Source organism: Patagioenas fasciata, chromosome 2 (assembly GCF_037038585.1).
Source record: "Patagioenas fasciata isolate bPatFas1 chromosome 2, bPatFas1.hap1, whole genome shotgun sequence".
In the NCBI taxonomy this organism is placed as follows: domain Eukaryota; kingdom Metazoa; phylum Chordata; class Aves; order Columbiformes; family Columbidae; genus Patagioenas; species Patagioenas fasciata.
The window spans coordinates 134,980,000-135,101,895 of record NC_092521.1 but is presented as its reverse complement, the minus strand read 5'-3'; the positions used below and the strand labels follow the sequence as shown (position 1 = coordinate 135,101,895).

Sequence of the window (121,896 nt, the reverse complement as noted above, 5' to 3'; positions counted from 1 at the left end):
ACACAAAGAATTACTTTTGATTTCCTACTCTCAATACCTTCTCACTGACATTTCACAGGTAATCAGATACTATATGCACAATATAGACTAACAGGTGTAGCCCTCACCCAAAGCTGCCCAGTACAGAAATATGTCTCTGCTCTCTGAACCTGAACTGTATTGCAGAGCAATGTTTTTAGCAAAGATCTTGCACAGATGAGGGACATCAGCCCATGCCATGGGAGCTCTGCCCATCCCGTGTGAGCCGTGCTTGCCAGAGCTCTCCCCCCACTTCATGGGCAGAGCTGGGATCTCTGGCACCTGCGACAGGAGGGGGCTGAAAGGGAGCGGAGTGGCCCATGTTGGAGTCTGGTTTTCATCTTTTCAACCAAGGTTACGAAGAACGAACTCCTTCAGTGGCTCCTGGAGAAACTTGGGCTGCCCCCGGTGACCCCTCCCCCTGTCCCATGGCCCTGCCCTGTGATGCATAGCCACGCCCCTGGCATGTGGTCCCGCCCTCACCATGCCACTGCCCCATCGCCCCGCCACATAGCCCCAACCCTGTTTCCTGGCTCCGCCCTGTGGACCCGCCCAGTGCTCGTCGCTATCGCTCAGTGGCCACGCCCCTGACACGCCCCTCACCCCGTGGTCACGCCCCCCACTCCGTAGCTCCGCCCCCGGGATCATTTGCTCCCTGTATTCGGTCCTTGTGGTGTTCCGGGTCTCCGACCGTGGTATTGCATTGGCCATCACATCATCGAATCACAGAATTATTTTGGTTGGAAGAGACCCTGATGGTCATTGAGTCCAACCATAACCTAACTCTGGCACTAAACCATGTCCCTAAGGGCCTCATCTATTTGCCTTTTAAACACCTCTACCACGTCCCTGGGCAGCCTGAGAGCTTTACAACCATTTCCATAAATAAATGTTTCCTAATATCCAACCTGAACATTCCCTGGCAAAATGTGAGGCCATTTCCTCTCATCCTATCGTTTGCTACTTGGGAGGAGAGACCAACACCCTCCATGCTACAACCTCCTTTCAGGTAGTTGTAGACAGTGATAAGGTCTCCCCTCAGCCTCCTTTTCTCTGGGCTGAACAGCTGCTCCTCAGCTGTTCCCTCAGCTGCTCCTCATCAGACTTGTGCTCCAGGCCCCTCACAAGCTTCATCACCCTCCTCTGAACTCTCTCCAGCATTTCAGTGTCGTTCTTGTAGTGAGGGGCCCAAAACTGAACACAGGATACGAGTGCTGAGTACAGTGGCACAATCACTTGTCTAGTCCTGCTGGCCACACTGTTTCTGATACAAGCCAGGATGCTGTTGGCCTTTTTGGCCGCCTGGTCACACTGCTGGCTCCTGTTCAACCGGCTGTTGACCAATACCCTCAGAACCCTCTCTGCCAGACAGCTTTCCAGACACTCTTCCCTGAGCCTGCAGCGCTGCCTGGGCTTGTGGTGACCCAAGTGCAGGACCTAGCACTTCTTGGCCTTGTTGAAACCTCATACAATTGGCCTCAGCTCAATGATGCAGCTGGTCCAGATCCCTCTGTATGGCCTTCCTACCCTCCAGCAGATCAACACTCCCACCCAACTGGGTGTTGTCTGCAAACTTACTGAGGGTGCACCCAATACCCTTCTCCCAATCATTGATAAAGATATTTGTATGGATGCACTTCAGCTGGGCTGTCAGTCCCACTACATTTTTCCAGTGAGAAGCCCTAATTCCTTTGTGGTCATGACACAATTTGGCTCTGATAGTGACCATCTGTGCTACTAACCTCAACTACATCTGAACTGTCTGAATTAGTGACACCAAAAAAGCAAAGATCTTGCCTCACTTGTGGTTTGTTTTGTGTTTTTGGTGGTTTGTTTTGTTGTTGTTTTGTTTGGTTGGTTTGATTTGGTTTTCAAATACATGGCTATTTCAGTTAACTGTAGAAAAACAAAACCAAACCAAACAATAAAACAAAAGCCAAACAACCCAAACCCCAAAACATAGAAACAAAACAAAACCCAAAACCTAGGGCCCCAAGTTTTTTTAAAGCATCATGACACAGAGCCACTTCCAGGTCTTGTCTGGGATTTTCTCACCGTCACCTGCTATGCTATACCTCCTGTGTACTTGGTGATCACTAGCAATTTGGCTTTCTGTTTGTAAAATTACAGGTTTCTTCACTTGGCTGCTAAAGATCTTGTTTGTATCTCTGTGGATACTCCCCACATGATGCAGTTGGACCAGCAGCAGTAACTGTAGCAAAAATATATCTATCAAGAACTGAGGAATCAGCAGAATAAGCAACAGCAAAAGCCAGTTATTCAGCAGCAGCATCAGCAGCAGAAACATAAGATCCAGAAGGAGTTTCTACAGGACTGGGGTTTGAACGTTGGCTCAATGCTACAGGACCTGCATTAGCTGAGCCAGACTTATCCAGTCTGACCAAACCAGCATTGTCCAGTCTCTTCTTGAACACTGTCAGGCTTGGGGCCGTGACACCTCCCTGGGGAGCCTGTTCCAGTGCTTCACCACCCTCTGGAGGAAGAACCTTTTCCTAATGTCCAACCTAAACTTCCCCTGGCACATCTTCCTGACATTCACTTGGGTTCTGTCACTGATCACCAGAGAAGAGACCATCACCTAACCCTCCTTTCCCCTTGTAAGGAAGCTGTAGCCTCCATGAGGTCTCCACTCAGCCTCCTCTTCTCCAGGGTGAACAGACCAAGTGACTTTAGCCACTCCTCATACGGTGCCTGCTTTTAAACCCTTCACCAACTTTGCAGCCCTCTTGTGGACAGTAGCTTTCTATCCTCTTTACCCTGTGGCACCCAGAACTGCGCACAGTGCTCCGGGTGAGGCCACATCAGTGTGAAGTAGGACAGTTGCCTCCCTCGCCCAGCTGGCAATGCTGTGCTGGATGCACCCAGGACACAGTTGGCCCTCTTGGCTGCCAGGGCACACTGTTGGCTCATGTTCAACTTGTCATCAACCAGAACCCCCAGGTCCCTCCCGATGGAGCTGCTCTCCAGCCTGTCGTTCCCCAGTCTGTATGTACAGCCAGAGTTGCCGTGTCCCAGGTGCAAAATCCGGCACTTGCCCTTGTTGAACTTCATGTGGTTGGTGATTGCCCAGTTCTCCAGTTTGTCCAGATCCCTCTCCAAGGCCTCTCTGCCCTTGAGACTGTCAGCAGCTCCCCTAATTGTGTGTCATCAGCAAACTTACTTAGTATTCCATCAAGTCCTGCATACAAGTCATTTATGAAGACACTAAAGAGAGCTGGCCTTTAGATGGATCCCTATGGAACCCCACTAGTGATACACATATAGAAAAGGTATCTCAAAGGTCTTCAATTTTGTGCAGCTCCTGTGCAGCAGTCTGCTCCTCAGTACATTGAAATTCCCTGTCTGCAGAGCTTCTTTCCCTGCTTCAAGGTCCTCTTTTCCCCATCTGTTTCTTTTTCAAAGTTTTGGTCACAGGATGAGTTTTCTTTTCCCTGCAGAAACAATCCTGACTTTCTAATGTGGTTACCTGAACATGTATTGACTGCAGTGATGACTTGCTCCCATCTGTTTTCTGCCTGTTCATGTTCAGATCTCGGTGTGACAGAACACACGTGCTGTGTTGCAGTGCTGGCTGCTCTGCTGAAATTCCTTACGCACGTGGCACAGCCACAGGACAAATGCGCAGAGCATATGCTCTATCACCTTATTTAGATACTGCTGGAAACCCGAGAGTCTTCCCGTTGTTTCAGCTCTCTCTGGGGGATGTTTTGGCAAAACATTGCCTTGGTCCTTGTGACATCTCTCTTCACCTTCTGCTTCGTTGCTGGTGACTTGCCCAGTGCAAAGCAATCTGGAGATTTCCTTGAATTGCTGTACCTTTTTCAACAGGCACCTGTCATTTTATTGTATGGAAAAAGTCTACCATCTTGGGTCTCAGTTTGACACTCTGAGGGCTTGCAGCTTTTGCTAACATGCAGAGCACGATTTAAATATCCATTTCCTAAAGCTCAGTTAAGAAAAACATACACAACATCTTTTGCTCACATATTCAGTCACTATGTGGCCAATATGTTTTTACCAAGAGGAAGCAGTCAGTTTACACAGATAGTGCAGTATCAGATATAGGTCCCTTTATTGCAGCCTTCAAACACATTGGAGGAGTTGTTTCAACACGGTGGTGTTTGTGGCACATGGAGAACTGGGAATTGCAGGTTGCTGGTCTAAGAACCATCTTTGGTTCCCAGTGTTTCCCAAAGTTGGCCTCCTTTTGTCTTGAACTATGAAAAAGTACACATTTTATAATGGAATAGCTTTCAAAGAACATCAGTGAATTAGAGGTAAGACTTATGATATCAAGAGACTGCTTGCATGTTCTAGATGAAATAAATCTTTGAAACTGTTCTAGATAAATGGGAGGGTTTTGGTTGTGGTGGTTGTTGTTGTTGTTTAATCAACAGCTCTAGATTCTCTCTAAAGCACAAAGATAGGGACCGTCTCTGAAGACTTTTACAGTTGAGTTCCTTGATAATGTAACTGGATCATGTTTTTCACATTCTCTGTGGATTCCTCCATTCACTAAGAATGAAACTCCCTATAGGTATAAACTTAACCGCTGAGGTAACTTAGAGATTCAAGATCTACAAAACAACAACAAGTGAAGGATTGTCAGATGGTGGTGGAGAATCCAGGGGAGGTGGTTTCTTTGTTAAATGTATACATTATGGCACAAGTAATATAATGCATTTTGCTAAACATCAATAATTAAACATACATTTTATCTTATGCTGTTTATGTTCTTTAGACCTGCCTCAAAATATTGAATATTAAGCTGTTTATTGAAAAGTATATATTTGCAATGGATTTATTTACAGTAACCTCATTTTACTCAAATTAAAAATCAGAAATTTTTGGAATAGGGAAAAAACATGGAGAAATCATCATGGTTATGCCAAAATTGTGTTTTCAGAGATGTCTTTTCAAGTAAGCATTATACAAAGGCTGTAACTTCTCCTTGGCGTATATTTTTTTCCTAGTTAACAAACTGAACACTAGAATTTCAAGACAGGAAAATAACTGAACATTTGAATTAGTGCTTTTCTTTGCCATCAACTTGATTGGTAAAAAACAAAGAACCTCTCTTCTGCAGTAGGACCTTGTCTGTCAAAACTAAAACTGAAGAAAGGCTTGTTTGCCATAAATCTTGTCTGGTTTTCCCATTGTATTAGTTGATCTAGTAAGAGATGTTACCTCTTCTCAATGAAGTTGGCAAAACTAAACATGTAATCCACAACAAAGAGAAGCCTTGTTGCCTGGCAATAGTCAGCTTGGTTATAGCTCATCAACAGTTACAAACCACACCCTGTTCCTTTACCCCTAATTAACAGAATAATGTTATTGACTTTCATTATATTACTTGAATAAGGAATGAAAACTAAAGTCATCCATGATTTTGTTAGCATTTCTTTGACATTCCCAGGATCTCTTATTTGTTTCCAGTGCACAACAGCGCCATGGGAGGCAAACAGGGATCAGTATTGTCTGGAGCACTGAACTTTGTGAAAATTACTAACTTGCATGGTTTGTTTATTTAGCTTGAGTAGGAAGTCAAAGCTTAAAAAAGACTATGGCAGCAACTCGACCCTGAGTAAGTCTTACCAACACACACTAATTATTCCTAGTGGGACTGCAGTGATGGCAGTCCCCTGACATTCTAGGAAGATGGACATACTACTGTAGGAGGAAATTCACCCTGCTACTACAATCATAGTGTTAACATGGTTAATGCTACTATTGTTGAAAACCTGCACCTCCGAGCTAACATGTAGTAGCAGAACAAATACATACTGCCTTGCACTGCAGAGAAAAACAAGGCACACGTAGACCTTATCGTGCAGAAGCACTGCACATCATTACACAGGATCCATACAACAGTCTTCTCTCGGTGCAGCAGTGTCAGCTAAGAGCAAGTAGAGTTCATCACAGCTGTGCTTCTGGAGTAAATGCAGTAAGGCTCTTTTCTTAGTTCAGGCAGGCTGGAGGAAATTTTAGTAGGCAAAGAATACAATTGTACTTTGTACTTCGCCAGGGTGTTGTATAAGCATTCTTATGCCTGCAACATACCTCCTGTGTAAATTCAGCCTTTCTGCATGCTCTGTACTGAGCACAGAACTGCAGGGCAGTGAAGGTGTGGTTTCAAGGTGTACCTAAAGGGCACAATGCAGGTTGTCTCTGTGAGAGGAGGTTCTGAGCCCTCCAGCTTGAGCATTCCCAAGGTTTTCCCTACCTTGCACCTGCCAGCTGAGTGCCACGGAATCAGTGACCAACATAAAATACCTCTCACCTACCCACCAGAAACCTGGTGGTCAAGGTGAGGTGTAAATAGTAGCAGCAGCTCAGGGCAATGTGAGTGCAGGGGCAGAGGCAGGACGGTTGGAGGAGAACAAGCACTTAGAAGCAGCAATGAGGAAGGACAAAAGGTGATACAAACTGAGCTATAGACGCTGAAGGACGTATGGAATGACATCATCAGCACCTCAGTGAATTGGCAGAGGTAAAACTCCCAGGAAAACACAGGTCAGACCCTGCCATCTTTGCTCACAAAGAGTGGTACCTTACAGCACATGGGAGTCCATTCCTTCATTACTGGCATGTGAAGGGAAAGTTACATCATCAGAGAGAATCAAAATTGCCTGAAAAAAATACATACTTCTATAAAAAAGATGAGTTGACCTTACCAGATGAGATGATATTTGATAGTAATTTAAAAATAAATAGAAATCATACAAATTCATACAGTGAAAAAGCTAGAAAGGGCTTTCTGAGCTATAGAACACATAGTTGGGCAAGACCAAGAACATCTCACAGATATTTATCTTTTTCCTCAAAATACTCTAGGAAGGTTTCTCAATTCTTTCACTGTGCATTTTAATTAAAAAATAAATCCTAATATTCACTGCAAATAATTTTTCTCACGAATTAGACTGTTTTCTTCTTGTCTTAACCTCGGTAGTATCACACTGTCGAATTTCGTTTGCTAGTTTATCCTCTACTCTCTACAAATCCTTCTCACAGTACTAAGCTTAGGCAGTTATCCCAAATTTTGTATTTGTATGTCTGATTTCTCCTTGCTAACTAAAGCATTATTTTCCTTATCAAATTTCAACTGTACCGATGCTGTACGGATGCGGCGCAGACGCGGTACGGATGCGGTACCGGTGCGGTACGCGCTGCTGCGCGCCCTCCAGCAGCCGCGGCCGCGCAGCGCCCCCGCCGGCCCCTCTCCGCGGCCGCTGCCTGCGCTCCAGCCGCCCGGAGCGTTGACGGCCCAACGGCGGCGGGCCCGGCCATGGAGCGGCTGCGGGTGGATGCGGCGGCCCTGGACGAGTACGCGGAGTACCGGCGGTGAGCGGAGAGACGAGACGGGCCGGGCCGCCGCTGCGGAGGGAAGAGGGGCGGCGCGGCGGCTGGGGCGGGGGCCAGTTGCCTTCAGCTGCGGGGGCGGCAGCGGTTCCCGCCGCAACGTGTCCCCTGCGGAGATGCCGGCGGCCCGGGCGTCGCGCTGCCCCTCCTGAAGCCGCCTCTTCGGGGTCCGCGGCGGCTTCGTTTTGTCACACACCGCACACCCCCGCGCCGTTTATTGCAGTGATTAACTCAGTGCGGTGCCCGGGAGCGGTTCTCGCCCTGTGCGCCTGGCCGGCGTGAGGGTATGTGGTAAATGTGGGCTGCCTGCGGCATTTCTGACATCCCCGCAGTCAGTCTGTCACTCTGGGGTGGTGCAGGACGGTCACCTGCCACCCATACTGCTCTTTGAGGAAACAGGCTTTCGTGCACCATGAATGGAGTTTTGCGGTGTACAAATGCGTCCCCTTATACTCTGCGTGTCTTTGCTCATCTCATTGTTGCGCCTCTTGGACAGCTGAGCAAAAATAAACACAAACCCCATCACTATATTGTGCACTTAATGTAGTTTAAAAACCTTGAGTGAAACATCAGAGGTGGTAGCCACGGTGGTGTTTCTTACAGAAGTAGCTGTGTGCTGATTCAGTGGGCGTCAGCTGGCCTGATGTGCAAATGACAGAGATGTGCTGACAGATTGTTCTGGTGTTGTGCAGTACTGGCAATGGCCATGTCCGCAGAATATTTGATGAAGAATCACTTATTCCGTATGTTTTAGTGCGCCCAACAAATAATAACTGAAATATTTACAGACATTAATAAATTAACCTTCAGTATAGTTAAGTGCTGCAATTAAGTCTAAATTGTATTTTATGGATTATATTAACTGTCTTCACTTGTCTCCATAAATGTAGAATTTGGATGCTACTCCAGAGTTCCAGCTCTTCAGTGACCTTGTATTTGAACGCAGGGCCTGAGGGGTGGGAAACAGCTGCTGTCAACTTCATGTGTAGAAACTAGCGTAGTTTTCTTGCAAAGCAGAAGCCAGCCTAGATGTGTGGTTTGTCACTTTGATGGCAGTTTGCTTCCCTGCTTGCGGCTGAATATCTTACTTGGACGAGACTAAGATCAGACAACGTGACACAAGTCTGCAGTGCAGTGTGGTGTAGATGGGCGAAGTGACTTGGCAGAGGTCATTCAAGAAGTCCAAGGCAGAGCTGGCTGGTTACACAGCCCTTGATGCCCATTGCTTTTTCTGCTATATGAAAGGACTTTGGTAGCTTGCTTTATTAATTTTTTCCTTCTTTCAGTCTGCCGGAGCAAATTTTTTAAGAGCATTATTCACAAAACTTCTCTGAAGATCTCCTATAGTTCTGTAAAATGTGTATCACTAGAACAGTATTACAGAAGAGAATAATTCTTTTGCATTTACAGCAAAGGTGTTGTTATATATATTTGAAAAAATATCTTGAGAAGCCTACTTTTATTGTATTCATTTTTTTTTAATGACATGCTTACAGAATTGTAGGTGATGATGATGGAGGAAAGCTCTTTACCCCTGAGGAATATGAGGAGTACAAAAGAAAAGTATTACCAATTCGGTTACAGAACAGGTTGTATGTGAGCTGGAGATCACCAAGTGGCATGGACTGCAAGCTTGTGGGACCAGAGACACTGTGCTTTTGTACTCACCGGTAGGAATATTTCCATTTTTTGAACTGTTGTATTTTTTAAAATCAGGAAAATGAAAAATGTTTCAAAATACATTACGATACATAATAGACAAGTTAATTCAAGGTCTAAGGGTTGAGAAAATTAGGTTTTAAATCATAAGAACTGTTCTTGAATCTAAATCTCAATACTTTTTTTAAGACTAAAATGATTTTGCAGTCTTCAGTAAATTTGGCTTCAAGGCATGAGTTGTAGATCAGATTGATTCTGGTAGTGTTGTTAAAATGAAACATAAGGATCTGTGATATTTATGTAATGAATGGATGTAAAAGCACCTGATATTATGCATTTGATAAATATCAATTAACAGTAATTAACATAAAGATACTTCAAAACAGAACTTCTAAGATAAAATATAAGCCTTTCAGTTAGTGTTCTGATAAATACTAACAAAGTTATAAAAGGTATTATTTTGTCTGGTTTAGGTATAAACAACACAAAACGGACTACGAAGTGATTCCCGAAGACCGTCCCATTTGTGTGCCGTGCAGAGTGAGCCGTTGCCCGTGCCAGTCCTACCACTATGTCCCTCTCAATGGCACGCAGCCCATCCGCTGTAGATGCAAACACTTCGCAGACCAGCACAGCGCAGCACCTGGATTTTCGTGTAACTCCTGTAAGTTCCTGATGGGCTTTGCAGCATTCTTGCCTGGGCAACTCACCAGGAACAGCGTGTTAGGGGTTTGTATTCTGCCCAGAGCATTAGGTATGTGCTGCACTTGTCACTGATGTGTGTTCTGGTCCTTGCAGAAGGATGGCAAGTGGGAAGGAAAACATTGCCTATTGCACAGGAGGGTTCAGAACAACACCCTTAGCTTCCGCAAGTCCTGTGAAAGAGCACAAGTTTCTGAATGATGCGGTTAGGTACATATGTGGACAGCCACCTGAAGTTAGGCAGTATGAAGGCACCCTGTTTGCAGTTTGTCTCTTCCACGACTGCGTACATGTGACTTTTCTGCTTGAACTTGGTAGTTTGAAGGACAGAAATGTTGATCTCTGTTCCTCTATTGCCTGGTTGAATATAACATTAAAGTGTTTTTACATATTCTCTCAACTCACTAGGAAGTAGCGCTCTGTTCCCCAATAGTACTACTGTTAGCACTCTAACAAAGCAGTTCCCAAGCGTACAGATTGAGGGTCCAGAAATGCAAGTGGGAATGCAGTTTCAAGCAAAGGTTTGAGAAGGCATTAAGAGGAAGCTTTCTGATTCAGTCATTTGAGGTTATGGTAATGATACAGCAGTAATTATTAACCATAGAAACTAAACAATGCATAAAGATGTTTTAGTTTGAAACCTCAAATTACATAAGCTAAAGATCTTTTTGTTCTGTAAACTTCTGTCATGAAGTCTGTCTAATTTGCACAGGAAAAATCACAAACAGTTATTGCTGGATAAGAATCATGTCCCACAGAATAAAACATAAAATATTTATATGACATCTTTTCAAGAACTTGCTTTAAGTGATGTGAAAGTATTAAATGTGCAATTGGATGATTCAGACTGAATCCTTAGAACACAGGGTTTCTAATAATAATTTACATTACACACTTTTTCTAGTGTTTCTCAAAAATATCTAACACTTGGTAGGGCTTCAAAGATCACACAGGAAAGTGCCAAGACTTGCTTCTGTTTTGGACTTGTGGTGTTTGAACATGCTGGTATTAGTCTGGCCTGGTGTTGTATAAATCTAATGTGACAGATAAATTCTATTTGAAAAAATATTGCTGTTGCGCTTTATATATTATATATATGCTTTATTTTGTATCCAAACACAGAGTAAGAGCTTTCTTACTGAAGAGTGCCCCAAATTATATGAAAAAACCTTTAACTTTTCCAAGAATGTGACCCTTGAACCTATTACACAAGACTTAAAAAAAATCTTTCTTGGTGCTCTGCAAAATGAATTGTAACTGGCAGTTGGAAGTGGAGTAATTTGTATAATGAAACATTTGCAAAATCAGTTCCTCAGTTTCTTGCTCACATCCTTGCTCCAGCAGGGCTTTGATGACCATCTTAGCTGTAGCTAGGGCAGACAGATCACTTCACTCTGTTTCTGAATGTCACATGTCATTTGTATAACTATTTCAGTTACATCCTGTGGTTATGTAACCTTAAAAAAAAAACCCTGAAAGTCCATCTAATGGGACTCTTACATAGAACCTATTTTGATGTTGCTACAGCCTCTGTTTAGTACTAATTTTGCTATTTTTAAAAGACATTTAAATTGTGATTTGTCTCATAAATGTGATTTGAAGTTTTCTGACCGTGCACCATTGACATGTGCTGTACACCTTTGGAGATAATACTGCCAAAATGCTGGCACATTGTCTTCTTTACCCAGTGACAGAATTTTTTCTCTTTTATTTTTTGTCAGGGGAGGGATAGATAAGGGTGTTATTAATGCCAATGGGCACAAATTGCAACATAGGAATTCCAATTAGATATTAGGAAAGAAACGTCTACTCCGAGGGAAGAGCAGCATTGGTCCAGTCTCTTCAGAGAGGTGGAATCTCCATCCTCAGGGGTACTCAAAACTTAACTGAATGAGACCCTAAGACTGGGATAACCTCTGTGATCTAATCCCCACATTTGTCCTTTCTCCTGTTTTATACAGCATTTTCATACCATGAGGAAAAGAGGCTGTAAGTGGTTGCAGCAAAGATAGCTGTTTGTTTCGCCCCAAATCATGTATGTGCTTCCAAACAGAAAACAGAGCTGGATGCTTTTGCAGTGAAGGAATACCAGTTATTGACAAGATCGGTTTAGGGAAACACCACTTTGTCTGCAACGAAGTACAAACTCCATTATCGCCTCACTCATATTTATTTGTTAATTAGGTTCCAAGTGTTCGGGCTTTCATAGTTGCTTTACCTGTGCCTGTGGTCAGCCAACGTATGCTCACGAAACAGTGGTGGAAACCAAACAAGAGCGCTTAGCCCAGGGGAAGCCGGTGGGGCAGGACGTTCCTTACGCTGCCATGGGGGGGCTGACGGGGTTCAGTTCGCTAGCAGAAGGCTACATGAGACTCGATGACAGTGGAATAGGTAAGTGTGGCTGACCTGAGGTTAAATTTTAATTCTCCAACAAAGTAGTTTTGAAAAGTGGTAATTCAACATAGACTTTCAAAGTGCAAAGGCAAACTGGATCAAGAGGAGCAGGACTTAAGACAGTTGTTTGGTTGGTTGGTTGGTTTGTTTTTCCAAGCAGTCTTTAGGCATCAAAAGACCACTGTGATCATCTTGTCCAAATTCCTGTAGTGAATTGATTAAAAAACACTTTATCAATAATTCTCATGTTCAGCCCAGTAGCTTCTGACTGAAGTGGAGCATATATTTTAGAAAGAACTCTGTAACTTCTGTTTTTCTCTTAATACTTCCATATTATATTTACATTAATCCTTTACCCTAATACTGCCCAGGTATTTAATAGTTATACAGTTACAGCATTTCCTTTTTCAAACTCAAAGTTTAATAGCTCCTCAGTATATAAAAAAAGAGGTCATTGTAGAACTTTATTTTGAAAGGCGTGTTAGTTCACCTTGATACCTCTGCTCCTCTGTGATTTTGTGTCATTTAGTAATTGACACATTTTGTCCTGAGATACTGTTTTATTTATTATTGCCATGTACTCATAATTTCTTTTTTAAATTCTGATCCAGCTTCCTGGGTTTGTCTGAACTTTAGAAAATAAAGCACTGAGTGTTGTAGATATTAATCTTTAGCCTTGTTTTGACCCCATTATGTATGTTCTTAATGTATCTTGTGAAGTTAATTTTTGTATTCATTCAACTTATTTTCTAACAGGGGCTCCTTCTGCTGAACTTTTAGAATCGCCTATTACCAGCATGGATCATCCATTTCTAAAAGCATTTCAGGGACCTTCTAGTTCTGCTCAAACTGTGTCACAGATAGCAGGTACTATATTAGGAGGGTAATACTGTTTACAATAAGTATTTAATATCAAATTAATTGGTTTTATTTGTGACTTGAAGGATGCTTAGTGCTAACATCAAAGTTAAAAATTAGAATTAGTATTGAAGCCTTGTTACGTGAAAAGTTAGTACAACACTTGGGTACTTGAAGTGCTTAGGCTGTTTTGTCACTGCTCGTTATTTTTGCTCATGATATGCTTTTCTATCTTTAATGATCTTTTTCTAGAATTTGGTATCTTCCCCATTAATGGTGTAATCTCTTCATTGGTAAGCTCATCATATCTGAATGGATCCTACGTATTCAGCATAGTCCTGTGAAACTGCCTTCTGCCAGAAAGTCTTTTATGGAATGATGGATTGGTTATGCTTATTTTATGTCCCTTATTTAGTATGTGAATTTAGCAATTAGTGTAACTGTTGAACTCCTCCCAGACTATTTATATAGGTGCTAGTCTAGACTGAAGAGGTTACTCTTTGGTCTCAGTTGCTGGAGTTTGTTACTTGCCTATGAAGATGAGTTCTCACGTTAAATGTGTTTCGCCAGATGTAAAACATAACAAATGGAATAGCAAGTATCATTAATGAAAAAGGTGGTGTGGTTGGTTGGTTGTTTTTCAGGGACCTCTAGTGCCACGGGGCAAGTTTCTCATGGAAAACATTCAGAAGATGATGACATGGCTTACTTTGAAAAACGTTATCAAGAGCGGGCAAGTTACTACATTTATTGCTTAATTCAAATATATTTTCAGAAGAGAATGTCTCAAAAAGATTAATGTATGATTTAAGTGGCATATAAATGCATTATATCTTTTGTTCTCCTCCCAAGAAAACACTAGCTTCTTAAAGTAAAGTTTTAAATACAATTATGAGCTATTGCAGGATTTCAGAGGTCACTCATGTCTGGGATGATATTGACCTTTACTGGGCAGATTTTCACTGAAGTAACTCCATTAGAGAAAATCAAAATATTTTCCTATCTGACAAAAAAAACCACAACAAAGCAGACTCACAGAAAGTCCCCAGTAACATTTAGGAATGTGTGTTTGCTACCTTATTTATAAAAATTTATGATGTTCTTTTCCTTACGAATGTCTGTGTAGTTAAGCTAAATCTGGTTTGTCTTTCTTAGGTGACCTGTATCACCCCCCTAGTGGTGCCTCCTCCACCCCACTGACTATCTTAAATTTAAATGCCCTGGAATATAGGTTACTTAGATGCTTAAATACCTGTTTTTTCCCCACATTCGCTCCTTAGCTCCACCATCTCTGCTGGAGGAATGTCTTGACTGTTTTTGAATGCTTTTCCAAGGCAATGTTGCATAATTAACTTTTAATATCTTAACTGCCATTATGTCTGCTGCTTGCAACAAGGTGTTTGTTAATGAGGCCGCTCTTTGAGTTTTGTGAAAATTTAAATAATTTTCTTTATTTTGGAAATGATCACAAAATATAGTAATATGTTACAAATACAGTATCTGTTTATAGAAGAAAACCTTTTTTCTATCAAATCCAAATTGCTACATTTCTTTTTTCCCCCCAAGATTTTATTTTCTTTGCAAAAGGTAGTAGGAATTTCAGATAACAAACCTCAAGCCTCCAAATATGGAAAAATGTTTTAAAATTAGTTCCTGTGTAGACCAACAACAGGATTGCTTAGCAGTGAGTTTATTTGTAGACATCCAAATAAGGACGGGGGCCTTGCTTCCTATGACACTATTTTATGGGGGAAAAAAATTTAAAAATATTATTTTATTTTTTTCTCGTGTTTTTGAAAGCAATGTGATATATTAGACGAGATGCAAAAGTACATGCATCCATTTCATATAATAGCTCCAAACAGAATTTCATTCACTAATGTAACAATACTCATGTACACCTGACTTGCTTCTAAAAACAACAGATATATTTGTTTGGATTAACAGTCTTTCTGCAAAATAGGAGAGTTAAATGTATGTGTATTGGTAAATCATACCATGCTGTAAGAGCCTACTGTGCAGAAAAGTCTTATGAGAGGAAGACTTGACCTTGTGGGTCAGTGAGGAGACACTGTGGTGGAGGTTTAGCATCTACCTCAGCAACAAACCTCCTATGTGATTTTGTGCATGTTCGTTAGTATGTGTCTGTTCCACGTCTGTAATAAAACTTCTTTACCTTTCGTTGCCATAAAGATAAAACTGTGAACACGTGAGGCACTTTGGCCTTGAGGCATAGGTAAATACCTAGATGGCCATTATCAGAGATAGAGGCAGCCCCGGTTTCAATAGGGGAGGAGCTGCAGAGCTCGGGAACTCCTTTGTCCTATGATGCAAAACATGGCAATGCTAGGTTGGGCTAATAATGATCTGTAGCTCTCTCCATTGCATGTATCACTCTCACCAATTGATGACTGAATGTAGAGATTTAATATTGCATTACTAGCCGACTTGCAAATGGATGCTTGAGCCACTGTTGGTGTCTTTGTTACAGCTGAAAAAGGAGAAGGCTGCTAAACGGAAAGAGAAAAGTCCAGTGCCGTCAAAGAAGCCATTAGATTAATAAAGAAATATTTATTACATGGCACAACGTTAAGTGTTGTATTGAAGAGTATTTTTTGCTGTGCCTACTTGCATACTTGTATTTCTTAATTTCTTTATTCTACTGTTTTGGTCTATTGCTGAAATTAATTTTTAATTATCTTCTTGTAATAAAATTGGTGCAGTTTGTTTCTAATCTCCAGAATTGTTACATAGATACTCCTTTGAAAATGGGAAATAATATTTAGAGATCTACAGAGCTACTATTTAAGATCAGAGAGAATAAGCATGTATTTAAATATTACATTGTAGTAGGGCAAAGAAAATATATGTCCTGTTCTTAGACTTCTGTGACATACTTTATTTGTAGAGTCCTTAGAACTCATCTTGTTCATGGATTTTTACTTAGTGGGATGTGTTCTGTTAATATTGATATTTTAATGTTTTCTTTTAAATGTATTTTTTCTTTCTCTTGGTTTCATCACCTTTACGTAAAATTCAAACACAGCCTTCTTCTCTCACCCTTCTCTGGGCTCTGTTCTTGCCAATGTATAAATATTTTTTACATGTCAAATTCTGTACACAGGTAAACCCACTTCCACACATAATTCTTAGCTACTTGCAAGGATCCTGCTGATGTACTTTCTCCCAGATTTCTCTAGCAGTACTGTTCTCCCAGTTCTGTTTGTCTGATACTGTCCATAACATTTATTCTAATACACTAAACCTCTGAAAACATTGAGTGGAAATGGATATGCTATTTATTACATGCAAACAAATAATAATATAGTGTTTGGTATAAACTTATTTAACCAACACATTATACTCTTTCATCACGTTTAATCGAACAGAGACTGAGCCCCTCAAGAAGGGAGATGTGCTTTTGTATTCTTTGGCCATGTTCACAGCTGTGGCAGTATATGTTGTGTTAAAAGTAGGGGTCAGGAAAATTTAAAACTTGATAACTTTGTGTGGTGGTTTAAATCCTGCACAGCAGGAACTTGGTACAGAATAACTGGCAGAGGCTGCAGTTTAGGAAGCAGAGCCTGAGCTAACTTAGAATCACATAACTGTTTGTGTGGGAAGGATCTCAAAGGTCATCTAGTTCAATCCCCCTGCACTGAGCAGGGACATCTTCAACTAGACCAGGTTGCTCAGAACCCCATCCAGCCTTGAATATTTCCAGGGATGAGGCATCTACCACCTTTCTGGGCAACTTGTTCCAGTATTCTGTAACTCTCATTGTAAAAAATTTCTTCCTTGTGTCCAGCCTGAATCTGCCCTCCTTTAGTTTGAAGCCTTTGACACCATATCCCACAGCATTCTCCTGGAGAAGCTGGCAGCTCATGGCCTGGATGGGTGTACTCTGTGATGGATAAAGAACTGGCTGGATGGCCAGGCCCAAAGTGTTGTGGTGAACGCAGCCAAATCCAGTTGGTGGCTGGTCATGAGTGGTTGTTCCCCAGGGCTCAGTATTGGGGCCAGTTCTGTTTAATCTCTTTAACTGGATGAGGGGATTGGGTGAACCCTTAGCAAGTTTGCAGATGACACCAAGTTGAGTGGGAGTGTTGATGTGCTGGAGGGTAGGAACGCCATACAGAGGGATCTGGACCAGCTGGATTGATGGGCTGAGGCCAATTGTATGAGGTTCAATAAAGCCAAGTGCTGGGTCCTGCACTTGGGTCACAACAACCCCAGGCAGCGCTGCAGGCTCAGGGAAGAGTGGCTGGAAAGTCCCTGGCAGAGCGGGATATGGGGGTGTTGATTGACAGCCGGCTGAACAGGAGCCAGCAGTGTGACCAGGTGGCCAAAAAGGCCAACAGCATCCTGGCTTGTATCAGGAATAGTGTGGCCAGCAGGACTAGAGAAGTGATTGTGCCACTGTACTTGGTGCTGGTGAGGTCCCACCTTGAATCCTGTGTTCAGTTTTGGGCCCCTCACTACAAGAACGACACTGAAGTGCTGGAGAGAGTTCAGAGGAGGGCGATGAAGCTGGTGAGGGGCCTGGAGCACAAGTCTGATGAGGAGCAGCTGAGGGAACTGGGGCTGTTCAGCCCAGAGAAAAGGAGGCTGAGGGGAGACCTTATCACTGTCTACAACTACCTGAAAGGAGGTTGTAGCATGGAGGGTGTTGGTCTCTTCTCCCAAGTAGCAAGGGATAGGATGAGAAAAAATGGCCTTGAGTTGTGCCAGGGGAGGTTTAGATTGGATATTAGGTAACATTTCTTCACAGAAAGGGTTGTCAGGCATTGGAACAGTCTCCCCAGGGTGGTGGAATCACCATCCCTGTGGGTGTTTAAAAGGCTTTTAGACGAGGTTCTTACGGACATGGTTTAGTGCTAGAGTTAGGTTAGGTTATGGTTGGACTCAATGATCCTGAGGGTCTCTTCCAATGAAAACTATTCCGTGATTCTATGATTAAGGCCTAACTTTTTTAGTCTCTTTGGAAAGCAGGAAGGTGTAAGTCAGTTTGTCCTTAAAAATACTTTCAGGTGGTATGTATGGACTGAGATTTTATATCAAGAGCTGGGATTAAAAAAGGCCATTTACCTTAACTCTGAGCTATCCTGCCATCACTACAGATGCCAGTCAAAGAAGTTAATCTATTACTTTAATTAAAATGCAGAAAATATCGAAATGTGTAAATAATATTTTAAAAGTACCTTAACTTTAAATTCTACACTGTGACATACTGCTTTAACTGAAATAAAAACATTAATTTGAGCTCCCTCTCCTGGTCCTAGTAAGTAATCGTTTCTACAGATACTTGATCTCATAAGTAAATGGGGATTTCACAACAGAATTACAAGAAACAAACAAATGTAAATTGCATTAGTGAAAAAATGGTAAATAAAAATATAGAAAAAAAAAATTCAGTCTTCCGAGAGATCATTACAAGCTTAATAGTTGAAGTTTATTCTACTCTCCTATTTATCCCCATAGCTCTATCTATTAGGGGATGCAGTTCCAGAAATGTATATGTGTATTTCAAAGATGAGCAAAATAATGTTACAGATAGAGGTTTTAATAGTTACAGAAAACTTGTAGTTAGTGTTTGTTTTATAATGATAACATTCCTTTTTACTTTTAGGAAACAGTGTATTGTGCTTTTATTGACATTTTGAGTTAAAAATATTTGTTGGTTTTAAAAGTCGGACAAATTCAGTCTTATTAAACTTTACTTTGATTATCATTAACTGGTTTTACCAAAGTCAATTAAAAAAAAATGTATTCTATGCTTAAGGTTACCTAAAATTTCCACTTAAATTATACAAAAGTTATTACATTTATTTCATGGTTATTTCTTTTTAGCTGGAAAACAGGTGGGATCATTAAAATATCAGCTGTGTTAAGTATTGCTTAGGAGTTCTGATAATTCTTGACCCTTTTCGATAATGTCAAAGTAAAAGAAACTCATTCTTCTTCCTAGAAGGCTTACTTTTGATTTCTTGGTACTCATGTAGTACTTTGCAGAATTTTTATTTGTATCTATACATGAAAAAACAGGTATGATTTATCTCATAAATTTGCTGGCTGTGAAAACTGGACACAGATGTCATGTCTTGAGTGAAATTTGCACTTTACTGAAATTACTCATTTTTATAGTAAAAAAAAAAAATCATCATTTTGTATGATCAAAATTGCAGCCTCCAATGCTATTGAAGAATCTCTTCATAATTCTATTAAGAAAATTTTTGTAAAGGTAAAAGCAGAGACCAAATGCTAAGAAGTTTGCCATTACCAGTGGTCATTAAATAAAGAGGTTGGTTTAATATGTACTCGTTGATGGCTTGTTTTCCTGAGAGCAGTCGAGAACTTTGACCATGATATCATGGAACAGATAAGTTATCAGTTCATCTGTACGATTTATTTCTGGGCGTATATCTGCCATTCAGCTGGATGCATGATCTGTTTCTGACTCTAATCCAAGGAATCTGGCACGGGGGATATGGTTTGTTGTCACACACAGAGGACTCTGGGCCGGTGCATAGGTCTTAAGCGATTCTTCAGCACTTCCCATTTTCTAAAAATATTTGGGTTTCAAATATTTTTTTCCATTACTATAACACTCTTAGAGTGTAGAACAGCATTTTTTCACTACTTTTAATCACCCTGTGAAAAGGTTTACATGTTATTAATGATAGGAGAGAGTGGTCAGTGATCCCAAGTGGAGGGCAAAGGGCTCCTTCCCCTTCCCTGCTTCTCTAATACTAAATGCAAAATATGTCTGTCTGAGGTTTGGGAGGAAATGGAATGTAATGTGTGAATACACTGCCAGTGACAGCATCTGTGCAGAATTACTTTGTCAGGTTGTCAATGTCTTTGGAGCAGGTTGTGTGTATTCAGTGGTTTGCAGGTGTGGTGTCTGTATGTCCCTGAAGTCACAGAATCACAGAATGGTTGGGGTTGGAAGAGACCTCTGGAGATCATCTAGTCCAGCCCACCTGCTAAATCAGGTTCTCCCAGAGCAGATCACACAGGAATGCATCCAGGTGGGTTTTGAATGTCTCCAGAGAAGGAGACTCCACAACCTCCCTGGGCAGCCTGTTCCAGTGCTTTGGCACCCTCAAAGTAAAAAAGTCTTTACTGATAGTTTAGTTGTAGCCATCTAGCCTAAGGAAAGAGAGAGCTTTGCAGTTAGTGATAGTATTTTTTCTTAGTACAAATATAATTTAAAAAACCAACAAAGGCTTTCCAGTCTGAAAGGCCTTACACAGGTGTACCTCTTTGTGGTTTTTTTTTAATCACAAAAGATAGTGCTTTTGTGTAGAAGCCTACACTTGCTTTGGATCCCTTACCATTTGCCTTCTCATAAATTGTTATTTGCTTTACACTGATTTAGCTCTAAATTTACATTCACCCTCCCTGTGCAGGTCAGCCCTGGCTGGGCACTAAGCCCATGTGCTCCTGCAGTCACCTCCTTGGAGAAGTCCCAGACTCAACCATGTCACTTGTGGAACAGTGGCACCGCTGCCTCAGTAACGGCTCTGTCAGTTTTCGTTCTCGTAGCAAACAAGACAGGAAAACTGCAAATCACAACACGTGAAACCAAGAGGCGAGCACTGACACATGGCACAGGCGGAATCGGATCAGAACCTTCAAAGGGTGTGCCGAGGCTGGCGGAGAGGATGTGAGAGTCCCCGGGTTTGTGCTTCACACCCAGGATGAGCACGCACGGACCGCCATTGAAAGGCACAGGATCACGGGGTTGTAGCACCAGCGTGGTGCCTGCGAGCTGTCCCGAGCGGGGTCGCTCGGGCCGACGTCAGGGGCTGCCCGCAGACGGGAGCAGCAGCCGGGGCACGGCGCAGGCACCTCCCCGCTGCTGCCGCTTCAGGGGGGCGGAGGCACCGCCGGGCCCTGCCCAGAACCGCATGCGCAGGGCGGGTGGCGGGAGTTGCGGGCGGCAGCGGGAGCACATGCGGCCGCGGCGGAGCCCATCGCCCCGAGCCGGCCCGGCCGCCGGAGACAGCGGCCGGGCCGCTCGGTGGGCAGGAGGCCTCACTGGACCCTCTCTCCCGGGGTCCCCGGGGGGACGCGGTGAGAAGTGGGCTCTGTGCTGCCGGCGGGAAGGGGCGGTCGGTCCGATCCGGTCCGGCTGCTTCCTGACGTGAAAAAGTGTATTTCAGTAAAGAAGCGGGCGGCTCTGGGTTGTCAGGGGAAGGGCCGAGGAGCAGCGCGGGGGCAGCGGTCGGAGAGCGGGAACCCACTGAGCAGCGTACCCCGGGGCCTTCGGGGCCGGGTGGTGTGGGCCCTGCCGGTACTTCCACGGGCCTCGGGAAAAACGCCCTAATTTCTCTTTTAACTTGTGATGTTTCAGAGCCAGTTGTCATGGATGGAGACCCAGAGTATGACAAAGGTAATTCGAGGTGGTTTTCAAACCAAATAAAACACACACATAGTCTTACACTTGAGAATAATTTTTTTTTTTCTTTTCCCCTACCTCAAGTTGAAGATGTCATGGGCTGCCACGTTGAAGATGCTGTGACATTTTGGGCACAGGTGAATTTAGAGAATTATTTGATTTTAACTGAGGTGTTTCATCTTATTTCCCCCCCGCCAAGTTTCTGTAAAAGTCAGAATAAATTACAGCATATGATGTTGGGGGGAAAAATGTTACTTTTGATTTCAGAATGGTAAGTTTATTGTGTCGTTTTAAACTGGAATCTGTTGTTATTTTCTGAAATGTCAAAAATAATTGTTCTATCCATTTGAATTGTAGCTGGGTTTTCATGAAAATTCGGTAGCCCCTATGCCGAAAAAAATCAATAAATTGAGAGTTAAGATATTTGCTGAGTGAAAAATGCCATAGGAGGCAGTTGGAGCCCTGCCAGGGGTGGTCATCCCCTGTCTTCTATCAGTTGAGCGTGTGGAGCACTGTCCATGAAGCTTGACATGGAGGTGGTTCAGAGATGCTTGGTCCTCTTCAGTTTTGTGTAGATGCGCAGAAGGATGTTGGAAGAGGGGAGTGAGGAAAAGTAAAAAACCTCAAACAATGAGGAGTTTACGCTAATGTGAGGAGTGCAACAGGGGGAGAGAGGAAAGTCCAGAAGAAGTACCAAAACTTGTCTTTTCTGTTTGGTCTGCTGGCTAGTTGGTGTGTGTATGTTAATCAGCACCTGTGTAGCTTTGAGACAATTAGCGAAGGTAATGCTGCTTGTCATGTCCTATTAGGGAATTTGGCGGGGGGGGAACCAAACTTCACTCATTCTGTGTATGGAGTAGCTTCTTCTAAAAGGGATTTTTAGATGTAATAGTCATAGGTAGTTCTCCTTTAGGTTCTTGCCCTGATATTCTGAGTGTCAGTCACAGTGGTTTTAATATTGTAAGGTTAGGAGTGTACTTCTAAGGTTAACACAAAGTTTAGTTGCACTAGTGTTTTCTTTCCTACTCTGAGCTTTGGATCTTTTCCTTTGAGTTACGAGTAGAATGTTATCTAACAAATGTCATGTTACTGGAATTTACACAGTTTTACAGTGGTTTATATACCAAGTTGTAACTGAAAAGACTGCTTCTCAGCTAAACCCAAACCCAAGTCTTCCATGTAAAGAGAACGAGGGGTGTGCCAGAGCTGTTACCTCCTTGTATTAAGGAGAGAAAGAAGAACACCACCAAATACATACTAAAATTTGTGAGGATAGATTGATAAGTAAGATCTGCATACTACTAGCAGAAGCTGGTAATTAAACTGTTAAAAACATTCATTGCTAACTATTTATCTGGGATACATTACCTGCCCCTGATCTGTTTTGTTAATTTGGGGAAGAAAATGAGAGCAGGCTTACAAATACAACGAAAATCATAAAGATGGAAAGCTTAAGGTGGGGCATCACTTGTCTCAACAGCAGTACAACAGTTTTGATTTAATTTGGGGCTGTTATAAGCCACCATCAATTAAAAGTGACAATTAATAACCTGCACCCTCTCTCCACACTTCTCAGAATGTTGATAGAAGTAGTGACCTCGTGAAATTAAGTTCTGCACTGGCAGAAGCTTGCCCTCGGGCTAATGCAGTTTTTGGCAAACCTGATTTTAGTAAGGTAAGTAGATTGTGTATATGTGGAGTTTGTTTTTTACCTGGATGTAAAAGCCTTAATTCTATGCAACCATTTTCTTAGGTGTTTTCTTGATATTTGATGATGCTGTTGATTGTAGTCTCTTAAGATCTGTTTAAGAACTGCTGGCTTTCCTAAAGACAACACTTATATTTTGTGAGCAGGTTTATATCTTTCTTCCCTTCAGACTTAATTGAAATTATGCAGCCATAGTTTTTTTAACACTCAGGAAATACTACAAGAGGGTAACATATAGAATGTTCTTAAGATAACAAGGGTGTGTTTAATAGCAGTTCTGTGACAAGTATACAAAGAGTGATGGCAGCTTTGGTGTTTGTGTGTGTGAACTGGTGATGGCAAAGTAAGGCTTAAATAAAATGACTTATCTGAACTATTTGTGCATGCAGGTAAGTGACCTTCTGAAGAAAAAGCACCAACAGCAAACCCAGGGTGTGACTGGCCTGTTCCTTTGTTTGGCTTACTAAGCCCTCGGTGTCAATAAAATGTAGCCACACATTAACAGAAAAGCCACAGGAGCCTGCTGTGTAAAATGCTGGTGTTTTTCTAATTGCAAAATTTTCTCTGAGCTTTTGTTTTTGGAGTAAAGGATGATGTTTTTTAAGCATTAGCATATATTGTTTTGAGAGATAAAATATAAAATGCATAATTTTTTTTCATATTGATGTTGGGATAATTATAGAAGAATGTGAAAATTTGGTTTGTAATGTATTACAAATATTTTGAGGTATACTTATATTTTCAGAATGCTATTATTGATACTTTTTCCCCAATTTCCAGATTTATGGTGGCTGTTTTTCAGAAGATAGATGTTGGTACAGATGTATGGTACAGCAAGTGATCAACAACGAAAAGGCAGGAACCATTTTTTTTAAAGTCTTTGATTGTATATCAGTTCTATGTGCAGGATGGTAGGAATAAATGCAACTGCTCTTTTTGAAACTTGCTGTGTAAATGCATTTAAAAATAGTGAATATACATGTGGGATGCAAATTCAGGTGGCCTGTGATTTTGAAAAATGCTGATAAAAAGACTGGCATACGTGGCATACTTGCGAAGTGCTGTTTATATCTCTTGATAAAGAGATTCACAAGTGATAGTTGCTGTTAAGCAATGTAATTTAGTTTCAAAACATCTGAGTGGGGAAAATGGCAGCGTTTGTGTGACTTGTTAGCATTGATGCAAATGACCTGAGACAGCTGTTAATCAGCATTTAGTGACTGATACAGAGGCTAGTAGTTCCTACTTAAAGTGATAATTTCTAGACAGGCTGGTTGGCATGGAAACATTAGACTGCATATCTGTCCATTGAAATAAGTCTTCTATATTGCTTCTCAATTGTAGCCTTTAGATGAAAAAAAATCTGCAAAGATCTTTTTTGTTCTTTAAAGTTTTGTTGCTAAGCTTTTAGGCAGGTGCCGGTAGAAGAGATTTCTCTGACTTGGTTCCTTCCTCTGAAGGGTGTGTATATTTTGTCCAGAAGATCCTGATCTCGGGAACATGCACGTGTGTTAAAATGCTTATATTCTAGTAGTTGTCAATGCATATTTCTGTAGGAGGTTCGTGTAGCCTCTGCTGATTAGATTTTATATTATTGTTGCAGTGTCAGGTCTTGTACATTGACTATGGAAATTCTGAGGTTCTGAATAGATCAGACATAGTTGAAATTCCACCAAACTTGCAATCTCCAAGTGTTGCCAAGAAGTACAGACTCTGGGGACTGCAGATACCAACTGATCAGAACTTAAATATGTTTGATCAGGTGAGTAACACATTTTGAAGCATTTAGATGATGCGATCCGTAACAGATACTGTCACGAATCAGCACAGTGTCACCAGGAGGAGTCTTCTAAGAGCTGGATGTTTAACTGTGAAGGCAGGGCATGCTGGGAACAACTGTCTGGTCTGTTGTCCTGAACATATTCTAGAAACTAAAATGGTTTTGTCAAAACCGTTCAGGTTGTGCTGGGACATGATTTTTGGAGTACACTTTTACCATCTTCACAGCTTCAGGTCTATTTCTGACTTTCCTGAGTTCTTTCTGGCACTGGGGGAAATAAGTACCTCTGTTCTTTCCCTTCAGAGGGAAAAATACCTCTACTTGGTCACAGGACCTGCGATAAATTGACTGACGTGTGTGACATGCTTGAATGCCCTTTGCCTGGGTACTGTACTTGGCTCTGCTCAGGACAGAAAAGAGTGGGTGAATGTGAGTGGCAGCAGGAATGCTGTCATCCCTGGCCAGCAATGAATGTGACAGGCTCAGGAGCTGAAGCCAACAGTACTGGTAAAAGCTTTGAGCCCTCTTGAGCAGCACTGGTGGCTGTTGGTCAAGTTTTACTCGTGGCAGTCTGCGTTTTTGAGACACCATGGTGTTAATGGAATGCTGCTTCAAGGCTTGTCGCTGGCTCTGTCCCTGCTTCACCCACCGGTGGCTGGGGAGCAGCAGTTGCCAAGGAGGAGGCAGGACGCTGCTGTCCTGTCCCTCTGTCACCAAAAACCCCTGGTGTTTGGTCTCATCCCTGTGGTCCTGTTCACATTTCTTAATGTCATTACTTAAGACAGGGGAAAATTGCTGTTCTCAGTTCCCTGGTGTTTGGTTTTGTGTAGTGGTGTGGGTGTTGTTTTAAACAGTTCTTGTTCCTTGAGGTAAAGCTTTATTTGCTTGCTTGGTGTAGCTTTCCTGCCCCCAACCCTTCCTTTCTTAATTTTCAACAAAACCAGCCTGTTTTTAGAAGTGGTGGGGCAAAAAGAAAAAAAAACCCTACTAATAAAAGATAACTTTCCCCTAGATGTCTTGTGAAGGTCTTGAGTGCATTCCTCGATCTTCCAAAGCTGTTATTCTTTGACATTACTGATAAAACTGATAGCTGCCAATTCTGGCATTTCCTGATTTCTAAATGAGTAGTTTCAGTAAGGCAAATTTCCATAGGGTAAATACACATAGTGATTCATTTGTCACTATGCTCTGTTTTGACTTCTGGACCACTTATTCAAAGACTGTTAAACAATGTAATAATGAAAACATGCTTTTCATTTTATTTTGTACAATAATGTTAAATTGTTGGTCTAGTATTCTTTAGAAGGCTTGAATAACCTGGTTGCCAGCTTCTACTGAGAGTTGATGGGACTTTGGACTTCTGTCACTTATCACTAATACTGAATTATTCAAAACTGAACACTGGAGGAAAACTCTTCGTGTTGAGGTCGAGTCTGACATTGACAGTGATTAGATTGGGTATAGTTGTACAGATACAGTACTGTTTCAGAATAAATATGTTAAATGGAAACTTTACCTGTGCAGCTCTTTGGGTTTTGATCTTAAACATGTCCTCTTAGAAGAAAGATGACTGATTGCAGCTAAAAGAGTTCGGAGTGTCCAGTACACAACTTCATTGTATTTTTATTTTACAGGGGAAGAAGTTCTTGAGCAGCCTGGTTTTTGAAAAAGAAATAAGAATACGCCACAAAGCCAAACATGAAGATGGTACCATTATTGTCCAGGCAGAATTTGAAAAAACAGATATTGGAGAAGAGGTGGCCAAGGCAGGGTTTGCTGAAAAATGCACATCTCCAGGAAACACAAAAGATGCGGAAGACAGAAAAGCAGATGTTGTGCAAAACCAACATCGGAAGATAAAAGTTCCAGTTCCCCTGTGGGTAAACAGGTCTGATCATGCGCTGTACAGTATCCCCAGAGGGCGCCTTGACCAAGTAGCTGCCAGCGCAAGGAATCACAATATTACCGGAAACCTTGTGTTTGGCCCAAAGTAAGGCAGTGGGATGTCATAGAAAACTTTGTCTGAGTGCTCTGAGTAGCTTGGTTGCTGGGATGTGGGTGCATGAGAAGGTGGAAGGGGAAGTGAGTATCTAAAATACAAAGTTCAATTTCTGTCATTCCAGCATCAAGTCATGCTAGTACTCAATGGAAGGGAAGTATATGTGAGTCTGTGTGTGTGTGTGCATGACTTTGGACATTAATCTGTAGAAAACTGTTTGTTAGTGTTGTTGCTGGTTGGATTGCTTGTTCTTTCTCACCTGATTTCCAGATACAGACTGTTTTTAGGTACCTCAATACAAGATTTTGAAAAAGAAGGGGTGGGTAGCACGTAGTCAGCAGAGGAGAAGGTACCAGGAGTCTTAGTTGAGAGTGAAGGCTGCAGGACATCAAGCCTCTAGCAGATTTGGCAGTGATAGGTGATGCAATGATGTTCGTTTTAGTGCCTGTGATATTTCCATATACTGGCCCTTGAGACTTTCTGTAGCTATCGTCTATTTATTTACCTCTATTAACAACTCACTGGACACGAATGTGGAATGTAAAAGTACACTTACCTAGCAGGACACACGTATTTTGGTGATTCATTTGTGTAGAAATGTAACCATGTATGCTTATAAGAAATAAAGCCAGCAGTCACAGTTTGAAGTAAGCTTTAGGAGGGATAAGGATGTCTCGGCAGCTTGTAATTACATTGACAAGAGGTGGTGGTAAGTTGGCAGTTACAACAGTTGTTGTCAGAAATCTTTTTAAAGAGACTTGTCCTACAGTTGCTGGGGTTACCATGACAACGGGCTCCTGAGAGAAATGTTTGTGGGTGGGAAAGATGGTACTTGGTGTTCAGAAAGTTGAGATGGTGTAAGAAGTCATGTTCTTAAAAAAAACAGGTTTAGAATTTGCTAATGTTCCATAATTTGAACTTCTCAAAACACTTTAATGAATTACCTGAGGGCACGCCTTTCCACATACCAGGACGCCAAATCTGTTTTACAGTTAGATCATTTAGGCAAGTCTATGCTGTTAACAAATACTATTAGAATATAAAACGAAGTGTTCTTCAAAAAGTCTATAGCAAAGTGCCTCATCTGGAATTATTTTGATATTCTGATCTGCTTTGTTTTCTGAGTTATAGATATACTCTGAATCTGATTTTTAAAAAGCAAGCTGGTTTTTTTTTATTTTTTTTATTCTGCTCAGTGTTGACATACTTTTGTATACCAAGCTATCCTGACTGGCCTGAGCAGCCAGCAGGTTCTCTGTGCCATTTCTGTATGTTCTGGTGTCCTTTAACTTTTTGCACGTCGCAGGCATTTCTGGGATAGTATGCCTGCCAAGGAAACTGAGAAGGAAAGAAGCTGGGAGGTAACCAAAACCATGCGGGTGAGGATAAGGGTGATGTGGGGTCCAGTGGAGCTTTGGTACTGTACAGTACTGTCATGCTACGCTGAGACAGATGGCTTCACAGGACTCTTTTTCTTTATAAAAATAATTTTTAGGGTATAGATCCAAAACACCAACTTTGGCTTGTTTAGTAGATAGAAGATGTGAATTACAATGCACCCTGACTTTTCTGGGTCATTCTAAGGTGGTTTTTGGATGGGAATTAAGAGAAGCTGCTAAATTAATGTATACTGTGATTAAGTTACAAAAGATGTACCCGTCATTAACCAATTGACATGATAAATGCTTTCTGACCACCTGCAAAATGAGGGGATATTTTTCAAGTTTTAGATCCTTCTGCATTACAAGAGGGAGACAGAAGATAAAGTAATACATTGTTTAGAATTAGAGTTTATACTTAACTAATAATAAATAGATATAAGTAAGAAACTAAACAAAACTAACATCATCAATTATTTCTTAGTATAGATGTATGTCAAAATCTTCAAAAATTGTAATGCATATGTAATAATTATGTGAATATAAGCAACGCAAAAGCATCCAGTCTTTGGAGCACTTACAGAGGATGATCCCCAGGTTTCCCCAGTGCTGATAAAATAAAGAATGCCGCTTAACAGTATAATTGACTCTGCTGTTAAGTTTATTTCTCAGTTTCAGGAAAGACTTTTGAGTTAGTGACTATGTAAACATATAAAGGGTTGTCTTCAAATGGTGTTTTTTTTTTTTTTCCTGGGTTTTGTGTAACAGTCTTTGTAAAGACTGGTGTGGAGAGGAAGACAAATTCTGAAGAAGTGAAGTGTGATTGTGTAGGTACTTCTATAGTATTTTTGATGTGGTGTTTTGTACCCATTACTGAAATTACAGTAACATGAAAGAATGCACATTGTAGTTTGGTGCATTTGTATTTATTTTGTAATTAATTCCTCTTCATTCTTAAAAGGGAAAAAACGCTTGCTTCTACCTCGGTGCCAGATACCAGCTTGGCCCAAACAAGAGCAGGTCAGAAGCTGTCTGACGAGAAAGAAATTCTCAGAAAGGAGAATCTAAATCTCATGCAGAGGCAGAAGGAACTTGAACTGAAGGTTCAAGAGCTGAAATGTGAACTTCAGGTATGTGGAAAAGCAAAGAAGATGCTTCTCTCCTTGTTTTCTGTCAGTGTTCCTGTCTTGATGGTTTCTTCGTACTGCAGTTCATCTGTGCCCTGTTGTTTGGAGTAGAGAATGATTAAACTGGTGGAGTGGAGACTTGTCCTGCCCTGGTGCGGGGAGGTGGTGTCAGTGTGTGTGTCAGCACAGGTTCCTGCAGCCCAGGTTGGACCCGGACTCTCTTTGGTGTGTGTGCTGGCTTCTGCCACACTTGGTGCAACTGCTGCTTTGGATGTAGGCATTCAGTTTGAAAGTGGAGTTTTGCACTTTGGGATTAAAAACATGCTTTGTGTATAAGGATGTTATCCTTGCCTTTTTTTCACTCGCTTAGAGGAAAAAGAACAGCTTTCTGTGTGCTGGGCTGAAAACTCGTAAGCATCACAGAATCATAGCAGCTGTGGAATTTTAGAACTGGATAAAAATGCTTATTTCCTTAATTGCTGCTTCGTGGAAAAGATGCTTATGTTTCTTTCCAGGGGAAGCTCATACTGTGAAGCACAGTACTTAGTTACTGATAGGCTTAAAAATGCTGTGAATGGTTTGAAGTGTGATAAACAGCAGTAGTAAGTAGAGATTGTGTGAAAGGATGTTGTATTTGCACAAATTCAGAAAAATGTTGGGCAAACTCTTATCTCTATAGATACCAAAGGAAAATCTGCCATTGTGTAATTCCCTTTGACACCCCCAAACCTGAACTTGCTCACAACTATTTCCTTTTTTTTTTCTTGCGGAATAAAACTCTTCATAACCAGCTTTCCCCTTCAGTTACCTCTACCTAGAACACCTCTGCTGGAACATACACTAACCTGTCATTGCACAGATTCTCCAGCAGCTGAGGATGTGATGTTTATGTTCTCCTATGCAAAGTAAATTAATAAGCAACAGAATACATGTCTGCAGCTAAGAAAAAGTACTTCAATGCAAGGAGTTATTAGAAGCATTCCTTATCTGTAGTCTGGTGTTTTTTTAAATCTGTTTTCTGGAAATGTTAATTACTTTTTAAAAATGTTGAATGCAAGTAAACTGCTTTAAAAGACAAGGTTGTGGATATTCTTTTATGCAAGAAAATAATTGCTCTTTGCAAAAAACACTATAGGAGTCAATGTTTTGTTCTAGAAGGGTAATGTGTGGTGGTGACTTTGAGGGGTACTTAAAAAAACACCTTGCAGTTGTTAGACTTTGGATGGTCATCTGTAAATACAAAACTATTTAAATGCTTCTATGTTTGTGGTTTTATTTTGTTGGTGTTTTTTTTTTTTTTTAATATGTAGCGCGTCTGAAAGACTGTGTTTCATTACCTGAAGTGAAGTTTATAAAAGCACCTCTGTGGTATGAGAGCAAGAGCTTTTAAATTTAGGTTGCCCCTTGAGTGTAGCCTGATGTGATGTGTGGGATTTTTTTGGGTCAAGAATATTCCTTGTAGGAAGGTCAGGATGGTTGTCCATACAGCAAGAGTTGTTGTTTTGCTGCACCATTTGTGGTGTGGTAGTGATGAGAATAAAGAGTTTAATGAGGTCGTGGACTTGATTTCCCTGAACTAAGGGGCTGGAATTTTCCAGCAAGGAAAGAAAAATTTCCACGTTGTCTGAAGACTTGCTAGCAACTGGGGAGTAACTGAAGAAATACACTTGAACACATCACTGCTGGAATGAGAGGAGAAAAAAAAGAAGAACATTAATCGTTAAGAAACTATTAAAGAAAATAAAATTGTTCTCATTGGTTTGTATATCTTTCTAGGCATTTTGTTAGTGTTTTAAAGAGGGTCAGCTCTGTGCATGTATGCACGTATGTTTCTCTCTAATTTTCAAAAGTCTAAATTATGATCTGCGTGTTAGTAACCCTGGATGAGCGTTGTGACTGTTGATCTAGCTTTACCTCTCTCTGTTGAATCACTGGTCCAAAAATTATTCATTCAGAAAGAGAAGGAAGCATCCAGGAAAGCCGCTGAAAGTTTTGAGGAAACCCTACGTACTTACATTGGAACAAAAATGAGAAGTTTGGCTGCTAAGGTGAAGTCGTTGAAAGAAGTTAGGTATGTGTTGTTTTTTTTTTTTTCCTAAAATAGTACTATTTGTCATTGCCCTGTTTATCTCTTAAATTCATGTGTGCTTCTTTGTTTCCCAAAAGTTTTGTTTTGTATATTTTCGAAGAAAAATGTAGTGTTGTATACAGAGAGGAGTATTCTCCAAAAACAAGGCTGAAACCTAAGCTTTTTGGAAGCTCACATTGGAATTTGCATTGCCTGTTTCACAGTGTTTACCACATGGCTTCGGTTCACTTCTGCTCCTTCACTGCAGCTGTTGCAAGAAGAGCTTTCAACTCCATCTTCAAGGACAAAGCCAATTAGTTGTTCAAAGTTGCAGTGTAGTCAGAGTTGCTTGGGTATCTGTATTGCTGTGAGACCTGTATATCTTTGGGTAGCTTGAATGGCTCTTCTAGTTTTAAAAGAAGAGACAAAACTATAGTGGGAAGACTTGAAACAGAAATGACCATCAACTCCTTTAAGAAAGAATATATAATTGCTGTATGTGTTTGTGGGAGATTAGTTCAAAAAAACAATACCAAGAGAGGAAACAGGAAAAAAAGAGAAATTAAAATCAGGGGAGATTTTTCCATGTACAGGCTTGTCAATACTGAGGTACAATGAATGTATTCTTGGTCCTTCCTCAAAAAAGGTTTAACAGCTGAATGAGACAAATTGCTGCTGCCACCTTTTGAAAGAAACTAGGCTATTAACATGGCAGGTGCTGTCTCAAAATTAATATGTTCAAGGGGCTTGAATAGCATTTTTAAACTGCTTGAGGTCTGGAAAAAATCTGGTAAAATGTCGTTTCCTCCTTACAACTCAGGCACATGAATAAGAACACCCGTTCTGGAGAGCAGCTCTCACAAGCCATAAAAACAGTTACAGAAGGATGTCTCACTGCTCCGTGTTCCTTGGAAAAACTGCAGAAGATTTGGACAGAGTATGACTTGGCCCAGGACAGGATTCAGTTATGCAGAAATATGGTATGTTGGAATTATTTTTTCTCAAGAGCTATAATTTAACAGCTATTTACAGAGTATTTTAGTCTTTGTAGCTGGGCAGCATGAGCACAGCCTGGAAATGTCTGCCCTGTGCTCAATAATGTCAGGAGGCTTTGCTGCATTTGCTACAACTGATGCGTTTGTGGAGCGTTATTTTTTGTGTTAAACCCATACTTTTTGACGCCCTTCATTTTGTAAGGAAGTATATGGAAATTGGAACACGGTAGCTAATAGGTTTCTGTTCTGTAATAATTAGAAACTGCTTTATCTGTGCAGCTGCAGTATCTGTCTTTAAATCCTTTTGTTAAAGCAGTCTGCCACTACTTAGTGTGTGGATCCCTCATAGGGGGTGCATAAGGAGAGTTGTATGCAAATACAGTTGTATAGGAGGATGGACTTGTATAGGGGAAAGCTGCCATCTAGTGCAACTTATCAGCAATCACAGATTTGGAAAAGCCTGCCTGGCTGGGTGAGCAAGGCTGTGTTGATAAGGATGGTTATGTACTGTGTCTCTCGTGTGGGGTGATGCTGCTTTTGGGAACAGGCAAGTTCCCCATTGTGTGGCAGGCGTGGTGGTGAGGCAGGGAAGGGATGGCAGCTGTGCCATAGGGAGGATGCCAGCAAATGTGTTGTGACTGTTTTCAAATATAACGTAAAACTTTTTGAACATGTCTACTTAAGAAATATTGCTGTATTCCATGGAATTTAACAGCTCGTGAAATAGACTAGAAAATAATGAACCATGAGGAGAACCCAAGTCAGTTCTGTTGTTGCTTGTGTGGGGGAATGTATTAAAACATGTATGGCATGGCATGCATTTGATTGTGGTAGGTGAAAGCAAACTCAAATGTTTAAACTTGACAATGATAGGATAAGCATTAATAAGCAGGTGACATTTTAGTGTTGCAGCTTGTATGGGGGAGCAATGTGTAGAAGAACAGCTAAACTGCGAGGTACCCGGGAGCCAGGGATTCACTGGCACGAGCTTTTCTTGGGTGAATTCCTCATTCCACATGGAATAGTAGCAGTTGCAATTTTCTGGAGATTATGTGGGCTGGCTGAGGTCAAGCGGGTCCGTAAGCCTTGTTGAATAACAGTAGGCAAGTAAAGCAAAGCTGTCTTAGAACTTGTTTTTGTCCCCCTCATCCAGTTTTGCTTTGACTCAGTTGGGGCTGGGGATAGAGGGGAAAAAAACTTAATGTGGGCACGAATCAGGACAGATGCAGATACAGTGGCGTGGCTGGGGAGTTTCAAAATACTCATTCAGTAGGGGAGATGGTTGCTTTGGTGTCATTCAGGTGACAGTGTATATGGGTTGTTTTGGGCTTTTCTTTTTTTTTTTTTTTTTTTTTTTTTTTTTTTTTTGAGTTGCCAACCCGAGCAAGCAGCATTTTTTCATGAGAAACATCAGGAAAAGAGTTTTCATTCTTGGGGAGTGCCTGAGGTTTTTCTGATGGACTAAGTTGTTGGAATATGTTAAGACAGTCTGGACATTGTCCCGTTTCAGTTGTGAATCTCTAACGATGTCACATCCGCATGTTGCCTTGTAGTGTGTTTCACTGCCAAAATATTTGAAATACTGCTGAAATGAGCTCACAGCGCTATGCTGCTTCTGGTAGCTCCCCATGTGCTCATGTAGCTCTCTTGTTTTTACAAGGTGTGGCCTCATGCATGGCTTGAAAACTAGTTTTGTTCAGAAATGCGCAACACACCCCTGGTTGCCTCCCTGCCCCTCCTGACCTTGTTCCTGGTTGCCTGAACTAAGGTGTACGTGAATGGTGGCATGAAATCTTACCACTTTTCAAGAGCGTACTGTTGTAAAAAAAAACTAAAAAAAAAAAAAAATCTTGCTATCTGAAGAAGGGAAGTTGTCTTGTAGTGTCACCAGTATTTTAAAGGGGGAAAAATTAAGAAGACGTGAGTTCTGCTGGATGTCAGGCATCTTCCAGAGTGCCAGAGAACTGCAAAGGGTATGCAGGTGGGAAGAATTAATTTCATTTTCAAAATGAATTGGTAGCAGCTGGAAGGAGGACATCTCAAGGCTTGTGTGGCATTTGTTTCAACTATTTTGAAGACTTCGGTAGGTGAAGGGTACGGAACAAGAGTTTTGGTTGCATTGTGCTAGAGCTACACTGCCGCAAAGGTTGTCCTGTTTCAATGTGCAGTGTAGTGACCTAACTTTTTTACCCTGATTTTTAAGGATCTATTTTATGTGCTGTAACATGCGACGTAATCTTGGCTCTTCTACTGTATGCATCCTGGACATTTTTTGTATTTGAAAACAGAAGGGTGCGCTTGTTATTCTGCCTGTCATCTGTACTTAAATTATACTGACTGTAGATAGGCTGGCAAGTATTTTTGATAGTGCAGCTGACTATGTTGATGTCACTAACTTTGTTTCTTGCTCAGTTAAAACTGGGTACATGTAAATCCAATGTACAGGAAGCCCAGTGAACCCAAACAGGTGGATGAGAGAGCTGGCTGTTAAACTATAGCAGTCTGTTGAACTCTACTTAATCTCTCAACTTGGCTGTCAAAAGGGGTTTCACTAAGTTAAATCTTGCTATTCAGTTGCCTAAGCAATGTGCTCTTCCATTAACCACCCTGGAGCGCAGATGCCCTCTCTCACTGTCACAAGCCTTACCTGTTTGTAAGCTCTTGGGTGTGAACGTCTTGTCTTGCTTTTGGAGAACCTAATCCATCTTAAACAAATATCACAGGCATGAGTAAACCAAATGAAGTTCAAGTGTAGAGCAAATTGCATGATTTCAGTTTTCATTGTTTATGCTTTCGTAGTTGGTTCATACTGGTTTAACTGGGTCTCTACTGCATACTGTCCGAAAAATGAAGATGAGCGACTAGAGCATTTGTTGTAAATAAGGTATTTGTATAAATATGTCTTGGAAACATAAGAAAATAATCAGTGAACTGAGGTAGTACTGGGGCATGGTGTGTATGAAAATAACAAAGATGGTTATGCTGGAGTGGAATTGCTTAAAAATATATTCAAAACTAATTACAGAATTTGATGTAAATTGTGTATCCAAATAGGAAGGTGGTGGTCCTGATGACTTAACCAGCTCTCCTGTGAAATGTTACGGAGAGGATGGCAGCTTTGCAGATGAAAAAACAGGAATAATTGGGGTTTTCCCTGATGGCAGCGTAGGCAGATACCCATAGTAGTAGGGTGTAATGCAAATTCTCACTTTTCAGACATTATAGGCAGTGTTTTATGAATGTGTTGCTTAATTTGTGGTTTTGATTTAGAAACTTGTTGGAGACTGTAGGGTATATATTCAGCATTTTTTGTGGGAAGAATGAAAAAATAATCACGCCGGCATTTAAAAAAGGGGAACTATTCAGTTTCTTATTTTAAAAAGGTGAGTGAGGGTGGGATAAATAGAGCTGTTTAATGATGATGCTGATGCCAGAGCTAATTTTAGCTATTCTATATACTGCAAAACCAAAACCTGGGGCCAGAAGAAGAAATAGACTCTAAAAATGAATTAGAACTTATCCATGGAGGGGATTAAATTTTTTTTTTTGTCTTGCTTATGAGGTCACTAAATCACACTAAAGCAAGAATGTGGTTTTGAGGTGATTGCATTGTACATAACCTGCTCTTGTGGACTTTCATAAGCTTTGCCATAGTTACCAGAAACAAGATGGTAAGCTGCAAGGGCGAAAACTCACAGACTCCACACAATCCAATATGAATTCAAGCGAAGCCATTTATTACAGAAACAAGCCTCCTTATATATGCGGTTATTTCCTGATCACGTGTCCACACTGTAAGCATGCATTAGCTGATTGGATATTGTCCATGTTCACGAGCTGTCCACGTGCCTGAGTCTCACTGCTAATAGGTCTTGTTAATTTACATCTTGTTGAGGCCCTGTTATTATAGAATTGCCTCACTCCCATAGCAGGTGTTGTTTTTCAGCCTTCGCGCTAGCCTTGAGATTCCTTTGGCTAGTTCAGGAATAAATCTCCATCTAATAGAAACCCATCCACACAACAACCTCAAGAAAATCCCTCAAATCTCCCACAGTAAGCTAGTGTAGCATTTGGTATGACAGTCTGTGATTGTTTGTGGAGTTGTTTGTTTGTCTGGTTGTTTCTGAGATGTATAAGATGGACCAGACACAAAACAAACTGAATTTTGTAGTTTGAGAAGCCTTTAGCCTGTTCTAAAGGAGTTTAAGTCTACTGTTTGCTGTTGTGATGAGCTTATATCTTTTGTAAAGCAGACTTAAAATACTGCCCGTGTACTAAATGCTGTCTGAAGTTATTGTTATTTAACAGACGTTAGGTGAGTCATGATGTTGGAAGGAGACTTGTGCTGTGGCTCCCGAGCTGTCTGGAGTTCCTGGATTGTCATTTAGTCAGGTGTAGAATGTTAAATGTACTCTGGTGTTTGAACTGGTATTAATTGCAGTTTGGCTGCCTGGCTAAATCTGCTACTACATCGAGTCTCTATTGCTCTAGGTTTTGAAGTAATATTCTACAGAAATCTTGTCTTACAAAGGAAAGAGGACCCTGTGTCGTAAATAATACTTTTTGTATAGTGTGATACAGTATTCTTTTACAAACTAGCTCCTGTCTTATGCAGGAAAACCAGCAGGATGTCTGTAAAAATTGTGTGTGCTTTTGGTCACCAGAGATGCCCAAAAGGTGCAAAAGTGCCTATTAATTTTTTTGTTGTTGTTTCATATTTTTGAGTGCTGAAATGATATGTTGTGCCCACCTTCTGTAGTAGAACTCAGTCCACTGATTTTTATTATCCAACCCACCATTGTCTGGCTGAATTACAACATCATTTCAATTGCTAATCCATGTTTGAAAGCAGTGTATAGTGCAGTCTGGGGTTTTAGTTTTAGTTGGAGTTTGTCTGTCTTTCAGTTTCCAACCATTGGATCTCATTCTGTCTGTTACAGACAGAAGGTTTCTAGTCGGTCTTCCATGGATACTGATCAACTCCTGATTAAATCAACTTTAAAGCATTCACTGGATAAACTAAATTTAAAGACTCTGAGAACCTGCGTTTGTGTATACATATTTATATTACAGATATATTAAATATTGCTTGTTAGTAAGAAGCATTCATCGAACTGCTTGGCTCCATATAAAACTGGTGTTAGTGCCGTGGTTAACTTTTCTGTTGTTTTCTGTTTCTTGACTAATTGCCTTCCACACTAGACTTTCTAATTTTTTTTTTTGGGGGGGGGGCGGGGTGGGGAAGTGAATGAGTGTCAGGACAGAATGTTTTAGCTACTTGAGTCATATTGCTTCTTATATTTTTGAAGATGGATGTAGAACGGAATAGCAAATTTTACAGCAGATCTGTAAAACTGTAGTTTGGTCTTCCATCATCATATATAGTTTCATATTTCTATGAGCATATTGGGTTAAATCAGTGTGAAAGAACACTGCAAACATGCTTCTGAGTAACTTGCTTCAGCCATTTTGAAAGGTTTGTTTTTGGTGAGTCTGTTAAGTACCTCGTCTGATATGAATGCAGAGTTCTTCTCCAATTAGCAGAACTAGTCCTGCCAGTCATCCAAAGGAAACTGTTTTTGTTTCTAGAAAATTATCTTTAGTTTAATGATCTTAATGCAGATAATCAACAGGGAGTTTACAGGTCACCTGTCTTTCCTGCTAGAAGACAAGGAAAAAAAATGGATTTTTTTTTTTTTTTAAATTTTTATTCTAGAATATTTTTCTCAAGCAATAAATCTTTTGCAGTCTGACTTGATGAATATAATTTGGCATGTACCCAAGCGTGGATAATCCAAATTCTAATTTCTGTAATAGTATAAAAAACTGTAAGACAACTAGGACATTTTAAGTTTACAGTGGCAGTTAGGACTCCCACTGTTATCAACAGTCATGCAGAAACTGTTTCTTCAGTTGTCTGATAACGTCATAGTTCTTACACTGTGAAGGGTGCTGCATTTGTGCAAGGTGCTTATGTCATAGGAGCAGAGGTTAAAAACAAAATGTGCTTTTTCACTCGTTCCTAGTCAGGGATGTACTGTACTATTCCTACTTTGCAGGCATTAACGCATTTTGTATCACTTTCCACATTGTGTATGTGGCATTTGGGTGTGAGCTGCTGACTTGCTTTTCCTTCTGCATAGGATGAAAGAGATGAACTGATTACCAAGAGAGATGAAGTGCAGCGGAGCTTGTATTCAGCAGTGGAAGAATTAATTTTGGAAGTAGATCAACTGCCCCTCACTGAGCGCTCAAGAATATTACAGGTGAGGAGGTTGCTTTTATCAGTATTGATTCTGAGACACCTGTGGAGAGTGTTTCTTAAATGTTTTATAGTTTGAGATCTCGAGAGCAGCAGATGAAGCTTTAGATAACACTTCTGAGTTAAATTGTGCATCTGACACCTGTAGTTCTCAATGTTACTTGTGATCCTGTCTCCTGTATATTTTGTTTCTAGAGGCAAATTATTATCTAGCTTATGGATTTGAAAGCAGCTTTTCTCTTATGGTTCTGTGTTTGGTGACTGCCAAGACTTCACAAAGCACACAATATTTAGTAGAAGGCAGGTGTTAACAAAAGAACCTACAATTAAAAAGTCAGAGCAGTTGTCCTGCGGATTGTGGCAGTGGATTTTATGGTTGGATTATACACTTTCCTCGTTAAGGTGGCTGTACACTGTGGACTAGTGTAGCAAAGTGTAAAATGTTTAAAGCTATTTTGTTTTGTTTTGTTTTCTGGAAAGGTGAGAATTAAACAGTGTAGAAGCACACATTTATACCAAGCGTCTCTTTCGCACCCAGCCAAACCAACAACGGAAAGTGGGGAAGTAGACAGGGAAATAGGCTCTGTAGAGGCAGTAAGAACTTTTGAAGAGGACTTTATTAACAGAAATATTACCATGCTGGTGTTTCTGGCCTTTGCTATTAGAAATAGGTTCTTTTCTTCTTTATAGCTTCAGATATGTTACTTGCTTTTATTTTGATTGTGCAAGTGTGTGGAGAGGGGAAAAAGGTTGGCAATAGTTTGACATTTACCTGTACAGATTCCAGAGACGTATTCGTTCACACTTGTACGAGATTGGGTTCTTATGAAAAAGGAAAGAGATTACAGGCTGCACATTGGTTTGTATAAGGTTGGAACTGCACAAATAAATGGAAGCATTCAGATTTTTGTGGAATTACTTAGTTTCTAATGGAATTATTTTTCAATGTAATTCAAAAAATGTTTTGGTACGCTTATTTTTTGGTTATAGTCTGATATGCAGATTAGTGTCTAATTAGGAGAGATAGTGGATGGGTAGGATTTCATGGCTTTCTAACACTTGAGACCCTGTGTGGATCCTCCTTCTTCAGACAGGAAAGTTGTGATGTTGTTTTGTGTTTGATTTTTGTTTTTTTGGTGTATGTTCAAAGGTTGTGCTGTGCTAATCCACTAGGTGGTAGGCATTAAGCATCTTCTGGGTGATTGTACTGCAGTGACATTTTAATAGTTTTTTGAAAATACTTGAGGAGGAACTGAAATGCTGCGAGGTGTGCTAAGAGTATTTTAGGCTCTAGCTTGATTGTGTTGGTCATCCTCTCTTGCCTTAGGAGCTAGAAGATAAAAATAGCTTTCCCAAGCAGCAAAACAGAAATTTTTACCAAATATAAGTGAGAACCTTGATTGCAGTTTTATAGAGCTGAAGAGGTTGTGCTATGCCGTCCTAGAGAAACAAGTATTTCTCCAGTGTCTCTCAGAAGAACAGGAGTGTGGGAACTAACGCCCCTCTCCCTGAGTTATGTACTGCAAAACTCTACTACATCACACATCTCTTCTGACTTCTGTTTTATACCTTCCAGTGAGAACTGCTGTTGGCATGAGCTACAGACAAATTCAAACCCCTTCAGCCACAGCTGGGTCTGACTCGCTAGAATCGGAATAAACAATTGTTGGGCTCCATATTTTCCAAGCAATTATACTGCGTTGGTGAAGAGGAAGGCGAAGAGTGTGGGCATGCACCTAAATTACTCTAAAGTGAGGGTGTGATCTGGACAGTTGGCAGCTGTTCTGTGTTAAGTGTCTGTAAGCATGTTTCCTCTGCCCCAGGGACAGCCTGTAGTAGCTTGTTTTGTGCTTACTGTTCAGGTGAAAACCACCTGAACGACAACACAGTCATTGGTACCAGCCAGCATGGGTTCATGAGCAGAAAGTCCTGATTAACACACCCAATTTCTTTCTATGACAAGGTTACCCACCTAGTTAACCAAGGGAATCTTTTTGGATTTCAGTAAAGCCTTCGATACTGTCTCTCACAGAATCCTCCTGGACAAGATGTCCAGCAGACAGCTGGATAAACGCACAATACAGTGGGTGAGCAATTGGCTGGCAGCCCGGGCTTAAAGGCTTCTAGTAAATGGGGCTATGTTGGTCTGGCAATCAGTCACTGGCGGGATTCTGCAGTGAACCGCCTTAGGGCCAGCACTCTTTAGTATCTTCATAAATGCCTTAGAATCAGGATGTGAGGGATTGCTTATTAAGTTTGCTGATGACACACAATTAGGGGAGCTGCTGACAGTCTTGAAGGCAGAGAGGCCCTGGAGAAGGATCTGGACAAATTGGAGAACTGGGTAATCACCAACCACATGAAGTTCAACAAGGGCAAGTGCCAGATTTTGCAGCTGGGACACAGCAACCCTGGCTGTACATACAGACTGGGAAACAACAGGCTGGAGAGCAGCTCCACGGAGACGCTTTTGAGGGTTCCTGTCAATGGCAAGTTGAACGTGAGCCAGCAGTGTGCCCTGGCAGCCAAGAGGGCCAACTGTGTCCTAGGTGCATCCAGCACAGCATTGCCAGCCAGGCGAGGGAGGTGATTGTCCTGCTCTGCTCCACACTGGTTCGGCCTCACCTGGAGCACTGTGCGCAGTTCTGGGCGCCATGGGATAAAGAGGATATAAAGCTACTGGAGAGTGTCCAGAAGAGGGCCAAGAAGTTGGTGAAGGGTTTGGAGGGGAAGCCGTATGAGAAACGGCTAAAGTCACTTGGTTTGTTCAGGCTGGAGGAGACTGAGGGGAGACCTCATGGTGGCTACAGCTGCCTCACAAGGGGAGGGGAGGGGTAGGACCCAAACTCTTCTGTCTGGTGACCAATGACAGAACCTGAGGGAATGGCAGAAAAATGTGCTGAGGAGGTTTAGGTTGGACATTAGGAAAAGGTTCTTCCCCCAGAGGGTGGTGGAGCACTGGAACAGGCTCCCCGGGGAGGTGTCACGGCCCCAAGCCTGACAGTGTTCGAGAAGAGACTGGGTAACACCCTCAGGCACATGGTGTGAACTGTGGGGTTGTTGTATGCAGGGACAGGAGTTGGACTCAGTGATCCTTGTGGGTCCCTTCCAACTCGGGACATTCTGTGTTTTGACTTACCACGCTTGGAGATAGTGCCCAGGACAAGTGCATGTAGACTGCTGAGCCATCTTCATATGGCAGCTTGCTATCCTTCTGGAGCCTGTTTCTGTATCCATCTGCTGGTCAAGTTGCTTGTGTTTTAGGGAAGAGTGTTTATAGTATGAAAAATAAACAGGTAGAAATAGGGTGTAACTTACTGGATTCTTTCCGTGAGGACAGTCTCTTGGAATGCATGCAGATGCTCTTCTGGTGTAGCTAGTGCTGCTGTTTTTGTAAGCAGGATGTGATGTTGGATGTGGAGCTGTTACTGGACACTTTTCTCAGTTCTGTTACCCACCTTTGGGTAACAGAATGGGCCAGTGTTTTTTCTCTCTCCTTTAGATTGGTCCATTTGAATCTGGCTTCTCCCTTGCCATGCCATTTTTTACCTGTGTGTACTCTGGTGTATTAAAATCCAGCTGTTCAAAAAAGAATGTGAGAAAAATCTGTTGTGCGCTTGAGTCATTTAAGTAGCCTCCATGAATTTAGCACATACCTACTTTTTGTAATTGCTTATAGACAAATGTATTTGTAGAAAGCTTATGTCACCTGGCTCAGTTGAAAACCGCTGTTTCAAATTTAGTATAACAAATCTGTTGTACTAAATGAATGCTGTTCATTACAGTAACTATTGTTATTAAACTAATTTTAGAATTTTATAAAGCAGTTTTGATTTTATTTATTTATTTATTTTTGTGGCCACTGGCCTCAACTGGAACTTTTGCAACTTACGCAACTTCTACCACAGTGTGTCTGTGGAGCTGGGCCTGGTTGTGGTGTCATCGTGTAGTTCTGTGAAATTGGCCAAGCTCCCATCCTTACCCTGCAGCACCTGCAGGCCCCAGCCAGGGGAGTTCATTGTGGCCGCGTTCTGTCATGTGGTGGTACTGTCGGGTGGTCTGCCTTTGAGTTACACTCGGTGTTTCATATAACTTCTGTTTTTGAAGAGTTTGAAAGACTCCTGACAAGTGGCATCAAGTTCTGTCGTCTCACTTTTTTTATAGTATTGGCTGTTGAGTCTCAAGGGATGCAAAGATGAAAACCTCTCTCAAGAGAGAGAGAAACAGAGGTGTTGTAGTGTTTTTTATGTTTTATTTTGTTTTTTTCATCTACGTGACCTAGGTGTTGTTCGGGAAGGTCTGTGATATTTAATTCAGATGTTCTAGGATCTGAGAAAAGAAAAAATAGTGAAACACCGTATATAAGCAAACTGTCAACAGCCTTTCTCAGGGTTTCTTTAGTCGTCTTGTCTGGAATGATATGGATTAGTAAAATGGTGTATTTCGAAATCTGAAGGTTGCTATTTGTTACAAAAGCACAGGTTCATTCAGTCAGATCCCACTGTTCAGGGAGGATTTTCTCTTGTGAAATACAGAAAATTGCCTGCAAACACCAATGTAGGTCTCAAGTATTTTCCAGCATGGGACTTTGCACTCAGGTGCAAGGAAGACTGCTTTCCCTCCACTGATAATTGACTGATACATTCCTCTCTGACTCTGCTTGTTCTTCAGGTCATTTGACAGACTGCCCTTTGTTTAGAAGTGGTTTCTGTTTGCTCTGAGCTTTAGCCTGGATGCCTTTCCTTTATGTGTAACACTCGGCTTGTTTTCCAATACAAGTGAAAAGGAGGTGGACCCTGTGCTTCATATACTTGCAGAATACCTGGCTTTTAGATAGAAATAGAAGTTTCCAGACTGTGAAACTCGTTTCAGAGTGCTTTCAGGTGTCAGACACGTAGGTAATGCCTGTTCCATCTGAGAATCAGAGTGATAGTGAAGGTGCATCAAAAGAGATTGGTCTAGTGACTTTTGAAGGGAGGGACCAGCCGAGAAGCATTCCCTGGGTATCTGGCTGCTCATCTTATTTCTTAGTACAAGTTCACTTGGTTTTCTGAATTTGAGTAGTTCTATGAGGAGCATTATAAGTTGAACCCCATTTTGATCTTTCTCCTGATGGATAAGATTTTGAAGTCCAGTCCATAAGGAAGAAGAAACTAGACTAAAAATGACTTCTTATGATTTGTTAGGCTTTTTGTGGCATCTTTTCCTTCCATGTTTGAAGGGACAAATCAGACTCTATGATCTCTGTACAATGTCCTTTTCTGCATTGTATTTTTGAGTAGACATACTGCCACTAGATCTGAAAGTGGAATATAAAATATACTTCCCTGGATATAGAAAGTGGCCTTTACAGTAGAAATAATTCTATACCAGAAAGTAGTGCTAACTTCTTCTGCATTAAATGTCTTGATTTTTTTTTTTTTTATAGATAGTGTACTGTCACAAAATTGTTCTGGTTTGCAAACCTGTTTTCATTCGATTTACTTGATGCACAGGAACTGTCTGCTTCTCTGGAGATGGTGTATGGCCGGGGTTCTGAAGCAGATGACTCTGAGGAGGTATTTCAACAGTTCTTAGAGTGGAAGAGTGGTAAAATGAAGAAGTTAGTTTGCGTCAGAAATGATACAGACACAGCTCTGCAAATTCTTGCTGACTGGTTTGGTGGCATTTTAAAGGTAAGGCTAACCCTAAATCTTTCTTGTTGGTGAAAGAGATGAAGAATGATGCTGTCTAACTGAGCTTGTGAGGAGCAGGCTTTAGTAGGGACAACTACCTATGGCAGGGAGATTGTGCATATGAGCAGCACCTCAATACAGAGGGAAAAGTAACACATTGAAGAATGGAGTGTAAATTTATCTTTATTCTTAGTGTACCTTTGCAGTGAGCCGGAGTTTATGCTTTTTTTATGAAAGGTCAACTTTTGTATAAAGATCAGTACTTTTATGCAGGTATAGCTTTTATATGGATCTTCTCTATCTGTTAGTTTTGTGACTGAAGTTCTTCAAGTGGTCCTTTCAAGTGGCCTTTGGATAGAAAGACTTCAGATTTTAAAAGGTTCTGGTTCGTAAATGCTGCTGAAAGACGTGATGAAAAATCACTGCAAAAAACAAGCCAGGCTGACTTGACATGATCTATGTACAGGATGCAGACAAATATGTAATAGAATTTTTTTCCTAATTGAAATGCCGAGTGTGAAGAATTTATGCAAATAAATTGTCCGTTTATGTTTGCATGTCCTGCAGTATTTTCTGGAATACCATTCTGATCCTGTGTCTCTGAGTTGTGGAAGGTTTGGAGCATCAAAGTTGAGTGTGTGTTACTTGTCTTAAAAGCAGATGGATGATGGAAGTAGGTTGCCATCCACTTTGTTCTGGTTGTAGAGAGTGCAAAGTAGGGAGGTAACTTTGTGGCTTTCCCTTCTCTGTGCTTAATATCTATGTTCTTGCTCAGTTATGGACTCCTGATCTTCCTGGGAAGACTGTAAGCTGCTCTCCCTCCATTTTTGCAGGCCCAGCTTCCTTGCTTTGTGTCTTGTTGTGCTTGTGTGTAGAAGTTCTCAGTTTGTGTCAGCGTAACCTTCCTGCTCATGTGAATTGTACAGAGTCCACCAGGCTTGTGTCCTTTCATGGTGAACAGGTTTTCTGCCCTTGCGTTTCATTGTACCTGGAGATGCTGTTACGAATAACCATGTTCCTTGATCTGACAGTAAATGCTGTACAGCAGCAGTGTAGACTTGATACATGTCATGTGCAGTATAATGTTAATGAATATAATTACCTGCAGATGTTTATAATAATATCAGTTACTAAAGAGGCAGACAAACCTACAGTTGGGTTTCTGTGGTTGCTGGATGCAACTCAGGATGCTGTTGTGTATGTATGAAAGTGACTGAAGTTTGTTAGTGTAGTGCTGACTTTAATTTAGCTGTTTTAAATCTGAACTTTTCCACAAACATTTCAGAGACACAGGAAATGTACAGGCTTTTGGCATGGGTTGGTAAAGCACTGGTAGGTAGACCAAGGAAGAAATTTTCATTTTTCTATCTTAATAATTTCATCTTTTGATACGGGATTATTCTGTTGCAATTTAAGTTCTAGCTCCTCCGTTAAAAAAGTGTGAGCACTCACTTAGAGCAAATGTTTATTTGAAGTGTTTCCCCCTCCCCATATTTTAAATATATACTTGTCTTCCTCCCTTTCTGAATCCAAGTTCATGTCATGTAGCATCAATCAGAAGCTGCAATAGGAAATAGGTCAATGGCCGACAAGGAAATTTTCAGAGACTGGGCAGCTCCTTTCCAGTGTGCAACTCCAGGCTTTGGGGAGCAACATGCTGTTTGAATATGGATCTGTTGAAGTTTTTTTGTTTTAATTCCTTTAAGGTTAAGGCAATAAAATATTTTCACAACCTTTAGGGAAATACATGTGCTTGATAGGTAAATGAACAAGGTGAGGTTTGCAGGTTACTGTTGTGACTTGCATGTTAAATACAGGTCCATATTTTCATTTTAGTTCTGGTTGCCACTGTAATATCTCTTCTTCTGCAGATATGACTAAAAAAATTTTGCTGAAAACAACATTCAATGTAATTACAAGTTAATCTTTTTTTTTTCCTCTAGCACTTTCTGTATCTCTATATCTCAAAGGTAAATTATTTCTGACTTAAGTGAAAACTCTTGGGGTTTCCTGGTGAAATCTTTAACTTTTATTTCACTCAGTAGTGAAACTGACATACTGAGCATCTTTTGTATGACTGAGTGGGCAGCACACATTGATTTTTGACATGAAACTCAGGAGGAGAAGGATTTAGGTTATTCTATTGTTTCATTTTTTTCTAAAAATCAAAATGCGATTAGGGAATCAACTTCCTTCTTGCCTGGTGGATCTTAACTCTGTTAGTTTTATCACTGAAGTGGTGAGGCAGTTAAAGATGAGATCTGATGCAAATAATGATTAGATTTACAGTATTTGCAGAATTTCTTGCTTGTTTTTGCGGTCTGCTTGCTGAATTCTTTCTTTCAATTCCAAGGCTGTTTTTTTTTTTTTTTCTCTTTGAAGTGTTTTGACCTGATGTCAGAAGCATCTTCAGATTTAGAGGAAGCGGTCAGCAGTGCGGATGAAATTCTCAAAAAGGTTGAGTTGGCCATTTGTGAAGAACTGGATACTGACTTAAATGTGCGTTCTAATCATGCCTATTGTGTCATGACTTCTATATATTTGATACACCTTTGATTTCAGTGTAATGCTTTTCTTAATGTATCTGGTGAGTTTATTAACTACAAGGCAGCTTTTTTTTTTTTTTTTTGAAAAGAAATGTGATAAAATCACTCAAGTTGCCCCCTGGAGAGAAGAGAATGTGTTTTCCAGGCAACGGGGAGAGTACAACTTTGCATTACAGGAACTTAGCTTTATGTAAGCTTAACCAAGCTCAGGCTTAGCAGTGTGTTAGCTTAACTAAGAAATACTAGGAAAACTGGTTCTTCCCTCTCTATGAGCAGATAAGCTTTCTTTGAGCTCTGCTGAGTTTCGCTGCTTGTGTTGAGAATACAGGTGATGAAAAGTTTGTTGAAAATAACAAAATTGCTTCTTTGGGTGAATGTGTATGGATAAATTTACTTTTTCCAGTTTTAAGAGATGAGTAGGTTTTCATCACTCTCATTTTGCATGGGACAAATATTCTTGCCTTATTGGTAATCTTTTTCTATGCTTGTGTTAACCTTTTTCCCAGTTATTTACCTTTTCTGATAAGCATTTCCTCTATTCTCTTTTGCTGACTCTTTGAGTTACAATACTTGCATCGTCTTTGCAATGAGAGTCCCTGCTGTGCCAGAGAATGGGTGCGTCAGCAAAAGCTGAACCTGTCCTCTAGTGTAGCATCATACTAACAACAAACCAGTAGTTTAGTCTGCTTGTGACTGCTCTCTGATAGAACCAGTGACTGTTTTAGAAGAGTGGTTGCATGCTTTAATGCTTCATATCTATTTAACCGTGCTGTCCTTAAAAAACAATCCTTGCATACCATATGAAGTATGAAATTGGACTTTTGCGTAGAAGTGCCAATGAGTTTTATTATATTGAAACTATTGGATGAACTCTTAGACTTGCTAACTCCCCTTTATAGAATCTCCTTAAGAAGAGAGAGAAAAATCTGATAAACAATTTTTTCCATTAGCGATGGAATTTCTCAGTAGAGGTTTTACATGTTAAACATTGATGTGTATAAATTAAGAGTGACTCTCAGTCTTTAATCTCCCCCTGTGTAATTCAATCCAGGAACATGATGAAGCAGAGAAGAGAATAATTATGAGCGCTTACAATAAAGTTGTACATAACATTCATCAGGAGCAAAGTCTGATTGCTGCCATCCAGAACAGATACTTGGCCAGTGTTGAGGTGAGTTTATGCCTTATTGATTTCTGTCACACTGATCTATGAGTAACCCTTTCTTTTTGAAAGATGTCTTCTTATGTTTTTATAGCTTGAGAATTGCGGTTGTGCATTACCTCAACCAATGGTTCATTTCAGTTAAATACAAAGATAGTGTTTTTAAAAAAACAGAGCAGTGGAAGCTCGAGTCTCTGAATTCATTACAAATCAGTAGTATGTAACTTAAAGGGATTGAGCTTTAAGTGGAATGTTGGTTTTCCAGAAGGTGGTTGACGTAATTAAAGTGAAACACAATAAAACCCTCTTCTGTGGGGAAAAACCCGGAAAAGCTGAAGTCAAATAGGCTTCAGGCAGTTTAGTTTCTCTGATGCATTGGACTAAAATGTGTAAAAATAGAATGCTTGAACACTTTCTGATTTTTTTTTTTTTTTTTTTCCTTTTCCTCCTAGTTCAAAAAACAGGTTGAGGAATGGCTGAATAGAAGACCTGGTATTAACAACTTATCATCAGTTAAGAAAACTGTGAAAAGCTTAAAGGCCCAGTTAAGGTGGAAGCTGGTTGAGAAGAACAACTTGGAGGAGGTATGAAAATATTTGCAGTGTTGGTGGCTTTGTCTGTTGTTTTTAAAATTGGTTTAGAAAGACGAATTTTGTCTGTTCCAAGTAAGTGGTAGCTATATAGAACAGTTTGTGTTTTCTGACCTGAATTTTGCCTTTAATTGTGGAAGTTTTACAGTCCCCTGAGACTGCATTTGAATGGCTTTTAAAAAAACCAAACCAAACAAAAAAAATGGGTCCATAGCCACCGTTCTGTTTCAGTCCCCAGCTATGCCACTGTGCTTTTAACCAGGTCCCTCTGGTGGCAGTCGCTACTCACAGCATGCACAGTTTTGTCCTGCTCTTTTTACTGTGCTGGCTGTGTGATTACTGCAAGTTTCAACTTCATTAATAGTGACCGCATCTCCGCTTTAGTGACAGAGATCAACGGTTGTTCTAGTTTTCATGGTTCCCCACTACCCCCCAGAGAAATAAAAAGAATGTAAATATTACCCCAGTTTCAGTGCTGTTTGCTTGATCGTACATTAATTATTCTGATGATGTTTAAGGAAAAAAAGAACCTGCATGTGGCTCTCTGTAAGCATTGTAAAGGAGCAGTAAGCTTCCAAGAGGGATTTAAAATGAGACACGCTAATGAAATCCATTGGGAAAAGGGTTCCTGAATAATAAGGTGGCACGAGAGGAAAAAGTGCTTGTGAGAGAAAAAAGTGAATGATTTATACAACCAGGCATTTCTTGTAGATGAATGATGTTGCTGTTATGAATATATGTGATCAGCTAATTAAAAGAAAAATGCTCTTTGACTTAGGAACCAAGTAGACAAAGGGGTGGAGCACTTGGTCTGTCACATAAATAATTAGAATGCCTTTCTTAGTGATTAGGTTTTAAGAGATTCTCTTGGGTTTCCAGGAAGGAAACTGAGTAAAATACACATTTGAAAATATGTTCAGCTCTAGACTGGTGATGTGGAAGCTGTTTTTTAATCTTGATATAGTAGATTACCATTGTTTGGTATAATAGCAGAATGAGAATTATACACTAACTTTGTTATTCCTGATGCAGTCTGATGATTACAGTGAGTGTGAAATGATGAGAATAAAAGAGGAAATTGCTGATCTGCGAAACAGGGTTCTTCAGGAAATATCCAAGGAACAAGAAGAATATGTAAGTATTAAACTACTTAGGGAACTAAAACCTGTATGAGGCACATCTGTGTTTCTGTTGCTTTAATGTCTTCTCTGGGTAATAAAAAACGTGATTTTTTTGTAATGTTGAATATTAAGCTGGCCCGGTGAGACTGATGGGAGAAGGCATGGAAGCTCATCAGTTTTATATCTATTTGAACACTGATTCTTCAGACCTTCCCCTCCTTCCTCCCTCTGTAAGGGGATGAGGGGAGAAAAAAAAAGTGAGCTGTAGTTCCCAACCCAGAAGAACTGCAGGTGAAAATGTAAGCTCAGTTGCTGAACAAAGACTGTATTTCTTGCAAGAAGGGGAACTGTTTCCTTATGATTAGGTTGACAGCCTTTTATACTGTCGTGAAGGAGATCACCCAGTTTCTGAGTCCTCTTTATGGAAGGAAGAATTGGAAATCGTTGCCTTGTGAGTGAGTAGAAGGGCACCAGGATTTGTGATACTGATATTCCAGTTTTGTGTGTAGTAGTTACCTTGCAGCATTACAGCTGTGTGGGATCTGGGGTCGCTTGAGATGCTGTCCCAGTCTGTGGTACTACTTAATTTCAGTCTTCCTCCACTTACTCCTAGTGAAGTTGTTTTCCTTTTGTTAGACCTACCTGTAGAAAAGACGAGATGTTTTCCATGAGAGCGCATGAGCTGTTTGGGTTCTTCACATTACCCACGCTCTGAGCTTTCAAAAATCTGTCCATATCAAATTAGCTGTATTAGTGTTGTATACTGTTGATTGTTTCGTTATTTGTGTGGGTGTGTGGTGCTGATGGGTGTGTTTTTGTGTGTGTGTCTAAAAGCAAATAACAGTGTTGTTCTGAGTAGTGAAGAAGGTGCAGTCATAGTCAATGTACATTTGAACGTCCTGGGTATACATAGCAAATATCAGTGTGTGTGTACATACGTGTCAGAAACTAGTGACCTGAAGCTGTGGGCCTTGTTTCCTTCCTTTAGGAGAAGCTTACATATTTGGTACAGAAATGGTTCCCTGAGTTACCACTTCTTTATCCAGAAGCAGGAATTCTAAACTATATGGTAAGCAGAGGCTGTGCGTGCTTGCACTGCCAGTTATTGTTCCAGGCACTAACAAGGCTCTGCACTGACAATGCACCTCTGTCCATTGGGGGGACATATACCCTGAGCATTGTTTGTTGTGGTCTTCCTCATTCTCCCCCTCTTCTGGAAGATGTTCAAGGAGTGCATTTCGTTAGCTGCATCATCATGACAAATCTCTTGGGATTAAATGCTGTAACTTTTTAAGATGTCCCATCTAGTTTTGTGCTTTGCTAAGTTGACTGAGGGAGAGGAGAGGTAGTCGAAGCCTCTGAATCCTGCCAGCTGTGAAATGCCCTGTGCTTACCCTGGATATCTGCCTGTGCATGTACTTCAGAACTCTGGAGGACTTCTGGCCTGCAGCCTGGAGCGAGATCTTTTGGATGTTGAGCCCATGAAGGAACTGAGCACGAAGCGCCCTTTAGTGTGTTCAGAAATTCAAGGCCAGAAGGTTCTTTTAAAGGTAATATTGGCACTGGCTTTCAGTTATTGCTGCAGGTGAGGCCTTAACTTATAAACCTGCTGATTCTGAATGAGCTCCAGTGTTCCTTTCATATCTCGATGTTTAACAGCGCTTTTCTGGTGGCAGATTTTTTTGTTGGGGTCTGTAGAACATGAAGCACTGTTTTCCTTCTGAATTGCTTCTGTGTTGCTTACTGATTTTTTTTTTTTCCCCCCACAACTTCTGAGGACTGCTGTAGTGCACAGTCCTTCCTCTCTACTGTCAGTTCTTTCTGGTATCTGATGGACCTTTTATTTTGTTCATTACTTCTGTTTCTTTTTGCAGATGCTGGTTTGTCTTCCTGATTATTTCACTGAGAAATTTCAGGAACTGCTCCTTTTCCCTTGCTCATCTGCTTTACGAGTGTGCCAGTAATTGGGGAACCAGGGGATGTAGTATTCTGAGAGGCACAGTTATAAATATTCTTCTTGCTTTTGACTGTGCTTATTGAAATCTCAAATTAGAGACAAGTTCCCTCTTTTGTTGCTACAGACTTCAGAAGATTTAACAAAAAAATATAGTCTACACAGCTGGAATTTGAGTTTTGTGTTAAGTAGAGGAGAAGTTTATCTGGTGGCATCTAATAATATGGATTTCTTCAATTAAAAAAAAAAGTTTAATGCAATAATACTACAGACATTAAAAGTAATAGCTTGGGTATCTGTTTTGTTTTTAAGGGATACTCTGTAGATGTAAGCTCAGAAGCCAAAGTCATAGAAAGAGTTGCCAAGTATCACAGAGCTTGGGATCAGCAGAAGGAGAAATCTGGATTATTACAACTGTTGTTCCTTCTTTTCTGCAAGGCAAGATTCAAATTGATGATCTTAATTTCTGGTTTAAGCTGAAAGACTTGCAGTTGGACCTTAAAGCTTTAACATATTTTAAGTTGGAGCATTGAATCAGAAAAATATTTTCTCTCTGATTTTTGTCTAAATCGTCTACTTAGTACTTAGTAAACATAGTGAATTCGTTTGTCACACATCTGGTGCATGTTACACTTCTCAATATTCCTAATATTTGAAACAATCTGTTTCTCTTTTTTTTTTTTTAATTGTTGTTGAAGTCTGATCCTTTGATATATTTAATGGTCCCGTACTACCCAGGAGCAAGTCTAGGAGCTTTACAGGCTGATACACCTTTAACTTTGGAAGTAAGTATAACTACTTAGACTATCAGCGTTTTATTTTATATGTTCTTGATCTGAACTCTTATTGTTTTGCTGTATCTTGTGGTGCTGATGGTGTTTCAGCAGTGGTGGCTGACAATGGCTATACAGAGTTGCCCAGAATAGCTTGACTGGCATTCTTAGCATTTGGTCAGGCAGTAGTTTATAACTTTCTCACAGAGATTTTACTTGGATACACTTTTCTATTGAAATTAATGCCTCAGCTGTATTACCAGTACATTTTAAAAGTACTGGAGGTGAACACATTAAATATTCAGGGACACACATTTCTGTATTGAAGTTTCAGAGGACTCTCGTGTGTGTAATTTTACTTTTTTTTTCTCTCCTCCCTCACTTCACCCCCCCGCCTTCCTTCTCCCTCCTGCCCACACAGCGTATGGCCAGTTTGGATCATCATCCCTTCTCAAAGAAGCAGTAGCTGAGAGCCAATACAGTCTTTTCTCTAATTCTGTTTGATGACTTGAAGCTTCTTTTTGCTGACTTGGAGCTACTTGTAAAGGTCCAAGTTGCATGTTTTTTTTTTTTTCTCTCCATATTTTTTGTGTTAGCAATTTGTTAATCAGTGACTGCATTTTTTTTTCCCTGCCTGGCTGTGGAAGTCATAATAATCTTACTGAGAATTAATCCATAGTTCATAAAATGGAATTAGCATGAGGTTTCAATTTGTGCAAACCTTAAAAAAAAAAAAAGTCTTGGTTCTGAATAGAAATTTACTTGATGCTGTGCTTTGTTTTTTCCATATCTATCTTTGCAATAAACACTTGAATCATCAGGAGACATTAAAAGTGATGAAAGGAGTGGCCCAAGGTCTGCAAACGTTGCATGGCGCTAATATAGTCCATGGATCTCTGCATGGAAATAACGTGTTTGTTGTGAATCGAAAACAGGGAATCGTTGGAGACTTCGATTTCACCAAATCAGAGGTAAAAAATCCTTAGTGACTTTTAGTCAGAATTATATATCAAAACGCAACTGTGTTTGCAGTTTTAAATACTTATTGATGAACATCTCCTCAGTGGTGGGACTCTTATATTCTGAATAGGGTTGAACAATATGAGTTTTGTTGAAGTTTCTGTAAACACAATCTGATCTTAGGGGGGGAAACAGAATTACTGAGCGTGGGCTCTGGTTAAGCAAAACAGAGGAACAAAAAAGAAGTTGCAGTACTTGTTCGTTGGCTCTCTGTTGTGTGGTAATCAGCATCATCAGAGGTGGGAGTAGGAACTCATGTTTGAAGAAGGGCTGGCCAAGCTCATGGGAAGTCTTTGCCTTACCTGATAGGTTATGGGGTTCTAGTATGTGTTTTAATCTGTGGCATTGCTTGGTAAATTAACAGGATTTTACATGTTGCCTATATTTACTTGCATTTATATGACCTCTGAAGATCACCTAGTCCAACCCACCTGCTAAAGCAGGTTCACCTAGAGGAGTTGGTGCAGGAATGTGTCCAGGCGGGTTTGAATGTCTCCAGAGAAGGACACTCCACAGCCTCTCCAGGCAGCGTGTTCCAGTGCTCTGGCACCCTCATACTTGAGTGGAGCTGGTAACTAATGTGTCACCAAGTACTCTTGGCAACCTGGAGACAAGTCTTCTCCAGTCTGGCTATAGCTGGTGCTGGCTGCTGTCATGGAGGGGGATAGAAACTCAGAGTCTAGCTTTTATTTTTGAGAGTAGGCAGTCCTAAAAATATGCTGGAAAGCAGGAGGGAGGAAGCAGCTAGTTTCAGGTAAACACCAGAAAGTCAGAGAAATAAAAATAGGAAAGCTGACAGAACTGAACTTCAGAACTAAAGTTTTCCAAAATATTGCCAAATGTCTTTTAATATTTGTGATTTTTTTTTTTTCTAATTTGAGAAGTTTTGCAATTTGTGTTCTTTACCACCTTATGAGCTGTAATAGTTCTAGTATGGAGTAAAATCTGCCTTTCCTGTTCTTCTGTTACAGTTAGCTTGATACATCTATCATCTGTATCTCTTTTTTTTTTTTCTTTGCACACCCCTTTTTTTATCATTAAAGGAGGTTTTTACATTTGAGTCTGGGTCAGCACAGAACTCTATAGTGAAGTTGTCTGACGCATTAAAAATGAGAAGGAGGTACATCCGCTTCAATGTGCTGTTGGTCTTGCTTGAAATTACAACTGCAGTATTTTGGCCCGTAGGAAGAACGTGCTGCTGCAAACACCATGGTGGTCAGTACTCTCAGCTTAGTTTCTCCTGAACTGAAGATGGGACAGCCAGCTTCTCCAGCCTCTGATATGTATGCTTATGGCTGCCTCCTCTTCTGGGTATGTTATGACTCATGGCAGAGCTTCCAGTAACATAATAGAACTGTAGCAGGCCTATAAAGAGCAAAAAATGTTGTCTCCAGCTTCTGCTTTGAACTATTTTGGCAAAATAAGTGTTAATATTTTCAGCTGAGTATTAAGTGTGGAACAAATGAGAGTTATGATCATGGGCAGAAGACAGCGCATTTTTCTGTAACATATCCAATGTAATTTGTATAGTTATATGGACAAAAATTATGCTTTTTTCCCTCATGGTGTGGATTTTCAGTTCTTACTATTTATTAATGTGGTACGGTTTAGTTAGTACACTTTCAGTACCACTATTGTTATCTTTGTTCTAGAAAAAAGGTCTTTGCAAGTAGAAGCGAGTAAAAAAAAACCAAACAGACCACAAACAAAACAACAACAACAAAAAAAAGAAAAAATCCCACCAAAACCCCCACAAACAGTAAAAAAAAAAAGGAAACAAAAGACAGTTTTACAAATGTCTGGCTCTGCTTGAAAAGAGTATCCGAGATGCAGCAAGATGGGCATTCTTCTGAAACCTCATCCAAGTTTACCAGCTGAATTTCAGGTTAACCCACATGTACCTGGTCTTCAGCTCGGACTTGGTGGTGTATTGATCATTTGATGGAAAATTCTGTCTCAAGTGTTACTGTTTGGTTCAACAGTTGCTGGTTTCATGTTGGGCAACCTGAAATTGTGTTCTCCCTTGTTAAGCAGCAGTGCCACCTTTAAAATTGAGACAGTGGTTTGGAGAGTTCTCTGTTGATCTGTGGCACAAGAGCCCAGCGCTGACTCAACAGATGCTTCCTTTTGCTGTCTGTGTAATTGTTCAGAATAGAGGCATTTTCAGCTTAACCTGCAGACAGGGTTTTGAAAAATGCTGTACTTGGGCCCAGTTCTAGGCAATAGTAAAGGCTGGGGAAATTTTACTTTGTTTGTGGGTACAGGGTTCACATTTATTTGTTAGAATGCACTTATCCCTCAGCATTTCTTAAAGAGAATTATATAATGAAATGTACAGCTTTGGCATGGACTTTGAGTTGTATTTTTTAAAGTCTCTTTCTTTTCACCTTTAAAAGTTTCTTCTGATACTATTTTTCCACTTGTTTTTGTGTAAGGGGAACTGTGAAATTAGGAAAAAAGCCTTTCCCTCCCATTTTCCTATAACAATCCATTATCACTTGAAACCTGGAATCTCCTTGACTGATATTTGGTTTTGTTAAACTAAAGGGAAAAACCCACCAGTGTTACGCATTATGTATCTTTTTATTTACAGCTTTGCGTTCAAAACCAGGAGTTTGGCTTAAAAGAAGATGGAACACCTGAGGTGGATGTGGTTGTCATGGTACGTCAGTTGTCAGATGAGGAAGATTAGACTGCTCTTGTTCAGGGGTGTTGAATTGATTTCCTCCCCTCCTTTCCCTCCCTCCCCTCCCTCCCCTCTCATTGTAAGTGCTGGGTTGAGAAAATGCTCTTAATTGACTGTTTCAATAATTCTAAATAGTGTGCACAAATCGAATAATGTTTGATAAGGTAGAAAACCCCAGAGTTTCTTAATATTTAACTCCAACCTCAGGAGGAGCAGCTCCTTCACAGTTAATTATTAATGGAATGACACCAAGCTACAGACTTGGGGAATAAGTCATTGAGATTCAGCCTCAAAGGAAATATTTGAATTAGGAACCTACCTTTTGTGTAGTCAGAGGAGTTGACTTTGTACATCCGTCTTCCTACGTAATGATTGCACAGTGCTTGAGCGTTAATAAAACAGCCAAATTCCATTTTAATTACCTAAATGCAGTTGTATAAGTGCATTGTGCCTTTTATTCTTTGTGATGGTGGGGTTTTTTTTGTTCATTTTGGTTTTGTGTGTGGAACAAACTTTCTTATGCCTCTGAAACATGCACAGATATAAGTGGACCCTGCATTATATGAATTTGTGTTGTTGCTTTCATTCTTTCTACTCTGAACTGTTCTTCTCTGTGTAGTGTATGCCAGCAGCTGTTGTCACCCTGAACTCTATTTTCAGTCCCTTTTTTGAAGCGTATCCTTGCTCAGTGTCTCAGTATCTCTTCGAGAATAAGAAGTAGACCTGTGTGCCTTCATTTTATTCAATGTAGGTCTCCAACTTTTAAAGTCAATCCTTTGATAACTTACATATCTTCTTGGATGTTGATCATAAACAGATAATTTTTTGGCCTTCTCTCTCTGTGCCTTAGTTACTTGAACAATTGTCTTTTCTTGGGTTTATTTTCTTCTGTAACTCTCTTTCCCATAAACTTTTGGCCTTCTGACCAAGAGTTAAGACCATTTTTATTGCCTGCTGTCAACCTCTTCTGCCCTTGCTACAGGCAATTCCTTTTCCTCCTTGTAAAAGCTGGAATAATGAAAGACATGCCACCATATAGTTTAATGAAATTCACTGGGAGGATTATGGACCTTTCTCAAATAATTAGCCTTCCCAGACTAGTTTCTGCTTCATACTTTTTTGCTGTGCTTCTGCCTGTGTGGTTACTGATGACTTTGTTCTTGTCATGTGTCTCTCCCATCTTCCTTGACTCAAGGGATTGCCATTGTGTTGATTGTTTTTTTTTTTTTTTAATCTGTATGGACTACTTCTCATACCATACTTATTCTGTTGGTTTTACTTTAAGTGAGAGCTTACTGTTTTACCTAAATTTGAGGAGGCCATGGAACTCCTTAAATCAAGCCTTATACTGTTATTAAAACACTTGCAAGCAGGTGACATTATTTAGCTTTTAAGTTAAGTCTTGGATTGTGGATAGAATTTTCTAAGGATTATAGGGAAGAAGTTAGTCCTCCTGTTTTCCAAAAAAGTAAATGGAAAAGTAGATGGAAAGGTAGAAAATGAAGCAGTGGAGTTGCTATTGATCGGATAAATCTGTTTTGTCGAGGGAAAAAGAAACCCAGATAGAAAAAAATCCTTTTTTATTGGTTATACTAGCGTATTAATGATTTGCCTGCTTCGTGGAGGTAACTATTAAAGCATGGGGCTACATTACTAGAGTTGTGTTCATTATGAGCTTAGAGTAGCCTGTTTAGGTGTTTAGGTTAAGAAACTGGCTCGATGCAGTAGCAGACTAACACAGCCATAGTGGTTCCAGCATCTAGGCAGGGTATCTTGTGTGTCACTGTATGAACACAGTACTGTAAATAATTTTGGTTTATTACATGACTCTTATCCTCTACAGTATGTCTTTTAATAACTTCATTTCAACAATGTTCTCAAGTGATGAAAGCATCACTGGTAAAGCACAGGACTGTCTACCAAATCCCTCTGCAAAATTATTTCCAGTGTGACACTATGATGGAAAATAAAAGAATCAAACGTGTAGCGTTTGAGCAGGAAGGTGATCATGTAAATAGTTTCTCTTATCACTCATTATAGTTGCTTCATTTCTTATTAAAAACTAAATTGATATCATGAAACACACAGTACTGTAGGAAAGAATTCACTACTTCATGATTCACCGTTAGGGCTAACTAGGGGTTTTTAAATTTCTTCCATAAAACTTGTACAGAACCCCCTGCCTGGTGTGTCATTCAGGTTTATGCATAATACTGAAAAAAAAGGACTTCTACGCATAAAGGAAACTTGTTCAAGGAAGTAGAAAAGATTTCCTGGGACATTAAAAATAGGAGTTAGTTCACTCCTGTTTTCCATAAAATGTCTGCTGTGATAATGTTTTACAAATAAGGTCTGATGTATGCAAATCAAAGTTTAAATGGCCAGTTTCAGAGTTTCATACTTCTGTGTTCTGCTGCAGCAGGTATCTTCTGAAGTGCAAACAGCTGCCTGTATCTCAATGACAATTAGTGCATTTAGCCATTATTGTTCTTAGCAGGAATTAATGAATTTTATAGCTTTTAATAAGAGCAAGTTGCTTTAACTTTTTTCCCTGATGAAAAGGAGCAGCGCATGATTTTGACTGTGTCAGGTACACAGTCCTAATGACTTTATCATTGGTGGCAGTTTTTAAGGATCCATCCTGGACGCATGTGTGCACGTGCCCCAGCCCCCAAAATCTGCTGGAAAGCAACTTGTGCTGCCTGCAGTGCACATGAACACACAACAGGGTTTTACTGAGAAATGTAATATTAATAAATATCTTTCAGCTGTTTCTTGGGGAACCTTTTAGACCTCTGGCTGTTAATCCTTGTCCCAGTTCTTGAGGAAAATCTATTTTGCTTTACCTATAATCAGCTTATTCAGAATTAATCTCCATGCCCATCTGCAGGCTCTTGACAGACTGGTAATTTCCCTTCCACCTCAGTCTCGTGCCCAGAGGAATTGCACACTTGTAACTAGTAGAATTTTTGTGGTTTTCAGCAAATGTAAAATTGTCCCAGGAAAATAATGTTAAGCTTTAAAACAGGGATATTAATGCTAGCTAACTGTTGAGGAAAAGCAAAGTTCAGAGATAAGATCTTGTATCCATTAATTTAGCTGTGCCAAGCTTCAGTATTCAGTGTGTTTTAGCATGCTGATTTGCATCTTTAAAAAAAGAGCGAACACAATGAAATGGAGTAAACATGATGCAATGTTATTGTCCCACAGCAATATTCCTTGTAGAATCAATTTTCAGTTTCCTTGGTGCGAGAAGATGGTGAGAAGGGGATATTTGTTATTGACAGGTATTTGATAGTGTCATGAAATGGAAATATACAGGCACAAAGCTTTTCAAGCTCTTTAAATGCTCAGATATTCTTCAGTTTTAGTTTTGCAGAGGAAGTTGTGTAGTCATGGTTCACTCCTGTATTTCATTGCACGTGTTTGGATCTTAACTAGAGATTTTTCCCTTGAGCATTTGAAATGTTCTGTAAGTGTTTAACAGTCCTTTGCACCTGTAAGATCAACACTTTTCAGATCTCATATTTTCACCCAGATTTCAGATTATTTGGGGAGTGGCCAGTTCTGCAGAGTCACTCTGATAATGCATAGAAGAGTTGGAAATTGTCTGCTTGTTTCTGTCTTCAAGTTTTGGACTACTTGTGTACCTTCCTTTGCATCACAGTGATTCTCTGTCTGGGTGAAATGGGGAAAGGTGAGCGATGTGCAGGTACCTTGTGCTTTGCTGTTCCCTCCACCCTGCTCAGAGGTTTACCGGCTTGGAGGCTGAACAAGCAAGCTTTCTTATGGAAGGGTTCTGTTCCCATTGAATTTTGGTGATCTAGATCTCTAGATCAGTGTTTAAGATTGTCGTGCAGTCTTCTTGTCCAAATCCAGTGTGTGCTCTTCCTTGACAGCTGATGTTGATGCACAAGTGTAGCAACTGTGGTTTTATGTTTTGTATTTGGGGTCTGGCACGGTTCATGTGCTGAGTATTTAGGCATGTAATCCCTTCTGATAAACCCAAAGAGCCTAAGTGTAAGTGATGGGTTAATAGCAAAATAGCTGCTCGTGATTTAGAGCCCATTACTTTGTTCTTTTTTTTTTTTGTCCTGTGCTCTTGTAGTGAGATAAACCAATTTGACAAAACCTGAAAGAAGAAGTTGTAGAAGGTGAATGGCACCTGTTCTGTTCCTTCTCAGTAGAAGGACCGACTTGAATATTTCTCTAATTTATAGTAGGTCAGTGAATTGATATTTTAAAATCTAATAACTCATGCTCTTCTGTGAAATCTGCTGGCACCAGGTTGACAGAGCGGGTGCTGAGTGCTTGGTTTTGTTGTTAATGAGTGTTACTGCTGTCAAGTGTTGCTGACCATTGGGAATGCTGTGGCACAACCTCTTGTGAGGGCTTTTGGCCCATAGCACTTGGAAGATGTGTTCTTCAAATAGTTGGTTGTTATTTGTATTCGAGTTTGTTTTGCTTACCGATGAAATCCTTCTCCCTCTGTTTTGTAGGATGATAAGGTTAAATCTCTTCTCATGAATTTGTTCTGCTGTAACAGACTGACAGCTGAGCAGGTGCTGAGGGATGATTGCTTCCTCACAGTTGGTGCGACTCCAGTTTCACCAGAACCAGGCAAAGAGCATGAGCCTTGTGAAGAACCTGATTCTGAGAAGACAGATGAAAATGTGATTAACTGAGAATGGAGCAAACCCTACTCAATAGATGAGAAACTTTTCCATCAGGTGTTTTATTGAGACTTCTGGTTTTCTTTGGTTTTCCAATATTTTTTCTGATCTGAAATCTCAAAATATAAAAGGTTTGGTAGATGCACTAGTGTTTTGTGCTTACACAATCCTCACTGAGTTTTCGTTTAAGTATATTTTATTTTAAATAAGTGTTTGGAGGTATAAGTGTGGTTTTACTGATCGTGTTCTTAGTTTATCAGCATTTTTCTTCGTCTGTTACATAGACTTCACATTTACAGAATAGGCTGGTTAGATGCCAGAGTTCTTCAATTTTGTATCCAGTTTTCTAGTCCTCTTCTTGCTGTGGTTCCAGATAACATGTTCCTCCTAAAGGTGCCCTAGAGTATTACATTTTTGCTGGAGGTTTTTTGTTATTCCATAGACAAGTTGTTCCTGCAGCAACTGCCTTCAAGATTTAAGAAAAAAAAAGCTACTCGGGCAACTGGTAAAGGAAGTGGAGCGTAGCCTGCCTCTTTTCTTTCTTTCTGCATTTGAAAAATGCAACTGGTTTTCTAGGGAAGAGAGCAGGCATCCTCCTAATTGCTCCTTTTCAGTGCTGCTGGTAACCAAAATACTATACGCAGGCATTTGCAAAAACTACTGCTTATTTGCTCTATGTGAGTTTGTGTATATCTCATCTGTTCTTAAATGTTGTTTGCAGTAGCTAGAAAGTTGTGATTTTTCATGAGCAGGTTTGCCTGCAACACTTCGCTGTTAGTGTTACCATTGAAAGAGTTTTGTCAGCTCCTTATTTTTACAGGAAAATGTTACTTTATGAAAGTTCTCCTTTCTTCTCAGAAAGAAACAGGTGAAAATGTGCAGAGTAGCTGTAGCAATATCCTTAGCCTCTGGGTGTTGCTCTTGGACAGCGCTGTTGGCAGACTGGTGTTTTGTGGAGGAGTTATTGAAGCTACATGTTGTCAGATGAAGAGTGTAAAAACGCAAAATGTAACAGGCAAGAAGCAGCATCAGGGGAACTGGGGAGCCCTCAGGTATAGTCTGCAGTGGACAGAAGATTCCAACTTGGCAGAACCTTCTCTGATATTACTCTTGGTTTTCCATCCTTAAACCAATTAGTTTTTTATATGGAATAGCATGCAAGATGCTTCATCCTTTTTTCATTAAATAATAATGGTTTTTTTTATTTCTGTAATGTGTGTATAATCAGTGATAGAAAAACCTTTGTTAAAAATATTTTTATTTAGAATTTTTTGTTAGTGTGATGTTTTCCTTACAGAAATCACAGAATAATATCTTGGGTTTTGTCAATGAAAATAAGCAATTTAGCAATTTTGTGGGATGCTTTCCAGATACTGATTGCAGTCTTTCACTGTTAATAAAAGGCTAACTTGAATTAATGTTAAACACTGATTTGCGGTTAGAAGACTAACCTGATGGTTTATGTTGTGCTGTGTCATGTATGTTAGAATAAATTTTTGCCAAGTTTTTCTGCTCCAGAGTCCATGCAACCTAAAGTGTACCTCTTAAATCCCCCAACTGCTGACCACCTTAGTTTTCTGAAACCAGAAGTCTCTGTGTATGCTTAATTTAAAAACCTGCAATCTCTTCAAAATCTCTTCACCAGCTGTAAGTAATATTAATTTTACACATGGAACCTAGCACATGAGATGAATTAAAAAGCAACAAAAGTTTTGAAACGTTTTGGTACATATGAGTGTCGGGGTACAAGACAGCCTTTCTGTTAAATATTGATTACAGTATTAGTACCACCGGTTCTTTTTGTTTCCACTTTGACCTTCTCTGTGGTAATTTTGTAGCTCTGGCTTTCTTTTCATTTCTTACTTGCCGGAGGCCTTAAGTAAATAGGTTGGTTGAGGATTGTGTTGCACAGCTGCCCTGACAAAACTGAATACTAATGCCTGGTAGCAGCCTGCCTGCAGTTTAATTTGAGACACACCTCTTGCATCTGCATCTCTTCTGGCTAGAAGATGGGTGCTTGGAGGACAAAGGAGGGAGGCCGAAATGATGCTGTAGGAATGGTCTGTCTCCTTAATCACTGCTGCTTCTAAGAAGCCCAAATGAAACTTGCTGCAATCTTGCTTGCCATCAGCATTCTGCAGTTTTGAGCAGTGTCCTTGCACAGACTGGCTCGGTGGGTGACCTTCAGGGCTGAGTATTGCTTCACTGGGAGGAAGGATTTCAGTTGCTGTCATGGGCCCAACACATTCTTATCTTCTTACGGCCTCTCATGGTCAGCCTGCAGTTCCAGGTATTGGTGCTGACAACTCCCTTTCAGGAGGACTGTTAGCTCGCTCAGATTTGTGTTCTCTCTGCACTCCTCACCTTGGTGTCCACCAGTTGTGTATCGGTATCAGTCTTGGCTTTTGCTCAAGATGTCATACTATAAATACAGCATTTCTTAGTTGTAATCGAGTTTGTTTTGCTTACCAATGAAATCCTTCTCCCTCTGTTTTGTAGGATGATAAAGCTAAATCTCTTCTCGTGAATTTGTTCTGCTGTAACAGACTGACAGCTGAGCAGGTGCTGAGGGATGATTGCTTCCTCACAGTTGGTGCGACTCCAGTTTCACCAGAACCAGGCAAAGAGCATGAGCCTTGTGAAGAACCTGATTCTGAGAAGACAGATGAAAATGTGATTAACTGAGAATGGAGCAAACCCTACTCAATAGATGAGGAAATTTTCCATCAGGTGTTTTTTGGGGTGGAGGCTATTATTCCTCTGAATGACTTGACAGCTGGTTTTGCCCATACCAGTTGTGCTTTGGACTTTCTGTTCTCCCAGATGTGGCCTAGGATGCCTGTGCTGTCAAAGTGTGCGTTACGGCCTTGCAAGCAATACGTGGTTGCATGTGGTTAGTTCCAAAGGCTGAGGGAACAATTAACGTCCTCTCCATCACTTACTGAGTCCTCCATGCGTTGCTGCAGCTTCTCTTTCTAACCAACTTCTTAAGAACTTCTGTTCCCTGTCGTCACTCTGGTAATAAGGGTTTTCTGTAGCTCTCAAAGACAGTCTGTTATGGTGTTACCACAACCTGAAAAACTGTGAAATGCAACTTCCTAATACTGTTGCCTTATGTACCCTGTGGTGGGTTAAGTTATTGCCTGTTCTCTCACCTTGACCTGTCAAGGCAGGAGTAGAGTAGACACAGGGACAATCCTTGAATGAGAATGTAAGAGTTACGTACCCAGTAGATGGTCTTTCGAGTGTCTTGAGGTTCAGCAGGAGGATTTTAATTGGTAATTAGCACACTTCAAATTTTTTATGCTGTGCTTGCATGAGCTGTGGTAAATTGCAAGCTGTGCAAGTCCTACCAGCTGAGACACTGAACAAACATTAAGGGAGCCTTCTGCGGCGTGAAAGTCACATATGCTGTGTGTATAGCCAGCACAGCTCAGAGGGTTTCTTCATGTACAGGTATCTCACTTTCAGTTTACAGAATCCATCCTGTCTCCTTCAGGAGAGAAACCAGGAGAATACCTTTGGAGCAAATAGACTGAAGATGCTTTGGTCCAGCTCCTGTGATGAAGGCTGGATGAATACTCAAAACCAAAAGCCTGCTGACCTCTGTATCAGGAGATGCAGGCGGAGGCTGCTGGGAAGTGCTTTTATTGGTTTTATTTGAAAAACTTCTTTTTTTTCTTCTTCATAGGACTTTGTTCAAAGTTGAAGTCTTCTGTTGGGAAATGCAGATCTGTTCCATAGCAACTTTTCTTCCTTCTCCTAATTTAGGATCACTGTCAAAATGATGATGCCACAAAAGCAATGCCAGCCTCATTTTGAAGACTGGTTGTTGCTACTGTCTCTGTTGAGGGTGTGCAGTTGTCATAAGCTCATGAGTCTGCCTGTCATTTTTATCCTCTGTCCTTACCAGCAAGAGGAGGAGCTGTTGTTAATTTGTTCTTTTAGTTCAGTTGTCACCTTTCCTCTGTAAAGTTGTTTGTTTGTTTTATTTATTTTTATGTTTTTCTTAAACCTTGTTGGAACCTTTTGTGTGTCTGTTTTTAGCTTCTCCATTGGCACAAGGATGGACTACTGTGGCTACCTGTTTTCTCTGCACCTTTGTGTAAATTTTTTCGTGCAACGATCAATTCTTGTACTTGCATATTTAATTTTGTAGTGTCTAGATACATTTCAAGTTATCATGGAATCATAGAATCGTTTGGGTTGGAAGTGACCTTTAAGAGTCATGTAGTCTGACCCCCCCTGCAATGAGCAGGGACATCTTGAACTAGATCAGGTTGCTCAGAGCCCCATCCAGCCTGGCCTTAAATGTCTCCAGGGATGGGGCATCTACCACCTCTCCGGGCAACCTGTGCCAGTGTTTCACCATCCTCATTGTAAAAAATTTCTTCCTCATGTCTAGCCTCAATCTCCTCTCCTTTAGTTTAAAACCATTACCCCTTGTCTTACTGTAACAGGCCCTGCTAAAAAGTCTGTCCCAATCTTTCTTACAGACCCCGTTTAAGTACTAAAAGGCTGCAATAAGATATCCCTAGGGCCTCCTCTTCTCCAGGTTGAACAACCCCAAGTGTCTCAGCCTGTCCTCACAGCAGAGCTGTTCCAGCCCTCTGGTCATTTTTGTGCCTTCCTCTGGTCCCTCTCCAACAGGTCCGTGTGTTTCCTGTACTGAGGCACCAGAGCTGGACACACTCTGGTCTCACCAGAGCAGAACAGAGGGGCAGAATCAACTCCCTCAACCTGCTGGCCATGCTTCTTATGCAGCCCAGGATACTGTTGGATTTTGGGGCTGCAAGCGTACATGGCCGGCTCATGTCCAGTTTTTCATCCACCAGTACCCCAAGTCCTTCTCCGCAGGGCTGCTCAACTCTCCCAGCTGTTACCCATGTACTTCTTGATAGTATGACTGCTGCCAAGGGAGTGGAGGACAGATAAGCCTCTGGCAGTTCCTGTATGCCATCTTTTTTCCAGTGGTTCCACACAGAACACTGCACAAGTTTGTTTTTACTAGGATGATCTCTGAACCTCTCCTGGAAAGGACACACACAGTCATTTTCTTCCCAGAGGCTCCTCCTTTTAATCCTGGAGAGCATTGAAAAATTCAGGTTTGTTTGTGCAGGCTCTGCCATTTGCACCTGGTCATGTAGGATGCCCAAGGAGCAGGAGAAAATGTGTGACTTGGAAGTGTAGGTAGGGCCACAGTTTCCAACATATCATGTGAAAGAAAGAAACATCTCGAAGTTGTTGCTGTTGGATGGTAGTATGTTTACATTAATGGCCTTTTCCTAATACTCTTTTGAAATATTTTGTCAGCAATATTTTGACTGTTGTATTACAGTGATGTATCTTCAAAGCTGTTAAATTCTTGAGACATCTTGTTCTATCAAGGCCTCATGGTTCAGTCGCAATGACCCTACAGCCTTTGTATTTAATTAGTTAATTCCTTACATTGTCTCTACAAACATCACTGTTGTAGAGGATGAGAATGATTTGGTGCTGATGTTCTCTTGGAGACACCATTATTTACTTTATGGTGCTGTTTGCAAGTAACGTGACTGTGAGACTGGTTGGTTGAGTACGCTGTAGTGATTTGTCATGGAGCAGCCTTTTTTCCTCCAACTTAATAACAGACTTGCAGCCTCATCTGGATGTGTGCTGCATATTGTCCCACTGTTTTACTAGGGAGGCAACTAATCTTTAAAGATAGGATCAAAAACTTCAGTCTTACTTATAGTCATCGGCTCCCACTGCTGGAGACAAATGGCGTAGGGAACTCCGGGAGGTACTGGGTACCAATGACTTGGTTTTTGAACACCACTTTTCCTTCCTGGGTATTTCTGTTTCCATGAAATTCTCTCTAAAAAAAGACAGGTTTTGATAGGAAGCATAAGAAGCATGCACTGAAACTTGTTCTAAGCAGTACATTTGACAGTGTCTATGCGTACTACCCATAGGTAGCAGTATTATTTCCTGCTGGTCCTAACTCCACAAGAAGTTCCTGCTTTAGTCCTTCGCAAGAACGCAGTAGCAGGAAACAACCTGTTAGTGCTGTTAAATGGGCCAAAATGCTGAACTTGGTTTATTGAAAATGTAAATATTTTCTAATCAGAGCGTACTGACAGACCAGCATGTTGTGTTAATGTCTTAATACTATGCCTTGGGGCATTTATAAAGTTAATCTTTTGACATTTTTATTTGCTTTTGGGTTCAACATCACGATTCATTTTGTATCTTTTAGAAGTTCCATTTATGACTGTCATTTAATTGGTGGTAACTACAAATTATCCTAGCTGCAAAGGAATACATAAAAGAAATGCAAGTAGTATAATTTGGAACATGGTAATCTTAGTAGCCTGAGTCATGAATTTCATCATCCGCTGCAGTTGGTATCATTTTATGATTCACAAGTCTATTCATTTCTTTTTTTAGTGTGTCATCAGATAAATAGCTCAACAGTAAGGTGTCAGAATTGTCTTGTCTCACCCCAGTCGTGGGAGAGAATGCAGGTTTGATTGGTCCTTTGTATACATAGTAAATCGGCCCCCTGACCTCTTAAATTTGCAAAACAACTTTCCGTGCTTCAGTGGAGCATTTGCTGATTAAGCTGTCCAGATTATCAAATGACCACTACTTCAACCTAAAATTTATACTTTATTCAGATTGTTTTGAAATGCATTTGTTCATTTGCTGAAGGTGACCTACCACCATACATCAGTGCACAGACACTTACAGAGTGGCCCTGGGCTCACTTAAGCGAAAAGTAATCAGCCTTTGCTTAATGTGAAGTCAGCGCTGTTACAGAAGTACTGTCAGGCCCTTGAATGGTTGATGTCTGTAACTCAATTAGAGAAAACATAATCTTTTTGTTACTCTTTGTGGCTGCACTTTCAGTTAAAATCCTCAAAAGGTGTGGTTTTTTTTTTTTTCTGGAATGTCACCCCTTTTTATGTGGCGTGCCAGCAACAGTACCTGCCACCTACTAACTTCATCTTGAAGTCTGAAAAGCTCTACAGAAAGAATCAGTCTTTATATAGAGGTGGGTAGAGATACATTTCTAAATCAGAACTTGCATTATTCAGGAAAATGAATTTCCTCTGCTAATGTATATTACTTCTTTTCAGGAACCAGCTTGGTGAGGAGAAAGAAGTTATGGACATATAAATACACGACCAGCATCTTTGTACCCATGGTTGTTCATTATAAAATCAGTATCCTCAGTTCTTGTTAAGCTTCCAAGTTTACGCTAAGGTAAATGTCATATAAGCTTAAAGTGCTGAGGTATTTGCTCTGGGCACAGGCTTGATGAAGTAATGATACAACCATAGTGTGCTGTTAAGAGGTGGCACTTTTCACTGAAACAAACCTTGGTTTTATAACATGCTTGCAGGCTCCCCTTCTGCCACGTCTGTCCAGTGTTCAGGACAGACGAAACTGTCCTTTACATGTATGCATACCTGTGTGCGCTCTGGTGATTGGATTCAGATTCCTCCAGGACTTCCCAGCTTTCATTTCATCCACTCATGTCTCTTTTCTGAGGGGCTCGGTGAATAAGTTGGTCAACTGTGCCATTAGAAGACCTACCTTAATTCTAGAATGATCCGTGAATTGTCAGCCACTGTTTAACACCACTCCTTTTTTCATTGTTTTGATAAATCTTAGTATAGTAATTCACTTTCATTTGCATAAGTTGCTGTGCAAGATTGGGTCGCTTCTAAAGAATATGCAGAACCATGTCTTTTGACCATACACTGACTATGCTAGTAGCTTCATAAACAGGTTAAGTTAGCTGTAGCAAATTAAATGCCAAGCAACTTCAGAGTAAATCAGTTGAAGATGGGATTTTTTGAGACTTAACAACATCTCCAGTGACCTCAGTGCTACTATCTGTCTTTTCAGTAAAATGAATGGAGATACCCTTTTTCTTCGCCGAGTTACTTTTTCCAGACTTGGACATCACACATCATGGAAAAATAAAAACTCACCAGAGACAGTTCAACGGGAGTATGAGAAAGCCAAAGGTCTACCAACCAGGACCTATGTGATAGAAAAGAGACTTTGGTAAAGAGGGGGTGGATCTTAAGTCTTCAAAGAGGTAAAAACCTAGAACAGAGATTAACAAAATGTACTTATTACTACTTCTGCCCTCTGAGAATTAATGGGTTGATTTTTACAACAAAGGAAGTTAAGGTTAAACATTAGGGAAAGAAACATTCTAATTCAAGTATAGTTAAGTGCTGGAATGTATGGCTGAGGAGACTCAAAGCATCCAGTACTGTAGTGAGATAAGGCAACTATCTGGCAGGAATGGCAGGTATGTATAACTATTATGGTGTGGAAGATGAGCTGGATAACTCTTTTTCTGTTCTTCTTAGGTCTGTCTTTTGTAATATATATGTATTTTTTAATGTATCACTTTGCCATCAGCTATCGCTATTAGGTAGGATGGTTTCATCAAGAAAAAATGTGTGGATTTGGAGTACCTTGGATTGAGTAAATTAAAAGATAGAAACCTGGGTCAGAATCTCTCTTTTGGAGAAGATAGGAAAAGAAGACATAGGTTAACTGCATGGAATTGAGATGTTTCTGCAGCTCCAGCCCCAGGAAGCTTAAAAAGTGGCTGGCCTTTTCTCTCTGTTGGAAGCTGCACACAGGACTTGCTCTGTACCAAAGGCAGCTTGACATTTGCAGAGACCTGCAGTGCTTGAAGTAATAGGTTCTGTCTGCAAGGATGACTTCAGCAAAGGCTTTATCAATTGTAAAGTCATGTTCAGTATAGCTCTAAATCAGTTTTAAAGCATTTTAATTTGTTTTATGCAGAGGCCTGTTGTCCCTAGCTAGTTGTCAAATGCAGTGCTGCAAGCAGTAACTGTCTTTTGTGGCCAGAACATTATGGGTATATGATTAGTAAGATACCGAGCTTTGTTTGGATACAAGGCTGAAAACACCCACGGATGTCTCATCCTGTTGGGACACATTCTATTTAGAGTATACTGCCTATATGTCTAATCTGCCATGGGGGAAGAATTGCCGCATAACACACTGCCTGCTGGTGAATTGTCATCGGGCTGGGCAGGAAGCTGCATTTACATCCATGTTTACATGAGACCCCCACTCAACTCCCAAAAAATCTGCTTCAAAGTGAGACTGACTTTGTCCCTTAAGAGAGGTTACCAAAATCCTATCTGCTGATTTTATACGTCTTATTTTTTTTACAAATTGTACCTGATGGTGAAAACAGGATCTTTCTACACAGGTTGTCATCTGCTCTTGGTCCCCCATCTGCTGTGCTTGTTTGGCATATCTGCAGCAGAAGTAGTTACAATGATCTAGTCACAATTGCCTTCAGCAGAGGAATAAGCAGGAGGAGGAGGTGGACTTCTGGGAAATACACCTCCTGCTTTTGTTCAGCTGTCCCTGGTAGGAGTACTACTAAAAAAATGATAGTACACGGAGTATGATGTGAGCAGACTTGTTTTTAAAGGGACCGATGTGCCAAGCGTTCCAGAAGAGATTCAATTTATAGAATGTTTTAGACCATTAGCTCATACTGGATTTTTACTGTTAGCATCTCTCTCATGAAGCCTGAAAATAAAAGATCAAGGGTGAATCCTGAACCAGGAGAAGGCAAAGAAACCCACCGCACTTTGCACTCATTAGATTGAGTAAATAGAAATCGAAGTGTCCCCTCTGTCATAGTTTGCTTGTTGAGATAGTCTTGGCCATGAGTGTCATTCTGTTCATTGTATCCCTGCACAGGAATGGTGTGCATGTTATGTTGCTAACTCAGAGAGGAACACTATGGATGAAAGCATGTACTTTTTATTTTAGGCTACAGCATTAACAGACAGCTCCTGTAGTAATGCTCAAATTACATATGCACAAGAAAGACACTGTCATTTCCTGGAAAATATTAAAATCAATTGATCCTGAATATATAGAAAAGATGTAGGTCTCATATAGATATATCTGGGTAAAATCTGTGTCATGTGAATTCAGTGGCTTTTTGTTAGTCATCCAGTGTTTCTTGGTGGACGCTAAAGCTGAAATGGTATTCTTATAAAGTTTCTTGCAGTCTTTTTAAAAAGTTTAACTGAAATGGTGGTGGAAATTCATATGCTGTTAGTGGAAAACAGGAAGAAAAATGTGTTTGAAGAGAGAGGCAGGGGCATCATGTTTAAGGCTGAAAGTCGTCTTCTCTAAAGTTACTGCTGACCTAGCTGTTACCATGTGCTATGTGTTGACACAGGACAGTCTTCATCAGGTGTGGAGAGGAGGTCTGCATTACTACACTGTGTGAAAGAAGACTTTTTGCGATAAGCGAGATGTTTGAGAGTATGCTCTTTGTGAAAGTGAAACTTAGTAGACCACTGACACGGACATATTTTGGATAAATTTCATTGTCCTCTTCAGATGAAGTTAATGTGTCAGTTCACATCACCTGTGCAGTTTCTTTCATGTGAAGGAACATTCTGTTCCTTGCAGGAACAGGGTGCAAAAGGAGTTATTCCACTTTCATTAATGTAATGATTGATCTCAGTCTGATTTTCAGTTTGCAATTTGTGCATTTTGTCTTGCTTAATCTTGTCGTCTTCTCCGCTGAATCCCTTGACCCCACTGTGTGTCTTCTGGGTATTTTTCCTTTGAGTGCAACATTACGGGGCTGCATCTCTTCATACGCTAGCTAGCGACACAGAAGGCTTCTCTGTTCATGTTCAGGTGTCTGCTCAAACCTTACTTTCTTTAGCAGGTCACTTAAATGATGCAGAACACTCTGCAGAACACAGGCATTTAGCTTGCCATGCAGACCCATGGTTCACTTGCACCATTTGTGAGAGATTCAATTTCTCCAGATGCTGACGCCTTTAATATATTTCCATAACAATTGCGTAAAGTGCCTGTTGGAAACTGTATTTGTAGTTGTTGATTTTCATGCAGGAGGAGGGGTTTGTATCCTCGTACTTTCTCAAAGTGTTGCAGTGTGAAATAAGTACAACCTCTTAGGGGTGATGCTTAAAAAACGTGTGTGTGCGCACGTGTGATCAAATTCACTTCTCTTTTGTGCTGTGACTCAACTTGGTTACTCTTCTCCAGGAGTCATTAGCTGTTAGGGCAAAACCAGTTTGCATCCAAGATCTTTGTCTCCTAGCTCTGCTGCTGACAAAGATACAGAAAGGCACTCAGATGTATCTAATCTGAAAGCTGACATTTTAATTTAATATTCCCCAAGATGATGTGAGCAACTCAGGGCATGCCAAAGCAAACCTTACAACTGTCACAAGTGTGTGGGTAGAGAGAGGTGTGATGTACACATGTTAAAAAAAAAAAAAAAAAAAAAAAAAAAGAGAAGTTTGTGATTATTTGATTTAGCCTCTGTATCCATTTATGTGTTTACTCTCCCTGACATAGTCTCCGCTTGCTTGTTTAAGTATTGGGCTTGTAACAGACACTCAGAACCAGCGTGTCACAGAATCACAGAGGGGATGAGATTGGAAGGGGCCTCTGGAGATTGGCTAGTCCAGCCTCCTGCTCAAAGCAGGTTACTCAGGACCATGCTCAGTCTGGTGTTGAATATCTCTACTGGTAGAGACAGCAAGCCTTTCCAGGTAGTCAGTTCAGTTCCAATTTTTGACCACCTTTACACTAAGAAAAAAAAGCTTTTTCTTATGTTTGAATGGAATTTCCTATAGTGCAGTTTATGCCCTTTATTTCTTGTCCTTTCATTGGACACCACTGAGAAGAGTCTGGTTCAATCTTCTTTACAGCCTCTCATCAGATCTTCATACACTTTGATAAGATCACCCCTGAACCTTTGGGTCTTCAGGCTGAGCTCTTGGCCTTTCCTCGTGTGGTAGATGCTCCAGTCCATGTAGCCATCTTCATGATTCTTCACTGCACTCGCTCCAATATGTCCATGTCCCTTCTGTACTGGGGAGCCCAGAACTGGACCCAGTGCTCCAGAGGACTCAGTGGTGCGGAGTCTTGGGGGAAGGATCATCTCCCTGAGACCTGCTGGTCTTTCAGCCAGTGAAGGGAAGATGCCTGGGATGAGGTGTTTGTACTGCTGTGCCCCTGCAGAGCTGTCTGGTTGCGTAAGTACTTTGCATGGGCACATGGTGTGATTTTGGTAGCTGCAGGCTGTGGCAGTGGCAAGTATGAGTCTGAGAACACTTGATGTGATTAAGCTGAAAGGAAAATCTTTTGTCACTTGAATGATGAAGGACGGTGTGTAAGCACTGATCGGGGAATTTCAGTGGGAGGTTTGGGTGCTTGTGATGAATGCGAATGCAGAGATTTACAGTAACATTTTTCTGTGCTGTCCACAATAAATTAGGCTATGGGCCATACTGAGCAGCAGCTACAGGTGATGGGCTCAATGTGTGTGTTTTAAGTCCAATCTGGAGCTGTCGTTGGCTTATACACAGGCCCAGCAATCATATCTCTTGTTTTCAGTTTCTCTTCTCTGTTTGCTTATTGTTAGTTACCTGTTTATTCCACTTCCTTTAGAAAAACAGGTGCAAAAGGGGGTTTTTGTGGGAACTTGTGTGGGCCTGTTGCAACAGGGCAAGGGGTAATGGTTTTAAACTAAAGGAGGAGAGGTTCTCGTCAGACATGAGGAAGAAAGTTTTTATAATGAGGGTGGTGAAACACTGGCACAGGTTGCCCAGAGAGGAGGTAGATGCCCCATCCCTGGAGACATTCAAGGCCAGGCTGGATGGGGCTCTGAGCAACCTGATCTAGTTCAAGATGTCCCTGCTCATTGTGGGGGGGTTGGACTAGATGACCTTTGGAGGTCCCTTCCAACCCAAACTATTCTGTGATTCTGTAACAAAGCCCAGAGCCCAAGAGGAGCTTCTGGATGCTGCTTCAGCCTGGGTGGTACCTTACCTGCTGCACAGGTACTGCAAACCTCTGTGCAGTTAAATCAGGAACTGTACAGCACCCTTGTCTGCTACCTGGAGGAGGCTGTTTATTCTCGGTCACCTGTTTGCTTCAAGAACAGTGTTTTCTTTCATGCTGGATCCTACCACCTGTGGGAGAAGTGGACATAAATTTCTTGGGCTGTATCACTGATCTGAAACAAAGATTTCTAATAAAGCAAGTCTCTCCAACGCTATGTATCACCTAATTCCCCTTACTAATTTGCTTATGGAACTGACATGACATGGTCTTGCTTTAGTTGGATTTTTCTTTGATTTTTGAATGTTTCAGCACAAAGGATTGCAGAGTACCTTTTCTGTTTCTTACAGTACACCCTCAATGCAGTATTTTGTCACTTCCTGAGGTGCGTATCAGCACGTTAAACCTTTAAACAGTAGTGCTTTTTATATAGACGGCAGAAATGTTTGTACTGATGGTTTTCTAAAAGAGCCTGTTTGTGACTCCTGCATCTGTGTTTTCAGGCTAACATGCTGAAGGCTGCTGTAAACCCACTAATTGTCCTCAGTTATGACACTGTCAGGCGTGCACAGCTAATCTCTGCAGAAAGGCACCAGCACTACCGACCATGGAGATGACTTGTTTTGTCAGCTTATTGCCACAGAACCTGCTGACTTGGAAGCCAGATGCTTTGCACCTCATAGAGCAGATTATAGTTTCTGAAGTATTTTGAGGGCCAGATACTTTTGCCAAAGGGATGACTTTGAAGGCATATCTTATTTCTGTACCAAACCACACATTAGCTTCCAGTTGACACGTTCAAGTTTTGGGTGACAAATCTTGGATCTAGAGCCTGATCTTAAAGGAAAGTGAAAAACCCTGAAATCGTAACTGCTTATGGAATGGGAATTCCATGGCATCGTAATGAAACTTATTCAGGAAATGTAGTAGCAGCAGGCAATTCATTCCTGATTTCCATCTCACTGGGACTTGTGTCTAATTCTATATCTGTCTTCGGTTATCTTTGGTAAAAGCTGAGATTGGATAGAAAAACGTGTCTGCATTTTACAGCTTCTGAGGTTTTGGCCTTGGATCCATTGAGTGTTCCCTTTGCTGTGCATTGAGACTGTGGGGCAGATCCTTCCCACTTTACATTTTCTGTAGTATGTTTTTTGCAGCTGCGAGGGCGAAAACTCATGGACTCCACACAATTCAATATGAATTCAAGTGAAGCCATTTATTACAGAGACAAGCCTCCTTATATATGCAGTTATTTCCTGATCACGCGTCCACGCTCCAAGCATGTATTAGCTGATTGGATATTGTCCATGTTCACGGGCTGTCCACACGCCCGAGTCTCACTGCTAATAGGTCCGTTGATTTACACCACGTTGGGGCCTTGTTATTTCGGAGTTGCTTCTCTCCCACGGCAGGTCCTGTTCCCAGCCTTGAAATTCCTGGCTGGTTCAGTAACAAATCTCCATCTAACAGCAACCCCTCCACAACTCAGCCTCAAGAAAATTCCTCAAATCTCCCACATACAGCCACCAGTTGGTGCCCTCAGGTGAAGAGCCCCAGCCTTTCCACTGTTCCAGCCTGCGCACATCCCTAGTGCTTTCTTCTCCAGAAGGTGAGGAGTGCATGCCGAAGAGGATCTGAAAGCAAGATGAAGGTACGAAACTGCCAGTTAGTATTTGAGGCATGTGAACAGGTTCGTGTATGGCTCTTGTGTAATCACTTCTGGATGGTAGTGTTCTACCCTGTCCAATGCACTGTGAGACTTTGTGTCAAATAGAGGTTTTTGGAGAAGAATGTAGGATCTAGAATATGTGTCTGGGAATTGTTTAGAAAGGTATGTCATTGTAAGCTAAAACCAAGCAAATGGGAGGAAAAATGGGAGATTAAAGCTGGTTAGAGAATGAAAGCAAGTAGCTGCACTGTTGAAACTGAGGGCAGACTTGCTATGATTTTAAAGTTAAAATCTCATAATGTTTTACTGATAAGGAGCCACTGCCTTCATTGTAATTGGGACACTGGTGTAGGAAAAGTGGAAGAGGCCTGACCCAGCTGCTGCAAGGGAAATGCCAGCCATCCATTGGCAAGAGGTTTTTAGGACATGCCTGGGTGAACCTCTCTATAGTGGAACTGTTTCAGGACAAAGCCTGTAGTGAGCTACATGAATGAACCCTTTTCCATCTCTAAATAGCACAGTGCATTGGATGTTCTGTCCTAGGTGATGAGTGTGGAGTCAGCCACAATGAAAGGTAGATCCAAACTGAAACAAAAGTGGGAGTTTTTCTCAGAAATCTCTTCCCTATAGCCCTTCTGGGCTGTTGGTCTCGTTGCTCACTGTGGTCGGTGCAAAGCATCGATCTGTTCCCACGTTATGCTGCTGCCTTCCCTTCTGTAATTGATGCTTTCTCATAAAGTACAGAACAAGATGTCTTGTGTGTTGTATGACTAGACCTCATTATTTCTTTCTGTATATTGCTTCTGCAGTTGAAGAGAGGCAGACACCCCTTCCACTACTCTGTGTACCTCCTGTTGGAGTAGTGTGGCAAGCTCAGTGTGTTACAGTGACGGATTATTTCCTTCCAGTGAGGGATGAGGTCTCCTTGCAGAACAGGGTGCTATGAATGGGATTTATAACACCAGGAAGATATTGGTAATTTTTTTTTAAAGGCTTGCTTTTTCTGACACCTTTCTTTCACAAAAAGGATCACAAAGAAAGCACGTTTAAGGACAGAATTTAATAATCTGAGGGGTTTTAAACACATTTGAGAAGATGCTTATGTTCTTTACATTGTTTTATATATATCACCCATCTATCACAGCTCTCTTCACAAATGCAGCATCTGCTCTACTGATTGGGTTAGACTTCACACTTCTTTTGAACATGAGATTACATTCTTAGCAACTTACCTAGGTCAGACATCAAAGCAGTCTGAAACTCATCCAAGATGAGGTTACCAACTTGGCCTTCTTGCACTGAGAAATTACAGATGGAACATAGTCTTCCCTGTTTTTCCTTGCTTCCCAGGAGACCTTCCTGTTGTCATAATTCTCTTTATTTTTGGTCTGAGGTCTCGCTCTGCTAAGTGTATGAAGTTTTCTACCAGCCCCACAAATCACCAGTTGCCTTCGTTTATATGGTAGTTTGAATCCTGGGGATTTAATATCATTATCTGAAATGTTAACAGAGCCACACATGTTAATATAATTACTCTGGTTTGATGTGTAAAAACAAACAAGACCCTGCATAGTAATGAAATGGTGGTGCTCACGCTCTCCACTCTTCTGAGTGGCGAACAGCAGGAAGAGTGGCTGGTTCATACAGGCCGAGAATCTTGTTTAAAGTGAACCATCACCAGCGCTGCAGTGATAAACGCCCTTCTTTGCTGCTTAGTCCATGATTTTGTGTTCTGAAGAGCATAAAGTCCTCCGGGGGCAGATGGGAAAGTAAGGGAACAGTGGAATGACCTGAGGAGTTGGTACTGGGCAAGGGTCCTTTCTGCCCATTTTTCCTGCCAGTTCAGTCCCACCAAGTGCCGAGTCGTGTGTTCAGGTATGGTTTTGCTGAGGTCCAAGTGTTCCTGTTGTTCTCCAGTGGATAGGAAAGGTGCAGGCTTTGAATACTCCAATCCAACGTGAATTCTACATAGGAGCTGCTGCAAATGGGGACGTGCGCTCTCCTGATGTGAGCACTGAGAAATCAAGCTGAGTGCACTTTACTTTCTACAGACTCTCAGGCTTTGTGGCTTGTGTGTGAGATGATGAACCAAAGCCTCAAGGTCCACATGCCACATGTTATTAACAGTGATCCTTCGCTGGGGCTTAGCATCATTGGTTGGAACGCCAGCTTTGGAAGTGCTTTAGGTGTTGGTACTCAAACTTCTTTGCTGAAATTGCTTTGAAAGCAGGAAACTCCTGTGAATACAGTTGTCCTTGAAAAGAAACCATCTGAATTTTTGTGTAGTTGTCTTGGCTGAGAGTGTGCTTGAAGTACCTGATGCTTATTAACCTTCCTGCTATGGAGAAGTAGAATAGGTATTTTGACTCCAAGATCTTAGTATTATCTTTTTTTTTAAATATATGTTTTTTGGTAGTACATGGGTCAATCAAACTCACTGACAGACCAATCATCTCATGACACTTTAATAGCTGCTGTTTCATTATGAAAATAAAGAACTCCGTGCAAAGCCTCCTTCTGTAAGGAAGGACACATACACATAATTATAGGATGCTTTTGGTGTTTAAAAAAATAAATTAAATGACTAATACATTTTGCTGGTGGAACTGACAGCTGTAACAAACCTGCTTGTCTCATCAGCTGTAAGCTTTTATCTCTGCCTTGTACTAATGAATAAATCATCTTATTACATAAAATTACATTCTAATTGCTCCCGTGTCAGTCTATTTCAGGTTAGGCCTAAGCAATAAGGTTCCCTTGGTGCCTGGGTTTTCCCTTTCTGCTTAACTGCTGAGCAGTCACAGTTACAAATACCTGGGAATGGGCTTGGGGAGGAAGAAAAGGAGAGAGAACTGGGAGAAGGCAGGAGACAGAGGGAAAGAAGGGCAAGAGAGGTTTTGAAGGGGATAAGGCATAAATGTGGGAGACACAAGAAAAACCTGAAGGAACCATTAAATGAAACAACCAAATGCAAACCACGTAGAAAAGCTAGTGGGATGTGAGTGGGAAGAGAGGGAGAATGAGTAAAAACTAGGACGAACCTTCTTGTCCTAGGCCTTGTGTGGAGCATCTTCTGGGAGCTCATAGTATTGGCTAAACAGCTGAGGCTGTTCTGTGTGTCAGGAGGTTTTCCTCAAGCTCTGGCAAATTGTTATGGTCCAAGTTCTCCTTTTCCTCACTTAAAATGTTACCTGGAAAACAGTAATTTAATACTGCAGAGTACCTCCACCCCTCCCCATCATCAAGTCAAATGATCGATTCTCAGATAAGAGCAAATGGCAATTTGCGTAGGGTTTATGTAGTAGAGAAAGTTTTCGAAATGAACTGTAACTAAATGACTTGGAATTCATCTTTCATCTACCAGCAGGCTGTATCAAGTCTCAGATATTGATTTTTGCTTAGGTTAATTAGAAAGAGGACCAAGAGTAAGTTAGACCCCCTTGAACAAAACCAAGTGCGTCTGTATAGGAACTGTGCAACTTTAATTAATTTGGTTTAATAACTAATTTAATTGAAACTTCCTGTTGTAGAGAAGGCATTTGGAAATGATGGTGCAGCTCCTAAGTGACTGATGTAATTATTTGCAAAAGGGAAAAAGAGTCAGACTTCTTGTTACTCTAAGACGTAATAGAATGCCATCTGGAGTTTTTCCTTCTGTTAATTTTTAATATGAAAGCAACCTTGCCTACCCTATTTTTTATGAAAGATTGGAGTACTAGTAGGATCATGCATTATAAGCAAATTAATCTGGTTAACTGAAGGCAGCATGATTGTTTGTTTTAAAAGTGTTTACAGTACTCTTTTGTAGGTTGTCTATAAAATAGATTTATCTTAAAATCCTGGGAAATGTAAGAAAAGCTGTTAATGCTGAGCATTCAGAGCCCTATTTCTTACCTGGTATTTCTGGGTTGTTTCGGAGAAAAGATGGAACATTTCCAGCATCCCTACATTTTGTTGACGAAAGTGCTAAACAAAAAGAAGTCTTACAGTGAACAAAACAAACCCTTTGGGCTGCCTTTCCAGGACATAAAATAGTAAAGGAGATCATGATCCTTGCTTTTCTTTTTGTTTACTGAGTCTCTACCTAACAAGGTCCATATTACTGTAACTTGTTCTGAGAAGAGGGAGTCACTATGTAGAGGCTGCACAAGGAGTGCGTGGGATCCTTGTTTTTATTTCAGGTTTGGGTGTGGAAGCAAACTGGCAATCTTTTGGTTCTGTTGGGAAAAATGAATAGGGAATTCAGTGTCTGTTCCAGCGCAGGGAGGCAAGAAAAACCCCAACAGATGAATAGAAGCAATTCCTTGATTACTTTTTCTGTATGAATGCAGGCATGAATGCAAAGGTTTGTTACAATTCCAAACTCAAATGCTGCATCAAGAATTTATCTTCAGTCTAATTGTCACCATGGACATTATATTGAAGGAACATTGTGATTTCTGGGGATTGCTCTTAAGGGCTGCTTTTGATTAAGAGTCTTTCAGGTAAAGTGGTTTCTATTTTTGGTGCTGTTCCTTTCTGCTGCAGTTTTCTCTCTCCTGGTACCTGAGGTACCTCCTGCTGCCCGTGGCTGTGGTGTGTTTAATGCTCTGGGTGACTGGACTGCTTGGTACCAGTCCTCCTGAAGCTGTGGGGATTTCCTAGGAGAGATTGAAACTGTTCACTAGTGATAACATTTAACACGTGTGCATGTACCTTCTGGCATGTTTGTGTGGAGCTGGATTGAAGGATTAATCTGCACTGACATGGTCCTCCTGGAGTTTAAGCAGTAGGAAAACTTCACAAGTGGGCGTTAATTACCATGGGGAATGGGGCTGGTACAAGGAAAGGGCGGTGGCACGAAGTTCTGTTAACAAGCTAGGAAAGAGGGGGTAAGCTATGATATTACAGTGTTCTGATTCTGACCTGTTATTTGAGTCTTTGTCCAAAACCAACTGAGAACAACATGTAATTAATCAACAAATAATGTTTTAAACCTTTAAAAAGAAGTGGGGAAAAAAAATTGCCTGATAGTGACTGGAACCAGAGGTTAAAAACATAAATGGGATAAATGAGCTGTGAAAGGACAATATGCAGTGACGATGGGTTAAATTAGTGAGAAATATTGTATGGTCAGTGTAGATTTGGTCAGGTCCCCATGTGGGCAAGAGTAAGGAACTGGACAAAATGAGAGAAAAACATTTAAGAAACAAACATTTAACTGTAAGAAAAAACAACAAAGAGGGTGTTTTGAGGGAATGCCGATGTTTAAACGTGAGATGGTAAGTTTAGACAGACAGTGGTGCTGAAGAAATGTCTCTGAGAAGGATGACTTCTCCAGGTTCTGGGAGAGGGGGCAGCAGACACTGGTCGTGCATGGGTTGAACCAGCAGAGAGAGAGGATGCTGAGGATCCACAGGGTCCTGAACATCCTGTGACGCACCAGAAAAATGGAGTGGAGGCACGTGCTGTGGGCAAAGATGGATTTCAGGAAGCAATATTAAAAAGACTGAAAGTTAGTCTTTGGGAGAGACAGAGATCAAACTTATCTCTGTACAGTATCTAGTGAGAACTGCAGCTGGACATTGATGTGCAACCACAAGACCACTGATGTGTCTAAACTGCTCTGGTCACTTTTGCCATGCAAAGTGAAGCTGAACTGAATGCAGAATAGAGAGAAGAGAAATCTCAGACTAGAAAGCACATGTGTAAAGACAGCCCTATGAATGCCATCTTTCTGGTGCTTGTCAGTCAAACCCTTGCCATGACATCAGGAGGACAGGATTTGTTCCCATGTGCTGATGAAGCAACTAATTGAGGTAGAATCAAACACGATTTTTATTTTCTGAGGAAAACCTCTAAGCCTTCTTCTTTTTATCTCAGTTTTCCAACTTCATCTAGTTCCTTGATGTGTGTAAAGCTTAAATGGCAAAAGGTGCTGACTTATCCACAAATAAGAAAATCTGCTCTGCCGAGCTAACAGCACAGTGTTATACTGATGCCAAATACTTAGGTTAGGTCTACCCTTTACATTTTATATTGTTTTCCAAAGAGTCTCTCTTAGGCTACTGAGATATACTAGTGCTGCTCATTAGTAACCTTAGGGCTTTGGGTTTTTTAGTTGCTGTTGTTCCATTGTTGCTTGATTAAAGGTCAGATCTAAGCTAGAGCTCTTGTTGATTTCAAAAGTGCCAAGTAGAGATCGTAGGTTTTTTACCTTCTGTACTAATGCTTTTCTCATTATAAGTCAATGGCAGTGCATGGCCAGGCTGTAGTGCAAGCAGACCCAATCTGGGCTGTCTCAGCAGGACTGAGTCAAGACGGAGCCAGTAGCAGTATTGAGACCTTGGTGATTATTGAACAGGAGGTGGCTTGAGGTGTATGAAAACTACAGCCATAATAAGATAAATGGGGGGAGAGGGGAAACAGACCCAAGCAGTTAATGAAATGGGGAAAAAAAATAGCGATGGGAACTGAGATGAATTGGTAGGACTTTGTTTAAGCACTTGTAAGAAACAAGCTGCTGGGTCCTGTGTCGGTGGGGCATGCATTACGTGGACTGAGTGGGAAGTTAATAACAGAGAAGACTGGTGTTGCTGAGAAGAGCTCAGTGTGCTCTTTGTCTTACAATTCATTGACAGGACCACAGGCTCACTTTTTCTGGAGATATTTTTTCTTAGAAAAGAAACTGTAAAGCTCTATGATTGTCAGATCAGGTACACCAACAGTTACTGCTATTAAGCACAGGGTAATGTGTAGCCAGATCACCATAGGGAGTTCTCCTAAGATAGCGTAATTGGCTAAAAAAGCAGCTTAACTAATGGTCTATATTGAGATCTCTAATATACATAAAAAATTTGTAAATTTCCTTCTGTTAAGAGATCCCAGCTCATTAAATGTGCAGCACCCCAGGAGATGCTTTTTGTTCAGCTCACCTGTGCATTAGAGCAGGCTGGTGCACAGAGCAGCTGCTGCTGCAGACCTGCAGCTGCCGGGCGGTCAGTGAAGTGTGCAGCGAAGGACTCCTGGGAGAAAATAGTCTACTGCTGTAAATCTGAATTCAGGGCGAGAAACTAATAAATGTTTATTAAAGGGTTTTGGGGGCAGGGCTTTATGGGATAGTTATAGGGTTGATGAATGTGGTTGGTTTTGCTGCTTGTTTTGTTTTCAGTGGGTGCTGTGGTAGTTGTGTTTTGTTTTTCAAAGCTGGAGCCATACAGTCTGTGTGTCAGAGTTGAGCATATAATGATTTTGCAGTACTTCTCTGTTTTGTGATCTCATATTTACCGATTGCTGCCTGCTCTCTGCCAATGTTTTATGGACTTTCACATTCTCTCTTGTTGGCCTGTGAAGACACAAGGTTGGGAGCCTACAGCAGCAACAGAGCTTTTGTATGTAATTTCTTCACCCCAGACAGCATCATGCTCTCCCGGCTTCAGAGGCTTTTCTTGTGCAATGGGTTTTGTGTGTCACTAGAACCAGAGTGAACCAGCCTGCCGTTCTGTATGGACAGAATGGGAATGATCTGGAGAAGTTGAGCCCCCAAGAGCTGTACGTAATGCAGATAGTCAGGCCCTGTCTCATAACAAGCAGCAACAATATGCAATATTAGCAGCTAAAGTCACTTGGTTTGCTCACCCTGGAGAAGAGGAGACTGAGGGGAAACCTCAGGGTGGCTACAGCTTCCTCACAAGGGGAGGAAGGGGTAGGAGCCGAACTCTTCTGTCTCATGACCAATGACAGAACCCAAGGGAATGGGGATGTGCTGGGGAGGTTCAGGTTGGACATTCTATGATTCTGTGAATATCCTACAGATGTGTGGTCTGGGCCAGCTGGCCTGCATCCCAGTGCCAGCGCAGACTGTGGCAGCAGCACAGTCCTGACTGTGGATGTGTGCCGAAGACATACTGCTGTTCCTGCAGTGTTGGCATATGGCATTAAAGTAGCCTGTGTCCTGCCCGAGGCATCTGTACTGTTCATTTGCAGATCCATTTTGTATTGCAAAGGTTAAAAATAGTGCTGATTTTGATGCGTTACAGTGGCGTAATTGGAGTAGCAGGCCTGAATACCTCGGGAGACTGTGGTCTGTGGACTGCTCACCCTTTTGAGCTGGGGAGGTGCAGGAAGGTGGTGGGCCACGGTGTGAGCAACTGTAGTGCTTGTGACTGTGAGCAGCCTCATCAGTTCAGTGGTCATAGTGCTTGTCTGGGTGGGCCCTAGGGCTTATCTTGATTCACAGATGTAATAGAGATCTGCCTTCCAGAGCGCTTGGTCAGGCTACCCTGAAGGCTGAGCTTTGAAAGGCTTGCTCTGTGAGGCTTTGGCTCATCCCCAGGGTTTTGCTTCCTGCTGGCAGGAGCTGCAGGTAGTGATTTTTGTCTTGGTCCTTTTCAGCTGGTGGATGCATTTCATGGCCATTCTTTCTGGTGCACTTTTACAGCCTCTGCTGCTTAAGGATACTGGAAGGTGAAAGTGAAGGGCAAATGGAATGGATGGTCAAGGCAATGGGGCAAGGTGGGAGTAAGTTGGACAGCAGAGAGACAAGAGCAGTAGACAGGATACAAGATGGCAGATAAATGTCCTCCATTGCCTTCATTTCAGGCTTTACTGGTTCCCTCCTGCTGAGTCTGAGAGGGGAGGTCTAGTTTTGAGTCAGGGCTGTAGCTCATTCATAACACTTCCCTGGGTTTAGTTTGTTTCACAGACTTAAAGAAAAAAAAACAGGGCCAAGGCAAAATTGAGCCCAAGTCTATTTGGCCCTGTAATCCTTTGATGAAGATGCCTGCTGTGAGGCCAGCCATGTCACCAGGAGAAGCCCCTGGGGTGAGATTGATGTGCCAGCTCTTTCTGAAATAGCATGTAGATGAGTATTTGAGTTTGAAAGCCAAACTGAAATCAAGGCCCTGCTTTCTGTCTCCCCACCCATCTGAGGATGGGCATCCCTGTCCTGCCTGCTTTGTAACTGTGATCTGCGTGTGTGCCCTGACAGCCATTTCGGTGCTTTCTTTTTTTAGTAACTCAAGCTCGGTTAGTCGTGTTTCATCTCATCCTGGAATTTTTGAAAGAACTGGCACTCTTACACAGCTCTCTGTTTTGTTTTGCTTTTGTACTTTCTTTCGTATATTTTAAAAACCTGCTCATATGTTGACATATTATAGCATCCAAGCAAACGTGACCTACCGTTCCCCGATAAGAGCCAGTGTAATTAATTCCAAAGACCTTCTGCTGACAGAAACCTTTGCCTTCCTCTGAACAGCGAGAGCTGTTCAATTATCCTGGAAGGCTGCATGTGGGGTGGGTGTACAGACCCCCCACCCTCCCAGCACTTTCTGAAGGACTGCTGTATTGTCGTCTGACAGAGTCACTCATTTCCAGATAATTGGCTTTTTAAAGGGCATTTATAGGACCCAAATAACGCCTTGCATACTGTTTGTACCGTTGACCTGCCAGGTTAGCAAAGGTTAGACTTAATTGCCTCGTTTATGGCTAATGCATTCCAGTTTTGCTGTTGCTTTTTCTCCAAGGATAATTGCTTAGACCAGTGTTTTTGTTTCTGAAATCTTGATGAATAAAAACAAGGGTCCTGTTTTGTGGATAGAGATGTTGCTTTCATTGTGAGAGACAGAGGTCACGTAAAATCCCAGCATTAAGGAAGTGACCACATATGTGGACGAGAGGCTGTCTGGGTGAGCCTTGCTCAGCCCTTCGACAGCTCAGGTTTCCCACCAAGCCCCACAGGCAGATCTCCTCGTGTGCTGCAGCTGATTGCAACGGGAGGCGATTTTCAGGCAAATTGTCTCAGTCCTGTCCATGGACAGCACATGCTCTGTGGGTACAGGAGTAGTGTAAGGGCCTCTCATTTTGGGCCTCTGCAGGCACCCTCCTCTGGGCACAGACTGTGCCTGGACATCGCTCTGTGGGCAAAGACTGGTGCTGAAACCAGAGGAGACACAAAGCACCTTCTGGGCTGCTCCGAGGTGTGAACCCAGCACTGCTCTTGTGCGCTCCGTGGAGTTAATCCTGATGTTTCTACAAATATGTTTCATATATATCTTGTGTATGTCCACAAATTTGGGTAGTGAGGACGGAGCAAACCTATGGCAGCGTGTGCTTCAGTCTCATGGGAGTAGTCAAACACATGTACTCTGCTCTTTCTAGCACCAGGTTTTTCATTTTACTCCTGTTTTGCCAGGAGTAAAATGAACACTGCAGCCTTCAGTGCTTCCATTGCAGTTTTTGAAAGCCAACACTATGCACATGATTATGATTTTGGTTTATTTTATGGTTAGGGTAGTTCTAGCAGAAGGTTTTGAATGAACAGCTTTCAGACACAATGTCGTGACTGCTGAGAGGAGACCTATACTCCAGCTTTCCTTAACCACCTCCTGAGGTCTCTGAGCACCAAACCATGGCAGCTCAGGAGAAGAGCCTTCTGACCCTGGCATCCCAGAGCCCCCTGAAGCTGCCAGCTCTGAGGATTTGGTATAGGTTAGGTGTCCAACCATCATGAGCTTGAGGTGCTCAGAGCTCTGCATCCAACTTCACACCAGTGTCAGAGGTGCCAAGTTGTTGGATGCAGCCTCCTCCTTCAGGGCTTCCCTGCATTGGTTCCCACTTGATTAAATTGTATCCTTTAGATAAAGAGCTGGTCTTGATAGACAGCCCTTCATTTGATAAAAATGCCTCTGGTGTTCTTGTGCACGTGGTGAGGGGGGTTTGTAACTTTGCTGTAAATGCTTCTAAAGGTGGGGAAGGGCAAGCTGACTGTCAGTCTTAAGTGTCCAATGTGCTCGGGGGACATCTTGTTCCTCCTGGTCTGTCCCCTGTGGGAATGGTCACACCAGTGGCACCTCCAGCAGCAAGACAGCTACTTTATTCTGTCCCTTACTTGTGAAGCTGAGCAGGAGCATCAGTGAGCCAAATCTGATCCATTGGGCTTTTCCATCTGATCCGTCGCCTTCACGTGGGAGTGCAGGAGTAGCTGTCTGGCCGACGTGCAAACTGTGGAAGAGCTTGAATGCTTCTTACTGTGCTGGTGCTCAATTTTGTTGAATCTGTGTGGAAGGAGGAGAGCACTGCCGCGTTCATCCTGTAGCAGTGAGAAGGTTGGTTCAGGGGATAACACCGTGCTGAGGTGCCATCTCTTGCAATAGATTTTAGGGAGTGTGTGTTGGTGCGCTAGATTAGCAACAGAGGTAATTAAGGAGGCAATTTACTGTTCAATGTGATGGATCTGCCATCATTTAAAGCAGGGCTAAATAACTTTATAAAATGTGTGTTGTACTTCTGATGGAAGTGATGGGTTTAGTGCTGGAAGTGTATTGCTGCTGCTCTTGGGAATAAATCCCTGAGGAAGGCTTTCAGTTCAGTTGTGGTCACTGGAAGCATTTATAGAAAAGAAGGAATGAGAGATGAGCAAATAAAGTGTGGTCACAGATGCTAGTGAACATTGAATTTCATTTGCAGAAATGTTTAAAAATATTGCTTACTCCATTGGCCCAAATCTACATTTTGTTTCTTCCAAATCACCTGCCTTCCTGAGGAGAAGGTAACAAACCACATAAACAATTGGTTATTTTTGCTATGGAAGTGAAGGTGGTTGTGCCAGTCTTTAACCACTTAGCTGTCTGTCTCAGCATTAAGATTGTTTTGTTCATAACATTGAAACAGGACTTTTGTGCTTCCTGGAAAGAAATACAAAGCTGACTACAAATGGCTGTTTAAAAAGGAGCGCCAAGATTTTTAGTGACACTTAGGAGATGGTTTAAAGCAGTAAAACAAGAGATTATACATTCAAGCTTGTTTTATGGTAACTAGGAAAGATTTTTTTGGTTGTAGTTTATCATTCTGCAGGTTTTGATTGCATGTGAAATAGCAACCAGGTTTTTAAAATGGCTTCGGCAGAGTGCACATGGTTTAAGTGCTGTTTTGAATGAGGGAAAATTATGTTCCTGATGTCGGCGTGCCTGGTTAGCGGCAATGTGTGTCCCGGGAGACAGGAGCTAGCGGAGTTCCCTGCCTGCCCAGGGGCGTGCTGTGGTGAGTGACCTTCATTTGCGCAGCCTGGTCGCTCCCATTGGGATGCATGTGGCCGCTGGTGTTTCCCTCTGCTTGCTTTGGGTGGCCGAAATCAACCCTGAGAACCAAAGATCTGCTCTCTCAAGGGTACCATCCCCATCCAGTCTGAACACGCGTCAGTGAAAGGCCACAAAAAGGAAAAAGCCAATCTAATAAAAGCATGTAGCTAGCAGGACCTTGATAATTAAACACCTGCATGCAGCAACTGTAGGACTAATTACTGTAGCTGGAGCAGCTGTTGAAATGCGGTTGTATTCAATCAGCGCCCTCAGACTTAGCAGACGTTTAGAAGAAAACAGCACACTGCTCAAAAGCCCACCTTCACTCACCACTGGCTTTGTGCTGATGAAACCTTCAGCTTGTTTTATTTTTTGTTCTTTGGCTCCTTCTCTCCAGGACCTAATATCAGAAATGTTGTTTGACTCTGGATGCCAAAACCTACATATTGAGGATTAAATGAATGCCACAGAGATCCTGAAATTGTATCCAATGCTCACCTTGTTCTTGCTGAGCACAATCTGTAAAGCTGCTTGGTTATACTACTGATGATTTAAAAATGAAGAAGAAAGAAAGTACAAACACTGTAACTTCCAGCCAGTTAGCAAAGGAAATGTGTTTAGAAGCAAATGTCATGGTTCTGTGTGTTTATTCTTGAAATGGTATATTGGGATTCAGTGCTGATACAAGTCAGTGATCCAAGTTTTGGGTATCTTTGGATCCCATCATGCTGTGTGGCACTAGAAGAAGTTGTGTGTTTCTGTGGAGACTGATTGGTATGGAGTTGCACTGAGGAGGACTGGGCAGATTTTATTCTGTATGATCAGATTTAGATGACCTGCCCCTTGGGTGCTCTCCAGAACATCAGCAACACTGATTATTCAGAGTTTTCCTTGAGTTAGATACCTTCTCAGTTTTGACTGAGAAACAGGAGCGCTATGTGAATTTGCTGCAGCAAGGCCGCTGCTAAACAAAACCGTGGTGAGAATAAAGAAGAAAAACCTGGAGGCATTACTTGTGGGGAAAAAATAAGAAGTAGGGCAGAGCAAAGAATAATGCCTTTGGATTTTCTTGGGAGAAAGTGACTAGAAGATGGAGGAGGTCTTTTTTGTCTGTGTGTGTGGTGTCGTGGTTTTGTTTGTATGTGTTTGGGGTTTTTTTGTTTGGTTGGTTTGGTTTGGTTTTGCTTTTCTTTGCTTGCTTGTTTGATGATTACCAAAATTAAACTCTAGTTTTCCTGGACACAACTGAACATATTGTTTTTCTCTGCATATTTCCATACTTCTGAAAATTGCCCAGTCTTCAGAAGTGCAGAATTTTGTGGCCAGACTTTTGCTCCAGTCCCACAAAGGTCCTCAAAGCATACAGAATAATCATTTGGATTCTAGTTGCAACGTTTTAATGACTTAATTCCAGACCAATAGTTCTTTCATTCCACAACTTTGCTGCTTGCAATGTCTCTAAATGTTGCCTAATACTGAAAACCAGGGTAGTTCTTGTGCGGTATTTTCATATGATTAAGAAAATTCTGTAATAAACGTGTAGTCTACTTCTCCAGGATACAGAACAGTTCTTCCATCAGTCTCTTCCATCTCAGTCTTGTTCTTCAGATTTTGAGCCTTTTCTTTTGCTGTGATACAGAATATATGATCATATCAAGGTGAGAGGGTTTCCCATCAAGACGATGCTATATGTAGTGGTAACACTTACCAAATTTAATCTGATGAAGTACTGATGCCTTCAAAAGCCTCAGTGGAGCTCAGTGTTCCTTGTGACAGGAGACACTGAAAGGGGATTTATTCCAGGTATTGACGATAAATGTAATTTGCACAATTAGGCATCTGTCTTCAATGTGGGGACATGCATTCCTGGGGTTACCCTGCACCACTTCAAAACCTTTAAAATGTGTTAAAATGTGTTAAAGTGAAATCCTTGCATTTTCTTTACTGAAGTACCAATACGTTTGCAAAGATTTTATTAAAAGTCTCTTAAGATGCTTTGCATTTTTTTTTTTTTTAAAAAAAACCATTTCCTCACCTTCCTGACACTAGAGATTCACCAGCTCATTTCTGTGTTTCTGCTTGTCTGAGCAGGCTGGATTTCTCCAAGTTATGTGGCAGGTTTTTGAAACCAGCAAGTGTGTTCTCGCCAAGTAACAGCAAACGTGACGTCTTTGTTCTCACTTATTTATTTCTTAGAAGGCTTTATGTAGTAAAACCTTATGCTCTGCCCTTGTTTCCAGTGCCTGCCAAGTGGCAGGTTTCAGAAAAGAAGCTGGCACTGTGGTGCTGCTGCGAGGTAGTTGTTGGCTCTGCTGCTCTCTGGCTCCTCTGTGCTGACTGGGATCCTGTTGTGCAGATGTGACCCTTGCCTTTTGGGCCACCTCTGTCTGCTGGCGTTGTGAGAAGAGGCCAGGGGCTGCATCATGTTGAACATGGCCAGCTCCAGTGGATCCACTGCAGGACACAGCTGAGCCCATCAGCCAAGCTGGTGGTGCCTTTGGGAAAATGCACTCACGAAAGGGCAGAAGACACTGGATGGTCAGAAGAGGAGGGAAGAAAAAGAATGAGAAACAACAGGGTTCAACAACAAGGTTGGAGGAGGAGGCACTCCAGGTGCCAGAGCAGATACCACAGCCCGTGGAAGTCCCATGGCAGAGCAGAGGAAGGAGCGGCAGAGAAGACACTGCTGTGTACTGGCCATAATCCCCCATCCACCTCCATACCTCTTGGAGTGGGTAGAAGAGGTGGGATGGAAGGAAGGAGGTTGAATGTGGGAAAGTGGGGAGGAAAGGTGTTGTCTCCATATTTGTCTCTTTATTTCCTGCTACCTGTATCAGTAATTAAATATCGCTTTTAATTGGCAATAAATTAAGGTAATGTTCCCCAATTTGGGTCTGTAAGGCTAAGTGATTTCCCTGGTTTTAGATCAATGCACAAGCTTTCTAATTTCTGTTCTTCCTATTTAGTCCCATGTAAATAGGTCTTGTTGTGGGGGCAGGGAGTGAATGAGTGTCTGGGTGGGTATTTGGCTGTTAGTTAAGTCCAACCTACCACACCTATTCATGGAGACTAGTCTCCCCTTTGATTCTGTTAAGACTGGAGTTTAAATGCAGCTCATGGTCCAGCCCAAAGGTTGCTACTCAGAGAGGACCCTAAGCCTGCACCTAGTTCACTCTGTGACGAGATTACTCCTTGTTTCAGTGTAAGTTCCTGCCATAGTGAAGCAAAGACTTCTTTTTGTGTCTTTTAAGGTGTTAGGACCCACAGATATCTTAATGGCAATGAAAATGCTTATTTATGGGGTACAGCACCCTAATGGAGATGTGTTATGAAGACTTTGACTGGGCCTGTGTCCTGGGGTTGTGATCCAGCTTTTACAAATAAGGTGAAGCCAGAATGTAGCCCCAGATGATGAGGTGCTTGCAATCAGGTAACACAAGTGTTGGGTTTGCTTGGTTCAGTTTGGAAGGAGTTTAGGGGAAGAAGAGAGGGAGCCTTCAAGTAGGCTTTCAGTGTAGGCACAATTGATTCTCCTCAGAGATATAAGATTTCTTAATTTACAGCTGTTTTTGCAATCTGTATATGTGTATATGCAGACACACTATTTGTGCACATGGGGTGCATATTTAACAGAGGGCTAATAGCCATTGTGTCACACGAGAGTATAGCGATATAAAAACTGTAAATCAAGACAGCCCTCTGAAAGTGAGGAAGTGTCTGAACAGGAATTTATGGGCTTCCATGCAGAAATTGTTTTGTCTGTCATCAGTGCTTCATAGCAGCCCAGACTATTTAGTCACAATCTTTCTGTCTGGAAATAAAAATCTATGGGTGCCTTTGATAAATGTTATAATTGCGTCTAGAGCAGCATCTTTGTGTTACCATTTCTCAAAAATAAATCTTGCTACCTTTATTAGCATGGTGTTTCTCTGTGGCCCTTGCTAAGAAAAAGAAAGAACATTTTATGGAGTCAAGATTAAATTTGTGCTGTTCGTTATTAGTGACGAACTTAGGATTTTATACGTTGGGGAGACTGTATTCTGCTTGCAACTAGGTGAATTTTAAATTTGGCATTTATAAATTGCAAAAATATGCCATTATTTAACATCCAGTACTCCAGATACCTCTCTTTACCTGTTTCAGTTGGTGAATTTGAACATGACATGCAGAAATACTTGTTTCTCCAAGGGTATGACATCTTGTACAACTATTCAAACTTTTTTGCCCACAAATGGCACTAATGGTCTTGTCTGCTGTATCTTTCCTCATGATGAATCACTGCAAAATGAGTTAATAAACTATCAGGTATTACATAATTTATATTCTCCTATGTTACTATTGCTTATTTAATAATAGTCTGTTCTCATTCTTGTCTTTTCTAACTTGTGTGTCCCTACCTACAGTCATATCCCAGAGAATCACAAAAAGGTTTAGTCATTTAAGATTTAGCAAAATTAGGTGCCTGAGTCCTAAAAGGTCATTTTCAGTTGTTTCCAAACCTTTGGGACCTAAATAATGAGTGTGCTTGTGGGCTGTAGAGTTTCCATCCTATCTGTCAGTTCCTGTGTCTGCAGGACAGCAGCTGGTACATAGAAGATCTGCTGGAAATAATGGCCAGAGACTCTTGCCCAAAAAGATGACTAAAAGAGAGGTAGTGGTGTCCTGTCCCCAAGTATGTGGAGTTTGTTGGTGGTTATGATGTTTATCTATGAGAAATGAGACCCAGCATGAAATCAGCCATCCATTTCCTTCTCAGCACCTTGCTCTAATGATGCTGAAGTGGGAATAGTTCTTCTCATCTATGCAAAAGTGTTGCTGGTTCCTTTGACTCATGAGAAAAAGCACAGCTCCAGACCAACAATGTGGCTTCTGGCAAGCTAAAAATCTTCCTCCCCCTAAACAGCTGCAAATTTCCAGTACCTTTAGGAACAGAGCGTGTGGATTTGAGTCCTCTCTGACTGCCAGGTGTGTGGAAGTCTTGTCTACAGCACAGCCAGGATGCTTGGACAGGGATTTTACTGTGCAAAGACTGGGGGCTGGTTCTGCTCTCAGATGAGGTCTGAAATGGCTTAAGAAATAATCTGATGTGATCTAGAAAACCTGTGAATACCAAACTGATACAGGTGTTTAAGCCCTGGGGAAAGACTGGGGCTGAAGGCAGAACTTCCTTGCTGTGTACCTTAGATAAGTCTGTTGAATATTTTGAAATTATTTCCATACTGAGAACCTTTCTCTATAATTCAGAATTACAGATCCCTCTCCAGGTGCCTGAGAGGAGGTTGCACATCACAGGATCATGGAGTGGTTGAGGTTGGAATGTACCTCTGGAGGTCATCTGGTCCAAGCCCCCTGTTCAAGCAGGGTCTCCTGGAGCCATTTGCCCAGGACCATGTCCTGACAGCTTTTGAATATCTCCAAGTAGGGAGATTCCCACAATCTTCCTTTCTTTCCATTAACAGTGGTAGAATAGACTAATGCAAGAATGGTTGTATCTACAAAGGTCATCTGTGAGAAATAACATGTTTCCTACCAAGAGTGAGTTCTGAAAAAGCAACCACAGAATAAATTGGTTGAAAGGAGAAATGGGAGAGATAAGTATTTCTTGTCTGGCTGCAGTCAGGCTCCAGATCTTGAAAGGTGCTGAACACACCTGATGCCCATCAACATGCATCTTGCATGAAGATGAAGGTGCATCTTCGCCTTCAAGAACTGGGTCCTGGATCAGTTGTGTGCTTCTCATGTCAAATTCTACATTCTGGTAAAAAGGGCCCCAGTGTAGTCAGTGTATTGGGATCAAAAGGGCTTGTTTTTCACTTTTCCTACTTAAGTGTAGCAGTGATTAACAGAGTGTTAGCTACAGATGGTTTTATTCCTTCTATGAGATGTTTCTGCTCTCCTTGCCTTGCTGCAGTCTGAAGGACCTACTTTCATTTTAAACTCTGAAAGACCAGAGAGCAAATGCTGGCAGTTGTGAAGGCTGTTGCTCATTGAATGTGAATGTACTTTGAAAAACTGTGGTTGCTATTTGCCTTGAGCTGTTGGGTGGTGTTTTGTTTGTTTGTTTTTCTCACTGACATTTTCTATATTTATACATTTTCTTCTTGTATTTTAGATTGCATGGCAACTGGTTTAATGTATGTTTAATAGCTTTCTTTCCCTCCCAGCAAGGGCCTAGTGATAGCTTCTGTCTAGGATTTAGTTGTTTGGAAGTGCTATTACCATGTAGGATATTGACAGCTATCAAAAATCCCCTGTGGAGTTAAATCTGTATAGATGCTATTGGTCCACTATGTACCACTATGGATGGCATAGACAAGCAGGTATAGATTACAAGCTGTGATAACAAATGGCTATAAATCATATTGTCAAGGATGTGGATGCCTTCAGATTCAGGCTCTGATATTGAGATGTGTCGATGACTTACTGCTTTCCTGGAAGCTATAAGAATGAGGTACTCAAAAAGGATCTTGGCATATTGATTTTTTTACCACAAGCAGCCATGTTGTATGATTTAAAAAAAATTTGCCCTTTTCTCTTGTTAGAACAACTTAGATTTCGTGTCTGCTTTAGCAAAAATGAACTAAGTTGTTTGGCTTAAGTGATGGTGGCTCTTCCCTAGTGCTTTTCAGTAAGTGAGAATAAGTCTATTAATAATGCTGATAGCTGACTACTTGATGACTCAAGAAAAAAAAATTGTTTATTGGACCCTAATACATAACTTTGAAGAAACAAAAGTTATAGAGTGATGGCTTATGTTAACCCACTCAGTGATTCATCAGGAGAGTTGGGATTTAGTGACTTTCATGCCAGTAATCAAGTAAGAGGCAAAAACTCCCTTTCTGGTTGGCTGGCATCTTCATGCCTCTTCTTGTAAAACTGTTTTAGATTCAGGTTTACCTCCTCTGAGGCATGTTATAGCCTGAATCATTCATTTTTACAACTCAGTCATGAAACCTTGCTTTGTTCTATTTTCAAAGGGAAAAAAATAGATCAAACTTTGATAATTGTTCTCTGATTGTTTTCATTTTCAGAAATTGGAAAATATAGTATTTCTCTGGCTTTTTGTTTGAATTGTCTCCTGTGCATATCCTGTGGACCTTATTGTGTGGAGATCTTACAGCCCTGAAGTGTGATAAAAATACAATCTTAGACTTAGTTTGCATCTTCTCTATCTGTTGCATACACATAAGGACAAACATAATACTTACTCTCGTCAGGCCTCCAAAATGATGGTCACATAGGATTTAAATGGCTTATGAAGTGCCTATGTTTCTATAGTGTCTAGATCTGGGACCTTCCCATCCTTGGAGGGGACTTTATCCCATGTAATTAACTTCCAGGGTTGTTCCCTGAGCACTGAGAAAGACTTCTGAAGGAAACAGTTTTATAAATTATATGTGATGTCCCTTATTTTATATAGGTTGTAATTTCATCTCTGGTGTGAGATTCTGTGGGAGTTCCCTGTGATCAACCTGCTATATCCTGTGATGAAGGCAGGTGGTTGTGGTGTCTGTGTTTTGAACTACATTTTTGTTCCAGTTTCTGGTATTTGTTTTCTGTCTGTACCTTTAAGTTTTAAAAAAGTTGTCTGCTAACCAGAAGGGACCCCTGGTCTGCAGGCAGAACCTCAGGAGTTTTTGGGGTGGAAGACAGTAACCATTAGTTAGTGAGTTGCTGACCAACCAATAGTCTTTTGATAATAGATGCAATTCATAATAATTTTTCACATTTCATTTATTGTCTGCTGACATGAATCTTCCATACTTATATTTGTGTAACTTGTGCTGAATGTCCCAGTTATATCAAAACAGGTAAACCAGAGAAGGTAGATTGTGAAAGAACATGGAAAACTTTAATTCATTTTGCTGACTGATAGAAAAATCAGTCTGCTGGAGTATTTAGTGCTGGGTGAAGAAGGCTGAGGTGCCATGCATTGAATATTCAGATGTTTTTCAGTTAATTAAATCTAACCAACAACTTCCTGTTTTCACTTCAGGCAAAGAGGGACAGATGATAAAGGAAAATCCTTATATAGGAGCCTTCCAGTTACTTAAAGCTGTTGGCGTGATCTGTTTGCATCTCCTCACTTCAGTCTACAGCCCTGGGTAGTCTGGAGCCTTCTGCATGTATATATTGCAATGTTTTCTGGGTTTTACATGATATGTTTGTGACCTAAACAAACTTCTTGGATTTTTTAAGTGTCTAAAATGCGTCTTCGATTATTTTGTTACATTTAAATGTGATTTTTCCATATCTTCTTATGTTCCCCGCGTTTCAACACGCGTGACTGTGTTTGGAGCAGGCCAAATGCTGCAGCTCAAGCTTCTGCAGAAATGATGTGTAGAAGAGCTGATGGGCCACATCAACATCTGCCTTGTTTGATGGGGAATGGACAGAAAGCTTTCTCATGGTGGTCTTTGCACCCCAGCAGATCTACATGAAACTAAGTGGCCAATCGCCAATGCTAAAGTACTTATATTTAGACTCTTCTCAAATGCCTGACTTCTAGGCATGAATCCAGAAGTTTATTTCCGTAAAAAGATTTTTAAAGAATTTTTTTTTTGGTAGGTGTTATAAATATCTTCATCTCTTTCCTTCTGTCTATTTAAAAAACAAAAAGACAACAAAAAACAAGCCTGAACAGACCAAAAAAAAAAAAAAAAAAGAAATGTTTTATTGAAATGAAATTATTAAAGAATTTGGTAAAGTTAGAAACTGACTGTATGTCTTGGTTTGCCATTTTTGTGAAAGTTTAGGACCCTTCAATTGAGCTTAATAGTATGAAATTTAAAATTACCTGAAACTGAAGAGTAATCAGGTTCTACAATGGTGCATGCCCCATGATTTAAACAACACAGTGGTATAGTGAAAAGGGAGTGCTTGTCTTTACAATTATTTATACTACAGGAATAAGCAGTCTTGAACTGGTCTGTGAAGGCAGCAAATGAACCAAAAGAGGTCCTTCCTGGCACAGCGTCTGCTCAATCATGAAAATCAGTGTTAGAGAAGCTTTATTTCCAAAGGTTTATATTTCCCAAAACCGTACAAAAAGTTAAAGAAGAAAAATCATCTGCCTGCTAAGCAGTAGATCATATTTTTGTTTGAGGATGTGCCCAAGCTTCAGGCTGTTTGAAGCAGGGAGGCTGCACTGGAGGAGGTAGCATGGCATGCTTGATGCTTGCCCAGTTCTTGTTTTGTATTGGAAGCATCTGCTGCTCATTGCTGTGGGAGCCTGGATGTGGGGTAGACAACTCCTCTGTCAGACCCAGAGAAGCTGTTTTTATTAAATATAGCTGTTCCAACAAGATGTTACAAACCTGGCTAACGTCACTCGTACGCTGCAGACTTTAAGAAGCGACAACTGCCAAGATGTGTCTTCCCACAGAAGTTGTTTGATGGAAGAAGCAAGCAGTTTTTCTGTGGGTGTTTGCAGAATTTGCAACTGGCTGCCCTTGTCCTGCAAAATTTTTCACAGTTGTCAGAAAAAATTTTGTGTCAGAAAAAAATCTTGTAGGAAAAGTTTCTGTTCAGCTGTAGACCAGACAGTTTATAGGATGTGGTGTTGCTGTCCTGCAGTATTTCTAGCTTTGATTTCCCTTATTAAGGTTAAGGGAGAAATACAAATTTGGTGGGGTTTAGTAGAGATGCTCTGGTTTGTGGGGTGGGAGACAAAGTATTGAAAAAGACAGCAAGTTGAAGGAAGTCTTTGCACTGGAGAGACAAAACTGTAATCAGGACAGGATGGGGCTGAGAGCCACTGGCTTTTTAGATCAACAGGCGAGTTTGTTTCAGAATGAAGACTAACAACAAGAAAACTGTCAAATTTGAAGCTGTGTTTGCTTTATGAAGTGGCAGATAACAGCTGAAAGGCAAGAGAACTGTATTCATAGAGGCAGGCTCATTATGGAAAGGAAAGAAAAGATTAAGCAAGCCACTGCTGATTCTCATTGCTTTGGGTGACTCAAAATCCAAGATCTCCACGGTTTATACGCTGTAGTTTTGCCCTCCCCTTCCCTCTTGAGACCATTATTGAACATGCTAGGCAAAGATTTTATTTAGACTCCTCCTGAGATTGAAATGTGTTGACAAGCCGAATGTGTCAAGGATGCTATTGCCTAATAATAACAACAGCTCAGAACCACCGTGAGGCTTTTTTGTCAGGCCTGCAGCTCACACAGAAGACTTGAATGACATTGCTCACTGTAGAACCGCTGGCATCTGTCCTCAAGATCGGCTTGGTTCCTGTGCTATAGCCAAACTTAACCACATTGTATGTTTTCAAAACAGTTTACAGACCTAGGATTTGGGTATTTGTTCTTGTATATAAACGATTGAACACTTTTTTCTTTTATTTTGCATGTTTGCTTTTATATTATCTTTCTTTTTATTTTTTTTTTTCTTTCCCATTTTTAAACGTAGGGCGGTATCTTCATAAAAGAAAAGCTTGCTTTTCAAAGTTTTCTGGTTTTATTTTTTTACATTACAGAACTACTGTGCAGCATGAGACCAGAAATCCAGCCAGAATCATTGTCATCAAAGCAGTCTGGAATTGAGGAAGGAAATAGGCTCCAACAGATAAACCTACTGCTTCTGCTATTTCAGTCTGCACACTGGCTTGTGCATGCCAACTGGGTGAGCAGAAGTCAGGGAAAGTAACTTTCTCTTGGCTTTTTGGAGGTCAAGACTGATTGGTGCAATTAGCAGTTAAATGCATTATCCCTTAAATGCAAACAACAATGAAAAGGCTTGAATTAAGGGATTCTTCAAGCATTTTTTGACCGTAGTCCTTTGAGTTGCGCTGCGGGAACAGAGGACCTCCACTGTGCAAAGCTCTGTGGGGCTGGGGCCTTCCTGTGCACCCCGGTAGTATTTTTTCTCTTTGACTCAATTAGATATGCAAAGCCTCACCCTACGGCCAAGCAGAACCAGAATTTTTATTGCTCCCCGCACCTGGTGATGACTCTTGGAAACAGTGATGGACCATCCTTGCATCAGAGTGCTTGGGGCCTGCAGCTCCGTGGCTTTTCTGGAGTGTTGGGCCAGGTGCTGGTTTTGGGGCACTACCAAGAGCCTTTTGGAGGGAGCGGTTTCAAAGCAATTGCTTCTTTCTTTTCTGCGTTACTCATTATGAAGACTTCATCTGATGAGGTCCTTAGGGACATGGTTTAGAGGTGGACTTGGCAGTGTTAGGCTAACAGTTGGACTCAGTGATCTTAAAGGTCTTTTCCAACCAAAATGATTGTATGATTCTATGAATACATGCACTCTGCATGGGACATCTGCCCTGTTTGCTCTTCAGGCGTCTTGGCACCACTGCGAAATTGAGCTACACAGTGGCAGTGCAGGGATTTTGGAGTACAGAGGGGAGGAAGGGCTCAGCCTCCCTGCCTGCTTCACCTGCCCCAGTACAGATGCTGGAGCTCACCTGTAGGCAGAGAGGAACTGCCCCAGCTCCTCCCAGGCTTCGGGGAAACCTCACCCTCTCTTTGCATGCTGCCGAGTTTGACTTTGTCTTTTTAACGTCATCAGTAAGAATGTGGCTATGAAAATTTCAGGCAAGATAAAAATCCTGCTGATGTGCAAGGGGCAAAACATGGGAAAAGTCACCACACAAAAAAAGCTTTTCCAGATACGTATTTTGACATCAGGATCCTGTCTGTTTTATCTGACAGTCATTAACTCCTATTATTCCAGAGCAGGTTTTTTTCCACAGGGGAAACAAGCCATGTGTTTTTGGTTAGTGCTAGTTGGGTTGAGAGGATAGAAGAATCTAGCTGTTTTACCTCTGATCACATACCTGGTGGATTTTATATTCCTATGCACGTTTTTTTTGTCAGGATTAAATCTTTTAAAAATCTGTTTGTTACCTAGTTGCATGATGCTAAATTTCATCTTGTTGGCATCTTATTATCAGTAAGCCAGAGGAAGGAACTGGCATATCAGCTGTGCTGTATAATTTCTTTAACTTTTTGGACTTGAGAAAGAAATAATCAGTTAAATTACTTCCCTAGAAATAGTAAATACAGCTCTGCAAATTGCACCCCTTATATCTTAAATTGTGTTCAAGGCCTGTCATTACAAAATGGGGGGAAGGGCTATTTTGTGAATGTAGCATTAACAAAAAGGATGGGAGGCATGTTGGGCAGATGCCAAGAGTAACAGCCAGGTGGATTGGCGCAATGAAGACTAGATATCGTATTTCCTTTCCTATAAAGGAAAGGAAGCTATTTCTCTCTCTTTCGTTTATCGTCGTAATCAGCCTTTACACTTGTTAGTGAGCCATAATGAGTTTGAGACGTCAGTAGGAGTTCATTACATTTATAGCAGTCAATGCCTTTTTCCCCCATTTTCTTGTTTGAAAATGACGTCTTTGTAGAACATCTCACCTGTCTGAATTTCTTTCAATAAATGTAATATAGGCAGTTTAAGACATAGCTGATAATGGATGTTAGATACTATCTTGGATACTGCAGCATAAATTGTAAGATGACTGTATTCTGTAATGATGACTATTAGATAATGATACCTTGTCCCTATAAGAATAACTTATTTTATTATTCAGAGTGATCTTATGAGCTCTTTGGATTCATGGGAAATAACTTAGTAGGAACCATAAACTATTCAGATTTTGCTGAATATTCTCATCACACTTGCATTATTCTTAATTATGAATTTGGGGGACTGCCAAAAAAGAGACAAAGGCAGCATATAACAGCTTTCCATTAACTCTATGTTGTTGGAGGGCTGGCACTGTGTGTGCCCTTGTGCTGTAAGCTGACTTGGATGCCTTGTGTTCCCAGCATTTGCCTTAGCACAGCTCTTCCAGATGTTCCACAGCGGGTACTTCCCAGCTGCAGGCTCTAGATTTGTCACTCAAAAAGTTTTTTCTCATGTATTTGCTGCTTAGGGTAAGTCAACAAAGTTTCTTGCCTCAGCAAGGCAGCAGGACTCAGATCTCCTCATAGGATAGGTTAAAAATGCTCTGTCAAAACCAGCGTTGGCTGAAAGCCATGGTATTTTCTATTGGTTACAGCTCTCTGAGGTCTTCTCTGAAGGTGGAAGTAAGCAACAGGACTTTATTTCCCATGGAGCGTGTTGGCTGTGGGGCTCTCGTGGGTGGTTTGTGTCTGTTTGAGGTGTTAATTTGACCAGAGGCTGCTGTTTGTAAAGGAGAGTAGGAGCACTGGGCACCGAAACTGAAGTTTTTGAGACTTGTTTACGGTAGTTCTGACTCTTGACTGGAAGGCTACCATTTTTCATGGCAGAAAAGGAGCCTTACAGTTTAAAGACTGACAATTTTAACCCAGTTTGCAGGCTGATTGCACAGATAAACCCCAGCAGTACTGATTATTTTTGCAAGGCCCTCTGAAGGAACACATTCCTTAAAGGTGCTGTTTTCCTAAGGAGGATGCATCATCTGAGGAAACAGTGAAATTTAAAAGGCTTCCACCCTGTGTTTTCTCCTTGGTAGCTACAAGGGTTAGCACAGAATATGGACATGCTGGGACAGCCGAGTGAATGTGTGCAAAAGGAGAGAACAATATGGGTCTGTGGTCTTACAGGTTCCAGATTTTCACAGTGTTGTATTTTGTACAGTTATTTTTGTACAAAATTATGCTTATAAATATCTCAAGGGTGGGTGTCAAGAGGATGGGACCAGACTCTTTTCAGTGGTGCCCAGTGATAGGATGAGGGGCAACAGGCACATACTGAAGCATAGGAGGTTCCATCTGAATATGAGGAGAAACTTCTTTACTCTGAGGGTGCCAGAGCACTAGAACAGGCTGCCCAGAGAGGTTGTGAAGTCTCCTTCTCTGGAAACATTCAAACCCGCTTGGACACATTCCTATGTGATCTGCTCTGGGAGAACCTGCTTTAGCAGGTGGGTTTGAACAGATGATGTTCAGAGCTCCCTTCCAACTACAACCATTCTGTTATTCTGCAATGGGATGTGTTCAGAGACAATACCATCTACATTAATGAAGGGGTGGATTTTTACCTTGGACGAAACCAGGAGACCCCTGGCAGCGTTAATACAGGTTGTGTAGTCACATTGTGAAATCTCCTAAGCTGTGAAAGAGCTTTTTTTTTCACTGCTTTAGCCACAAAACAGTCAGGAGAGCTCTAGTTGTTTTTGCAGTGAAACAGTAAGAGGTTTTCTGAATAACAAACAAATACATTGCAAAAGACTGTAAGTGATGTGTAATGCTCAGGGTTACAGAGTAAATGATGAAGGACAATTGTCTGAAGAAAGCTGGTTAGGTACCGGCATAGATTTTAGGGCTCTGGCTGTAGACAACCAGTTCAGAGATGTGAAACACAACCAACAGCCACAAATTCCATTCTGACTATATCTTTCACATACTCATGAATGTTGAGAGATATATATGTGTGTATAATGTATCCCAAAGGAATCCCATGGAACTCCTTTCACTGGGGATGACAGTTCTTACCATTAGTTCTCATCCTCTTTGCTGAAACTTCAGGGATCCAGTCTTGGAAGTTTAGATCAACTCTGGAGAATTTTTGTTCTCAGAGTCCATATGGAGAGAGAAGAGCTTTCCAAAATATGTTAGAGTCAGGGCTTAAACCTATTCCAGCTGTGCAGACGTGTCAGCTTTTGCTCTGGGAGTAGTTTTTGCTTAAAAGCCTACCTGGTCTGTGTTGTCTTAGATAAGCCTCTGTGGGTACATATGGAATTTGGAATATACAATAATGTGTTCAATGCCAGATTTTACAACACATAATTTTTTAAAGGTGGGAGAGGCACAATAAAACTTCTCCTTCTCAATAAAGTGTGAGCTCATGCTGGTTCCCTTTTGGCAGACTGAGCAACACTTCCTTGAACTAAAATGTCAAACCCAGTATTTTAAAGTTGGGCAAGAAATTAAAGCAAGAGTAAAAATTATTGAGTACAAGAGTATATGTTGTACTTTTTTATGAGCTCACAAAAAACATGAAATTCCACATATGGAGATAATTCTTTATTTTGTGATAACCTTAGGGGGAGATTTCTTGCCGGTTGCCTTAGCAGATTTTCAAATAACCAGCAGTCCATGCAATTGTGTTTTGCTGAAGAGACCACGCAAAAAATATCTTCATCAATGGAATTTTCTTAATTGGAGAAGGAGAAAATGGAAGAAATCTTGAAGATATTCCTTTTGTGTTCAGATAATTTAGAATTACCTTCTATAAAACACTCTCAGAAAAAATGAGCAGAAAAAAATGTATTTTTAAATACTGAAGTTTTTAGCACTTGTTATATAGCTACGTATAAATAGCACTATAGTTACATAGTGACGGCTGAATGTGTGTGTGTGCAGGAGGATGCAAGTATATCTCTGGTTTTGTAAATACCTGTAAAAGAGTTGAAGTTGTATTCCCAGAACTTCTTTGTGAAAATCCTTAATTAAACAGGGCAGGTACTTGGGGAATCTGTTGGGCAAGATGAGGGAGTGGGAGATTAATGAAGGTCTGCTGAGCTCTAGAAAATATTGAATACTTAAAAGATGAAGATACATATATTTAAACTGCACACAAGACATATGAAAACATTTGGGAAATAAACTGCTGCTGCAGTAACAGAGGAATAATATTTATGTTACTCCGTTTAATTCAGTTCTAGTTTTGCAGGGGCTCAGAGCCTGGGAGAAGATACAGCTGAGCACACAGTCCGGGTCCTTAGAGACGGCTGAGGAGCCTCCCACATCACGATGGGGACAGGCTGTATCTTTGCTAAGCTGTGCTCCCTGTAATTCAGGTTCAGCTGTGAGTATTGAGTTATTTCCATTGTCAACCAGAGCATCCCAAGCACTCTGGTCATCCCCCAAAACTAGCAGAGGTTGTAGTACAGAGGCGGTTGTTATCTGGAGGCTGATGAGAACAGACAGTCAGCTCCCTGATGCTAGTGGTCGTCAAAAATACAGCTACAATAACTTCCACGTTCACAAGATATTTTTGTAAGAACAGCAGAATATGGTCAGTCAGGATCAACAGATCATGGGCAAAGTTGAGAAGTGCTGGCTGATAAAGCTCCAGGTCACTAAATACCAAGTGCTATACGTGATGAAAAAAAATAATCTATGCTGTACCTAGACAATTATGGGCTCTAATTACTAGCAATTATACTAAACGGCTTTCATAAAAAAGCAGCTTAGTGCTTTCCAGTGGCCAGAAAGGCAAAAAGGCTGTTAGAAATTTATTAAGAAGGAAGGTGAGAACTGAAAAGGAAACATATTTTGCCACTGTATAAGGAGTGCTGCCCTCATATTTTGAATATAGCTTTATCTAGAAAGAGTTAGCTGAGCTAGGAGAGGGTACAGGAAAGGGAAACAGGAATGATCAAGGACATGGAATAGCTACTTCTTGAGAGGAGACTACGTGGATTAGGACTTCAGCTTGTAAAGAGACTAAGGAAGAAATTTCAAAAAATATATGGAATAATAAAGAGGTGGAGAAGGCAAGTGATTATTCCTTGCTTCTCAAGAGCATGGCTGTGGGAAGGTCCTGAGATACCAACTGCGGGAAGTGGGAAAAACATCTTCAGGAAGAATGAGGACATGTAGAGAGTATTCTCACGGGTGGTGGTTGGGGTTTGTTTTGTTTTGTATCTTCTGCTGTTTGCCAAAGACAAGATACAGGGCTAAATAGGCTTCTTGTTTGACGCAGTGTTGGTGTGTTTATACCAAATCTAGCCATCAGTCCAGCTGGTGCTGTGTCCAATGTGAAAATGAACAGTTCAGGTCCAGGGATGCGTCAAGCAATGCAGAAATTATGGTTTCTATGGCAATAATGGATACCCTCACATCATACATGATTCATTTTAGATTATCTGGGCTTTGAATATACCCTGTTGTGTGAATTTCATGGTACCTGTGGGATAAGTTTCACATCAGCTTTATTGTCAGCTTTCTCAGAATAGCTTAGGACACCTGAGGGTTAACAGCTTTGTTCTAGCAGTGTGCTGATGGCCCCAGAGGACTGGACCTTGAGTTTGATACCTCTTCCTAAGACAGCATTTATAGCAGGCCAGTCTTGGCTGCCAGTGTGTTGGTGACTTGGTCAGAGGAGTAGGTGTATCTGGACATTAATAAACACAAAGATGATGAGGAGACTGAGCATTTGACATGCGAGGAGAGGCTGAGTGAGCTGGGATTGTTCAGCCTGGAGAAGAGCAGGCTCAGGGGAGGGTCTTATCAACGTGTATAAATACCTGAAGGGAGGGTGCAAAGAAGTTGTAGCCAGGCTCTTCTCATTCTTGTCTTGTGACTGGACAATGAATAATAGGCACAATTTGAAATACAGGAAACTCACGGAGTTTCCACTGAAACGTAAGAAAAACATTTTTTACTCTTAAGTGTGGTCAGCGCTGGAATGGGTCTCCCAGAGAGGCTGAGGAGATCCTTGGAGACACTCAAAATGTGACAGGACACAGTCCTGAGCATCCTGCTGTAGCTGGCCCTTCTTTGAGTTGAAGGTTGATCTAGGTGATCAAGAGGTGCCTTCCTACCTTAGAGATTCTGTGATTAAACCGTCAGTGTTGGAGTGGTTGTGTCTGTGTGAGCAGCTGGCTGCAGTGCAGTCACGTTGCAGCTCTCTAATGGAAAGCTGTAGGGGAAAGATTTTGTTAAAGTGCATTATATGCAGATGGGTACATACATGCAAACATGTAGCAGGTGGGTATTGGGAATCTAATTTGGCTAAGTGCCTGCAGTTCAGCATTTTTAGCTGGAGTAATTTATCTATGCAATATCTACGCACAGCTGCACTGTCATACACTTTCATATGCGTTGGTGTGTAGTACTGGAAGGTGTTAATGGAGGTGCCTAACATCCCTCTCCTGCTGTTCCCTGGAAGTCCATGCCTCATCATAACTTCGAACATCTAATCCTAATAAAATACATCATTTTCAGCTGTATTTTAATGTATTGTTATGTAAAACTTTTGTTAAAGAGGAGGTGGGAAAAAAACAGTTTTACAGAAAGTGGCTTCATTCAGCCTCCTGAAAAAGTCTTGATTAAAACTGAATAATGACAGATAAGTAAAATCTTTGCTTTTGTGTGATAAACATATGTGTATTGAGTCATTACATCGATGTGGATTTTGCACTGCCTTTTTTTCCAGATATATTTTAAATCACTTTTCTATGGTAATGACAAATAGAGTCTCTGAGGAATGCTGCAGTTGGCAGGTAGAAAATGACAAATGTTCTAGATACCAGGTCAACAGATTTCCTTACGTGTGTTAGCAGTAAAAGAAGAAAGGTTGTTGCTCAGACCACTAGTTCATCTTGACATAAGATAAATACGACACAATCTGTTTCATTCATATTTCTGTGGTTTAGAGATAAGAAAATTAATTTTTGAGAGTCCAGTGATAGAATCAAGATCAGATTTACCATAGCCTATGAACTGCAGTTCAATTTGGCCTTGTCAAAATATTTCATCAGTATACAGTTAGGGAAATGGAAAACTCAAGGGTTTCAGACCTTTACAATCAAACAGAGACAAAAGTTTTGAGTCTGCCTCACCCGGTGCTTTCCTTTGAAAAGGAGAAAAACGCTTCTGTGATGTGGGGCTGGAAGTAGTGGGGTGTATAGCCAAGCCTGGGGGGAAGGATCTGTATAGTATGGCTGCTGTGAAGTGTAGCAGGTGAGAAAGGCAGTGGTGGTTGAGTGTTTTGTGGGCACTGATGTACTTGTTATTGATAGGTTAGAGGTTCGCTGTGTTTTTCTTTTGATCTACAATCTAGGAAAAAGTAGCTGAAATCAAGCTGTGTGTCAGGGGCGTTATACCCTCTGCTCTACAGAGCACAGATCTGTAGCCTGGGGTCTTATCTCTCTTAAGGGATGCTATCTATCTTCTGCAGCAATCCATGCAAACAGGGAGACCTCCGGAGACAGGAACTGCCTCTGTCTTTACTCCAGCAAAGGAAATGATTCTCCTTGAGAAACTCCAGGAAAAAAAGGTACAGAAGACCAAGACAACAGAGAAAACTTGCCCTGCTCCCACCAAGGCATTAGAAGTGTGCATTAGGCTGAATACAGACTTTGTGTTGGAAAAAACCAACAAACTCCAAACCCTAAACTTTCCTTTTGATTGCTTCTGTAGCTTGGTGATAAAGATGCTTTAGCACAACAAGGACAAAACACCGCTGGAAGAATCTGCAGGATATTTCTTGGATGGCCACAGATTTGTCATATGCACATTCAGAAATGTAAACCCTCCCAGGTTCCTCTGAAACTGGATCTGGATTATGCTCTTCAGGGAAATCCATGACCTCATGGGACTCCCTGGACTGCACTGAAGCTTTACTGTGATCTTTTACTGAAATGATGTGGCCAAAAGATTAAGGAAGATTAATGTGAAAAATATCCAAGCTGACATGGACTCAAATTGTACACACTGAAGCTGAAGAATAAATCTGTTTGTTAAAATGTGCTGATTTGCGTGAAACTGTCATTTCTAAGAAACTGTACAAAGCAATCTCTTTTTATTCTGTGCTGTATAATAGCTTCTCATTTTTATTCAGGTCTTGAAAATCTGGAAGAAAAGGAATGTGCTGAAAAGTAGTATGACAAGGCAAGTTCCCTTGACAGTGAATGTAGGAATTGACTTGGTACACACTTTTTAATTTAAAAAATAATATAGCTGTCATGAGAAAAAAAAAAGAAAATAAAAGCAAATACAAGCCGTGTTGGTGTGTGTTTGGTTGTTTTTTTAAAGACAAAGGTACTTGAAGTGAGATTTGGACATTTGATCAGGTAAGTCTGATTTCAAGAAATTTAAATGCCACCTTCTGCTGAAACTCACTTTGTAGAGCAGACTGTCAGTTTGCATATTCCACTTGGAAAACTTTGATTAGACTTATCAAGTTAGGCAGAAGATGATAGGCTTGCTCTGGTGGAGAAGCGCAGTGTTTAATGAATAGACCTACTGTTTTCAAGGGGAGTTGAGGGATCCCACTGTATTGTGAAAGTAATGCAGTCTTCTCCAGATTTACGATTTTGTGTACGGAGAACATGACAGAAGCAAATACAAAGGAGGAAAAAATAGTTAATGTGGAGAAAAGCCACCAGGCTGAGCTAAGCCAGGAGATGAAGGAGAGAAGTGAGATGCTGAAGTTTAATCTCAGGATATTGATGGTTACAGTTGCTTTGTTGGTATTGAAAACACCAAACCACCACCACCAAAACCCAGAACAGGGTGAAAAAATAAATGGACAATTAAGCTGGAATTCTTTGTCTTCATGAAAAATCAAGGAATGGAAAAATAGGAGATTTAGTTCTGCTGTTGAAATTTGATAACTTCTCGGAAACTTCCGTCTAACTTGCCGTGTGCTGTAGCATCTGATGGATCATGGCAGCTGTCCAAGGAGCAGTGGTCACTCTCTAATGTGTGGTGAGATGTGTTAGCTGGGTTTTCATGCTTTTGATGGGCTGGTGGCACTGTGAAGTTCTGTTGCCTTGATTTGTTCCTTGGTCATGGTTTGTAATGTCACAGTGGTTCAAATAAATTTTTAATTGGTGTATTTGTGATTAGTTTTAATTCTCTTGGTTTCGATGTGCATAAAACTGCATTTTCATGTGATTACAGAGTCACAGAAGGTGCACCTGATCTGAAAAGGAGAACAGTGTTGATGTGGTGAATCTGGTATGCCAGAGTCCCTGTGGAGGTTTGCTGTTGCGTTCCCAGCCAGCGCCCCTGGAACCAGAGTGTTTGTGTGCTCAGCTGATGGGGTGCACATCTGGGTAACAGCTGGAACCTCTTCCCTCCCTTGGCATCATGTATTGGCTTCAACCTAGAAATGAACAGAGCCTGATTTTTCTTCACTCTCGTGATGGTGGACAGGGGAGCATCTCTACATTCTTGGCTCTTTCTACCCAAATTGCTCCTCCTTTGTTCTTCCACAGATGTAGTTGCCCTCTGATCCCGAGATGGGAACCTTGCCTGCAGCTCTCTGCTTTGTCTTCCCCAAGGTTTTCTTCTCCCTTGTCCACCTGCCCTCAGATGCTTTCCTCTTTTGCTGAAGAACTGACTCCACAGCATTCCTCCTTTTGGGCTGTGCTGTCTGGGGCAGGCATCAATATCCCTTTCCTTCCACTTTGGTTTTCACCCCAGTGATTTGCAGTCCAGCCCTGGAGCAGTCTGTCCTCTCTTTCTTTCCTCCCAGCACCACCTGATAGCTGGGCTTTGTTACACCCGCAGAAGCCACGTGACTGACATATCCATCATTCCCTGTTTATCTGTGGGTCTCTTGGACTTCTGTTTCCTTATGGAGAGTGTGAGGGAGCCAAGGGCCTGGCTGCTCTGTTGCAGCCGGACAGACAGATATTGCTGTGCTTCAGCCTGTACACCTGGACAGTGATCAGGAATGGGTCTGACCCTAGATCAAACTGGGTTTGAAAGGTAGGCAGCAAGGGCATGGAAAGAATACCTAACTGAAAAGCCTGTCTGTATTGAACAGCATTATTCTCCGCAACTAATCTAAGGAGAAAAGAATGAACGGGCATCCTTCATGTAGTTTTGATGCAATGTTTTCTGCAGACTTTCTGGCAAACTCTCCTTGTGGTGCAGTTGCGGGATGCCTGCAGTCTGTTTTCCAGAGTGGCCGCTCTTGTTCTGACCACAGATTTAAAGACTCTGTTGACCCTTATAATTTGGTAGTATTTTTGCTGATTGCTGGGAGCTGTGTATCCAGACTGATTTGCAGAAGTCAGGAAATTAATGCACATATTATACTGGGGGTGAAAATACCTTCAATAGCTGTCTCTTGATATTAGCCTTTTCCCCTTCCTTTCCACAGGGTGTGTATCTGTGTTCCTTGCTGCCTACTCTGTTGATTTTCCCTCATTAAGTTTCTCGGGCACTACTCTGGTTCCCTCCCATCAGTTGTGCCTCTAGAGCGCTGTTCTCCCAGAGCTGTCATGAGTCCAGGGTGGTGTACTGGCTACCCAGAGTCTGGCTGAAACCTGTGCTACTTACAGTACCTTTGGCTTCATGTTTTAAGGTTGTTAATCCCACTTTTTGTTTAGCTTCCAGTCAGTGTTACCATCAAGCAAGAATATAATTTCTACCTTAGTTCAATATTGATTTAGGCTCTGAGTTTTTACTGATTTGTGTAAAAAAGTAGCAGTCTTGCATGCCTATTTCATGAGTCATAGTACATGTAAGAGGCAATAAACCTGTATAGCATAGGTGAACATAAATATTAAGACTTAAATGCAATAGTCATCCACTGAACAGGTTGTGCAGTGTCTCGATTTTTTTTCCCAATATTATTTTCTTGCTTGACTTGATTAAAACAATTTTGATTATGTGAACCATCCTTTTAAGACAAGGTAATGGAAATATTGCAAATCAAGTATTGTTAGGTGCATCTGAGAAGTGTAAGAATAATAGTAAGTGATCTGAATTTACTAGATGAAGGGACGAAGATGGAGAAAAAGATTTAATATGCTTTTGGAGGAAGGCAGGAAACAGAAAGGGAATGATGATACTGAGAGAAGAGGATGAATCCATAGATGTGATTTTATTACAAATACGGAACAGAAATCCTCACTTCATCAGTCTGTTGCCTAATGAACCAGTGAATAATTGCTGAAACAGCCTTCACAAATGATGCTTATTTGTTCATATTGTGTTGACAGGTTCAGTAGGGAAGCCACTGGGTTTTGAAGACCAGTGTAGCCCCACACTCTCTGGGTGTCTGCCTGTGAAAATGGTCAGAATGTGAGAGATTGTTCTGACAGGGCTACTGCCAGAGAAGGTTTTATCTCCTCGGGGCTATTGACTTTCTACCCTTGCTCAGCAATAAATCCCATTAGAATTTGTTTTAATTAAAAATGCAAATAAAGGGGACATTTTTAGGAATGGCCATAGAGACTTACAAAAAGGAACTGCAGACATTTTAAAAGAGGACAGAACTGCTGAAAACTAATTGCAAATCCACAGATTTTGTCATTGTTTTGGGTTTCATGTTGCAAATCTAGTAGGAGTGTCTAACATATCTTTAACTGCTAGGTGATGCTCCCATTGCAAGAGCTCCTGAGCAGGGGTACTTGTTAATACTGCTACCAAGTATTCCACCCCACCACTTGGAACCCAAATCTTATTTCATAGTTTTCCACATCTTTGCTTTTGTATTTTAAAAGATCTGCCAATGTTTATTTTCCTGGCATGCTGCCTGGCTAAAATACAACAGTGGATATACAAAATATATCAATATATGACATATGTAAAAATATCTATGTGTGTGTATAGAGATATACATGTATAAATTTATAACATAAGTAAAAGACAAGGGCCTGTTTATACTGAAGGAACTAATGATGTGGAGTAATTAAGGCCTAAAAATTTGGCAAAATTAGAATTAAAGATCCTGATAACATGACTAATAGTAGGGAGTGATATCTCGTTAGCATATGCTTAGTGGGATAGCCGAAACCCCTATTTTTGACCTGTGTAAATTGTTGTCTCTGAAAACTACTCGCAACATCCCCATGAGAGCTGTGTGGGTGAATGACCCTGCCCATGGAAGTGGCTTATAATGGGAAACTGGTAGTAGTGGGCCCCAGAAAGGGAAACAAGCTGAATACTCTGGTCAAGCCAAATTCTTACAAGCCTGTAATTATTCTGTCAGAATCCAGATATACTCATGAGAGAGCAGAGCTGGGGCAGAAGGTGAAATGCATTCCATTACGCACTGTTCCCCTGGCTGCCCAGACAACGAGACTGGAGGGCCTTCCTGTCTCCTTTTCCCACCCTCCAGTATCTCCCATTAAAAAAAATGAGGTCATGCTCTTCCATCCTGCCCAGCTGGACCTTTTTCATCCCTAACTCCTTCTCTGGCCTGCAGGCTGAAAGCATCGCTGGCTTTGGGGTGAGTCCATTTCCAGGGATCTAAATCATCCTATGATGCTGGTGGGCAGCAGTGGTGCAGATAAGGTTTGGGTTAAAGCATGGTGTTTTGTACAAACTCCTCATTTGTTTGTATCGAGAAGTGCTGAGAGGATCCACAGAGCATGGTGAGTGCCACAGTGACATTAAAAGACCCATCACAAGACTTCATGCCCATGGGCAGCGTTGTGAGAACAGACGTTTGCTGGGAGCAACTGGGAGTGCTCTCCAGTCAGCTTTATCTTCAGCTGAAGTTAGTCTTTGTGAGAAAGAAATCAGTAATTTACTTTCTTTGAGGCTTTTCTCTTTGCTTGAACAGCCAAAAAAAAACTTCTTTGCAGTGAGGAGAATGCATATGAGTGCCCTGAATGAGATTCCATGTATTGCGCCCTCTTGGATGATGAATTCAAGGTGGTTCTTTACGTCCAGGTCAATCAGTGCATGCACCGAGTGGCCCTGAGCTGTCCAGTTTGTGTATGGAGCAGATAAACTATGATTACGTGGGGTTTAATGCAAGTTGCAAAGCTTGTATAGGGTCCTGGCTGAGTCCCTGGAGAACCAGCAAGTTCTCATGTCTTCATCGCTCTGGCCAGTGTGATCAGGAAGGGTGGAGGTCAAGAGGATGGGACCAGAATCTTTTCAGTGATGACCAACAATAGGAGGAGGGGCAATGGATACAGACTGAAGCACAGGAGGTTCCATCTGAATATGAAGAGAAACTACTTTGAGGGTGCCAGAGCACTGGAACAGGCTGCCCAGAGAGGTTGTGGAGTCTCCTTCTCTGAAGACATTTAAGACCCGCCTGGACGCATTCGTGTGTGATCTGCTCTAGATGAACCTGCTGTTAGCAGGTGGGTTGGACTAGATGAGCTCCAGAGGTCCCTTCCAACCTGAACCATTCTGTGATTCTGTCCAGAGCTGTCTGTATGTCTGTGTGTAAACTGCAATCCTGCACTCTGGCTGCACTGAGGACATACTTTCTTCATGTGGCTGACTATATGGATATGTTTATACTGTGTATATGGAGTAAACATGAACCTGTTTTACTCATGAACCTGCTTACTCATTTACTCATGCTTTCAACTGCTATTTTATTCAGGCTTTAATGGAAAAAAAAGTGTACTGTCCATTCTGACTGAAACTTTACCCTTTTTCTTTAAACCTCGCTAATAAATCCACTTCTCTAATGTACGTACGTTTAATGTCCTATCTGATGTCAGATATTTTCAGCCCTCCAGCCTCCAGTGGATGCTGAATGCAAACAGCAGACCAGGGCTTCCCCCTTGTTTTAAAGATGTGTAATCATGGCACTGAGAACAGCACAGTGCTTGTAGATTCCACAAAGAGCAAAATATACTGATTTTCAGGTTTTTTTTTTTTTTTTCTTTGTAGCTAAGCTAGGAAGTAACACGATGAGTGAAATGGTCCAGTTAGTGCTGATCAGTGAAAGCTTCTTAAAGGTCAGGAAGTGTCATCTTATTCTTCTCCGTTGTCAGTCATAAAGGCTGGGTCACTGCTTGCTGTGTATGGGAGAGAGATGTACTCAGCTTGGAGAAAAACGTCCCGGAGACTTGTGTTGTCTCCTTGAGGAGATCGCTATAATCACGCATGCATTTCAGCCAATATCACTGAAAGCTGGCGTGGTTATAAATGTATATTACTGGAGGCCAAAATCTTGATGTTGTGAGAAGCCCTTGGCAATTACGCGGTCAAAACCCTTTGCAAAGTTCTCGGGACCATGTTGCCTTTGTGAGTGTTACTGTGCTGCGAAGCCATCAACACTCATTTAAATTCAGTCTTAAATGACAAGAGAGAGTGTCTAATTACAGCATCTTACTGCAAAGGAGGTTAATAAATTTTTAAGTGTGTTAGGTGTAATGGGATAATTTCAGGAGAGGGCTCGATGGATACTGACTCTCAGGAGCACGGAGCAGCATCTGGGAGTGTGGGGACAGCAAAGATCTGCTCCAGGAGAGACTGAGACTCTTAGTGATTTTTGCCAGAGAACTCACATGCGGTGGAGCAGCCCCTGTGGCCACTCAGGCTGGTGGTGGCAGCCGAAAGCACAGCACACATGCTCTTCTTCGTGATCCTGTTGTGGAGTACTTATTAATTTGCCTGTTGTTCTGTCCAGAACATCTAATTGCTGTAAGCTCTGAGGCACATTCATAATTTTCATACAATTGCTAGAGTCAGTAAAATTTGCTATAAAACAGGAGGTGTTGGAAAGGTTCAGACCAGCATGGTGCTCTTTCTTTGGATGGGGCCAATGGCAAATGCTGAAGATGGACACTGCAGAATAATCTTCCTAGAGGGGAAGTTGCCTCCTAATTCATAGCAATTATGATTTGGGCTATTCAGTAAAATACTTAAAAAAAATTTTTTTTTGATGTCTCATCTATATTTTAGCATGGCCAATGTTACTTAAAGGCTTTTTTTTTTTTTTTCCCTGTGAAAATGGTGTCTTTTGGGAATCCTTTAAAGATATTCAGCCTATATGGTGTCTTCTGACAGAATCTTCCCCCAAGATAACCCCGTGGGAAACCTTCTGCCACCCCCATGGGATACATTATTAGTTTATTTCTATATCCTGTCATTTGTTTTCAGAAAGGGTAAAGTGCTAATTTCATGGATTTTGTTGTTTTCATACATCTCTTGTTTATCCTGTCATTAATTATTCTTTGAATATTTTTAATCTTTCCAACCCTTTTTTGTAGGCTTTCTGTGCTCCTAAAGGTTTTATTTACCCTTACAGGATGGATTCTCTCCTGACTGCATTTTTTGTGAGATGGGAGGGCCATAGAGAAGCAGTTTTCTATGGCAGTGGAGTCTTTAACCTTTTCAGAAGTGTTTTATGTGTTATTAATTGCTATATTCTTTACAGTTGGCTTGCTTTTTTTCCCCTTTGTTGCCATTGCCTGTTCCTATTATATTTTTACTAAGCTATCGCTGTGACCTCCTGCTCGTGTCCTTTAGCAAGCATATTTACATATCGCATCTGAACAGAATGCTGAGTGAAGGAGATCCTGACACATCATTGCGATTGGACCGCATATCTGTATAAAATAAATATTTAAGTACAGCCTGCAATTTCAGAGCTTTGCAGTAGTACAACTAGTATCAGATCCTTATTAAGAAACTGAAAATCTAGTAACTTAGCCAGACTGCACTGAACTAGAATATTCCATTTCAGACTGGAATGGGACTTCATGAAATCTGCAGCACAGTGATACTAGTGTGGGTTTTAATTTTACATTATTTTTTTCTTTTGCTGTTCGGTTGTTTGCTGACTCTATTTATTGAAAGCAATGAGGAAAGAGCGTAAGGAGCTGAATTGTACTGCTAATTCTGTGTTTATTTTTGATTAAATTGTGTTCCTGTCCTTTAATTTATAAGGAAGGGAAAGCATAAATGAATAAGGGATTCAGCTGTGTAACTCCCCTTAGTTTCTGTGGCTGCTATCTGGTTGAACACTGCAAAAGGCTTTAAACATCTCTGCTGGTGCCCATAGTGAGCTGAATAAGATAGAAAATGTGGTCTCGTTCAGCTCTGAAGAGCCTACAGTCTAAGCAAGATATCAACAGGGTGATACTGTGAGAATAAATTATTGTACATATATATATTTTTTTTAGTGATTAACAATGCTGATTACTCCCTTTCTGTGGAGCTTGTTAGAAGAGTGAGTTACTGTTTGGCATAAGTACAGTGGGTGAAGACTAGAGTAGGGAAGGGCCTCCGCATGTGGGAATCACTAGAAGATGATGACCTCACTGTTGATGTCATTTTTCAGTTGCTGTCACATCGTGATTGTGTTGTGGCCACATGAAGCTATAACTCAGGAGACTTGGGCTTCCTCCACGTACTTCTATGCATCTTATAAACCAGTCATTTAATACTTCTGTGTCCCAGTTCTCTTTGGAGATGGTTCTGGTTCCCTAACCCAGTGGCAGATTCATTGAACTCCTGTGAAATACCCAGGTACTGAGCTAATCAATGATGTACGAAGCAGCACGAGCATGTGGGAAGGAGTCTAGGTGATGTTAACGCATCTTAGTCATAGAACGTGAAATTTTACTTTGGTGGCAAAACAGTCTCTTCTGTCTCTTTCAGTAATTAAGGGGCAAAACGTGGGTTCTCCTGAGGCTCATTGGGACTTTCTCAGAATAGAAAGACTATGGTGAAAAAGCATCAAATGTCAATGAAAAAGGCAGATGGTACTCACTGTGGAGCAGTGGATGACTCTGTTCTTGCCGATGCTGTGAAGCCACAGCTCACACATACAGATCATGAACTCTCTGTGAGGAGAGCCTGGGTTCATTTTGGATGCTGCTGTGCTGAACGTGCATAACCACAGTGCTGCCCATGCCGAGCAGATGAGCATTGGGCTCTCCCAGGACGCAGGAATGGAAAAGCTCTCTAGGATTCCTGTGTCCAGCCCACAGCTGCTCTTGGTGACCCTGTCATAGGAGACTTTGAGAAGAGTCTCATTCTCCATGTACCAGCCAATGAGGGTGTTTACCCCCACAGCTCCCACTGCAGAAACTGTTGCAGAATTGCATCCTGCTGATGGAGCTGTTGAGCATTTCCAGACTAAGTTTAGGGAGCTTAATACTCCACTCTTGTGTTCAGATGGAGCACATCCCAATTCAGGATTCTCTGTAAAAATAATCCTATTTCCAGTTTAGTTTTTGAAATGACTCATTCTTTTTTATTTTTTTTTTTTTAATTTTCCCTCTATTTCTCTCTCTCTTTGTTTTAAAGTATTATATTTATTTTAGCATCCTAGGCTGCTGTCTGTTTCCATTTTACCTTCCTTTGCCTTCTTCTTAGTGATGGTGAGAAGGAAACATGTATTGCATGTAGTCCTTTCCCCTTAGTCCTGTTTGTTTACTTGCTGGTGAATTATGCTGACATTTCTCCCTCGAGAAACCCTGTCCGTGCTACTGCAAGATGGAGTATTCACCTATGAACATTACCTGGCTCAGTGTGTCCATAGGGCCAGATTTGTGCAACTGGAGAAGACAGAAATGAAATAAAATCCCAAAATAAAGCAAGGAGAAGAAGTAGACATATTTTTTGGCATAAACTTTCTGCATCTGCTTGTGTGGGAGAGCCAAAAAGGTGACATTATAAAAACTGCTTTTCCAGGACTTCTCCTAGAGATTGTTTCCTTTGCCCCATGTGCCTATTTTTCCTTGTTGTGGCAAACAGAAAGTACAGATAAGCAAGCTATGGTGTTTAATTTTTCACTTTTCCTAGCCAGGCCATCTTTCATGGTTTCACAGAAAAGTGCAATGTATTATAATATCTGTGTAGCCTTGTGGATTAATTCCTTTTCATCTGAGCTGTGTAATCTGACCAAGAAAAGCTGGGTTTTTATAACTGTTAGTTACATGTTGTGCCTAAGATTATACAGTGTCAGAAGCCACTAACCAGTCTGTACAAAAGACTGGATATTGTTGAGACCTGTTTTGCGTATTTTTTAACTATTACAAGCTGAAACACTGGTGAAAGCACTATATAACCTTTCATTTATTTTCTTAACTAGGGCTAGAATTGCCTTTAATCTCTGATCTTTAATAAACTTATGGCAAGCTGGTGAGCTGGTTGCTGTCTGCAAAAGAAAAAGGCCAAACAAATTACATTTCTGTCATCGAGACCGGGCATTTTCTCTAGTTTAGATCCATATCAGAGTGTGCTGTTTGAACTCCCACATACCTGCGTGTTTCTCCCTTTTCTGCTGCCCTCAGGTTGCAGGAGGGGGCTGGGGGCAGAAGATGGGCTCATGGCAGCAGCCCACTGACCCTGGCAGGTCTATGTCCCTGTATCAGTGTGACACTTATATATGTGCTGAATTTCAGGACCAAATACCATTAGTCAATGTCCATTAGTCTTAATGTCCATTCTTAAATAACACTCAGCAGCCATTTACAGCGTTTCACACCACCAGGAGCTTAGGTGGCAGATTTGCAGGCTGTGTCTGTGGGGCAGGCCCAGTCACTTGTTTTCAGGACAGGAGCAAAGCAATGGCAGAGCTTGCCCAAATTTAGGCAAGAAACACAGGGCAAAGCTGGGACTTTCTGACCTGTGCTCTTGGCTGGGTGCTGCTCCTTGTATTGTTAGCCATTTTTTACTTAGTTGAGTTGAGCTGAGTTAATGTTTATGTTTATTCCACTGTCGTACAACTAAATTCAGTCATTTGACAATTTTCATTGCGAGCCAAGTGATTGTTGTATTTCAGCTTTTGAAATTTAGCTGTTTCTGCTGTACACTTAATAACTGCTTGGAAGATGGAGATTCTTTACATTTTCCTTGTGGAAACAGTTGCTCGGTTTGCTGGAGGGAAAATGCATTATGAAATCAGATGTTTCTAATTGCTCCTTGTTTCAGGAGTTTCTACTGAACATTGAAAATCATCCTTAATGCATGAGTAAGCCTGATGAACAGATAGATTTTAAAAACATTTACTCAAAATAAATTTCTCTTGGAAGCAGAATAATTGTTGACTAATTCTCGTGGGAGAGATATATGAATTTCTTGCAGGCTTTTTTGAACAATAGGACTTCAGAGAAGCTCAGTGAAAAGAAAGAAAGGTGCCCTTAATCTAACATAGGACTGTTTCTTCCCTTTTGCCATTAGGGCATCTGCCTCATTAGTATTAACAAGATTTCATACAGTCCTCAGGGAAACAGGTACTTTCCAAGAAATGCCTCTAAGGAAAAAAACAATTGTCCCAGTGCCATAGGCCGGAGCATATTTAACCCATAAATCCTCAACTGACATCATAGTTCCTGAGGCCTCTTCTTTGGAAAGAAAAAGAAAATTAATGTTCTATGGCAAAGTCACAGATAACTTGAAAGAAGCTGCTAGAGGAAATAAATATTTGTGGGCAAGGATCTGTTGCAGATGAAGGTTAGATTTTGCAAGGGGAAGATGGCTCTTTAATTACTGGTAGGAGGCCCAAGTGTTTGTATCTCAGCATCCCCGCCCTGGTACCACTCTGGTACTGCAGCCAAGATGGCGTCTCTTCCCCTGGCTGCTCGATCCTGCCTTGTGGCTGGCAGAAACACCCAAAAATACCCGGTTTTGTCAAACCCTGCAGAGACTGGGGATAGAGCTCAGGAAATGAAGGGAGGGCAGAGGACCCGTAAGTTTTGCAGGATTTAGATCCAGATATGTAAGACCGTCATTTTGCATTGGCATCCAGTAATTTTGGGTGCCTCCAGTTTTAGTTGATCAGTCCGAAACACTTTGCCTGCACCCAGAAAATGCAGACTCTAAAAATTCCTGCATGTTTGAAGATTTTTGTCACCACTGTTTGCTCTCATATGAGTTGGTGGCTGTCTGTGAAGGAGAGCATGGAAGAACCAGGGACTTGGGACAACCTCACCGTGTGGGCAGTCCTCGCTGCAGGATGATGGGGACTCATGGGGAATTGCTAATTATCATAATTGAAACATACAGACAGTATAAATATATACATTAAACCTGTCTTGAATTTTTTCTTGGCATACACCCACCCCAAAGATTTGCTGAATCCAGTTAAAAACATGAAACTAAGCCTATTGTAACCAACCCTGCTATAACCCTTTATGCTTTGTGCCAGTGCCATCTGTGGGTTAGAAGATAATGAACTTTATTCCTATTGAGACTTTTAAAAATATTTTTTTAATAAGTTATGGCTAACTTCTATTTTGCATCTGCCTAACTAATTTCCTTTTATGTCTTGGATTTAAATCAAATGTGTTGTAACAAGAGATGTTGGGGAGCTAGTTATGAATCCCTTAGCAGTCAGTCCAGCAAGGCAGTGTGAGACAAATTGTATCTCAAAAAGTGACTGTCGTCATCCCAAGAAACATGATGAGACGTAAGCAATGCGAAAACAACTGAACAAAAAAAGCTCCAAACACTTTTCATGTTTAAAGCAGCCTTTAGAGATAGGGATGTTTTCTTTTACTTCTTTTTTTCTTTTTTTTTTTTCATGCACAGTCAGAATTTTGGAGCTAAAATCAATTTTTAATTTCTCAAGTGCTGTTTTAGTTCTTGAGTCCGTATATGGCAAAGATGTTTGTCAATAGGAAATGTTTGAAAGGAGGCACATGACAAATACCCCACTGTGAAGACAGGCAGGGCTGGTCTAAATGAAATTTGCAGTTAAACTTCACCAATAAAAAAGCAGTATGTCTTGCTTTTGTGGCTTGCTAACGAGACAGTTTGCATAATTTTAGAGCTACGTTATGAGGGAAAAATACCAGAGAGGTGATTAAAATGTGATCACAATCAAAATCTTCGGGCATTTGTGATTTGATATCGTTAATGAGTTTTTTACCACAAATGCCCCAGTGTTCTCCTGATCCCAGCAGATGATGTGTTTGAAGGAAGGGGTTGCAAAGAAATTTATCTGAATATACCTGCATCTCCTGTAGAGCTTGCCAAACATTCAGGAACACAGATTTCTGTGAAACTGTTGTTGCTCAACATCAAAACAAATTGATATAATTTAGATGTATCCTGTTTGTGCAGTTTGTTCCAAAATATTTTTAATGTGTTCAGTTTTTTAACAGAAATATTGGAAGATCTTAGGTACAAAAAAATCCCTGGAGGAGTTTTATGGAGACCTAGAGGTACCCAAGGATGTGTTTGTCTCAGTGAATTTTTAGTTATGGTTCAATTTATGATAATCTGTTCTCCCAGAATGAGAATTTATTTAATCATATGGCATGAACTGTCACAGCTACAGGCTGAAGCCTGTATGATGCCTTTCCTGAAAGATGTTGCTGCAGTCTCCAAAGGGTTTGTAATGAGGAGTCTTGGTGAGTTAGTTATGAAGGCCTCAGCAGCCAGTCCCAGCAGTTCTGAGCTCCAAACCTGGGATAAGTTGTGATGCCACATTCACCATGTGTAGGAGTCTGAGATTAATGCTGGTGAGGGACAGGGGGTTTTGCTGCCTGGGAGAGTTCTTTGATATTAACTCTGGCTTTCATGCCTGCCTCTGCAACTGATGCAGTCCCATGTGACTGTAAATTCTGTCGATAAATTTGATCGTCTTTGTGCCCCAGTGGCAGTGCCGAGGTTGATGCACAGCTGCCCTTGTCGCAAAACGGCTGTTGTCTCTCCTGGTGGGACCAGGTTCTACATCCATCCCACAGCGCAAGAGCTGATGTTTTATTTTGCACCGTCAGGAGTTAATGGAGCTTCCCACGGTTATGAGCAGCCTCAAAAGATTAAGTTGTTCTTCTCACCTTGACCTCTCTGGATGGTTTAGTAGGGCATCATCGTAATTTTGTGTTCTCTTTTATTCTTATGCTGGCCCCTAAATTTCCTCTTAATTGATCTGTTTCACAGGTCACAGCAATTTGCACATGACTTACAGCATGATGAGAAAGGGGGGCAGAGGGAAAGCCACCGATAAAAGCCTCTTGCTTACGCCAGCTGTTTTTGAAGTATATATATTGGGGTTTTTTGTGGAGCCTGCATAATAAAAGATCTTTTAGTCCCTGCGATAGTTTCTGTTACAGCAGACCAGTTTCAGGTGCTGAAGGCCTGTTACTTCCCGCTGTCTCTTCTCACTTTCAGAGTGAAGATTTCTAGATGGTGAAGCAGGCACATGGTGCTTTACTGATGAGATTGCTTGGGCTCCAGGTGAGCTGCCACCTCTGATGACACCACTTACAGGGCTGAATTGAATGTATTGTACCTGTGCAGTGCCCATTTCTCAGTGGGGCCGTGGTTGCATGATGGGAAGACATAATGATATCTGACCTATACCATCAGGTTTTTGGCTAGTACACCCATTACTGTTTAGGATTATCTGTTTTTTCTATATCTGAGGGAAGGGAACCTGTGCCAATGGTTTCTGAATACTGTCAGGAGACCAGTATTTGGGGTAATAGTGCTTGAGGCTGACAGTATGGCTACATGGCCATCAGTCCCACATGTTGAGTGATGGCAGATCTATACTGTGCTTTTAAAAATGTTATTGAAGTCCTTAGGTTTCCTGGACCCTACTTATCTCTCTGGACTTGTGGTACCACAAGCAAGGAGCTATGTTGCCCTGTGGAGTGCAGGTTTCTCCTCTTCTCATGATGCAAAGACATTTGATGTGAGCAGTCAATCTCCCTTACTGGCCACTGAGAGGTTCTCTCCTCTTACTTCTTTATTCATTGGGGGTTATGTGAGACCAAATAGAAAGTTTAACAAGCCTGTGTTTCCAAAGGAATAACGGATCTATATGTAGTACAGTAAAGGAAGCAAAGTTACATATGAACATAAAGTGTTTACCGTTTGCCAGCTTAGTCTTCGCTGTTTATGCTGATGTCTCTAATCTTTGGAAGCCCAGACTACATAAAAATTTTATTTATGAATATTTCTCTGATCTGTATCATATAACTGTAATTGTGGTTACATGCTGCCTGTTGCAACTTACCTGCATTAATGAAGATAC

The 121,896-nt window shown here is 41.2% G+C and overlaps 2 protein-coding genes and 1 long non-coding RNA gene across 4 annotated transcripts; all 3 read left to right on the top strand.

Annotated features, from left to right (window-relative positions):
• The first annotated feature begins 7,088 nt into the window (after positions 1 to 7,088).
• Positions 7,089 to 18,641, top strand: FAM221A (family with sequence similarity 221 member A). The gene is given in 8 exon segments (XM_065830480.2): positions 7,089 to 7,164; positions 7,167 to 7,380; positions 8,895 to 9,068; positions 9,531 to 9,721; positions 11,944 to 12,150; positions 12,910 to 13,020; positions 13,656 to 13,744; positions 15,503 to 18,641. Coding segments are annotated over 8 exon segments (1,131 nt in total). The 3' UTR covers positions 15,572 to 18,641.
• A 2,290-nt stretch (positions 18,642 to 20,931) lies between these two features.
• On the top strand, positions 20,932 to 62,439 carry STK31 (serine/threonine kinase 31). Of its 2 annotated transcripts, XM_065832793.2 has the most exons (24): positions 20,932 to 21,090; positions 21,371 to 21,409; positions 21,500 to 21,552; positions 22,992 to 23,090; positions 23,904 to 23,978; positions 24,727 to 24,885; positions 26,538 to 26,893; positions 29,243 to 29,411; positions 31,364 to 31,479; positions 32,297 to 32,456; positions 38,615 to 38,737; positions 44,229 to 44,408; positions 46,791 to 46,907; positions 48,006 to 48,125; positions 48,569 to 48,700; positions 49,739 to 49,840; positions 50,816 to 50,896; positions 51,252 to 51,377; positions 52,094 to 52,219; positions 52,480 to 52,566; positions 53,376 to 53,525; positions 54,760 to 54,885; positions 56,168 to 56,236; positions 60,760 to 62,439. In XM_065832793.2, the coding sequence occupies exons 1-24, from the start codon at positions 20,970 to 20,972 to the stop codon at positions 60,943 to 60,945; spliced, it is 3,072 nt and encodes a 1,023-aa protein (XP_065688865.2). In that variant the 5' UTR covers positions 20,932 to 20,969; the 3' UTR covers positions 60,946 to 62,439. The 2 variants fall into 2 exon arrangements, with proteins under 2 accessions (XP_065688865.2, XP_071661134.1); XM_071805033.1 differs by lacking the exon at positions 52,094 to 52,219.
• Positions 62,440 to 66,304: 3,865 nt separating this feature from the next.
• On the top strand, positions 66,305 to 69,294 carry LOC139827436 (uncharacterized). The gene is made up of 3 exons (XR_011737973.1): positions 66,305 to 67,969; positions 68,055 to 68,181; positions 68,830 to 69,294. It is a non-coding gene; the product is annotated as an uncharacterized lncRNA (long non-coding RNA).
• Positions 69,295 to 121,896: the final 52,602 nt, after the last annotated feature.

Excerpts from the sequence above, each read along its gene's own strand:
- STK31 (XM_065832793.2), top strand. The coding sequence starts at position 20,970 with ATGCGGCCGCGGCGGAGCCCATCGCCCCGAGCCGGCCCGGCCGCCGGA. Across the intron at positions 23,979-24,726 it reads AAGTGATCAACAACGAAAAG|TGTCAGGTCTTGTACATTGA; the intron begins GCAGGAACCATT and ends TTATTGTTGCAG. Across the intron at positions 46,908-48,005 it reads AACTGGATACTGACTTAAAT|GAACATGATGAAGCAGAGAA; the intron begins GTGCGTTCTAAT and ends AATTCAATCCAG.